The sequence below is a fragment of the Musa acuminata genome, chromosome BXJ3-4, assembly GCF_036884655.1.
Source record: "Musa acuminata AAA Group cultivar baxijiao chromosome BXJ3-4, Cavendish_Baxijiao_AAA, whole genome shotgun sequence".
Taxonomy (NCBI): Eukaryota; Viridiplantae; Streptophyta; class Magnoliopsida; order Zingiberales; family Musaceae; genus Musa; species Musa acuminata.
In genome coordinates this window covers 6,838,263-6,941,224 of record NC_088352.1, presented here as the reverse complement: position 1 = coordinate 6,941,224, position 102,962 = coordinate 6,838,263, and the positions used below count along the sequence as shown (strand labels likewise).

The window sequence follows — 102,962 nt, the reverse complement described above, 5'->3', positions numbered from 1 at the left end:
ATAATGGTCCGTTTAATCAAGTTAGTCCTTAGAGCATAAAAAAGATGTGCCACTATTTTCTTAATTTAAATTATTTTTTATATAAAAAACATATGAAATTTATATTTATTTTTAAATTTAAAATCTTTATATATATATATATATATATTAATTTTTAAATATTTTTGAAATTATTTATAGTGTTTTTGGCATACTTTCAATACGTACTAATGTACTAACATACGATACTTCGATACGTTTCGATACATATCGTATGATTTTTTACACATGATGTATATGTAAAAAATAAAAAAAAAATTTATAGTGTCCAACACTATTTAAAATATTACTCTTACGCATAATACATTTACCAATAATATTTGAAGCACTTCACATGACTTAAAACATCCTATCTAATATACGAGCTTCAAAATATGTGAGTAGTGACTAAGCGATATATATTTTCATGAATGATGCATACAGAAGCATTAAGGCATCAAAAGCATCTTCTTGCACATTATTTATTTGCCAGGGGTAAAAAACATAGAAGCATCTAACACATCTTAATCGACAATGTGACCAAAGCATGCAAAGTGTCTGCTTGGGACATTAGTAACATATAAATTTAAGTTTCTTATTAACACTTGATGCATCCATCTAAACTAAAAATAAAAAAAACGGATTCTCCAAAAAGACATTACACTAATAATAAATATTTTTATGCTCCTCTAATTGTAACTCATATATTACATACTCTAAAAAAAAAATCTTTTTATGGGATAAAAAAAATTAAAAACGAGTCAGGTTGGATCATTTTCGCTATGTTAGATTGACTAACTAATTGTATCATATAGAAATAAGTGACTATCAGATTTTCTGAAGAAGAACAAATATTTTTATATTTTTTAGAATAAAAATAACAACTTCAAACGCCTCGTGAAGTGTTGCCGTCCATCGGCATCAGTTTTTCTGTGTTTTTAATTGTTTCTGGAAACGAAAAACGTTTGTTTGTTGTATAAAACAGAAGCTTCGGCTAACATATCATTTTCTCTCGGTCGCTTTAAAGCCTGAAAGGGGCAGCCGAACCCTAAGACAATTCGCATTCCGCGTCCATGGCGACCAAGAAGCGGAAGGTCGACCAAGAGGACGATCTCCTCCCCGCCGCCCCAAACCATGCCGATAATCCCCTCCCCCAACTCCACCAGCAGCCCGTCGTCTACACCCAGGCGCCGGCCTCTGACGACGAGGACGGCGGCAGAGGCAGCGAAAGCGACCAGGACGACGATGACGACGACGTGGGGAATCTCCTGGAGCCGATCTCCAGGGACCGTCTCGTCGGCCTCCTCCGCTTCGCTGCAGCCTCCGACCCTGCAGCCCTCGCCGAGATCCGCCGCGTCGCCGACCTCGACCCGGTCCACCGCAAGCTCTTTGTTCACGGCCTCGGCTGGGACACCACCGCTGAGGGCCTCCGCGCCGCCTTCGTCCGCTACGGCGACATCGACGATTGCCGCGTGATCGTCGACAAGGCCAGCGGCCGATCCAAGGGCTACGGCTTCGTTCTCTTCCGCCACCGAAGCTCCGCCCGCCGCGCTCTCCGCCGTCCCCAGAAGCTCATCGACAACCGCATGACCTCCTGCCAGCTCGCTTCCGCCGGCCCCTCCGCTTCCCTCCACCACCACAATTCCGCGTCGCAACACCACCAAAACCCTAACCCTAACCCTGGCCCTGGTCCCGCATCGCATCAGGACAACATCTCGAGGAAGATCTACGTGGGGAACGTCCATTCCGACATTGATGGTGGCCGCCTCCTCGCCTTCTTCTCCCAGTACGGTGAGATCGAGGAGGGCCCCATCGGCTTTGATCGACACACCGGGAAGCCAAAAGGGTATGCCCTTTTTGTCTATAAGACGGTGGAGGGCGCCCTGAGAGCCCTCGAGGAGCCGAGCAAGAATTTTGAAGGCCACCTGCTCCACTGTCAGAAGGCCACTGATAATAAGAGTAAGGGTGCACTGGTTCAGAACACAGCAGCTTCTCCCAATGTGGTGCCGAGCACAGTAACTCTCAATGGGCCTGGTTATGCATTGCCACCATCAGATATCGGGTTAGCACAACAAGCTGCGATGTTGGGACAGGGGCTTCTTGGCCTGGGGGGAGGACAAGCCTTTGGACAGGGAATGCAGCCAAATGTTGCGTTGCTAACACTATTAGCGACAGCTGGGCAGAATCCAGCAGCTTTTGGAGTTACGCCGGCCATGCTTGCTTCACTGAATCCTGCTTTTGCTGCTGCATTTGGTGCAACGGGGACCCAGCAAGCTGTACCTCCTTCAGCCGTACCCCAGACAGCACAGATGGCCAGCTATGGAATGGGAAGTGCTGGGTATCAGGTGGCTTCAGGGTTTCAGGGGCATACGGGTTTTCAAGGCTCGCCAGGGTTTCAAGGGCCTCCAGGTCTTCAGGGCACTCATCCAACTGCTCAACAAGGAGGAGCAGGAGGTGTTAGCTCTTACCCTACAGCGCCAGGTTCAATGTCAAGGCCACCAACTGGACCAATGGGTGGATACGGTCCACTTTAGGTATACAATGTATTTATTTCACTTGTATTGCTGATCTTAGTCTAAGGAACTAATTTTTTTTTATTCTCATCTCCTGCTGTTGGATTTTCTTGCTAATTGGTTTTCCCTCTGTTCTAGCTTCGCACCGAGATCGTGGTTATTCATGTTGTTTAAAGATCGCATGACTTTTCAGTATCTATTGGCGCTGGATATCCGAGAAAGGCTTCCAATGCAACAGTTGTTCAAACAGTGGAACTGCTTATCTAGTTTTCTTGTTGTTTATGGATGTACGGATTTTGGATTCATCTTTCATTTTAATATTTCTCCTCTCACTGGAACTCAGGTCCTCTGTTTCTTGTAGTGGTTGATGTTGTTTGAAAAATGTTCCTCTCTTTATGGATTGCCAGTTTGGATCTGTGGGCTTCAGGGATTGGTTTTCTTTGGAGCTTAATGAGTTATTCATAACTTCTCTGAGGTGTGATGATTGTAGACTATGCTGCTGTTGCTAACATTCTGCGTTGCTTTTGCTTTCAGATTTTTATGTCTTGGACGTGTTTATTTTGGATCTTAGAATCCTACTTAAGGAGTGAAGTTTTGATGGAGTTGCCATTACTAGTTTATATTGTTAGATGCACTCTTTACCTTGAACTTGACTCGGGATTGATTTAGATGGTTCTTTTAAACATCTAGACTGTATTTTTGTTTCTTTAAATAGGTCGTCGATTGAGGTTTGGTACAGCATTGCCTTCTAGTTTCTTGCTGGCGTTTACATTTTCAAAAATCAATAGGTTCGAGAATGGGACGTGTCCTCATTTGATCTTTGACCATGTACAATGATGAGGCTGTTGTGGATGCGCAACATGCTTTTCCTACATCCTTAAGCTGTAAGGTAGATCTCTTGTGTTGTTGATTCCATAGTCATGCTTGTGTAGTAATTTTATTTTATTCTGTTAAAATATTTGTTTTACCTTTGGTATGTCCTTTCTATTAATTTTTTTAAGCATTTGAATATTGATTTGCTCTACAGAAATGCAATTAAGTCAATCAGGATAGATGATTTATATTATTGGGATCATTTTAAATTAATAAGCTTATATTATTGGGACATAGATTATTTTAAGTTGACATGCTTTCACCACATAGACATATAGATAATATGCTTACTATTGCAACTTTTTTAGCACTGAAGGAAACTCAAACAATATGTTTGGGTTCTATTTTCTGAAATTTTTTTTTGAAATGTCACAAGAGTCTCAGTAATATTAATAACATTCTATATTTTCTTTGTTAGGTTACTGTAAGCGTTCTTTTTCTATGTGGAGGTCATGTAGCTTCTTCCAACAGAATATGTGCCCATGCTTCCTGAAACTTGAGATTACTAGATTCACAGTCACATGTCTCTTAACTGTTATGTGCCATGAAAGAATCTTTAAGTTGGTTTGTTTTAGTTTGCTAGCTGCAATGACCACCAAATAGTTGTAAGTTCTACTTGATGGTAGAGACCTATCATGTTGCATGCTGAATTAAAGCATCATAATTTGCACAAATCTTCTGGCTGCAGGTTGTGATCATAGCGAAGGGTTGTCTTTTAGTTATTGTTATTGTTTTTATTATTGTTTGAGTTGACTGAAAAGCTAAAAAATTTGTGCCACTTCTCAATATTTTAACTTTTTTTTTTTCAGTCTTTTATCTTGACGCCATTCATAGATCTGAAGGCTGCGCTGATCATTGCTAGGCATTTTAGTTAGAAGAAATAATTATTGTCTTTATGCCAATCATGATGAATGAAGAGGTATAGAAATAGAAATGTAAGAGAACATTAAAGAAATTAAGAATAAGAGGGAAGGAGGCCTATGGATAAAAAAGATACATACTGTCACTATTGAGGCTAACATCTATATGTCAAGAAGATTCCAGCCAGGCGTGTTTGCTCTCCAAATTATTTTTCTAACATAACTTATCTATGAAATTTAGAAATAAAACAAAGCTTCCTTAGAATAAACGATATGAAGTCTCAAAAAATATAGTGACACAAACATTTGTCACATTTCTAAACCTCAATTGCAGTAACTCAAAAGCACCAACAAATTAGAAGTATGTTACAAGCATGCATATACCTGATGCAACTTTAAAGTAAAGTTGCCTGAAAAATGATAACAACAATAATGAAAGCCATATGTAACAACATATTTAGTGATATGAAAATCCTTAGTCAACTGGCATCATTCTTCTACTTTTGGTACAGTCATTTCAATCTCTTGCATCTCCTTTTGGAAATAAAGGAGGATGAGTGAAGTAGGAGAAGAAGAGAGGATGAGGCGAAGATACCAGAGATGAAGAAGTGGCGGTAGCAAGGTAGTGAACGACACAAGGGAACATACTGTAAGGCGAGAGAGAGGAGTGTGGGAGGAAAATAAACTAAAAAGACAATTGGGATAGAGAGGAGTGTGGTAGGAAAATAAACTAAAAAGACAGTTGTCACTATCTGCCAAAAAAAAAAAAAATCCAGTTGCAAACTGACCAAGCAAAATTGTGTGGTTTTTAAATATAGTCGGTACAGATTGGTCTGACCAGTTTTTCGAACCATGTCCTGTCTATCATGTAGCCATGTTTACCTTCTCAAGCAATATGAGATTTTAATGACGACGGGAGGGAAATGTAGCATTAGATGGTGGCACATTATTCAGTTGGTAGGAGTGATAAGTAGTTTTAATTATCATATATAAAGATGCTAGAGTTGTAACGCCCTAATTTTAATAGGGGCAATTTTGTATTATCACTTCATAAGTGGAAGTCAGAGTTAGGATTAACCCCACTTCTCTTTATATGTAGTCATCATCTTCCCACCCTAATCATGATAAAAAGTTATCGAGGGGAGGATGATGTTAGGGCATCACCTACAAAAGATAGAGGTAGACATTCAAATATTTGACTCTCTCTATCTTCTTTGGATGTTATGATGTAGGGATCCAAATTCTTGACTTTTCATTAGCTTTAGATGTTATGATGTAGGGATCCAAATTCTTGACTTTTCCTTATCTTTAGATGTTATGATGGAGGGGCCCTCTTCTTCTCTCATTGCTATCTCCTTGATGTTAATCTTTTATTTTTTTCTTCAATTTATTGATGCTTATGTTGCTTTGACTGATTATAATATCTTCTACGAATGAATCAATATTATTATTTAGAGTCATAGTGGACACAAGTCATCCGATTAACGCATGAACCTATTTATTTGTTAAAACTAAATCTATGTTGGAAAGGATTTTGAACATAAGATATTTGCATCAATTTTGTTTATTAGTCCAAGTGTTTCTGCGGTTGGTGAGGTAACTCTTATTAATCTTAGTTTCTATCGTATGTAGTCATGTGTAGAAGTTATTATAATCCTTATAAGTTTGACATGACAATTTGATTTGCTTGATAGAAAGGTTTATGTTAAGCACTAAACTTATTCACATGAATTAAATATCAATTTAATTATAAAGAATTGTTAAATATTGGAAATTGATCCAAATTATGTTAGTGATGATCTATATTTTCTTGAGATCTAATTTATAATACTGGAGGATTGATCAATAAAGCCTATGGATATGGTTGTAATATTCGAGGGCTGATATGTTTATGTGGAACTGTGAATACTATGATACTAAATAATAATATTAATTCATTTGTGGAAGATATTCATATTGATCAATGCAATATAAATATCCATAAAAAAGAAGAAGATTAACATCAAGTGATAACAAGGAGAGGAAAGAACGGTCCCTATATTATAACATTTAGAGATGATAGGGAAAGCCAAGGATTCGGATTCCTATATCACGATATCTAGAGAAGATAGCAACAACCAAAGATTCATATCTCTATCTTTGTCTTCTATAGGTGATTTCCAAATGTCATCATCTTCTCCTTCTCGATAGTTGCCCTCTCCCTAATGATTAGGGAGGGGGATGATGGCTGCAAATAAAGGGGAGAGAGTTACTCCTAACTCTAGGCTCCACTTATGAAGTGAGATTATAATATATACCCTATTTAAAATTAGGGTATTACAAAATCTTAGTTTGATAATTTGGCTATAAGTTTTCTTTTTAGATGCTAACTTGTGTCTAGAAACTGTTGTGGTACCCTGACAATTTTCCATCTATGATAAAATAGGATAGAAAAAGGCCTCTTGCAGGTGATCCATGTAAGATTTGGATAGGAGATTTCAGCTGACATAAATTGTTTGATAGGATCTTAAAGAATTGAGGTCTTCTGGAAGAACTCATGACTGAATAAATTTTGAATTCCAAATGAAGTGCATACCAGAAATAAAATAATCGAATTATTTCACTTTCAAAGTCTTTGTTGCTGTTAATATAATGGTTTTCATGCGCCTTAATGTTGCAACCATCAGTTTGCCATATGTGATGTATGATATTTCAGTCTTTTTACCATCTTGTGTTTTGTGTGTTTTGTCATTTTTGAATGTTCATTAGAGAATAAAAAACTTTTTGGGCTGGTTTGGAATCTATTGACCTTGATTATTTCATCACAATCTTATTCACTAGTTATGATGCTGTTTTGTTTGATATTGTTAGATGTAGCATGTTTAACTAGGAAAGTAATCTGGAAGATGATCCCCCATAACTTGGTCATTGTAAGCAGTTTTAGGAATATTAAGATAATTTCTGCCATGTCAAAGTAAGGTATGAGGTTTCACTACTTTGGGATAGTGATATATTTATATGGACTTCTCATGTCCCTGATCTGATGGGTTTTGTGATGGAATAGTCAGATCAGCCTCTTTCCCTTGTGCAACTAGAGGAAAGAGATAATAGTGCTAGCTTTCCCAGTGATTGGCAACCTTGGCAGTGAGAAGTCACCAATCACCACTCTTGAGCCTATCTGAGAAATCAGACATCACAAATACTTGTAGGGGGAAGTCCGATGTTACACGATAGCACTCTGGGAAGCTCTACCAGGAATACCACCGAATTAGTTAATTGTAGATGTTAAAAAATTTGTTGTCAATTATGCTATTTGTACAAACAAAACAAAATCAATTGGAAATTCAAGTTTGTTGCATCATAGCTCGAGAGAATATCAAGGTACTTTTTGTAAGTTGTAGACTTGTCCAAGGTTCGTCGTGTCGACCTGTATCAGGTGGTATAGGCGGTATAGACCAGTTTGATAGGGGATTAACACGTAGACTGCCTTGTAACGGGCGGTCCATAATAGGGGGCCTTTTATCGAGCGATTTGTGGTCTCTATCGGGCGGTACGAACGAAATTCAATCGTTATTAACTTGTACTAGTCTATAACGGTCGAATTTTGATCGTTTCACTCAGTATATACTCTATATTGCCCGTAAGTCTGTTGATGTTGGCATCAACATCAACTGAAGCTTGAAAACCATTAAAGTGTGTTTGGAGGTATAGATAAGGTAAAAACTTCAAAGCTTTAAATTCTTTGACGTGAATTCAAAACTCTTATGATGAAAGATTCTAAATCTATTGTTGGTTTTTGTTTTTAAAGTCTCTTCTATTGTGAACCAAATGAGGTCTTATGGTGAGAACCTAAAGATCAAACAGTTATAAAAAAAGTTTTATGGAGTTTATCTCCAAAATTTGATATAATTTCTACTACTATATAAGAAGCTAAAGATATAAGTATATTGTTTTTTGATGAATTAAGGGGCTCGCTTTTAGTTCATGAACAAAAAGTGAACATATCTTCAGATGAAAACATGTTCTTCAAATGAAGATAGATTAGAAGGATCAAAAGAAAAATTCAGAAATCAAATCTCAAGGGAGAGATCAAAATGGTAGAGGCTATGGACGATCTGATGCTCGAGGAAGGGGACGAGGTCAATCAAATGAGAGTCAGAGGAACTCCAATGAAGGTAACAAAGAAACTTTTAATGTTTTTGTAGTGCTTTGGATTCATACAAGAACACTTATTTATATTAGCCAAAAGATAGAGTATAAGTTTTTTTAAATAATGAAGAAATCCACCGTAGCCTAATAGATCTGTTTACTCTCATCTATTTATCTTAATCTAAATTCTTATATTTTGTTTCATCTAATCTCAACTATTTTGAATCAAAAGGGTGTGATAAGATTAATTCAATGACGAAAAAAAGCAAGATGGACGAATTAAAATCTACTACGACAACAAGTCAACTATTGCAATGACGAAAAATCCTATCTTCGACGGGCATACCAAACACATCGAAGTTTGACATCATTTCATTTGTAAACCAGTTGATAAAGAAGAAATTCAAATGAACTACTGTAATATCGAAGATCAATTTGTCGATATTTTTACTAAAGCTTTGGCTAAAGAAAAAATTTATTTTTTTCCGAATAGTTAGGATTAGATGAAACAAAAGTTAAGGATTTAAATTAAGATAAATAAATGAGGGTAAGGAGATCTATTGGGCTATGGTTGATTTCTTCATTATTTTAAAAAAATTATACTTTATCTTTTGGCCAATATAAATAGGTGCTCTTAGATGAATCCAAAGCACTACGGATTGAAAGTACTCATCGTTGATTTCTTTAATATTTAAAAAAAATTGTACTTTATCTTTTGGCCTACGGATTGAAAGTACTCATCGTTCCTTTTATCTTCTTGACGGGTTTGTTATCGATGAAGGGTTAGAATTTGTTGAATTCAAACGGTCCATTTGATCGTTTGAACCATATTTAAGGGTTTTTAAACCCTTTCTACTACCTCAATTCATCCGTTGGAAAGAATTGAGTTGGGCGACGAGACAACTTCTCAATCGCATTCAGCAACCTGCTTAGTCCATAGATGTGGCAGCGACGTGGACAACAGTGCCTCAACCGATGACGATGGCAACGTTAGAGAGTCAATCCCCTACTCGAGGAATCCTATCGTTTTTTTTTGTGGTAGAACCAGGTATATCCATTGATCGATTCATTTATTATTTGATTCATTTGAATCTTAAAGTTTACTCATAATCTAACAATTCAAATCATTTCTTTTTAGATAATTCAATATCAACAGAAGGATGGTCTGAAATCTGCCACAAAGCTACTCCTCAAAGCTCAAAAAAGATATGTACCACTATTTTTTCATAATTTAGAATATTTTTGATGAAATTATACTAAATTTATATTTATTTCCAACTTAAAAACCCTAATCTAATTTTTTTTTTTTCAGATAATTTTAGAGCAATTTTTGGTCTTTTTTTTTGTGTCATCGGCACGCCCTGTCATGGTGACACTTGGCACATCGGCATGGGGTGGCACTTACCTTGTTGTCGAGTGGCTGTCACATCGGTTTGGACCAGTAAGGCAAACCTTTGACCTGTCCATGTCGAGTTTGAGTTTTGTAGCTTGTTGCCTTGCAAAGAATTGTTTTCTTTTGATATGTTGTAAACATAGCAGCTAACACAAACATGTATGGTGACAGCAGGTAACCCCTGGTGCAAGCCTCCTTATCAAGCGATCTGTGAGGCAAGCACTCCATTGATGACAGTTGTTTCCACAATATAAGCCGCCAACTGATCTATGTTACCACCAATCCTTGAGCTGAAACCTCTTGCTTAAAGGTTCAAGATAAATTTCCAATTCACCACAAAAAACTTCGGTAAAGGATATTTTGATTAACAAGTTTTTGTTTGATAGTCTTTTACAGAGAACTTGGCATGTAAAAAAAGTTGTCCACTTGGGGAATCATTGCTTAGCAGCAGCAGCTCATTGTGTTTGATCAACCAGGTAAAAATGTACTGAAAGGCTGCAATTTGTTTACAAAGTGCTATCTTATTTACAGCATCATGTTTTAGTTAATGATCAGGCCTACTAAGATACCATGGGGGTGAATAACGGTTACACAACCGTGCCTCTAAACTGCATCAGCGTAACTAGTGTTTTCCATTCTGCTAATGCTGCATTTGTGCATGCTGAAATTATACTTTATATGTTCGCGGTGAGGATGCAAACTTGTTTAGTAGTCGACCTTCTCATGTTCCCTATTAGCCGTAGGCTTTTTAAGGAAATTGTCAGAAACCAGAAGGAACTTTTGTACATTATTTTTCTTTCCTTTTCTCTCAAGCATAAACCGAAATCTCACCCATGTCACTAGGCTGGACGTCATATGAAATTTCACTTGCCAAAGAACAATATTGTCCAAAAGGGAGTCTCTGTGGTTTTGACAAAAAAGAGCTATATACTCCTCATAATTTCATAAAAAAAATTAAAAAACTAAATTCATTAAGCAAGTGTGATATTGTTGGCATCTTTCATCATCTTCCGAGTAACAACTGCTGCAGGACACAATATATCACCATATGAAGCCCAGCTGTCCAAATGTCTTCCCCAACCTGAGCTGCAGCAAGTTTTAAAGGATATGAAAAATTGAACTGTCATATTTTAGGAGTCGAAGACAGAAGAAGCTACTGCAACTCAACTGACACGAAAAAAACTACATTAGCTGTGCAAACCCAGGGAGCCTGGCTTACAGTTAGATCTTGTGAGCACTGACATTTTGGTAAAGCAGTAATATGGATCATCTGTAGAACAACACTCCAGTTGGATTTTTGTTAGAACTCATTTCTGATGCCAGGACAGCATACATAAAAGGTACTGTATTCTTCAGTGGAGCGAGGTTTTAGTTCACTAAAGGAAGAAAAAGATGCAACACAGGCAGCTTTCAGATTTTGCTTCCTCAAAGAGTCGTTTTCAGCATCAGTCGTTTACATTATTGGTGTCGGGGTCTGTTTCATTGAGAATTCAGCTGAAATCTCATGTGCTTGAGGCTGTTCCCTCAAATCTCTAGAACTTCATGAGAAGCCTTGTGATTACCATGTCCAGATTGGCAAATATTGGTACTAAGCTGGCGAGAGATTTCTAGCCTGGTACCACGAGCAAGATGAAGAAGATGATGTTCTAGGCAAAGCTGAAATGTTTGCTAGCCATCAACTTGTAAGGCAGGTAATGCCTTAATTACATATCCACAAAGACTATATTAGCTTTTCCCAGTCACATGTTAGTAAGAATAATTAATTATTCACAGGCACCAAATCACGAATTCTCATTTGCACAACGCGGGTTCATTCCGATCGTAAAACAATCCCAGAAGCCTATATTTCGGCTGATCATGAAACAAGCAAATGCTTCTGAAGGTAAACTGGAAAATGAATACATGCCAAACACGAAACACTTCGGACAATTGCCGGATTTGTTCACGAAACCTGTGCTTTGCCCATCCTGATATTGACGTACCACGGCAACTACGTCACTGTAACTTTCTTTTCTGAAAGAGAACTGCAAAATGTTTATTTCACATACCGACTATTCTGTAATGAGATATGACACAGGAAAAGATCCCACCTCTACATTAAGCTCATCTAGCAAAATCATTCCACAAGAAACAGTACAATAAATTAGCTGTGGTAATTAGGAAGTGTGTACATCACAAATAGAATTTGGGCTCGGGTTATTGTGTTTGAGCATGGTAAAATGTTATGCCAGGCTGTTGCAAGGGCCTATAACTAGGGGGTGCTGGCTGTTGAAGTGCAAACTTGGGTGGCTGTTGAGTTATCTGCATTGGCTGGTTCATGGTCAGTGGTGGTGGAGGTGGTGGCTGTTGAATCAAAGCCATCGGCTGTTGTTGCTGAGCTGAAGGTGATGGCCTTCCCATATTTATCATCTGAGGTTGAGGTGGTGGTGGTGGAGGTAGGGCACTGTAGGTGTAGGGTAGTCCAATCATGACACCTCCAGGGTGTTGCAGGTACTGTTGTGTTGAAACTGGGTACATACTGTACTGTGTCTGTGGTGCCGAAGCTTGGCTTTGTACAGGATTCTGCTGCAACAAAACCGCTTGAGCCTGATGGGGCGTTGGAACAACAATCGGTTGAACAGGTATGAAGGCAGTGGCAGTGGTATCGGAAATTGGCAAGGGCTTCTCGGCTTTTATCCTCCTATCTGGTGGGGCTGCAGAAAAGGAATTAGATGTAGTAGTAGTTGATGCAGCCAGACCTGCATTCTTGGCCTCCTCTGCAGCAAAGGTGGAAAGAACCGAGGTCATGATTTGCTGGGAATGAGTTGAAGCTGCAAGCTTATCGGCGACCTCCGCAGCAATTGCAGCAGCAGTCTTCTTTGGATCTTTGTCTGGTGGACTATTCAAAACTGGCTTTCGTGGTTCCGTTGTGGATGGTGGTTTGGTCGTCATCACAACTGGCTCATTGTTAAGCCTCCTCTGCATGTTGGCAGCCTCGTCAACCATGGCTTGGGCTAGCTGTCATTGGACAGATATTTTCATCAGTGCAACTAAAGCTAGAAGTGCAACTAAACAAGAGTGGAGCATGTGCAACAACATTTGCAAGAGCAGGTTTCCATGAATCATCACTATTCCTACTAGCCATGGATGAATTGTTGTAAAGGGAAGGTCTAGCTCCATGCTATCCACAATTTCACTACTGCAAAGAAACCATCTGATGTTTTGCAGGCTACAAGAAGATTAATTGAGAATTTTATTGTGTGATGACCCTATTGCAAATGACCACAAGCAAAGACCATATCACCTGTACACTATGTTGGCTCAGAAATGCAACCCAACATTTAAACAAACACACATCATCAACAACATTGACAAGTAAACAATGACCATAAATTACAGCAGAACATGGTATTCCTATCATTTCTTTTTCAAGAAATTCAAGAAAGTAAAACCACATTACACACCTGTAGCTGTGTGCGAACATTCTCCAAGTCAGATTCCTGAACGAAATTCACAAACCAACAAACAAAATTCAAAAGCAGGTCCTTTTCTCAATAGACAAGCATAATTGACAAAGTTCCTATTTGAATACTCACAAACCTGTTCCGATAGTGCTTCTTTTAAGTGAGTCACAAGGGCTGCACGATTTGCTTCAATTAGCTTAAGCTTCTCAACACATTCGTTCAATGTTGCCTCTTCCACCTGTAACTCATTTGCCAATGACTCCCTGCGAGGATCTCCCTCTGAAGCAAAATTTAAACAAATGGTCTCAAGAGAATCAATATAATGTAATTGTGAAGGGACCAAATAAGGGAAACTTTGCATGCATGACCATTAGCAATTATTTACCATGATTACAGGCACTTTCGACATCCTTTTCCAATTTTCCAACATGCCTGACAGCAGCCTTGCATTTGTTCAAGTCCAACTCCTCACTGGAGTGTTCACTGAGTACATTGTGCAGTGCAGTTACAATTTTTTCTGCTGTCCCTCCTACAGATAATTTCTGGTATCATAACAATTGCATATTTAGCCATTTTCTTCTCAATTTGTATCATGTACATAAAAATACTTACAATATAGAATACAAAGGACTTTGATCTTACTATCTTTACAGATCGTGAGTCTCTCCTTATGATTTTGACAGAACTACGTGAGCGTTTTTTGTTCAATTCCAAGGTAGGTGGAGGTTCACTTCCAAGCATCAATTCTTTCAGGCCGCGTGCACGTGACCCGAACACTCTTCTTTGCTCCCATATATCAACCTATAGTAATTAATGATCCAGCCATGCATCAGTAGCAACATTCAATTTGGCAATCTTAACATACTTTAAATTCCACCTTTAGAAATGCAGAAATTCATGACATTCGTCATATGTTTACAACATTAAATTCTTTGTTAGTTCATATATAAGGTCCATCAGTGGCCCAAGCTATAAATTTTCTGACTATGTAATGATGACAATTTCACTACCATAGTGTCTCAATGATAAAAGTTTACAGAAAACAAAGCATATGCCATATACTTTTATCAGTTTCAGATGTTTCAGGTCACTGTTAAAATTACAAGGATGGCTAGTAAATGGCCAAGCTAGGCAAAATTGCTACTTCTAAAGTTTCAGCATTTATGTTTCATGGCAAAGCTCTTGAAAAAGCACTATCTTTGGTAGTATAGGTGAAGAAAGTGTACCTTGCCTTTTAAGGAGAACCTCATGAACTAATAAGTGAACTACATAAGATGCTTGATCAATAACACAATCAACGTAAACAAATGCATGTACCTATCTAGTTAAAATGCATGGGCTTATATAGAAAAAGAGACATCGGCACAAACAATCAACACATTAATTGAACACATCGCGGATAGCAATGAACTAGAAGGTTGACTACAATACAATTATCTTCTTGTCAGGTGTATAGACAAATAGAAGAAGTCAAAGGAAATTAAATAAACTAGGATTTGAGTGTTCAACAAACAATCATCATATGGACAATATGCAATTAACTCCACCAATGGAATAGCAGGTCTTGAGCAGATGAATATGTCTACTACATTAAGCTTTATATACCAGCATTCAAAAAAACTGTTCGAGACACTTGACAGCATATTGGGCAAAAATAGGTGATTATGTGGAGAAATGGAAATGCTTAAACGAATATGGGTAATGCATTCTACCACAATCTGCGACAGCAGATGCAGAACAGCCTGTAAGCAAGTTCCATAATTACTGTGATGTCACTGGGCTACTCTTTTGAGTTCAGTTCGCTGGATATAACTTTCGATACTGTCAGTCTTCATAATCTATTATATATATTTTTATTTCTTTTTACATCTGTGTTCATCAAAGACTAGCAGCCACTTTAAAGAATCAGCATGGGAACAGTAAGCATAAAAAGGCAATTCATCAGGAAGAAAACAGTCATCATTCAAGGCTTCTGCTACTAGTGCTCCCCTAGAAAAATGAGACAGAGAGATATCATATAGATATACAAGAAAGCCCAACATGCCTTGACTAGTCTATAACATGAAGATTGTAAGCATGTTCGTTCAGGTGTTCCTTTCTTCACTAGGTGCAGCAAGAAACACTACATCACAACTTTGCAAACGAAGATAATGGAAGGTGGCATATTATCGAGGAGATATAATTCTTCATTTGAAAGGATGACAAGCTGTGCAAATGAGAAAAAGAAATCTTAAAAGAACAATCATAACAAGTATGTAACCAAATCAGTAAATAGGACGAACCAGTCGGGAGACAACATTCTTCCCATGTTCATCACCATTCTCAAGAACATCCTTAAGTGCTGCTGGAAGAACCTTCCAAAATTCACTGACAAATTCAGTTCCAGTACGCTTGCTGTTCTGTAAGATATCATTGGCAAGATATAGAAAAGGAACCTTCTGTTCCTTTTGTGAACCATGGAATTGCTTATCCCAAGTTTGGATAACCTGTTCTGCATGCTTTCGGTGAAAAATACACCAATGCGACAAAGCTATGAATGAACCAAGTTAAGGTATCACATTCAGTTGTTGTAATCACCAGCCAAACATAAGGGGAAGACCACAAAAGATCAACCAAATATGAGCCATCAGAAAAAGATAAATATTGTCACAGTAACTACTAAAATGCAACTTCTCGCCTGCGGTAAGATGGAAAATCAAGATCCACGAACCAGAAGCTAAAAGATCAGCTCAAATAGAAAATTGTACTCCGCATTAGTGATAGGGCACTGAAGCCACAAAAAATAAATGTTTTGAAACACCACAAGTTCATGACTGACAAGAACAGCAATCCATCCAATTTTCCTGCTTTATGCACAGCGAAGAAAAGCTACACCTACTTTTGAAGATGCCAGGAGACAAGCATATTAAATTGACTAAAATATGCATGAAACCGATTGGAAAGGATACTCTCGATACATTGCTGAGTGCTGTTGAGCTTCGAAAGCTTATCCGCCAGTATCTGCTCATGGAAAACACTATTCATCCCACCCCTTCCGTCTATCCCACCGAGAAACCCCCACCAACACTTCGGATCAGTAGAAACCCTAGAAATATCTGCAAACTCGAGCACCGGAAAGGCCACAAGATTCCACCTTGAGTCTTAAACACAACGAACTCGCCCAATTGAGCTACTAAGAACAACAAATAGGAGAAATTTTCCGGAGCAAGTTCGATTACGGGACCCGAACAAACAAAATCATCACCAGTAGAAAGCAAAATAAACCCTAAGAGGAGGCCGGATCGAATGCGAAACCGCGTCTGGTCTCCGGCACTGTCGAGCCCGCCCGCGTTAGATCGGAAGAAGTGGGGGGAATGGGACGCGGAGACAGATCCTAGCTAGGGTTTGGGGGTTGCTCTAACGTTTGCCTTCTCCCCTTTGGTCGCGTTTTTAACGATAATCTTCCATTTTAGGAACGGACGGGAGGAATATAACGGAGAGCGCTACGCGCACCGGAGTCTATATCGGTATCGGCAAGCATATCAACGGCCGCCCAAAACGGTCTCTTTTTGGTCCCATTCGATCAGTATTTCTCCACCGTCAGATTTTGATCGTAAGGTACGCACTTCAAAGCACGCTTGGAAAAATAGGGAATTTATTATTAGGGAATATGATCAACAACAAAAGGAGGGAATATATATATATATATATATATATATATATATATATATATGTCTTTCATGGAGAATATGTATCTCCAAATATAAGGGCCTTTTACATATGTCTAACCATTTTTCATCATGATTACCAGTAATTATTTGAGTTAAAGACTCATATGAAATATAAAATCCTAAAATAATTTATATATTTTTAGCATCATAATGAATCATAAAAAAAAACACACAAATTAGAGTCTCACTAACAATCAATGATAAATTAAAAGGATACACAAAAATATTTTTGGCTTTACATGGGTATATATTATCGGATGATTTTTCGATCTAATTTTGTGGAGAAAATTAGTCAGCTTATTATCTATTTTATTGAGAAATTTCATGGGAAAAGTTGTTATTATTTTGAAGTATGAAAAAACTTTCATAATTTTCATCCATTTATGATACTCATATTTTAGATCATGATACTACTCACACGAAAGTCGAGAATCAAAATTTGAGTTGAATTTGTTATTTTCCTTAAAAAAATATTATTAATTTCTAAAATGATAATTTCTATTAATTAAATTTTGATATAATCATACAAATCTCACATATGAACTACGTGAGATTTGAGAATGATTTTTTGATTTATAGGATTGATTTTGCATTGCGTAGATTGAAATTTTAATGAGTTATTCTTTAAGATGTTGGTTTCTTTCGATCCTAATCGAATGATATAATTTAGGTCTGTCCATTGTAACAATTTTTATGGTAAATGTGCATAATACTACTCATGTTTTATATGGTAGTAATATCACTATATAATTAAGGATTGTTCCCCAACAATGGACACCATATATTAAATTCACATCTCTACTTGTATATTAAAATCATTAGCGAAATATTTGTTATTCTATAATAATTAATTCTACTTTTTTGCCATAAACATGCTATATATAATTAATAAAAAATAAAAAAATAAAAAAAATATATGATCACCCAGTGTTAACTTAAACCTATACCAAATCTAAATAATATGATAGGTATAACACAGGATTAAACTTCATCTGTCAATCATATAAGGAAGTCTTCCACTTAGAGTCAAGCTTTTTCTTGCACCTTTTGTCAATGTTAGGGTCAATCTAATTGCAAGGGTGGGGGGGGGGGGGGGGAGGATTCTTTGATATCTAATTGAACTCAAAAATATAATCCAACCTTTTCATCCCTCATCATATCTAATATTTCTGAACATTCATCTTTCTGTACCAATGTGGATAGTCCACAGAGAGTTGCTGTATTTAGTTGTCTGCACCTGCACCAGCATAAAGAGATGTTGCAAGTCTTGTCTTGCTTGTGAGGATTATTCTTCTATTTTTCTTCCCCTCAACCCTTCATATTTATAATGATAAAGATAAATGCAGTGTTTCATCTTCATTAGTTTGGTGAGAGGTGTTGGTACAGCAAAGAGGGTCCCAAGATGTTTCTAAATAATGTCAGCCCAACTCAAGCTATTTAGTATCCAGTATATTTGGAAAGGATATTTTTTGACCCTTTAATAGTTGCAATTTTCTTCTCAGTTAAGTAATGAAACTTAATGTTTCTTTCTAAATAAAATATCACATATATCTTAAGGTATTATTATATTCATAGGATTCATCCAAAATAGGATGAGGATGGAATCATAAATGAGGATAGGGATTAATTTTTATTATATCTTGTATTTGTATTCAGACTCATCATGATATTAATATGTAGACTGAGATAATAAGCCTAGATGTTTAATGAGTCAACCATGCACCTAATTCAAATTAGGTTGGGATTGAATTGATTGTGAGTCAGTGCCAATCGTTTGATTCCATTGAATCATATGATATAATATTAATAAATATTATTATTTATGTTAGGAGATCTTTGTATTTGAGTATTATTATAATATATATTTTTTTAATAAAATTATTATTATTTTATTTTATAAAATATTAACATTATTAATTTAAATTTGATTAAAAAAATAAAATTATATCATATGATAATAAAATTATATCGTCTTTGCAATTTAAACAAGGATGAGATACAAATGACATGGAATAACCTTCGATCTAGGAATTGAATCCAAGTTATTTCAATTCCAATTTTAGTTTCAGAATCAAATCGAAGATATAGTTTTGATTTCGATTTGATCACTCATCTCAGTTAAAAAATTTTAAAAACTAAATGATTCTATCAATATTCAAATGTAGGTCAATAAGCTTTAAAATTAAAAATTTAACAACTATACTTAGTTTAGTTAAGCTTAGAATTGAAACCATTGATTTGATTTTTCAAAATCAAGAATCATAATCGAACTACCTAAGGTTGCTTTCGATTTTTATTAGGTTGGTTTGGATCCTATTCGAACTCAATTCTAACTGAATCGAGAACTAATACAGAAGAGGATCATATAAAAAAAATAAAAAAAATAAAAAGTGACACGAAATGACTAATAATATATATACCTTTGTTGTCTATATCTAGAATAAATATAATAATTAATTTTAATAGAGTTGAGATCAGTAGTGAGTTTAGCCATCATTGGCTCAAATCTAACAAATTAAACTTTTTTTTATTTTATTATAAAATTTTATTTTATTTAGTTATTATTTTTAGATTTATGTTTTATGTAGTTAATATTTGTATTTATTTAATTTTCTTCATAAATTCATTTTTTTATTCAGTTAAATTTTTTCATCAAGCAAAATCAAAGGTTTAGTTTGATGAAAAATTCACAAAGGATTAACAAAGTAGCAAAATCAATAATATTTTCGATTCACTCAAAAGATTCATTTTTTATATAGTGAAAAAGGTCGATAAGATTTTGATAATGTTAGGATCAATCTTACATTTCACCGATGCAAACATAGATCTATGAACTCAAAATACTAAGTTAACTCGAGCTCATAAAATAACTTTATTTATTAGATTGGATCAATCTTTCTAAACAAAATATTTTTAATTAATATTTTGATATAATTATAAGAATCTCACTTATCATCCATTTAAGATTTGAGAATCATTTTGTTGATTTATAGGATTTGTTTTAGATCATAATATTTTAATGTATTATCTTTTTACCAAAGACAAAAGTCGTTGGTTTGTTTAGTTCTAAATCTAAGACGCAATCAATGATTTATATCTATCCTTTAAAATAAATATATATCAAACTATTTAGATTCGACATCTCTACTTAATCTACGTCCAAATAAATGAATTGCCTCAATCTATATAAAATCAATACAAGAAGATAAAAAGCGTGATACTACACTTCATTAAAGAGTTTTATTCCGTGTCAAACTTTTCCTTCTAATCCTTAGTACACTCGAATTTCGATTCCTAACACACACATACATACATACATACACACACACATATATATATATATATCCTTGTTTATCCCTTTTCTTTCCTCGTAACTCTCGAATCCTCATTGTTAGCATAAAATTTGTAATACGCTATATTAAATACAGAAACAATCTTTTATACCAGAATTGAAATCAAATAATTAGATCTGGCTCTACGATGCATACCTTTTGATGTCATCTGAACCACTTAAGGCTGATTTTGATTTTTATCAGGTTGATTTGGTTCCGATTCGAACTCAATAACCGAATCGAGGACTAATATAGAAGAAGATCATATAAAAAAAAGAAAAAAAGAAAATGTGAAACAAAATAGCTAATAATATATATACCTTTGTCATCTATATCTAGAATAAATATAACAATTGATTTTAATAGAGTTGAGATCGGTAGTGAGTTTAGCCATCATTGGTTCAAATCTAAAAATTAAACTTTTTTATGTTATTATAAAATTTTATTTTATTTCGTTATTATTTTTAGATTCATTTTTATGTAGTTAATATTTTTATTTATTTAATTTTCTTAGTAAATTCATTTTTTATTTAGTTAAATTTTTTCATCAAGCAAAATCAAAGGCTTAGTTTGATGAAAAATTCACAAAGGATTAACAAAGTAGCAAAATCAATAATATTTTCGATTCACTCAAAAGGTTTATTTTTTATATAGTGAAAAAGTTCGATAAGATTTTGATAATGTTAGGATCAATCTTATTGAAAATAGGAGATTTTGAACTCAAATACCTCTAATCTATATTTCACCAATGCAAACATAGATCTATGAACTCAAAATACTAAGTTAACTTGAGCTCATAAAATAACTTTATTTATTGGATTTAATCAATCTTTCTAAACAAAATATTTTTAATTAATATTTTGATATAATTATTAAAATCTCACTTATCATCGATTTAAAATTTGAGAATCATTTTGTTGATTTATAGGATTTGTTTTAGATCATAATATTTCAATGAGGTATCTTTTTACAAAAGACAAAAGTTATTGGTTTGTTTAGTTCTAAATCTAGGACGCAATCATTGATTTAGATCTGTCCTTTAAAATAAATATGCATCAAACTACTTAGATTTGACATCTCTACTTAATCTACGTCGAAATATATAAATTGCCTCAATCTATATCAAATCAATACAAAAAGATAAAAAGCGTGATACTACACTTCATTACGGAGTTTTATTCCCATGTGGAATTTTTCCTTCTAATCCTTAGTACACTCGAATTTTGATTCCTAACACACACACATATCCTTGTTTATCCCCTTTCTTTCCTTGTAACTCTCAAATCTCAGTATATATCCTTATAATTTTGCTAAAAACTTACTGTAGCATCGTTGCCACTTGCATGTGCGGCGCTACCACTGCCCATGTGCGACCTAGCCGCCATGGCACTGCCTTTGCTTGCGTGCAGTTGTTACGACAGTTCTTGCCCACGCACAGCCGCTATAGGGCTGCTTTTGCCTGCGTGTGGCCGCTGCGACGATTCCTTCAGGTGCGTGGCCGGTGCTTGGGTGTGATTGCCCGAGCATGTGGCTACTGCCTGCGCGGCTGTCGTCGTTTGTGCACGACTAGCCACAGTTGCTGCCAGCACATGACTGTCGCCTAGGGGCGACTACTACCTGTGCGACTATCGTCACCTGTGCATGGTTGGCTGCGGTTGCTGGTAGCGCACAATCACCACATGGACACAGGTGCTGCCTGTGTGCAGTCGCCGCAAGGGCGCTCGATGCCCGCGTACTCTCACGAACGGTTGTCACGCATCCGCAACAACTCCGTTCAACGAACCGTTTGTCACTCTCATCTACATGTATAACTGCTTGGCAACATGTTTTGGCTTGGTTTTAAGTCCTTTTGCTTGTAAAAATGTAAGTTCGAACAAGTTATAGCGTTATAGTGTGACCGTTCATCGAACCAAGCAAAATAGCCCCAAAACAGCCCAAAACAGCTCCGTTTTCACGTGCCATGAGCTGTTTTCTGCAGCCTACTGCTGCACACAAAACATCAGCCATCTTAGCACCTTGGAACCACCCGAGTGGCACTATAGGGGATGGGGCTTCGGTATAGTGTAGGGCATTGAATAATCTTTTGCAAGTTCGCATGTTACCTTGACGAGAACTTGTTGTCACGCCCGACACCCGGTGAGCAATTGTTTGTGAACTTGCAGTTGTTTGTTCAACTCTCTAAAGTCCTTATTTTCCTCCTCTCCCTCTTTTCTCTTGTGCATGCAAGGTACTTGCTGAATTGCTTGTAAAACTTCCCCTTTTCGCGAGACATCGGGACTTGTCTGTCACTCGTTCTTTGAACTAATCAACTTTCTCTTTTACAGGTCCTTTGGGACCTGCAAGAGGTTGCAAGTGGGCTGATATTTGCGGATGCAAATCGCAAGGGCGAAGCACGACTAGACAACGCAAGCTAAGTTCACATCTTTGCTACAAGGTTGCCTCACTACTTAGACAATTCCAGCTAAGTTTGTGACATTACGTGTGCCGCCTGTTGGGCTACGATACGCACGTTACCCAACGCAACCTCTGTCACCAGTAGATTCGTTGGTTGTACGCAGCAAGGTCGGCGACGACCATTGCTGCTTCATGATCATTGGATAATTGGGATCATTCATACATCGTAAATAAAAAATAATAGATCTAATATATTTGATCTCAAGAACTTAGGCTCCAATACTAATTGTTTGTATAAAATCTATAATATGCTATATTAAATACGAAAACAATCTTTTTACGCTGGGATTGAAACCAAATAATTAGATATAGTTTTATGATACATACCTTTTGATGCCATTTGAAAAGGAGTTCTCTATTTTTATCTGCAAGGGCATCGTCTTTAGATCTAAGATCGCTATCAATCTGTAAGAGAACTAGATCCTTCTGCTCTCTTTATATCCTTTCAAGATCACTTAGATTGATGGTTAGGGAAAAAAGTTGAGAGAGAAATTGTAATCCCTCAACCAAGATGAGTAACCTCTCTTGTTCTCTTATTCTTGAGGTCCTCTCTATTTATAGGAAGATAACGGTCTAAAATAAATAATTAAAAGAGTTTCTTGATTATATCATAAGTAATCATACTTTAAGGAATCAGAGAACGATCTATTGATCAATATATATCATCTATCTTATCTAATTATAAATGAATACAAAATCTAAACGCTCAATTACATTCGAATTCCAATTCCGATTCCGACTCCTAACACACCTCTCTCTCTCATATCACTCGAATTCCAATTCCGATTCCTAACACACCTCTCTCTCTCATATCACTCGAATTCCAATTCCAATTCCGAACACGCCTCTCTCTCTCTCTATATATATATATATATCATCGCCATATATCGTCGATTACCCCACTTTCTTTCCTCGTAACTCTCTCTCTCCTCAGTAAACATGGAATCCCCTGAAGCTAGTTCGATCTCCCTCCCGGACCAACAGTCGATGTTTCCTTGGGACTCTTCTACGGAGGAGAGGGAGAAGATAACGAATCTGGCCGATCGTGAGCCCCAACGACGACGATCACCTCTCCGTCGCCCATCCCTTCATAGTCATGGCGCCGCCGCCGAGGCCCGCCGTCGCTTCCATGGCCGCGACGTGTCGTCGTCACCTGCTATCCCCGAGGATAGCCCGTCGACGTACTATGAATGGCTCCCGGAGGAGAGCCACCTCGTCGTGCGGATGGCCGCCATGCATGTCGGGGGCCACGATGGTGGCGCTCCGGCGCGTACGAGTACGTTTCAGAACGGACACGGCGACGCCGGAGTGCCGCGGCGGTTCGGCCGCTCCTATACTCCGCTCTTCTTGGCGCCTGGTGCCGTGCAGAGGACGACTGCTCTGGAAGCCGAGCCAGATTGGTCTGGATCGATGCACAATGATGAAGATGATGCTTTGAGTCGGTTGCGGCTCGCGCTCGCGCCCGCGCCCGAGCCCGCTCCGCGCTACTTGGAGCCTACTCGGTCTTTCCCCACGGGAGGCGTCTACGCTTCGCGATATGTCGGTCAGAACAGGCATGAATTTTGGATGTTGTCAAGTAGGTTGCAACGCACTGCTGTCGACGCGAATCACCTCTGCCTCCGGGAGCTTCATCGCTTGTCTATTCTGTCGTCAAGCTATGGAAGCTTGATGACTTCAGGCAAGTGCATTTACTGCATGGCGAAGGATAAGCGGGAATGCCAGAAATTGCTGCAGTTGGCTGATGCAGACGCGCCTCAGCTTGTGGACTTGTTATACCATGGGGTCATCGACCATGTCGACGAGCTCACGGTTCACCCTTACGGAAATAATCTCATGCTGAAGCTGCTCGAAGTCTGCAGCAAAGAACAAACGCAGCGAATAATCGTCGAGCTCGCAGCCGATCCAAATCGGTTTGTCAGAATCTCTCTGAATCCTCATGGGTATTGCTCTTATCATGATGTGCATTTTGGCTTCAGTCTCTCTTTGATCATGCCTTGCATCTCACTGAAGTTTTGGTTTCAGGACAAAGGCAGTACAAAGTTTAATTAAGATGCTCAGAACACCAAAAGAAATTTCACTGGTAATTTATTCACTTTACAGTGGGATTCTTGATCTTTTTCTGGATCCAAATGGCAACCGTGTGATCAATACTTTCTTAACATCCTTTCCACCTGAGTACAATCAGGTACTTGCCTTCTTTTCTTCCCTCTCTCTCTCTCTCTCTCTCTCTCTCTCTCTCTCTCTCTCTCTCTCACACACACACATGTTCCTTTTGATGAGAGGAGAAGGATCATATCCAGAAACTGAGTAGCTTTTGTTCTTTGGATAACAGTGAATGATAGGTTCTGAATGCACATCTTGTTCTGAATTGGATACTCATACTAATAACTGAAGCAGAGACGCTTACCATAATCTAACAGCACAGAAATATACCTGCATATTTATCATAGTAATAGAAGGATTAGAATTAGCACATTGAGGCCTGCAAACATTGGGTTGATTGTGAATTGGAGAAGAAACTAGTGATCTCAGGAGACGTGAATTGAGTTGCTATGGAAATCTGTACAGAACACTTTGAAATTTATGTTTCATTATGGATTCCAAACTAGAGTTATATAAGTCTCTCTCTGAAAACCTTTACAACTCAAATCCGATCAATACAAAGCACTCTTCTGTGTGTAATGCTTGCATGGAGTTAATCAGTCGACCATTTTCTTTGTGGCAGATCTTTTTTGCTGCTGCTGCCGGGTACTGTTATCAACTGGCTACTCATCAACATGGATGTTGCATTTTGCAAAGCTGCATAAAGTACTCCACAGGAGAGCTTCGAGCAGAATTGCTCAAGCAAACAGCTGCTTATGGTCATCACCTTTCGATGGATGCTTATGGGTAATTTCTCGGCATCGGCCTTCCTTACTGTTCTACAAAATTCAAGTTTCACCGGTAACATACTTAGGTAGAGTAAATTCTGCTCTACCTAAGTAAATTTTGTTTAAGTAAATTCTGCTCTATGAGACTACTGATATCATTGTCAAAGCTCTGTGTTAACTTTTGCATCATTGTGTTCGAGTAAATTTGGATGTTTTTTTCACATGCAGAAATTTGGTTTTGTCTATGAGATTACTGATATCGTTGTCAAAGCTGTGTGTTGACTTTTGCATCATTGTGTTTGAGTAAATTTGGATGCTTTCTTCACATGTAGAAAATTGGTTTAGTCAAAAGTAAATTCTGCTCTATGAGATTACTGATGTCATTGTCAAAGCTCTGTGTTGACTTTTGCATCATTGTGTTCGAGTAAATTTGGATGCTTTTTTCACATGTAGAAATTTGGTTTTGTTAAAGTAGATTCTGCTCTATGAGATTACTGATATCATTGCCAAAGCTCCGTGTTGACTTTGCATTATCGTATTGTCAGACTAACAGTTGTTTCTCTCTGTCTCAGTAACTATGTGGTTCAGTGTCTCATAGATCTCAAAGATCCCTCGATAAATACAACTCTGGCATCACAGTTTCGAGGAAATTATGTAGAACTCTCAAGACACAAGTCTAGCAGTCATGTGGTGGAGAAATGCCTGAAGAAATTCGAAGAAGAACACCAGGCACAGATCATATATGAGTTGGCGTCGTCGCCCGAGTTTAAACAGCTACTGCAAGACCCATATGCAAATTATGTAATCAGATCCGCCCTCGAGCTTACAAAGGTCTCTATCACAAGAAGAATTAATCTGTAAGTAGATGACAATTTTTGTTATGGTGAAGATTCTAACTCATGTTTCACTCCCTCCTCCTCCTCAGGGGCGTCTCCATGATGCACTGGTCGAGGCAATCCGACCGCATGTAACCCTTCAATTCAATCCGTACTGCAAAAGGATCTTCTCGATGGTTCTGAACAAACATCGATGAAGACGTGTACTAAGAACGCTTGGAAGCGGTGTTGTTATCATACCATGTAACTCATCGCTTGTCGCTATACCCGTCTGTGAAAGGAGATGATTGATTTCATGCAGCGTCGCGTTTTATCAGATCTTCTAAGTAGTATATGAGTCTGTAGAGTTGTAGGAGGAATAAGCAGTTTTCTGTAGTGTCTTAGATATTCCTGTGAAGTAGTTGTTTAGTGGTGTAATGTGGTTTTCGCCCCCCTCTCCTCGAGAATAATTGATCCTTATTATTGTGTGGACTACCATTTTCCTCTTGTGATAAATTAATTTTGAGTTTCTTTCGATTATTAATCTTGTATGGCAAACGTGTAAGCTGATTTCGGATTCAATGCCGGCACAGATATCAAATCATTGGGTGGTGTACGGATGAATATATATATATTATTAATCTTGCTAGCGGATGAACATGACAGAAGCAGATGTATTGAAGCGTTAACATGAGACCGTTGGAAAAAGATACGATAAAGAAATGGATAGAAAACATTATGGAAACAAATAACAAACACAAGATCAAGAATACTTTAGGAAAGATATTTAGGCTTGAAACGTGTATAAACACTTTCCTAAAAACGATATTTGCACCCTCTTCTCAATAAGATTGCTCTGGGTTTGATGCAAATAGTTTTAGTGGATATGACAAGCCTTAAGAAGATCTGTATTGAGCAAACAATAAAGAATCTTCAGAGAGGAATTAGAGAATGTCTAACTCAATCATTTGGAGAGTAAAGAAGAAGAGCATGAAAGAGTTGTATTTGTAATTTACCCCAAATAGCTATTTATAGATATTTTCTCAAAAAACATAACATTTGAAAATTAACTATTTTCTCAAAGACACAACCTTTGAAAATTATAACTATTTTTTCAAAAGACATGACATTTGAAAAATAACTACCAAAAAAATGAAAGAAAACACCTTTTCAAATAAATCTTTTGAAAAGATTTTTTTTCTTTTTAATTTGAACGATTTATAACATAGACAACGTGTAGGGAAACGCTGGTAGAGCTTGCATTCACTGCTTGATATGTTCAGATCAGGGAAAGTAGTTCCCCCCACCCGATAAGCTGGATCGCGATGCTTGCTACAGTTGTCTTCGAAGACGGTCAGATTCTTTCCCCCCGAATCACTGCATCCTTCTGTGCACGCAAGTAATTATTTGTGTACGATTTGCTCCCTCTGTATCCTCACATGCGATGGAAGACGAAAATATGCTTCGATCTCCCAGAATGAACCAATCCAAGCTATTTATATGTATTGTCTTGCAGTGACCGAGTGGAGGCACAAGGGCGTCAGGCTGTGAGGCAGGCAACATGTTTCTTCTCCTGCAACCTCTCGCTCTCCTCTTCCTCACCGTCCTGTTTCTGTACCGTTTATTTCGGCACGCCTATGGAGAGCCCAAGGGTTGTAAGCTTCCACCCGGCTCTTTTGGCTGGCTCCCACTGATCGGCAAGACCATGTCTTTCATCAATCCCCATTTGTCATGCACGACGGGTCAATTCCTGGAGGAGAACATCAAGCGGTGTGCATGCATCATCTTCCGTACCATGTGTACTTGTATGCATTAGCTGTTTGTTCATCGTTGCTTTTTGAAGGTACGGGAAGATCTTCCGATCGCATCTATTCGGTCACCCCACCGTGGTCTCATGCGACGTGGACTTCAATCACTTCATCATGCAGAACGAGGGAAGACTATTCGAGGCCAGTTATCCTGCGAGCATCCCAAAAGTTATTGGCGATTTCACGATGCTTGTTATGACCGGCGATGCGCACAAGCGCATTCGCGGCGTGGCTCTCGGCCTCTTCTCCTCCATGAAGACGCACGAGGCTGCCACTATTTCCGACATCGACAACATCGTCGTCCGGCTCATGGATTCTTGGAAGAACAAAAAGACCTTGGTTTTCTGCGATGAGACTCGCAAGGTTTTCAGCTTTCCTTACGAAAACATTTGCAAGAGAAGATAGAAATAAGCTGATGACGTTTCTTTGTGCTTCTGTCTCAGTTCACTTTCAGTGTGATAGTCAAGCATACCCTGAGCTTGAGCCCCGAAGACCCCGAGACCGTGCAGCTCCTCGATAACTACAAGACATTCATGAAAGGGTTTGTGTCAGCCCCAATAAACCTCCCCGGCACGGCCTTTGTCAAAGCTCGACGAGTAAGACATGTTATATATAGTATTCGGTGCTAGGAACATGAAACACGTTCATGGATACGATGTTTGAGATCGATTCTCCGTCGGCAGGCGAAGTTTCAGATTACAAAAATAGTGGGGGAAATCCGGGATCGACGACGGCGACAGAGGATTGCTGCAGGAGCGCCGGAGGTGGAAGGGACGAAAGATTTTCTCGACTTGCTGGAGTCCCATGGTGGCCTGGCGGAGGAAGAGATCTTTGGCCTCGTGATCGATCTTTTGATCGGAGGGTACGAGACCACCGCCATGCTCATCGCTATCATCGTCAAATTTGTAGGGAACGACCCGGAGATTCTGAGCGAGCTCAGGGTAAGTTTTCTTCTGTCGCTCGACCCAGGCTGATTCAGACCTCAAGAGCGTGTGCATGCATCGGTGCTCCGTGATGACAGGCAGAGCATGCTGCAGCGAGGAAGAAGAAAGCAGGAGATGAGCCACTGAAATGGCAGGATTACAAGGACATGCGGCTCACTCAGTGCCTCATAAACGAAGCTTTGCGTCTGGGGAACGTGGTGAAGTTTGTTCACCGCAAAGCAATAAAGCCCGTCCGATACAAAGGTATAAATGTCTTCGTGATTTGTTCTACTTGTCGAATCACAACAACAATCACTGAACTTTGATTCTTCCTGCATGCGTTATGTCGTGATCAAGAGTTCGAGATTCCTGCTGGGTGGAAAGTTCTGCCGATACTTTCCGGTGTTCATTTGGACGGTTCTCTCCACAATGATCCTTTCCGGTTCGACCCACGGAGATGGCAGGTACGAAGCCATTCTCCTCTTTCCCACTCACCATGAATCATCAGACCATGATCTTTACTGCACCGTCGCATGGTCACGTAGAACGAGGAGGTGGAGATCGCAAGGAACTTTATGCCATTTGGTGGAGGGAAAAGGTTGTGCCCTGGATCTGATCTGGCATGGTTGGACACCTGCATTTTTCTGCATCATCTGCTCCTCAAGTACTCATGGAAGACGCAGGAGGAGGATGACTGGCCCATGTCCTTCCCGTTCCTCGACTTCAAGAAAGGACTTAAGATTGCCATACAACCTCTGAGCGATCCATGTCCTTCTCAGGAGCAGGCCACAAGTTGATGTATCCACTAGTTCTTCAGTAATATTAGTGGACTGACTGCTAATGTGAGATTTGGGTAATTTCAATATCATTAGATAATAAGGAGAACAATATGTTGTATTTCTCTCGCTTCTCTCCCAGTGGGTCTTTGTATGGATGGTCGATATAAAATCTATAAGAAAGTTCTTGGAAATTAGGCCAAGATCTAACGACTTTGACTAGCAGGCAACGCGGTCGGGTTTTGAGTCTAATCAGATTTATATCTTCTTTGAAATTTTGTATTATTTTAACCGATTTATCGAGCAATGATATTCTTAATATTATTTCACCTCTTAGGCCATGTTACGATCTTAAGAATCGGGCATTGGCTTATATGGGTCAAAGGTCACCCCGAGAACTCGGGAATGCAAAGTTGACCTTATAAAAATTGGTCTTCCATAAGTACCCCCAAGAAACTGAAACATAGCACACAATAACAAGTGCTGTACACCGTGCCATTGCCATGCAAGTCATCGTGATCTGCGCGAAGAGGAATATAAGCATGCAAAACAACGAACATGTGATATTGCAGAGAAAGAAAACATGAAGCTGCAGAGAGAGACTAAGACATCATCATCATCATCGTAAACACACATAAACATAACATAGAGGACATATAAAATTTGGTTAAAATGATGGGGGCGTTTATTTATCCGAGGATAGTGTTTCTAACTCTCCAGTTTTCTACAGTAGTCCATCCCTCCTTCCGGTTTACCGTCAAACCCTAGCGTCATACACGCCTCGTCGCACTCCTTGGAGCATTCCTGCTCGCTCACGATCCCCAGAGGAATGCACTTCTTCATGCACTCGCAGTAGCAGTTCTGGCTACCCTCGATCCTTGCGACGAAGGAAAGAAACAGCAACGCGCACATGAAGAGCACCGTGGTCGCCTTTTGATAAGCCATTACTTCCCCTCCTCGATCCTCTCTTGTGTTCGTCCCCTCTTGAGGGTTAGGATAGGAGGAGGAGGAGGAGCGTGGGTGGGCGGAGGCTGAAACCTGTTGCTGACGGAGGAGGGAGGCAAGGATCCGGAGGACGAGCTCTAATGGAAATCGATATGGTTAAAATAGGAGCTTCTGCTCTGCTATATTAGCGTGTCGTTGCTGTCCCAAGGCAGTTGACAAGGTCAAATCCCCTTCCTTGCCAACCATCTGTCTGTCTCATCACCGGCTTTTCATGTGCGTATCTGTCACCTCTACATTTGCGTCTCACTCACCTTCTTTAGGAGTTATCCGCTAACGCCGGCAACCGTGTACGCTGAAGGCAGGGAGGGCAGTGTCACCCCTGACGGTATCTTTCTCAAGTGAACGCTCTTTGATGGTCCACACATCTGCAGAAAAGCATGGATCAGATGCTGATCGACGCCGTCGTCGTTCCAAAACATGTTTCAAGAATCACCGACCGTGTCGCGGGACGGTGGGATCACCGGGCGAATGGAAACGAAGAGGGGTTGCCAATATGAACGTCACGCTTTCACGCTCGTGAGTCACGTCTGCATCCTACGCGGCGCATGTCGGTCAACGGTCAAACGCCCAGAGCGGAGGGCACGTCCTCCATTTCACATGCCGCTTTGTGGTTTTGTTTACGCTTTGATTTTGTCCGTACGAGAAAGAATGTGCGACTTGTATCGCATATCTGATGATTCTCACATGTATAAACACTTAAATATTGAGAGGCGACTTGATTCATGGATTGTACGCGTGGGAGGTTGACCGTCCGTATGACGAAGGGCATGACGAAGGGAAACATGAAACTATCACTACCACACACACGTTGTTGCAAACCACGCATACGCTTCTTCACCGTCCAACCTATCGTCATCTGATTACCGCAGCAAAGTTTGAATATTAGTTTCTATTTATATAACACAGTTTTTTGCGAAAAAGAGAACACGATTAGACTTGTTTGTGGTGTAATCAATAGATAGGATGAGCTATCAGAAAAGTAATCCATGGTCAACGGAAATTTTCGCCGCATGTTGACTTATCAAAGGCCGAGCTTCTGAGAACGTGTAGTGGCATCCAGAGGCGATACATCTGAACCCTCCGACTGGAAACGGGTGGCGATTCACCGGTCGAACCAAAGAAATCCATGGTTGTCAACCCTTCGCGGATGTCTACGATACCGCGGTCAGGTTGATCGAAGCCTGTTCGTAGGGCTGCTACTCCGTACTGTGGGCATGTAGGAACCAGCACGGCTTGATCAAGACATGCGACACTATAAATTAAGCGTAGGAAGTCGTCGGAAATTGTGCAAAGCTAGCCATTCGCTTACCCTTTGTCCTCCTCTCCCACAAGCAAGCGTTGGTTTTCGTCTTCCTCGGATCCGTCAGGTATCCCTCTCTTGCGTCTGCTCTTGATGTATGTTGCGTCTCCTGCAGGAGCTCTCCTTTCTGGAGTACTTTTGTGCCTTGTGTTTTGCAGTTTGGAAATGGTTTCTGTAATCTACTAGCAAAAAGAGATGCGATGAGTATGTTTGGGAGAAACCCTTTCAGTTGTTACATGCATACTTTGATCCCTCGGGTGAGGTGATCATGTTCCAGCTGCTTACGCTCAGCATTCTTATGTATTGACCAGAGATAGAGAAATGTGTTCTAGATGAAAATATCTACTCAGGTTAATCAAGCAGTTCTTTAATGAGGTTTAATTAACACCAGTTAACCGGCGGCGTAGTCCTCAGCCGTCACAAGTGCACCCAATGCGGTGAAAAACCGATGATTAGGCAAATACAATACTCTCAGTTCTTCTTTCTCTTTCTTTTGGATTATATGTAGCAAAGCTTCCTCCCAAGAGTCTGTTTATGTGGCATTACATTACAATGACTTCAATTCGTCACGGAATTCCGGAACTCACCGTCATAGTTTGTGTACGTTCTTCTTGACAGGGCCATACTAGTGGAATCGTAACAATGGGTCTGTCCCTGTCCTTGCTTACGTGGGCTCGGATCGAATGCATGGGGAGCAAAATAATTGGTCTGGCAGAGACAAAAGATGCTTTACTCGGATCGATTAGCTTTGGCGAGAAAGACATCAACGTGAACTTGAGATCACTTGGTTTCAGACGAAGCGATTCATGGAAAAGGATGGCGTCCGATGTACCCAACGGCACAGCCATGGAGAAGTCTTCAAGCTTCAAGAGCTCGGAACCGGAAGTGATCCAACACGACGCTGGCTTTTCGAGGTGCCTTCCTGAGTTTTCCTCACCCAGGGGTTCGAGTGAGCTTGATGCAGCAGCTACCAAGCTGCAGAAGATGTACAGGAGTTACCGAACCAGAAGAAATCTAGCAGATTGCGCGGTTGTGGTCGAGGAGCTATGGTTAGTCTCCAATGGCACCATAATTCTTGGTTAATCTGTGTTCTACCTTTCTGCAACCTCACTCTCTGATACTGTTACTCCCTCTACAGGTGGAAGGCATTAGACTTTGCATCGCTGGAGCATAGCTCGGTGTCATTCTTCAAAGTCGAAAAGCCAGAGACAGCAGCTTCCCGATGGGCAAGGGCGCGAACCAGAGCAGCCAAGGTAATGAAGTGAGAGCATCCAATCCATCCGTGCATTGAACTTGAACCTCTACTGCTCGTTTTGCTCATCCAATCATGTTTTCAGGTCGGGAAGGGTTTGTCCAAAGATGAAAAGGCTCAGAAGCTGGCACTACAACACTGGCTGGAAGCTGTAAGAAATGAATCAACCTGTTCCAACAATATTCTTCTGCGTTAAATCTTACAGCCTAAGCATGTCCTCTGATGGGTAATTCTGCTGCGCAGATCGATCCACGACATCGGTATGGCCACAATTTGCACTTCTACTACGATATCTGGTTCAAGAGCGAGAGCAACCAGCCATTCTTTTACTGGTGAGCATGGAATGCATACATGCTTCTACTAGGAGATTATTGCCTTCTGTTGATTGAACTCTCAGTGCTAACATCCTTCGCTTTCTTTCTTTTACTCATATTGAAGGCTGGATGTTGGTGATGGAAGGGAAATAAATCTTGACAAGTGCCCAAGAAACAAACTTCAAAACCAGTGCATCGAATACCTCGGACCTGTATGCACCACCTTCAACTCGTTCTTCTCCTCAAGTTGCTATATGCAATGCATGAGTTCACGATGATGACTAACAACAACAAGTGTTCTGTATGCAGAAAGAGAGGGAAACATATGAAGTCATCGTGGAGGATGGAAGGCTTGTCTACAAACAAAGTAAAATGCCTGTGGCCACCACCGAAGGTTCCAAGTGGATATTTGTTCTCAGCACATCAAGAGTGTTATACGTGGGTCAGGTAAATGTCAGGCACCATAAACCAGCATTTGGAACATCTACATGTATGTATTCTCGATGTGTCTGATATCATCTTATGTCCTACTATGGGCAGAAGAAGAAGGGGAAGTTCCAGCACTCGAGTTTCTTATCTGGGGGAGCAACGACATCCGCAGGAAGATTGGTGGCAGTAGAAGGGGTGCTAAAGGTAGGCAAGTTCTCTAATGGGGAAGAGAAGCTATCGGCACCAGAATCTACATAGTAGATGACGTTAATTGGTGGAGGAACACATTCTAATTAAATCTTGTTTCCCCCTGTTCTGGTGTTCTTCAGGCCATATGGCCATACAGTGGTCATTACCTCCCAACAGAAGAAAACTTCAAGGAATTTATCGTCTTCCTTCGGCGCAACAACGTAGACCTCAGTAATGTCAAGGTAAATATATGATAAATTCTCACTCTTGGTTGAATTGTTTCTGTTCTCTGAAAACTCTCTTACAGCCGTTGCAACACTATAAAGAATGTTTTACGGACTTAATGACCGAAAATAACAGAACATATGGTATCTTCCTCCTCCATGCATGCAAAGACTGTTGCCGTCTGTAACACGTACGATGTGTTTGATTCGCAGAGATGTTCCATTGACGACGACGATGAGCATCCGTCATTCAAGAGACGTGCCGATGAGATGGCAGTGGATTCCACTGCGGCTCGGGATGCAGCGGCGGTTGCGGAAGCTTTGCAGGAATCCAGCGAGCAAGAAAGCAGCGGTACGGAGGAAACGATGGGCGGGGAGAAGGCGTCGGAGCTCGGGGAACGCTTGCCATGCAAGTGGACGAGTGCTGCGGGGGCTCGAATTGGGTGCGTCCGGGATTACCCGACTGACCTCCAATCGAAGGCACTGGAGCAGGTGAACCTCTCGCCGAGGGTTGCTGCGTCGCCCAGCGGCCACAGAGCCCCTGTGCCATCTCCTCGACCCAGCCCCAAGGTGAGGCTTTCGCCTCGGCTTCAGTACATGGGCATTCCGAGGCCCACCGTCTCCCTCACTCTACCCAACCACAGGAGGAGATGCTGACACTGCGGCACACGCAGCTTTGGTGTACAAAGCTTCGAGTGAGCTACCAATTGCTTTTTCCTTTTCTACTATTTTATGGAGATTACTGTAAACAAATCTTAGTTTTTTTTCTTCACTCTCTCTCTCTCTGTCTCTATATTTTTTTCGTTCCGCTTGGGATTCTGAAATCCCAAAAGGAATGTAAAGAAGGATATTCTTCCTGTACTTTTAGAGAGAGATGTAGATTATGGTCCTTTTTTTCGTCTCTTGCTGGTTTATGTAATATATATACTGCCTGTAATTTGATGTTTACATCAATCTGATTAATTTACATTATGGAAGTTCAGAAGTGTAAGCACAGAGACCTTTTTAGTTGTATAAGCACAGCTCTCTTCAAGTTTGAGTTTGAGTTTAAGCTACTGGAAGAAGAGGCTAAAATGTATCAATCTTCAAATGACTTCAAACTTAATAATGATCGGACTAACCAACAAGGAAAACTTGATTAGAAATAGAAGCCAACAGCCCATTTAGCATAGTTCATCAAAGAGAGGACAACCATACAAAGCAACAGACAGTTTTCGGTGCCATGTCAATCTTCATATGAATTGATGGATCATCTTAATTTGATTGGCCAGGCACAGAAAACCCAGAGATCATTTCAATCCCCTTGTTAGAAAGAAAAGAGAAAGAAGAAATTGAACTTTGACTGTAATTCTGGACAGATCATAAAAGGATAAAAAAAGAATCTAATCAATCTCATAAAATGATAAATCAAGAGATATCAAATCCCTATTATTTGATAGAAATCAGAAAAAAAAAAATATGCTGATCATATCATATCATATATGGTAACTTCTAACACTCCACCGGGTAAAATACATGAATAGAAGACCTCACGCAGACGATCTGATTTAGATCTCAAAGGGTGATATTTTTAGTGTGCAAGCAAACATAAGAAATTCAAGAATAATAATGAAATAACAAGGACAGCCATGTGGTAACAGAGCATCCATGGCATGTACAACAGGAACAAGCCATGTTCCAACCAAATGCATGTATCCTAGACAAATCCACAAGAAGCTTCTTGGACGCTTGGACCCACCTTCTTGTCAGTGCCTTTCAGCTTTTGGGGCACCTCAAATCAGCAGTTCACATCCATAGAGGCACATACTAGCTTTTCATTTGCGACTCGAAACAAAGGGAAAGAAAAATACCAAGTTGTACTTTCATTTTAGTTAATGGATGTCTACAGAGGAACAAGGATGGAAGTCGCAGCAGGACTTGCAATTTCTATAACTGGTTCCTTTCCTTGCTATCAAAATTAAGGCCCTCGATGCCTTTGAGCGTGGACTCGTAATTCTTGATTGCAGATGGTTTCCTTCCAGATGAAGTATGCTTGTGCTCTGCAGGCGAATTTCTTTGAGCACTCGAAACCTTGTGGAAAGTCACTGGGCTGGCCTCAGCAGTACGAGTGCGAGATTGATCTGTGTCAGGGCCCACCATGTCTCGGCTACTAGAAACAGCAGCTCGCCTTGATGAACCGCTTGATCGTCCCATAAAGGTTGAACTGGAAAACTAATATGCACACATTCCAGATCAGGAATTACACAAAACATAATCAACCATATCTCGCAAAGCTATATCCATGCATCTGTGATTCCATGCACCAAAAAGTTGATTCAATATTTTCAAGCTAAAATCATAAAGCTATACGCAACCCCAAATCAATTATATATCTGGAGTGATAATCTCCACTGTTGATCAAATAGTTTAAATAAAAATTACAAGATCAAATAGCCTAAATGAGAATCATAGACACGTTCGTCCATTATGATGAAAAATAGAAGACCAGCTAGTGGCAACATAACCACTAATTTTAAAGCTAGCAGACCACTAAAAAACCTTATGAACATTTAACAGTAATAAGTTCATTTATTTTCCATGTACTACAATTTTAGATGAGAAACCCACCATTCCTAATTTTTAAAATATTTTATGCTATTGTCCTTTTAATTGATTATTTAGAGATCACAAACCCATCATGACTACTAAAATTTCATTCTATACATGTCTGGAAGAATAAAGGTATAATGAAGCCTTATGAATATTTTTTTAACTAAAATAGAAACTTGTATGCTTACTACGACAGGTACAAAATTAGCCCATAATATCTGGGTGTATTAACAACAAAATATCAGAGGGTCACTTCCCTCTTCAAAAACCCCAATACTTGGTGACCCTAGCATGACTAGTTAACCACTTTATCATAAAAAACATGTCTGACAGAGTGTTCAACAAAGTTTTTTAAGAAGCAGCAAACATTTTGAACTACTTTTAAAACATTCCATGGGATGTTGATTCTGTTATGCAACATATAAATAAGGATCTCTGAATCAGATTCAATATGAAGCCTTATGAATATTGATTCCATCAATATTGATGCTGAAAGTTAAACATACAAGCCGGATTTGTAAACTCACCATAGCATCTTTACTGGCAGATGTATCATTCCCCACAGGGGCCTTCTGCTTTGACGAGCTGCTTGCATTTACAGGTGGAGGTGTAACTCGTCCCCGACGAGAAGGGTCCATAGCCAACCAACCACTTGCCCTTCCTTCCTCACCTGTGCAGTCTTATAAGTTTATCACTCCAAATTATGAAGATGGAATCAGTAAATTCTTTTGAACATGCTAGTATGTGTGATAGATTAAGAACATATGTGCTTTGCAGGTCATGCAATGCAAATATAACAACCAATAAAGAGTAGTAATGAGAATAAGATCCACAAAGGAAAAGGGGAGAGAGAGAGAGAATCACCTGACTGCCTATCATTGGCCACAGCAGGAGCCAAGCCAGAGCTTGGTCCTGCACTTGCACCCTAGGAGATAGTAGATTAGGTTATCCATTTATTAGGAAATAAAAATAAAACATATATAATATCTTCATTTGACTAACAATAGCACGTGCAGGAGCACCAGCTATCTGCGATTGCTGATACTTTAAAATGGTCCAATCAAATACATAATCAAACTGAAAACCTGAAGAAAACAGATAAATCAATGAGCAAAACATGCACTTTCATTAATTGTCATTCTTTCATTAATTAACAGAAAACTAATCATGAATTTTACATAAAGAGAAGAAAAATATAATAAGAAAAATAAACCTTCACGGATGAAAAGGTCACGGAACAATCTCTTCAGATATCCATAATCAGGCTTATCCTCAAATCGAAGTGAACGGCAATAATGGAAGTACGAAGCAAACTCTGAAGGATATCCCCTGCATAATGCCTAAGGGTACAACAAAAATTTCTATCATAGAAACTGTAGGGAAAAGACATGAAAAGCTAAATTTAATAACATAAACAAGAGTTTACCTCAATTGATGTGGCAACTTTCTTTTCACTAATTTTTTCATACTTCTGCTTCTTGGTTCCTGCTTTTAGACCTTGCCAAGGAAGGCTGAAAAAGAATAAAGAACCTACAGTTAACAATTTGAGATACCAAATTAAAAACAAAAAGGGAGAAAGGTGGTTCTACTAAATTAACAAACCTTCCTCTTAGAAAGTACATAAGAACATATCCAAGAGATTCAAGATCGTCCCTCCTGCTTTGTTCTAAGCAGAAGTAAAACAAAAGTCAGAATCAAGAAAGAACAACAAAAGAATGGCATAAAAAGATACAGGAAATACAGGTTAGAATATTTAAGAAAAAAAAACTAATCAACTTATACAATCAGATCTGTAACAGCGTGAAAAAAAGATGATATGGGAAAAAACTCTGCATACCTATGCCGAGATGTGTGTTCACACTCGCATATCTTGCTGTCCCAGTCAAATTTTTGTTCTCTCTGCAATAGATTACAAGAACATTAAAAATGATGGTAACTTCTTGCAACCTGCAAATGTTGCACAACGTTCCATATGATTTAAAAAGCCTCTAGCATTGTCATGCCAATTCAAACATACTGTTCAATGAAGGACTAGGATGGAAGTACTCATGAGTATATATGAGATGCAAACTTCAGAAAAATAGACACTTGTTTTACTTAACAGCAAACCACAAGATTTGGAAAAAGAATCAGCCGCAAGTGCCTAAATATGGAAGCATAATAAAAAGAATAGGAATATGAAAACACACCATGTAGGAGTGTATTCTCGAGAGCAAGACACTCATACTACTTCAAGAAACCATGAAGAGAATATCAACTATAAAAGGGGCTAATTGCAAGCGAAGACACAGTATCTGGCCCTTAATAATTTCCATCTGAAATCAGTAACAGAGAATTTGGATGTGAAAAAAAAAACCAACACTCGTTAGCATGTTGTATATGATGTGCCTAGAAACTACAAATTCAGTTTTAACTATGAATGTTAATTAATATAAAAAGGATATTGTAAATAATACTGATTCACAAAAGTAAACTTATGCCAAGTAATATGAAAATTGATTTAAACAGACTGAAACAGGAAACAAAAAGCTAAACATCTTCAATCTTTATATATTTTGGCCACATATTTATTTAAAAAGTGAAAAAGAAAAGTCATAAACCACAAAACTGCCTCCATATGCCTTCACCTTGAAAAACAACAGCACAGCTTATAGCAATTTTTGAAGGAGAAATTTCACAACAATTAGCTAACAAAAGATCCGTCAGTTTCAAACATCAGATACAACAGCAACAAGAGAAATACTTCTTCACATTGCTTAGTCGATTATATCTCACCTATATGGAATATGCTGATGTGTTGAAGTATCCCTATACTTCTTTGCCAGACCAAAATCAATTATGTAAACCTATATGGAAATGCAAAAGCAACTCGATGAAGCAAATTATGATCATAGTCATTAGCAGATAAGAAATTTACAAAAACCTAAATAAATTTAAGAGGCACACCTGATTAGCTCGTCTACCAAGACCCATAATAAAATTATCTGGTTTGATGTCCCGGTGCAGAAAGGACTTAGAATGCACAAATTCCACTCGATTAATCTGAAGTGAGAAATCTTGAAAGATCAGGTACAGCCATATAACTTGGCAATTCAGAACAACCTTATTATCAATTTTGTAAAAATACGAAACCCATGATTAGTGTAGTAAAGTAGAAAGTATGAATGCATTTGGTAAAAAAGGTTAAGCTAAGAGGCGTTTCAAGAAAGCATGAAATTACTTGGTTGATGAAATGAAGGAAAATGAAAATCAATTGAACAAAAGAATATGGTGGCCATCCATAAAGAAAAGAAGCCTTCATACAAAGAGAAAGGAAGTTAGAAGAAAGAACTAAGTATGGAAAGTAGATGCATGCTAAAAAGATATTAAATTGACAGATGCAAGGATAAATCCAACATGTTCTCAAAGTTGAAAAGTATCATGTCATTTCAGAGAGGAGACTGCAGCAATAGCATACCATCTGATCCGCAAGCATCAAAACAGTCTTCAGAGAGAGTTTACGGCTGCAAAAGTTGAATAAATCTTCAAGACTTGGTCCTAGTAAATCCATTACAAGGACATTATAATCACCCTCAACACCAAACCACCTCACATTAGGGATTCCAGCTGTCCCAAAACAAAAAGGAAACAATAGTAAGAAATTTAAAAGTTTAACCTAACTGCCTGACAACAAAAGGGTTTAAAATTTTCATTACTTCCTCCTTGCAGGATCTTGTAGAGCTTTGATTCATATAGCAACTGCGGGTGCTTTGTCTTGACGTTTTCCTAACAAACAAGGACAGCACATAAAGACATGAAAAATTATCAAAGCCATTACAAGTACTTGATGCATCCAGAGGATAAAATGTTCAAAGCCTAACCTATAAATGACCACCTCATACACACTCATCAAAACAACTTCAAATTTCAACTCTCTCTTGAGAGACGCAAGACAACATAAAAGCACACACATTACACAAGTGATATCCAGAAAACTGTGACATACTTAGGAGAACAAAAAAAATACAAGAGAAAGTGATTGAAAAGTTCCAAGTGATAGTAAAAACATTATCAAAAGGAGTTTGTTCTTACCCCGGACCTAAGCAAGGACATCTACATGGAAAACTAAGGTTGCCAAAGCAAACTGTGTGATCTTCAGACAGAATCAGTTCTTATGGATGCAGTGCATGTGAACGATTTATTAAAAAAAGAAGGTTTTGTTTAACATATCTAATTTGTCAGCTGACAGAGGATACCATTATATTGAATTTTAAAGAAAAATCCGTACAAGTATTTTCAGCTAACATGATTCAAATTCAAGGGAGAAAAAGGAGACTCCAGGAATGTTCATAAAACTATAATATATATGTATATAAAGCTCAAAATAAGAATGCATTAAGCACAATATATAAGTGAAACGATAGTATCTGATCATCCAATCTAGCATGACAATCTAATCGAACATTATAATAAACGCAAATCCAAAACAACGAAAGCTATACTTACGAGCTTAATTGCAACTTCCTCGTTCGTTTGGATATTAGTACCTGCAAGCACGAGAAGAATCAGAAATCCCCAAAGAGGCAAACTTTAGGAGTTCCCGCAAAAAAAATCCACAGAAAGCAGCTCCAAAACAGACGCAATCCAAAGATAAAGCAACCACAGACCCAAATAGATCTCTCCAAAGGACCCGCTCCCGATCTTGCGACCGAGGCGGAACTTGTTCCCGACGCGAGGCTCCATCCGACCACCGCAATCACAAGCAGGAGACGCACCCAATTCAAGCTGTAGTCCTGGCAACAAAAATCACCCCCTCCACCGATCTCGCGAAGCCGCAAGGTCTCACCAAAGACAAGAAAATCCCACCAAATCGACGACCCGGGGAATGGAGATGAGACCGACGCCCATCAATCGGTGGCGGTAGGAATGAAACCCGACATCGATCGGCGCCTTGGGGTCTCCAAATTAGAGGAAGTGGCTCGATAAATTAGGGTTCCGGAGGAGGAAGAGGTGGGGAGGAGGGGAGGAGAAGGGGTCATGATCCTACGATGTCGTGTTCGCGCACGCTTTGATCCAAACGAAGCAGCGGTTGCGATAGCGGGCAACACAATCCGCCCCTCTCGCTCGCTCCCTCCCCCACGAAATAATAGCTTTGCTTAGCTGTGTCGGTTTTCCAACGTCGAGTTAAAAGGAGGGGTCCGCGGTTGTCGCCTTGGAATAGCTTCTTCCGCTGGGAGTCGATCGTGGTCGACGTGGAACTCAATTTTATCCTGATGCGGGGGACCCGCATGTATCAAATATATATATATATATATATATATATCACCATTATGTATTTGTCTCAATATGCTTCATGACTATTAATGTGTATGTACAAGAATTACTCCTCCCGAATTGCTTATATAACATATAAAGAATCCGCTTCGACATTCTCTCAGACAGGTGATCGGCGACGCTGGAAATGGCGAATGGAAGCGGCGGTGGCGACGGCGACGCTAGGGATTTGGGACGAAGAAGGATGCAGTAAGAGCATTCTCCAGGAGTGGCAGCTCCGATCTCGAACTGTCTTTCGGACCGCCTTCGTCCCCTCCCAAAACCCTAACCCTGAAACCCTCGTCGTCGCCGCCTCCAGCGACGGTTCCATCGCCACCCTCTCAGGTAATCACCGCGCCCTTAGACTTTCTTCTTGGAATTGAAGGGTTTGTGGTCATGTCTTTGCTGAACTCTACCTTAATTTGCAGTGAGCTTATGCTCACTCGATGAGAGAAGACAAAAAGTAAGGGCAGAAGGGAATGGAAAAGATCAATATCGATTTCCTTCTTTGTTAATGCAAAATTTCCTAGAACCTCTATTTGAACATGCAATATGGGTCTTGCCGGATGCCAATTGAGGGTATTAACATTGGATTTACATTTGGACATCTTTGTCTGTATCCGGCACATCTTCAAGTATCTAATCACCAGTGATATTGTGATGATGCTCATGATTTTCTATTTGACCGTTTTTGTGTTTTGTGGTTGGATAGTGTTTGGTAAAAACAAACATGAAATCATCTCAACATGCGAGGACAGGAAGTATCCAGCGACATTTCTTGCATTGATGGCATTGCCCTTTTCTAAAGCAGGTGGATAGGGTCTTCAACCCAAAGTATCTTCTTTTTTTTTCTGCTGATAACATTGCTTTTTTCTGAATCACAACAGTGTTGGCTCTTGATGAAATCGTTCTTTACTATCTCAGTGTCAGGATTATATGTGGCCCTTTACTGGCGGAGCCATGTTGTATCATTTGGGACACAAGGGCTCTGCATCTGGTTAACACGGATCCCATATTGGTATAAACCTGAATGCAAAAATGAGGTTGGTACACATGTTAGTTGTTTCATTTTTCTGATTGGTTTGCTTTGTTTGTTAAAAAGAGCATCACTTGGTTGGTTGTGTACGTTAATTTATCTTAAACCGTGAGATGCAATTTTACTTAGATGGTATACACCAACTGGTACTTACTGATTCGAGAATGAACCGACATGCAGATTGTCCGATATCAAACGGTCCACAAGTGGTCTTGTACCACATAGGAACCACCAAAATGGGGCAGTCCACATGTGGGTAGGTTGTCCATAGTGACCCTCCCCCAAGCCCCATCTTGGTAGGAGCCTATTGTATCTAACATCCATCCTTTACAAATATGATAAGTACTTGAAAGATTTATGTTTCATAGGTCATACATGTGTCTTAGAGTATGTTATGAAGTATCCAACAAGTGTCATACTTTGATGGGTATGCAATGAAAATTTTGGTGTGTCCGTGTTCATACGTGTACCTTTGACCACACACACTCTACATTGGATGGAGCCTCAAGTTCTGGGTTGCATTTTCAGTTTCTTTGAAAAGTGGTGCCAAAACAATTTTCTGGGTTGAAATTCAGAGAAACAATATATCAGGTTAAACTTAGCGCTATCTCAGAATGATTTTAAAGTATTTCAGGATGTTATAATTATCTTGTAAATAATTAATGCTGCTAGTGGATGTCAATGAGTTCCTTCTTTCTGGAATATTCTGCTTCAATATGTATCTCCCTTATGAATATACTAGTTTTGTTTGGATTCATTAATTCACACTAAAGTAGTATATGGCACGCATCTTGTTTTACTTCTGAACTGTGCTGCAATCTTTCCTTTTTAAATAACAAAAATCGTAGTCTTCTGTATTAGATTTCCCCTTTGAGGCTTGTGATACTGGTTCCAGGTTATCAGTTTGGAATCTGCTATCTGGTGAATGTGTTTGTAGTATAAACAGTCATGCACGGTGCAAGATTTACTGATTGATGATGACCAAGTAAGTTCATGCAACTATAGATATATGCTCAAACTGACACATCGTTCGCCTTTTACCCCATATCTATCATGAGACACCTGCCAAGAGGATGAATTCCCTATTGCTGTGTGCTTGCTTGACCACTGGTCTACCATCGAAGATTCTTGCTACCGCTTGGATTGCTGCTGACGCTGGTCTTCTCCTATCTGTGTGTCTGATCCGTTGATCATTCCTGCCTGAATATGCCACCACAATTGGGTGGTCTCATTGAGGTGGCACACAAAAGCCTCATCCGGATAAAATCCTGCATGCCATTCACAACATGAACCACGGTCTGCACACCACCAGGTTTTAGTAAAGTTCATTTGTTCATTTTTAACTGCTTCACAATTTGTTTACGGAAAGTTTCTTTTAAGTTTGTGGCATCAACACAATGCTTGCCATTGTGTTCTTCCGGCACCGTAAAAGATTTTACACCATCAGTTCAATGTCTGTCTATATGATTACATTTTTTGTAATTTTAACTGTTTATTATGGTAGTCTGTTGTGAAGCTTTGTCCAACTCTCATATATTATGTATCTTGACTATGTACTTTTAATTGGTTCCGTTTTGCTTTTTTGGCCCTATAACTATTTGGATCTGAGCCTGCGCTCACACATTTCAGTTTCAATGGAGTTACTCAACAAATGGAATTGGCTCCTCATTCGGCATTTTCTGTTTCCCTTTGCCCTCCTGGAGTATGTTTCTTTCTTTTCCATCTTTTAGCTGAAAAGAATTATTTAATAACATAACCCGTGATATAAGAAATTTTCTATTATTCACATTTTAAAATTATGCCTATATGGGTATTCAGGTTACAGACATGGTGGCCATGGAGCGAGCAATGTCTATAAGGTATTCATTCAGGTTACAGACATCGGTGTGGCCATGGAGCTCCTCTGGGGGATGCCCTTATGCTTATCACAATATAGCTTGGATAAGTAAACATGACAAATGACACTTTCGGAATCCTATCCTCTGGTTGGTCATTTTACCAAAAGTCTAAACTTTTGGATTCCTTTGTGTGGAACCCAAACACAATGGCAACTTCTAATAAGATTGCCACCATTTGGACAGAGTTGGAGACTTGGGAACAAAGAGTATATCAACATAAGGGTATAAAAAAGTCCTTAGGAACACCCGACAAACATTTCCTGACACGCCATATGTAATAACACACGGAATCAATGTGACGTGACCAACCCTACGCAATTGGCGAAGGTCAAACACCGACATAAGTAATGGTCAATCGAAGCAAACCGCAATTGGCTGACCAACCCTACGCAATTGGCAAAGGTCAAACACCGACAGAAGTAATGGTCAATCGAAGCATACCGCAATTGGCATTTCCTGCTTTTTCCAAATCAGGAAATCCTACAATTTTTGTTGCCAGGTATTAATAGTCAATTGAAACCGCGGGAAACTAAAACAAGCTTGGAGCCTGGCAATGCGCATTCCATTTGATTCTGATGGAACATTTAAACCATCAAACAGCATCTCAAACATTGATTTACTGAAGAAAAATCACATTTCCAGTAAACCGATTAAACCAACGAATGCTCAAAACTTGTGTTCTTCTTTCTTTACTATCAATCTGCTACTCCTTAATACAGACAGAGCATATATACATGTATTATCCGGCATTCATGTCAGATTGTTCATGTTACAGCATGAGCCACAATTTCCAGGCTTGCAACAAGGTTTGACAAGCCAACGAGAAGCATGTCTTGAAGATACAGCCAAGTCTCTAACATGCAGCTCAAGCAACGGTGACAGCTTCACCCTGTGCGCCTGTAACATTAGATAATCAATTAGGCATTAAATCGGTAAATGAGGACCTTCAGAGTATATATATATATATATATATATATATATATATATATATATATATAACATAGGAATCAATCACACTGAATTACATCTCTCAAAAATCTCCTTTGCCAGTAGCAACAGTGACTCTGTCTCTTCAGCCATCTTTGTGATCTTCTCTGCCTCCTTGACCGCTTCAGAAGCTAAGAATGATTTGGCCTCTGAATCTGCTATTTTGTAAGCAGCAGTTATTGCTGCTTCCTCTATTGAATCTATGGAGTAAGCCGACCCAGAATGTACCCTAGCACGATTTGCAGGATCTTTTTGTTTTGGGGTAGGAGTTTTTATTGAAAAAGAGGATTCTTTGAGCCTGTACCCCTTCTGGACCTACATTTCATGTTTAAACAACATGACATACCAGCTTGATAGCAGCTAAAGTGCAAAAATTATATGTATATGCAGCAACAAAATTTCTTCACCTTAAACCAACTTAAGTTCTGACCTCAATAAAAACAAAAGATATGTTGCAATAAAATAAATTGATGCACTCCTGCGGACTACCAAATAACCAATCCACTCACCAAGGAGGAAAAAAAGAGAAAATATTATTTGTTGGATCCCGATTCTAATAAAAACTGCACCCATATCTAATGTATGTGGGCTGAGCATGCAATCTAACCAAGGACTGGCACCAAATATAGAATGTGCATAGTCATTTGTCCACCACATATGAATGTGCAACTGCATGTGGAGCTGTCCTCTTTTCAACACCTCGAATCAGCCGTGAAAAATTAGTCTTGAACACAAACTGGACTCTACTCAATATGCACAACAAAGCATAGGATCTGAAATAATAATAAGAAATAAGACCAATATATATCCTTTCTCACTTCAACTGCCTAAAAACAACCACTTGCACCTTCCTCGATCAGAATCAAACAATGTCGGGCACAGGATCCATATTATTCTTTCATAGAACAATTTTATAATTTTATTTGATGTTTGATAACAAGGTCCAAGGTTTGAATCTCGTCCTCATCACTTATCATTTGCAAAAAAAATTTATTTGACATTTCACAGCATAAAAAATCATCATTTTGGGCCTCACAAGAACTATTATACAACCACTTCATGCAAACATAAATTGTGATCAATGTAATAATCTGCATATAAAATGTATGCCATCATATGTGATATCAAACAATCAAAAAGTGAGTGTGGCATTTGGAACAACTGTTTACCCTTTCTATTTTATTCTGTGCAACAAGCCGCCTTAATTTTGAGCTGAGCAACCTCCTAAAATTTTGTGGCACCTCATGCCTTTGCTGCATAAAATAGCAAAGAAGTCAACAGACTTTAAGGAACATAGCACCAGGAAGGAATCAATCCTGGCAAGATATGATTGCAAATAAAATAAAATATCCAAAATTTCCAATATTAAGGAATTGCACAAGTGCAAATCAATTTCCAACATAAAGGAATTGCACAAGGGGAATTTATATTGCTCCACCCAACATTAATCAGAAGTAGGTGCAAATCAATCATGTGAGTGCAAGGGATGAGAACATAGACAATGTAGACAATGTCCCAGGATTATTCAATCAAAAATCCAAGTCAAAGACATATTTACAAGTGCAGAGATTTGAACTATTTCAGCAGCCAAAAAAGAACCAGTCACCATATGAAACCTACCACAAATGTAGATGACATAATACTAGAGAAAGGCAAACTAGACATAGGAAATGCTAGTGGTTCCACACAAGCCCAAAAGAAAGTAAGTATACAACAGATATACCTTCCCTTCTTTAAGGTTCTTCTGAGATATTCATTGGTTTATTAATTCTACAACTTATTTGTAAGTTAATGGTTCTAATAATATCTTAATATATACGACCAAGAAAATCAGAATAAAATGAAAATCTATTCCAGTAAGTTTGTCTTCCACATTGCAAAAGCTAACATTATAAGTAATTTTGGTAACAATAAAAAATATTAAGCTGTTTTATTGCAGGTTCTGTTTGTAATTAAATACTTAACAAAAATGATTATTGTGCAAATACAACATCATCTATAACAAGAATTTGAAAACTATCCATTACAGGATTTACTACCCTACATCTACATAGCTCAGCTATTAATTTTGAGTCCAAATCAGTATATTGGTCCACACACAAATCAAGATAATTTAAATCAGAGTTAACATATGAGAACCTTTTCTCCCCTTAGTAATCAACTTCAGAAATTTTCCTTCAACAAATTTAAAGAAAGAAAGAAAAGGTAGATGATACAGAATTGAGCAAGCATGCTACCAATAAAATTCAGATCTCAATTCTACCATTAAAATGTAATGTGGGGGCACTGTTGGAGATCAACACTGTTAAACACAATCTCAATTTAGACACAAAATGAAAATCCAAACAATTTAAGGACCTTTTCTATGTGCAAAAGACATGCGTGCACTAAATTTGATTTAAGACCACTTCAATTAAAGATGTGGCAAAGCTGATGCCAAAGCATGGTCCAAGGAGGGTCAAAAAACTTTTAGATCTATCAATTAGAAAAATAGAAATATTTAATGATTCTAGATTCTTTATCAAATGAAAATAAGCTCAATTTCTGTACCAACTTTTCATCTAATTGATAGTAGATCATAAGGTTTCTAGTTGTATGTTTTTCTTATTTCCTCACCTTGTAAATATTGCAAATCATGTTTAACATAGTTACAGCTTCATTTTGGAGTCTTCATATTTAACTTGAAATTGGTAGGACAAACCTAATGTCATAGATAAGATTAAAGCTCAACAGAAGCATATAAGCAAACTATGTGAAATTGACAAGTAGAGCAGCAAAAACTAGTCTAGTTGTGAAGCAAAAAAGATAAACAAGCAGAATATAAATGTATCCCAAGATTCAGTTTATATACGCACCAACAAATAATAGAATCTAGGGATTGTTTTCATCAAATGTCAAATAAATGGGAAACAAAGACAAATTGTTTGGTTTGTCACACTCAGAACTTTCAAGCAGACTATGAACAATGCATTTTCCTTATTCTTGGAATTAAAGCGATCCAATAGGACTACCTATCTAAAGAAGTAACACATGACACAAAAACTCATGAAAGAAATAACAATGCAACCATGGAGAGGAGGATGTGGGACCAGAATTGATGTAGGCGGTAGAAGTTTGGACGCTTAGAGGTCTAGCATTGACATGCATCATAGAACATTTGATCCCAACAAAATCAAACATAGTTAGTCGGCTATTTTCAAGAATGCATGAGTTAGCACCTCCATTGTGACCGAAAAGGCACAAATTTACTGTAGGAAAAAAGGAGGGGGAAAAAAATTAAAGGCACATGATTGCATGATTAGTAATGCTAGCCCTGACCATGGTTTGGTTTGAACCGGAATTGAACCAGGTTGGAACCAAAACCAAACTGATCAGTGGTTTGCCAGTTCCAAATTGAAGCAAAACTGGACCTGGACGATTCAAGTACAGTTCTTGGGTTTGGGAAACCAGAACTGGTGGTTCCAATTCCGATTCAAACTGCCGGTTCCATGATTTAAAAAAAATTAAAATATGATTTTTTTTTAAAATTATTTTTAATTAAAAATACAAAAAAAAATTGAAAGTTCGAACCAGAACTGAAACTGGCGGTTCCGGTTCCAGTTTGGAAACCAATGTAATGCACATAAGTGAAGCCTCCAATCTCTGGTGTTATTTAGACCACAGAAAATCATGACAACTCAGACATACTATGAGGGATCATCATATAAAATCTGAGATTCCAACTATGACAAACATGAACTGCTTGGATAAAAAATTCTTCCACACAAGTGAATTTTTCTTTCATTTCTTCCAAACAAAATGAGAAAATATCATGGATGCTTCTTTCACCAATTAACATGAAAAAAAAAAACCCACAAACCTCTATGAAACTACAAATTGCACCAATTTCGGATCCATTAGGTTCTTTCATTGCTGCAAGTGCTTCGATTATCATGACAGTGTACCTGATAAACAAAAATTGGATCATAATGTAAGAATAAGTACTCGTATGCCCTGAATGAAGTGCTGAATATCAATCAATAATAAGCACAATCTAGAAGAATAAAACTTAATGTCTATGTAAAATCTTGAATAAGCCATTGAGATTCTGGTAAGCAAAATAAGCCATTGAGATTCTGGTAAAAAAAAAGATTATAATCAAAGCAATCAGAATATAAAGAAGCTAGCACATAGAGTTAATGCATTGTCAGATATTATAGCCACAGATCAATTCATGGCTACAGAACACATTACATCTAAAGAAAGGAAAAGGAAAAGAACAAACAACGAGAAATGTTCATTGGTTCTGTAGATGGGAATTTAATACAGTAGCATTCAGGCAAATTTAAAGTGTCTATATCTCAAAATCGATAACTAAATACTATTTGCAGCACCATGACAACATTATTGGTTACATTGCATCAGAGGTCTTGTCACAACTGCAAATATACATAACAACTTGATACAAGCAGTCGAGCACACCAAACAAAGCATCTGCCCAATTGATATGTTTTCATATATTATCTCGTCTTCTAACTTGCAGCAATGTGGAAATCCATACTCATAAGAAAGTAATGCATTATTATTCAGAAATAACATGGATAGCATCCTTATTTAAATCCGGGAGGAAAACACTAGATCACAATGAAAAAGTTGTCAAATAGAAGATACCCACCTAGGAGGGAGTTTTGCCTCTTGTGAGCTTTTTGTAGGATCTGCAGTTGCAGATACTCCATCTTTATGTGGTGCAGAGACAATAAGGCTCTGAGAACCAGATGGTGGGATGACTGGAAGAACCTTTGCTTTCGGTGTCCTTATCTTTTCCCTAGAACCTTGGCCACTGGCGCTAATGCTCATATTCCTCCATTTGTCCTAAATGTGGTGAGTGTGTTGATAGGAGTGATGATAAAAATATTTAACATTAGCAGGAAAAAAAGAATTTGTATCGTAGAGAGTAAATAGAAAAGTTCTGCTACAAAGTCATGAACTAGAAATATACTCAAATCATGATTACCTAAACAAAACTAAGTAGGTATAAATTAAACCTTTATGAAAAAGAGGATCACTTAACAGTGTAACGTGACAAATGCATGCACTCTGACAAGGCAAACAGAACAGGTTGATAAAGGTGAACAAAAACCCCACCTAAATGTCTCCAGATATTTGCTAGATCCATTTGTCAAGATTCCGTTGGCATTACTATATATAATAAACAGAAACACATTTACAACCAATACGCAGGGACCTAAAGCATTAATAATCCTCTCAATTATCATGTCCATAGACCCTACACAGGACATTTTTAGGACGTTAACATGGCAGTTTAAAGCAACAGAGAATGGATGCCCCAGATGCCACTGAAGCAAAATGCAACGAGCAAGTTGGGGTGTTATGAAATAAATATATGAGTTGGATTAGCAGAACTATGGTAACAACCAGGAGTGTTCTAATACAGAGGAATAGCTCAATGGTAGATATGGGAAGGGAAGTCAACCTATGGACTTTACAGGGACTATTGTGTAGTCAGCATTGTCTAGGTTAAGCAGAAAAGAGTGAGATTGTAATGATGACAGTCAATCATGTAAAGTGACAAAAGGGGGTAGAAACAGGCATGACAAGGAATGGATTGCAACTAGCAGCAGTTGTTTCCACGTTATCAGAACCTAGATTTAGAGTTCAATTGATGCAGTACATGGTTAAATTAGTTTAGGTTTGGGTTCTCCCCCAGGGAATATCATCTATTATTTTTGCTATTTTCAGGCAGATTCATAGTCATTGATGTAGCTGTCATGCCAAGGAAAATACTAACCAACTAAACCCTCTCATCCCAACTCCTGACCTACACCTGAACTTTCGCACCCCCGCTATCAACTTGCACCTCCAAGACCGAAGAATGTGACGAGAGGAGTCTTAAACAACACTATTGGTACCTCGAAGAATCTTCACCAAGACAAAAGACAGGCAATAAAGGAAAAAGATAACCGAAGTGCAAAACCCTAAACGAAGGAAAAGGTGCCGAAAGAGAAAGGACGTGGTGGAGGACCTTGAGGTCGATGTTGGAGCGGGTGGCGAGGCAGCGGCTAAACTCGGGGTCCTTCTGGATGGTCCGCCATTTTCCGGCGCCGTGCTTGTCTACGCCAGCACGCAGCGCTTCCTCCTCTTCCGCCGTCCACTTCTGCTTCGGAGCTCCCATCGCAAGCCCTCCTCCTTATTCACCTCAGATCGCTCTTATTCGACTTCTCGCTTGTTCCTCTTCTTCTGTCCACATCGAACCCCCGAGTCTTCTCCTCCCTTCGCTCCCCTTTTAGGGTTAGGGCTTTCTTTTCTTTTAGGCCGAGACGATGACACTGGATCGAAAACGGGGGGGAAAACTCAATTTTATTAATATAATTGTTTTATTAATTTCTTAAAACTCGTAGAAGACCACGTGTGATTGGACCCACCAGTCGTGTCCACTTTCCTCCCCGTGGGCCCAGCACCGTCTCCTAGCTGATGGGACCCATATCCCCTCGAATCAAAGAGGCCACATTTCTTCGGTGTTGAAAAGGCTGTGGTTGGGAGTTCTCAAAGACCACGGCAGTGAGACGCAAGTTAAGTGGGTGTCTCATCATGTATATGGACGACCAGGATTCGAGGAAAAGATCAATAGACGGCCGAAGATTTGAGCTTTGGTGGTTCCCGGATGCCCGAAGGAACGAGTGTAGAGGGATGGACATGGGAGGGTTCAGATACGGCGATTGGACCGGGGCCGTCGAAGGTGTTCTGGAGACTGGAGAGGAGCCGCAGCTGCCAGGAGGAGCCAAGGTTCATCTCGTGATCCCCCTCCCTCCTGCTTGCGACCGATCCTCCTGAAACACCAGCAACATTCGCATTTGGAGTTCGATTCTTTACTGACGTTTTCTTTTCTTTTTCTATTTTCGGCTGCGAATATTTGGTCTGTCTTTTTCCTTGGAAAAAATCGTTAGTTTTCTTGTTATTTGAACTGCATTCATCTTACATAAAAATCTCATCCTGCATGGGAAAGATGAAATGACTTTCTACAATCTTGGAGCTCCCCCATGATGCATCGTCATTTGTTTTGGTTTTGTTTGACCAACAACACGACATGGAACTTGTATTTTGCATAAATCTTCTCATAGTGATTATTGTTGGCTTTACACTATTTCACCTCACTCTTAAATTATACTTTACTTGCAACTGTTCTTTAGTATTCTCTTATAATTTGTCATTGTTCTCTTCTAAACAATTATTGTAAAAAATTGGTCATTTATGCAAATCAAAATCTGAAGGGTTATTATTAGTAGTCTTCATTGCTTCTGCTCATCTTGCTTGTTCTATTATGTTCGGCTCAGAAACCTTGATGGTTAACTTAACTTTGCTATTGAGGATGGGAAAACACTGTATAAGTCTATATTGATCAAGTCAAATAAAAAATAGTAAAAAGGAATGACAAATATCTGTGTGATTCTTTTTTTTTTTTTGCCAAAAGTCTACATAATTTAATTTCCAATGCTCTTCATAGTTCTCTGATTACTAATATTGTATTCGCACTCCAAACTTGTCACATGTAGGCTTTGCATTTTTCATTACTAATATTGTATCCAGACATCAGCAGTATTTATTCTATTTTTCGTTTATAAACACAAGATGTATATGAAGAATACACTCTCTCAACTGGTAAATCAACAAGCTGACTTAGCAGTTCTCTCTTGGCCTTGACAAAAGGAGACTTATATAATTAATTTGTTCTCTCACTTACAGTTGCTTTTCATTCATGTAGCTATGTTTTGCAACTGCTGCAACAGCTACCTGTTAAAATGTGCATGTGTTTGTCTGATAAGATTTTTGCAGTCATAAAGCATAAACCAGAGCTTGACAGTATGAATATGAATTATAATACTTTTGAAGTTCTAGGCACAAGACTAATTTTCAATCTTTATTTCACTAGTTGCCTATAAATTCAATTAGTGTTCCATGGACATTTATCACTTGTAATTTCTTTGTACATATAATTTTTTATCAACTAGTTGCATATGAAATGCACTGATCCTTTACAGAGACATGTAACTTACTGATTTTCTCATAATTATTTCTTCATCATGGGTAGTTACTGAATAACATATAATTTTATAAACTTTGGCGACCTACTATTCCTTTACATAGGCATCTAGAATTATGTGTACTTTGTAATATCAACCAATAGATGATTGTAGAATTACTAAATGTATGAACTTAATTTTGAATAAGTTTCGATATCAAAGCATCATAAATCTAGATGCAATGCTAGTTTATGTGGCTTACACTTAAAAGGATATTTTTATCTACAAGGGACATCATCTATGCTTATTAGAAATAACTATTCTAATAACAGGAGATTTCTTAAAAAACTATTATGCATAGTTCATTAGCAGATCCATAGGAAAGGTTTTTAATTTTGAATAATACTGCCTGTACCGGGTTGTCATGGACAAAATTGTAAACATGATGTTTAATATAATGTTCATGTATGTCCATATCCTTCGGTTTATTCAAGCTTTGCACAACATGTAGAGGGACGGTTGAAGGCTTAACAGCCCTAATTTAGTTGGGTTTGGTGGTCATTTTAGACTTATAAATAAAGGTTGTGTCATGTGAACATTTGTGGGAGATCTCAGTCTGTAGTGGACCATTTTGGATCCTTTGTTGTGCGATCGTTCAGAGCTTGTGGAGTCTGTTTGTAATTTGCATTGGTTATGAAGTGTTTCTTGAAATGATTACTTGTGGATCCCAAGCGAGGCGCTTTCTCTAACTCGTTTTATCTTTTATAGGTCCTAAGGGACCCTAGGAGGTTTCGAGGAGGCTGACCTTTGCGGACGGACACACAAGGGTGCCTTACGACTTAGGCAAAACCAGCTAAGTCCATGACAGATGGTATCAGAGCGGGACAAGCACTCATAGAGACACTTGACATGCAAACGTGGAGGACCTAGCGGGGTTACGTTGAGGGTAGCCAGCACGCGCGACCGTTTTGGAGACCCTTCGAAGATAATGGAAGACAATAGTTGTTAAATCCTCACCAACGGTGATCAGTGCTATTGAGAGTAGATTATCTGCTTCATTTCCCAACAGAATGTCAATCGAAAGGGGAATTGATGCAAACCTACTTAGAAGTGACAACTAAGTGAAAGAAGAGTCGATGGGCAAATTTTGTGGAGGAAAGACCCAAAAACTTTAAAAGTTTGTGAGGCGATGCTCGTTAAAGCTCCAACAAACATCCACCTAGTTCAAGTAGCATAAGGTATTTGAGAGACTGACACATAGTAAAGATGGTCTTTTCCTTCATCTGAAGGATTCGCAGGAACCAACAAAGATCAACACAACTCAACCAACCCCACACTAGAGTCAGAGTCATTGGCAAGTTGAAACAGCATGACGGATCAAAAGTTTGACTACTCAATAATAATGGTGGAGAGTAGTTAGGAGCCAACAGATGCATTGCAACTGGAGTAGAAGATTGAAGACTCAGCAAAGGCGAGGAGTTGTAGTGTCGGCAAAGACTTCGACGAGGACATCGAAGGAATAAGTAGGGGAGAATGTCACAGACAAAACTATCAACATGGTGTTTAATGTAATGCTCATGTATGTCCGTATCCTTCGGTTTGTTTATGCTTTGCACAGCATGTAAAGGGACGGTCAAAGGCTTAACAGTCCCAATTTAGTTGGGTTTGGTGGTCATTTTAGGCTTGTAAATAAATGTTGTGTCATGTGGACACTTATGGAAGATCTCGGTCTGTAGTGGACCATTTTGAATCCTTTGTTGTGCGACCGTTCAGAGCTTATAGAGTCTGTTTGTAATTTGTATTGGTTATGAAGTGTTTCCTGAAATGATTGTTTGTGGATCCCGAGTGAGGCGCTTTCTTTAACTTGTTTTCTCTTTTGTAGGTCCTAAGGGACCTTGAGAGGTTTCGAGGAGGCCGACCTTTGCGGACGGACACGCAAGGGTGCCGCACGACTTAGGCAAAACCAGCTAAGTCCATGACAGGACGGTACCATCGATTGGGGTTGTTTCTGCCCCGTTACCACGTGGAATCAGTCGATGATGATCGATTTCGATCGTCGCCGCCTGCTACAGGGCGGTATTAGCCGAGGGAGAAGGAAGAAGAGAGAGAAGAAAAGGGAGAACCTACAGATCCGGTGCCGCTCTCCCTCGATGATCCCGATCCATTGTCTCCCTCCCTCGTCGGACGCCATAGATGAGATGTCACCTCCTCCTCGTCTGAAGCGATGAGGCCTTTGCGTCATCGGTGACTTCTCCTCATCCGCGTGGGAAGAAGAAGCCTCGGCGACACCGAGGCTTCGGGGGAGAAGAAATGAAACAACGTTGCCCTTTTTTTTACTTTATTATTATTATTATTATTATTATTATTATTATTATTATTATAATATATATATATATATATATATATATATATATATATATATATATATATATATATATATATATATATATATATATATAATATCTCGAGTGGTACGTTAGAACGTATCGCTCGGTATACTCATATCGTACCATAGTGAGCTGAGCTCGATAATCCGGTATAGTATGAAATTGTGAACCTTACATAGGACAATCAAGTTAGAGGTTACAACTGAGTTATTTAATCAATCATAACAGGGATTTATTTGTTATGGTCAAATATGATCCTGTCCAAGGATAGTTTTATGGCCATTTTTGTTCTGCTCACAAGTATTAAATCATAAGTTCCTGAAAACAATGCCCAGTATGTACATCCACAAATGACAAAAATGTTGGTTGAATTCAGTGATGAACATGAATGTGCTAAATGATCTAAGATTGCTTGTAAATTAATGTAAAAGTATAAATTTTTTTATCTTAAATAGTTTATAAACTAAAATTTTTGAAAAAATTATTATCGAATACAATCAGAAAATTTTACATTCTCTAAACAACCTATAGTATATCTTATTCTTGAATAACATATTCTAAATAGGTGTAAAATTGGAAGCAAGATTGCATCTTTTGTTGGACTATGTTAAGCTTGCAATATACGATGATGATAAAACATTGATTTATTGCTGAAAACTGGTTTCTATTGGTTATGTAGATAACCTCAGCATGTAAGTTTCACGCCTTGAATGAAATTATGTCGAACAAATATTGGGTTCTGTTATTTCGTTTGTATTCAATCTAAAATGTGTAAAGAAACTCAAGCTTTCTGGGGCCTGGTACGTCAAACGATTCTTCTTTTTTTCCAAAAAGAGAAAAAACTATATTAACTCAAAGAGCGATTACAAGGAAAAGCATGCTCATCGGACCACAAAATAGAGAAGAAGTCAGGATGCTAATCCTGCATCCAACTGAATCCTCTTTGGACCTTTTAGCAAAAGAAGCAAGCCAGCGGGCACACTGGTTACCATCCCTAAAGGTGTGTAACACCCTCCACTCGATGAACAAATCAAGTAGAACAAAAATCTCGTGAAGAAAGTTAAGGAACCAGGGAGGAGGTTCCTCCTTCAAAACTTTTACAATCCATTCCGCATTGGTTTCGATAATGAGTTTATTTCCACCCAGCTGGGTTGCAGCCAAGAGTCCATCCTTGACTGCCAATAGTTCATTCGCCCAAGAGTTGCCATCCTGTATAAATCTGCATCCTGCAAAGAGTCATCTGGCAGTGCTGTCTTTAGCACAAAACCCACACCGCCCATCTTTGAATGTGCTTCGAAAGCTCCATCAGAGTTGAGCTTGATCCACTCTGCTGCCGGCCATGACCAACACACTTGAATAGAGCTTATGACCTATTGCAGGGACTGCATCCTCAGGCTGGTTAATACAAGTACTGTCATACAAGTATGAGATAGCCCGATAAGCGACTGTTGAATGGGGAATCCGAGAATTATAGAACGCAGCCTCATTCGAGCCATCCAAATCATCCAGAGGTTATATGCGATTAAGATAACCAGATGGTTGGATGAAGGAGAGAAAAAACCTTCCTTTAACCAGGATCCATCCACCCAAGAAGAAAAGGACTGGAATTGAATATTAAATTTCAGTTTAAGGGATTCCCATACTTTCAAGGAAAACGGGCATTCAAAAAATAGGTGTTGTTGGCTATCAGCACCAGTAGAGCAAAGGAAGTAGACATGAAGGTCACAAATTTGAAAACTAGCCAATCTTCAAACATTAATTACCATTATGTAGTTGTAAGGAGTTCTGTTGAAGCATTGCTAAGTCTTTTAAGAGTCATTACATGGAGTTTCAGTTTCCCAGATTATTGCTACTCGTGCATTTGCTGGAATACTTTCTTCCAAAATCTGATCTAGCATCATGAAACAAGTCTCATTGCTCATGGTTATTCCACAAAAGATAGTATCCTGATTTTAATTTGAGTATTGCCTCATTTTTCACTTGTTCTTTTCTGAAACTAATGTTGACTATTTACATTTCTGAGACAAGTGGTGATCCACCTTAAGTTGTTAATTCACATGCATACATCAATCTGTAAAATCATCATTGCAATGAGTTTGAGAAATCTTGGATCATCTCAATATTTTTGTGGCAAGAACCAAGCTGCTTAAGATTTGGAGCACAGCTACATATGTTATATAGTTAATGCAGAACAATAAGAAATACGCAGAATCGGAGCATTTTGTTATTCCATAATATTTCCTGTTTTCTCTAATTTAGGATGGATTTGGAATGCATGCAACAGTAAAAATGTATAGAAGACGAGTAATTGTCTTCAGTCTATGTGAAATCAATTGGAGCATCAGAGGCTAATATATCATGCAAGAAATCTTGTTTATTTGGTCTTTGATTTGAATGATAGTTATGAAGATACAATTTATTAAGTGGACAAATGACTCTCAGCAACTCTTTCCCATAGCATAACTATTCATAATTGGGCCTGTCAAACAGGTGAGGAAACTCAAAACAATTACTTAAGACCACTTGCTAGATTCCCAAGATAATTGCATGTTGTCATCCATCTAAATTGAATTGCAGTATGCAAGTCTTCAATGTTCTGTTTGAAATGTGGTCCAACATTCGGACATTAAATTTCATTTTTATATTAATATATACTGCACAAGATCATTTAATTTATTACATGCTAATGAGATATGTGGTCCACTATAACAATTATTTGTGGCAAGGCAGTTCCAGCAAGTCTGTATAAAAACCAAGAAGAAAGTCTGTATAAGATATTGTCTTGTTATATAACTGCTTTGTTGATTCAAACAAAAAAGGCTGATTCACAATGATGATAGACAGTATATCTTCTGATGAACTTAATCATTAGATGTGATTCTGTGGTCACTCCTCCGTAATTTACCTTACACATTTATGGTACACTCAATGTTCAGATTCTTGTTGTTATCTACAGAATCATATGCTCTTAAGTGAAAAGAATCTAACATGGTGTCTTTCTATGTTCTAATTGTAGCTTACCAGATCAAACCATGAATCCCAAATTGGAAGCAGCAACACAGATGCAAAAGACTAATGTTGAATGAAGCATGAGTGGAATTTAGACTGTGAAGCTCATGTATCCATGCCTTCTGATATTTCCTTAAGAAAATAAGGTATGTATGCACATGTGATTTTGACCACAATTTCTTATACCGTAACAGTAAAGATGTCATTGCAAGTGGAAATGCAGAAAAATACAAGAGGAGAATTACTGGCTCTGCTTAGTAAGTGAAGATCGCAAGAGCTGGGCTTTGATTGCATTCAGCGTCATGGCCATGGAAGTGACTGTTTCTGAATCTGCTGTGACAGAGCATTCAAGCGTAGGGGACCTCTCAAATCTTTTAATTTCTTCGGGAGGGATATAGTAGGCCTGAGGCCTCCATCGCGGTATGCATTGTCACAGGACCATCTCAATCACCATCTTACAGAATATATTTCCTGGATCCTCTCAGTATTCAAACAAAATAAACCCCAAAATCATGGTAAAAGTGTCGTTGGATATCATCCTGTCAGTGTATTATCTACTGAGAAGTAGCATGGATCATCTGATAGTCTCTGTCTTTATCTTCTACATCTCTTTCAAACCAAAATGTGAATTGAAATGGTGGACATATATTTCTGGCAATGGTGATGATTGAGGCCATCTGTTTATTTGCAGGAGGCAGGTGGAGCCATGGTGGTTGGTGGATAAAGGCCGGCTGGACACAACCATGCTGGCCAGGATAACGAGACAGAAGATATGGGATTGATGTGTACAAAGGCAAGGAACAAGATAAAGATCTTCAAATGAGCAATCCATGAAGGATGACCGATTGCGCTGAATAGAGAGGAAAGCAATGCACATGGGTGGCTCGACCCAAGAAGTGGTCCTCAAGAAGCATCTCGAGACAATCTCGATATTGCACTCATGCAAGAAGACCCAATGGAAGCATAAAAGAAGAGTGTTCTTCCTCGAAGCAAGTACAATCGGGTGATTGGCAATCCATCCTAGGAAATGATCACCATAGCAGGCTGCTGGAACAAAGATGAGAGAGAGAGACACCATCACCACCAGATGTGAACATGGAGATGTCACAGGACTTAGCAACTCTACTGATATGTCACCTGTCTTGTGGAAATAGAGAGCTGTTCTCTGCAGTCATATTGCATAGTTTCTGTCAGTGATGGCTGATATCATGACAACACTCTCCGGGGATCTGTAATCAAATTTAGATTTGGATTCCATTGCCCACGAGACTTATCATTTCTCTTTTCTAGTATGACTCTTCGAATCTTAATATAATAAATTTGTTGAATTGGAAAATAACAGTTCAGATGTTTGCTAATCGGCTCTATTTTCCTTTTAAAGACGATCTTCGTGAATGATTCTTATCGTAACAACATAGTTTCTGCTCCGAGAAACAGATGCGTTAATTATGAACCAAACAAAGGGACAAATGAAAAATCCACGAAAAATCAAGAAAATGGACAATTAGTAGTGGTGATGTAGGCGAGAAGATCCTATCAACCCCATGGACCAATCGCCCGGTGGCCCTCACAATAAATGCAGCCGGGGGCCGATGGCTGACTCAAGTGCAGGCCATCTTCTCCGACATTGTTCTTTTCCTCCTCTTTTTTGGGAGATTAAACTTCCATCTCTTGCATGCAAAGTGCACGTAAACTTCCATCGATCGGAAGCCTTTCATTCTTAATTGTTTTGATGCATGAAGTGCGTCGTTAGGAAAGAGTTGAGATGGTCCCAACTCGAGATAAAACCATCTAAATAATGACCCCAAAATTCCTCTCTATATGGATCTCCTTTTGAGATGGTCCCAATTGTTTTGGATCCCACGGGGTAAGAATCTTAAAACGACTAATAGGAGACCGACACGCCATCCCGAGGGGATTTCAAGTCACGTGCCGCTCGGCAGGACACAATGGGTGAGCCGGTGGCAGGCCGGACCCACACCATCCGCTGGGCCGGCCCGCCATGTCGGCATTCACTCGCCGCCCCGAACGTCCCCGTTTGTTCACCCGACGCCGACGACAGAGGCATGGCCCACTAGGGTGAAATTGTTGGTGTTCCGAACGAAAATAAGTCTCGAGATGAGTTAAAGAAAAGTCACATGTGATGAACAAAAGAAAAGTCAAATTTCTCTTGAGCCGACATGTATCCTTTCGGACACATGAATCGCTGAATGCACCCTAGTAGATCTTCCTTAGATCCCACACCGTTGACGAGGGATTCATATCATATCCATGGGAGGAAGAACAGTGCCGACAAGGGGGCTCACACAGACTCGGTGAATCGATCCATGAATGAGACTGCTAAGGTGCTATCAGAAGAAGGAAGATGGGAGGAAGGTAAAAGAGCCACCCATCTCACTTCTGTTAGACCACAAGTCCTTAGAGCTGCAGCCATGGCGTGCGTGCATGTGAAAGCCGCCTCAGCTGTTCATAGACAAATATATATATGTGTGCATGCGGAACCCATACTGCAGTACCACTTGTTGCTGACTCTGTCTTCTAATAGAGAATTCATTACTGTTTTCTTTATTTATCCTAAAAGAAGCTAATATTCCTTGGTATATCATTGTGTCTATGTGTGTGTATATTCTCATTTCTTCTTCCTTAGGATTTCAAAGGGTTGATAGAACCAAATGTTTGATCAAATACGTACAAATGTACATAGATCGGTACGTATATAGTGTTGTATTGTATATTCTGTCTCCTGTTCAGAAGTTCCATACGCTTTCCAAATTCTCCCTCCCTCAGCAAATTCCCATAAGATCCCAAAAAACCAAACAGGAAGAAGAAGAAGAAGAAGAAGAAGAAGGCTTAAATTTAAACAAAAGAACCTCTATGAAACTCCTACCGAGGACCATCTCTACCCTACTCTATTTAAGGTTACTTTACAGGAGCTGGGCATATATCACAGCAGCATATACATTCTTCATGCCTACCCAGACATAGAGAAAACACATCTATATACATCGTCGTCTTTACCTCTCTGCCCTTCCACTTATTCTGTACTCCTTGTAGATGCGATCCTGCATTACTCGGAGATTCCGGGATGTAATGCCTTGCCTCCTGGTGTACAGTCGGCAGAGGATGTCGTAGTTGATCTCCTCCATGCACTAAATGTCTTCACGAGTGATGACTGACGACCGAAGATAGGCAGGATTCCTACGTTTAGTTTTTGGCTACACTCTTTGGGTACGAAATCAAGGGTCCTGCATCAGTCAGATTCTGGGCTTCTAAATAGCTGGATCAGCGGAAGGTATAGATTATATGTCGTAGATAAATCTGGATATATATCGATGTTCTACATCATGTTTGTTTATTTTCCTGAGAAATACATTTGTGAGATTGAAATCTCTCTCTTTTGCTCTACAACTCAAGTATATAAGCTTTGTTCTTTGGAATTGTGATACGTAGATCGGGAAGAAACAAGCTTACCATGGATAGCTTTGGTTGGGAGAATCCAGCGGCCATCGGAAGCGAGGTTTTCCTGTCGCCAAGTAGATGCAGCAACCACTATGGTGATTTCAGAGGCTCCAGCGAAGGCTACACCGCCTTCAACGATAAGTTTGCACTCGACGAAGCTCTCCTCAGCTCAGGCTTAGAGCTCCAGGGGATTCTGGACGCATGCCAAGCAAGTTCGCATCTTGGTGGACACAGTGAGACAGTGGGAATCTCAACTCCCGCTTTGGGTTCGATGAACAACAGTTTGGATCTGGATTTGTTGCAGTATCAGGAAGCGATATTAATGTCGGCTGCTGATTCTGGTCTCATGAGATCAGTACTGGACACCACTTCCGGGGATGCTTCTTGTTGTCAAGCATATGCTTCTTCTTCACTCACCGATAGAACCGATGTTTCCCATCCAGTCACCGAGAACTTTGGAGCATCTGAAGAACAACGAGTCATCAGCAACGTCGTCGATGCTCAGGATGGCATCTCGACCATCTTTTCTAGCTGCTGGAACGTGCATGGTTTGAGTTGCAGTGGTAACATTTCTTCTGGGGATTCTGAGCGCCATGGATATCTCTATCACCATCGATCGCGCCATGAAGATGTGGCCTCACAGGGTTCTTCAAAGTCAGACGCTCGGCAAGTCGAATCGCTTCAGGGAAGAAGGAGCACAAAGAGAAAATTCGTGGAGTCCACGAGAGCAGAAAGCAACAATATCTGCAGCCTCCTCCTCGAACCAAATTCTTCGACTAAGGAGGGAGGTCTTCAGATCAGTTTCACAAGGGCGCAGAAGTCGAAGAAGCTGAGATCAGAAAGGCACTCAGAGAGTTCGACCATCGAATTCGTTCGGGAAGGCAACTACGAGCCGGACGACGAGGCCATCGCGCAAGTGAAGGAGATGATCTACAGGGCCGCGGCTTTAAGGCCGGTGAGTTTGGTGGCGGAGGGGGCAGTAGAGAAGGCGAAGAGGAAGAATGTGAGGATATCGTGTGACCCACAGACGGTTGCTGCAAGGCATAGGAGGGAAAGGATCAGTGAGAGGCTAAGGGTGCTGCAAAGGCTGGTCCCAGGGGGCAGCAAAATGGACACTGCAACCATGCTCGATGAGGCTGCCAACTACCTCAAGTTCCTCAAGTCGCAGGTCAAGGCTTTGGAAACCCTAGGTAACAGGTTCCATCCGGTAAACAGCAGTAGCACCACAGCATCCTTTCCACTGCCTCTCAACCGGGCTTTTCCCATGCGGAACTCTCTCCTCCACCCAAAACCCTAACATGCGTCAAAAAGGTGAGGCACCCCACACATCATATTATTGTCTTCATCATTAGCTTGGGGTTTAGGGCTCGTGAACTCAATCCTGTTACTGGTTTAAACATGCTTTCTCCCAACCAAAAGACTGAAAATAAAGTTAAACCTTTTGATCGATCAAGTGATAAGTGTGTTCCTGCCTTTTTTTTTTATCTTGGTCACCTTTCCCAGCTTGCCAAGGTCTCTTTTCATGCTTGTAAAGCAGCAGTCTTGTTCCAACAGCCAGTAATATCATCATCATCCCTTCATCATTGGCTTTAAGTCGTAGCCTAAAGTCTCTCTTCTTTCAGTGGCCTTTCCCCATGCAAACCCTAAAGCAAATTATCATACAGTCATGAGTGCTCCTTTTGTGTTTCTGGGGAACATGGCGGTGAGGTTTAATCCAGCGCTTTTGATGCAGAAAGGGTTCAGGAATCATGACACCTATGATTAAGAGCCCAAGAATACCTTGATGTGATCACCACTTCAAATTGCATTATGCTGTAACTCTGTCTGATCTGTCTTTTTTTCTTGGGTTGCTCAACCCTATGCTTAGCTTTCTCCATGATCTCAACCCTTTTCTTTTAGTCGAATTTTTGGAGCCCAGTGGCAGAGACATTCCCTTTGGGCCTCTGACCAAGTGGCAGAGGGGACTGTCCCCCTAAATTCGAGCCAGGCGTGCCCTTGAGAAGGCCACCACATTTTGGCAGGCACATGGTGCAGAGAAAAAGGACATGCCTTTCTACAGTAGTCACCCTCCTCCCATCTCAACTGGCTGTCTTTCTCTTCCATCCTCCTTGACAGAGGCACTTTGATGTACGTATGTCTATTTGGATATGTAGTACTGTGTGTTATGTGCCCCTTTCTTCTCTAGAGAACATGTGTAGGTTTGGACACTGTTATTTTGCTTGTCTCCATCTCAAGGCGTCAATTATTTTGTCCTGTCTTCATCAACGATGATAACGATGATGTCAGTTCATCCTCAACCGCTGCTGCTTGCGAGTACAGTAGAATAACTTGAAATGAATCACCTTATTGGAGCAGAGAAGACAACAACGAGAACACCGAAGAACGCAGCCATCGGGTGAGGCCAACTGTTGCTTACTGACGACGAAGTGAAACTGGCAACCTCACGGCTCTCTCGGGACTTGGGAGTTCTGTCGGAAGAAGCCATGTTAGTAGCAAATAACAGGGACGGAACTACAGGTTATTTGCTTTGAATTTTTATTTATTTATTTATGGACGATAGTGCGATCTGCAGTATTTTACATTATAACTTCAACTTGGTATAAGATATGGCTTCATCTTTTTCTGCGATGAAACCACTGTTCAAACTTCAGAAAACGTTAAGAATGTTGGGTTGTTTCCTTGCAAGCCCATTAACAAATATATATATTTTTTAATTCTTTAACAGAAATAAGATGCTCACAGGACAAGTTATTTAAAGAATAAAATATTCAAGTTTGCAATGAGTTATGCTGGGACAAAAAAACCTGAAGAATTAAAATTCTCAAACTTGAAGATGATCCATGTAAAGCATTTCCCAAAAAAATTCATTGGTCTACAAAGGTTAAACTTTATGCTAAAATTTTACATGGTAAGAGGCAAGTGCTCAAACTTACCCACAAGGTGAGAGTTTCTTATTGCCTGCACCACGACGGTCGTCATCTTTCCAATCATCCTTTCTCTACCTCTACAACCTCGTCCTCGGCCGTCGGCCTGGTGCCCTCGTGCCAGGAAAGAGTTTGCTTCCTCCATGAACTTGGAATTTCTCTCCTGTCATTTTTGCATCATCCCCATTTCATGTAATCCAGCTTCTTCGATACTCATGGTCGGAAATCTGTCTATATGGAAACATGAAATGGAGTTAGATGACCACCAATGTTCTTCATGGCGATTGAGAAGCATTCCTAGATGATATGTGCAAACTGACCACACCAAAACCAACTGATACCAGGATTATCACATATTGTACATGATATACAAACAGAAGAACTCTGACAACTTGCCACATATGGCATACATCAAAGACGAACCGGCAAAAAGAACCAAAGATTTAAACCATATCAAGTTCTGCAACGCATGTGTCTAAAATGAAAAAGAAAGCAAATAGGATTTAAGCTAAAGTTGCACATAAAGCATTCACCAGCTTTCAAACGAAAAGTAGAAGAAATACTAATATTTGAACAGAGCCTTGCTTTAAAATAGGACCTATATGTTCTTCAAGATATTGTCCCTCAGCTTCACACTAAAAAGGTGCAAAACCTATTGGCTGTTCTTTATATAGTAAATGTCCTCCCTCGTTTAACTATCAAGCCAATAAACATTTTGTTAGATGGATCCCATCAAGAACAACCACATGCTTCCTTTTAGTGATATTAACCTGATACCTTTCATGGTCATCATTAAATGACACTGGCTATTTTTACCAGTAAACATTATATGAATAGTGAATAGACAAGAAATAAATAATTATCTGTCGAGGTTACAAGGCATAACTATGACCTGGTTGGAAGACTTGGGCTGTCATTCTTTCTCTCACTAGTTAATCTTCCACCAATAAGGCTCCAAATACCAGCGGTTGGTGCTTGTGCTCGTGCTTGTGAAAGCTTCACTCTACCTTCAATAACATCCTGAGCAAAGGTCGCGCATGTGACAGGTTCTGCTAGTTTTGAAAATGCTGCTTGACTTGCCGCATCCCTATGCCAAGTCTCAGCCTGTTTAGTCCGCTCATCAAGGATCTCACGAGCAAAATCTTCTCCTCCCTGTATTACAGTTCAGTTGGAGTACAGAATTTTGGTTTTCAAAATTTTGTTGCCAATTAAACTAATAAAAATAGTGCATTAAAAAAAAGAGATGCCAATAATTTGCTCTATCAAATTAATGAAAAGTTAATTAAAGAGATCCAGAACTGTTTTGTACAAGCAGATAACATATTAAGAAGTGCATCATGAGAAGCATTAAAATACAACATGACTCAGCAAGTCAGCGATGCAGGCATTAAACATGACTTGGGAAAAACAGAAATTATTGATCCAGGCGGTAAGCATGATTCCATGGCTCAGGATTAATATTAGACTAAAGGAAGAAATGATCAAAGGCTAAGTTAAACAGACATCGCCTGCTATCAGGATGGATTGAATTCTCAAAGACAACTGAAAAGATACAATAACAGACACAGGACAGAAATTCAATGCTCTCACTCACTCATATCAATTATAACCAGCTAGGAGGTGTGCCTGTTGCATGACATTACCTTTGATTGCTTCTCTTTTGCAGCAATAAGCATCTCTTCCTCTTTCTTCAGCATGTACAAGAGATCAAAAGCCTGAAAGTAAGGCAATTCCAAAAATATCCATAAATACAAGAACAACTATTCATATTAACAGGAACAGGGCATTGCAAAATAGACAAAATAAAGAAATTTTCTGATCTGACCAAACTCGTGAGTCATGCCTGAAAATATAAACATAACTGATACTCAGAACTTAATAGTTAATACAAAGAATCAACATCTGGGTGCTATATAAACGGTATTTGCTTATATCATTTATTAACAGCTTTTCAACAAATTCATTGAGGTAAAATGCATAAAAACCAGTAGACTGCTGAAAAATGCACTGGAGACTCCAGATACAGGTGATATATGAAAAATGAAAATGGTTGAAACTTGAAAACCACCTACAATGATTTACATATAATGACCATTAAATATAGATATTACAGAACCTACTAATTTCTTATTTTAACAACCATTTAGAACTCGTGGAAGCATTAATGGTGTTGCTGCAGGAGCAAAATAATATGAATGTTTAAATTCAGATATAACAAGCATAACTGTAGTTTTACTAAGAAATAATCTGAGATGCTGCTTTAAAAATTAAAGCAACCACTGAGAAGTCTGTAAGAATGAAGCTGCCTCATTGTTGAAGTAGTCCAAAATGATCCTCTAGACAAAATTTTGGAAAGCCATCCAATGTAATTCCCTAAGCAAAGCTGAAAAATTGCGCAGACCAGTGAAGTCAGTCCTTTCACGAGATGAGAAAAATCCCAGCTATAATAATTAAAGGAATATAAATTCAACCGTTTCTAAGTGACACTTGAAAACTATGTTGCCATTCTTATTTTATCAGATTTACTGGTATTCTTACTTCATCAGATCTATTTTATCAATTGTACTGATTAAATGCAACAGTTCAAAATGATATAGTGATTGTTTAAAAGGCTCCAAAACAGCAACCTAAATATTAAATCAGTTCGTTGGCTAAAGAAAAGTGCCGGCTGAAGCAAACAATGAGTGACTACTAAAAAGGGATGTGATCTCCCGGAAGCACGTATGCACGTAAACAACTTTGCATCTAGAAAAAAAAAACATGGTTTCTACTTTCTAGTAAAAATTGAAAGAAGTTTTCTCCAATGACATAAATTTTAAATATTTAAAAGATACTAACAAGACTAAACATGCAAATGCAAACATCAGACATTTATGAGAAATATGTTACACCGATGCTGTTCTAGTTAGTGTCTGTTTAATGAAAAAATGTAATTAATTAATCCAGAATTAGATTCATGCTTCATCAAATACAGCCCAAACTATGTATAAACCACAAATTATAAGGCATCAATTAAATACTTATTTTGAACATGTAATTAAACCACAAGGATACAGCTAGTATGACAATAATTTGTAATAACACCTAAACTTTGAACATGTCATTTAATAAATTTCATGTGGATTTTAAAGCTCAAAATAGATTGTCCAAAACCAATCTCGAGAAATTAAGATTTTCATGGTTATGAAGAGTCTGTAAGAGTGAGAAAGCAAACAAACCAAGATAAAAAGCTTATAATAGACATCAACCTGATTTTGTTGATTGTCGAAGAAACATTAAAGAAAATTTGAATAGTTCACTTTCCAAACAAGGAATCAAACCTCTCTTTCCTCCTCGCCATCATCATCAAGTACATCTTCCTCCCTAGCTTCAACGGGTGAAGACAATCAACTCTCTGGAGTTTTGCTTCCCTCAGTGACTGCTGACGCCTCTCCTTTCTTTCTTTAATTTCTTGCAGCTTTGCTTCTGCACCTCTCTGGAGTTTGAAATGAGCATTCTAGTATTGATTTGATCAAAAGAAAAAAGAAACAGCATCATCGGAAGATAGACCTGGAGAGGCAGGGACTTTTTCATTTGTGTATAATATCATTTGTTTATGTAACATATTAACTAAGCTACATACAAATGATTGCAATATTATTTGCAAGGTGAATGGTGAACAACTGGATTATAAACTCAACCCGTTGCAGTATCAGATATAATGATATATAATGTTTCCCACAACTGTAAGAGCTCTTAGACTGAACGAGTGATTGAAGAAACAAACAATCAGCTGTGAAGTTTAATGTAGATCATTAAAGAAATGGAATAAAGGTTTGTACAAGGAGGAACAAGTAGTTTAATGTGCCTGCCCTAATTCACAATTGCCCTTTGTCAAACATATGCACAAATGAGTAACAAAAAAACAAAGTCAATAACATATGATAAATTTACATTTTTTGGAAAGATGGAAACAGGAAATTATTGGCATAAACAAACATTTTTGGGCAAAAGTCATCAATATAATTAAAAAGTGGTGAAATCACAAATGTTATATAAATATTCATCATGGCCTTCATTCCACAATTTTCAAAATTTAATTAATTTTGGATAATGTAAAGGAAAAGAAAATCATAAAGCTTCAAAAGTTTCATAACTCATAGCTCAGTACATGAAAATAACTTGGTAAAAGAAGCAAATGTTAGAGAAAAAGGAAATCATAAGCCAGCAGATCATATTGTTTCTAACTTGCAACGGGTGAAGACATGTTTATCTTCCACTTTTAGAAATGGCAATGATTCACCTTTTTTGCCCTTTGAGTTGCTCGAGTGTCAGCACCTCCTTGACTAGAAGATTCTAACTCCTCTTCAGGCACAAGCTCCAAAGCTTCACAAATTGAAATGAACTCCTTCGATTGCATAAACAAAATAACAATCAAAGTAGCATCAGAATATGAAAAAAGGTATTACCTTAACAACAAGCAGATGGTAACCAAGCAAAAGAAATTGATGCTGTATCTGAATGTTCATTAACAAGTTCTCCAATACCAGCACTTAAGAAAGTTGGGTCCTACCTTCAAATGATTCTTAGAAATTTTGAGAACCATTGTTCTGTCATCTTCAGCAACTTTTTCTGTCAGTTTTCCAATAAAAAATGGGACCTAGAGAATACCATAAAATCCTTGAAATAAAAGATTCATAAATTTCACTAGTCTATCTTTAGAGAAAACGTATATGTGACTGTTAACATGCAGATGATAATCATAGGTAGTGACTAATATCTTGGTCATCAAGACACATGATGCATCATAGGACAAGTTATAGTGTCACGGTAACGTTGCTGCTTCGCAGCCTGGGTGATGAAGGTTGAAATCATGGATACAACATCTCTGCTTAAAGAGTAAAGCTGTATACGTTGACTCCCCATGGACCCAACATTGACGAGGATCTCGTGCATTGGGCTGCTTTTTTCGGATACGTCATGCAGCAATGAGCATCAATGGGCTGAATGGCCTAGATTTTTTATCCACTACCAACACATCCAAAAGCTTAAGTCATATACCTGAACGGAACACTTAGCAATAAGTACTTCAGGTTAAGCGGTGCTAACATCATCCTTCGCCTCATTCGACCAGAACAATCCCAATTTGCTTATCATCTCGTCACAGAGCCGCAACGCCTGGATTCCCTTCCTCAGAACCTCCTGCAATTCGAATGATTCCAATTCTCAATCAAAAGGTATTAAAACATTGCACCAACCGTAACACTAAAAAATGAACCAAGATTCCAAGTTCGAAAGAGGAGAAATAACCGACGCCGTGGAAGAGAAATCGATGTATTTTTAGGAAGGACAACGAAAGAAAAGAACCTGATCGACAGAGGATTCGGAAGCCATGGAGTGGAATCTTCGAGGCCTCCTCGAACAGCATCGGAAGATGCATGCCTTGCCTCCATCTGCCACTCCCACGTCGACCCAATCGATGCCGAACGAGGTGGACTACAAACCCTCGATACAAGATTGGAAGCAAGAAATCAAAGGAACAAGGCCGCGAGGGAGCGTAGAAACAGGTGAATACAAAGCGTGGGCCGAGCCGGGCTTTCCAAAGATACCCAAATCCAGTTTAAGAGTATCCGAGTGTCCAAAAAATTTCTGGCCCTCCGCCAATGTTATTTAATGTTATGGATGATTACCGGTGTAATATTCATTAGTACTATTGTATCCGACTATTCTGCGCTTCTCAACCGCTGCAGACTGTCAACTTGATGTATAAAAGAAAGCACGGCCAACCTGATAAGATCCCCCATGCATGATTAGATTAATAGCATGCAGGAATGAAGATATTTTCTTTCTTTTCCTGTTCATACTTTCCATAGAGTTTCAGCAGCCTTCGAGTGCATAAGAATTGCACGTGAACCTTGGTCTCAGCACCTTTACATGTACAGCAGAAAACTTGTCTTGCATAAGGAATGACCCCGGTGAACATGATCTGTGCCACTCCATGAACCCACAAAATATGGGCCTAATACGTGATCTTACCTGCCATAATCCAAATCTGGGTTACATGCAACTATAGAGTGCAATTAAGTGGGAACAACCAGCCAATGGTCCAGCCGAAGAGCAACCCTGCACCAACCAGACCCAACCCGACAGCAAAGAGAACTGCATATTTGCACAAACTGCAGTTGTGCTTTTTCCTCACTTTCCTGCTGGTTATCTTATCTTTGCTGAATAATTTCTCCTTCGATGGCATCCATGGCAGCACAGGAACAAGTGTCGACAGCTGATGGTCCTTGATCTTGAGCTGCAGACAGAGGTTCTCGAGCTGCAACATCAGTAGCCACTGCTTGTATGCAAATAGGTGTGATGCCTCTCTAAACAACAGCTTGACTATGTGCTCCTTCTCATCGTATGCTTTCTGAGCTGCCATTTCAGCTTTCCTAGCTCGGGTCTGGGAACGGCGAAGTGCGTCCAGCAGCTGAGCTCTCGTACGGTCACTCTCGGATGGCTGGTTGATTTCATGGTGTTCCATATTTGCACGGCCTTGTGCATGGCTGCATAAGATTGCTTTATCAGAAGATACTTCAGTAAGCATTGTTACCAACAAAAACATTTATTCAAAACAGAAAAGCACAACAAAAGTTGCTGTAGTTAGTAACAAAAACTTATTTTTTGTTCCAAATTAATAAAACAAATAAGGACAAGTTGTTTCCAAGTTTTTGAATGTTAGCTATACTGATGATTCTGACAACTGAGCTTGATAAAAAATAATGGAATTAGGAAATTTAAAAACCATGAGACTGTTTCCAATCAAATAATCCAGAGTCTCCAAGACGAGCTAACTCAATATGCTATATTAGTGAACTTGTACTTATCTGGGAATGATCATATCGTCTTAATTGATTTTCTCTCAAATTAATCTGCATATGACTAATACATCAGGTGGGTTGTGTATAGGTTCAAAGTATTGACATGATCATAAAAAGATTGAGTTTTGAAAAGAATTATCTTTGTATAAGGACTGAGTTTGGAAAAGAATTTTCTTTGTATAAGCATCTCAATCTTGCAGAAACAAGCCTAACCCATAGTGTTTCCACCCTTAACTATCATAAAGAGATTTTCCTTCACGATTACTCTTCTAATTTATAGTTTAAATATAAGGTCACTTCAATGTCACACTTTAAATGCCCCTCTCCATTTGACTATTCCATTTTAGTTTTATGAACATGTCTTCATCAACCTCCCATTCCTATTCCATTTTAGTGACAAATTAAAGAAATAAATAGCGTTTTTTTAACTCTTTAGACTGAAGTCAAATTATGCCTTCCATACTGCCACTGATGTTTTTTTAACTCTTTAGACTGAAGTCAAATTATGCCTTCCATACTGCCACTGATGTTGCTACAGTTGCAATTTATATGGTTGATCATTCTCCACAATTTGCAAAACTTAGTTTCAAACGACGGTCATGGTTATCCAGACTTCAAGCACATAATCAAGACAATGTTCTTTGCAAACAACAGATACTCTATATAACTTTTCCATTTTGATCAGAAATAGATAACATCTTAAGGCTAACTGTTAATTCAACACCATAGCAAATAGTGACTAAATTTTGGGTTAATGCAAACAGAAAAATGACATGGTGCAGTCACAAAACAATCACAAAGTTCAGCTGAATGATAAAAACAGAGAACAAGCTGCACAGTGTCTTGCCTGGACATTTTGTCTGAATCAATCCACATATGGTCTCCTTCGTCAGAAGAAAGGTTCTTGTTGCCAGAGATCCCATAAAAAGAGGTATTATCAGAATATTCATTGGCATTGCATATGCCAGCATTTATGTTTCCACTAAATGATGATTGAAGTCTTCCACGAGTATTTAAATTATCAGGAGAAGAAAATGGGTCCCTAGCAACATGAACGGTCTGGGTGGGTTTCGGTAGATCACAGTTTTCAATATGCTGTAGTGATTTTTGGGCAACCAATGAAGCCAATTCATCTTTGTCAGCAATATGCCACCACGGCTCAGACTTATTAACTCCAGCCCGAGGTGTTTCAAGATCCAAAGAATCCTTCTCTAACCTCTTCGGAATTAATCGATCAACTAACTTCAAATCAAGAAGCTGTTCCTCGTTATAGAGATAATCATACATATCTGTCTTCCGCTTCAGTGGATGCTGTGAAGAACTGGCCATAATATTCATCTCTTTGACACTTGTTTCAGGTCCACGCTTCATGAAAGCTGTTGATACAATCCAAGGAGATTCCATAGAACTCTCTTCATTTTTTAGAACAAGGTTGATAGAGTCAACTGGTGAAGAGTCCCCATCCATTTTTGATGTTGGTATTGTAGTTTTCATGTCCTTCTCATCAACTTCATCTCGTGAGAAGCAAAGTTGCTCACAGATAAAATCCTTGTGGTATACATAGTTGGGTTGGATCTGAAGCCACCATTTCGTTTCAGGTGATAAATTAGGATTCATTTGATTCCTGTTTAAAGGAATGAAATTGGCGACAGGACAATCATGTGTGCTTGCTGCATTCCCATTGCTTGAATCAGTTTGTGGTGTTGATGATGGACAGCAAGCTAATTTTGGAGCTCGCTTTGCATCTTCCTGGACTAGGCAACGGTTTAAAGTGCGCTGCCAAGCATGCCTCGCTTCTGCAGCTGCCATTAGTGGCTAATTACCTCAAATAACTTGTTATATAATTTATCTGCCATAGGCAAACAAGTCAGTGTTATGTCTCCATTTATGAGAAAAATTGAATAATTTCTCAAAAATAAGTCTATCAGCAGAACTCAAATTCTCCATGTTATACAACACAGGCGAAAGCAACAGAATGGTGTAAGACAAAGACTCAAGAAATTTTCTTAGAGGGATCCATAAATAATATCCTTGGTATAATTTTAGGCGGCTTGAAGAATGAACCAAAATATAACATGTCCAAACCAAAATGAAAAGACAAATCCCAATTAAAGATCGGCTGGATCAACAAATTCAGATTGACCTATCTGGACTAATATGGCAAATCCTATCTATCGCAGTTCAGTCTGGGTCAAGTTAATTACACAAAGGTCAGGTGAAATAAAAATTGGCTAGTCAAATTTTTAATTGGTTCAATCATACTTAAACATAATATACTAAATCCACACATGAATTTATTAACTTGTGCAGTTCAGAAGTCATTATATAGATTTAGGAATTACAACAGGTTTAGGCTAAACTAATACCAGTATAGCTCAAATTTGGGCCACTTTCGTAATACTTGATCATAGACCCAATAGATTCACCATGAATCATCTATTTTTCACCAAGCCACCAATATATGAGCTAGATTTTGTCAGTTTCAAGAGCAGAGCTATTTGATTGGAACAAGTTTGTACTGTAATAAATCATATAATTTTTTACATGGTTTTAGATTATAACTAATGTTCTCATTGAAATCTTGGTTTAGATGCCTCAATTCGTTCATGGACACTCATTAATTTTTTCTCTTGTATTTCTCTTTCTCTATTGATACATGTAGGTACATAGATATTCCTTCTTTCAAGTTTAGAAAAGATCCCTACCATTATAAGTGATCCAAAGTACACACTCAAGAGACTAATCTACAGAACGATATAGTCCAAAACCTCCCTTGTCAAGAAAGGGTTTAGGTTTTCCTCAGCTTGATGACATCCAAATATTATGCCAAGATACTACAACAAACAATAAGGAGAAGACTACTATGTAACATCATTACCCTAGAAATCTAATAGACTAGCAGCTTCAGTGATCAACAGAACAGAAACAAAAAACGTTCAGCAATCATTTAAATCAGGCAATTGAACACGCAATAATGAACTAAATTTGGAGGACACAAGCTAAGAAGACAAACAAAATATTCTCAACAAAACAGAATCATTTACCAGATTAAGTTAGTTACCTTTCAATCATCGACATCTTGCCCAATTGAAACAACACAAAATCCAAAGAATTCCAACAAGAAAAAGAACACAGCGGCTACGATCACAGCCGACACCTCTAAATCTCAAGAAAACCACCAGACAAACAAGAAATCGAGACCAGAAATCTTCACCGGAAAAATAAGGAAGAGAAGAAGGAAGCTTACGAGGCAAGCAATTCCGGAAACTAATGACCAGGGATCGTCGGGACCAAGAGGCGTACTACAGAATTGCACGAGCGCGGAGGCTCAGAGAGCAGGAGGAGATAAAAATCCTTCCTCGATGAATCCGAATTCATCGCTGCCTCGATAAGACGGTGGTGACTAAAAAGGAAACACGAGGAATGATCGGCCTCCTCACTTCCAAACGCCCTCCGCTTTCTCCCTGCCTTATTCTTTTATTTCTTGTTCTTTTTCTTCTAATTAATGCCCCTTTTTTAACCGGCCAAAACCATCCATTTCCCTCTAAGCTACTCGACATCGCGCCAAGAGGACACCCGTCGCTCGAATGGCCTCTCACGCGGGCCCCGCCAGACGTATATTTCATACTCGGTGGTGGGCCCGCCATTGATATCTTCTGTAGATAACGTTGAGATTAAATTTCCACAAATGCCACGCAGCATACAATAAGATAATAGGAGTTAATAAAAAATAATTTATCAAAAAAATATCTAGTATTGAACTTTTACCTGGTACCTTAATTTTTAAGAAAAAAAAATATTTTTTTAATTTTAATAATACTCTTGAATCGAGTTAAATCATATATCCACAGCCAATCTGATCTAAGCATCACAATTCAGATTCAATCGATTCGGATTGGATCGAGTCCAATTATAATATATTAGATCAAATTTTATTGAATCTGTCAACAAGTATAATCCGAGTGTAATGCGACAATAACTCGAGTATAACTAATATATTTTTATCGTATCAATCCAAGTTTCTTTAAAATTACTAACACATGATTTTAAATTATTTAATTTTTTATGATTTTAGAGTGAATAATTTTTAAATAAATTATTTTTATGTTGAATCGGTGATGAGTATAAGTCATTAAATTTTCATCAAATTTATCCAAACTTATTTAAAACTATTAAGGTGAGATGATAATATATTTAGTATTAATTTTTAAAATATAATATTTTTTAGTTGAATATGTAATTGAGTGTAATTCTTTGAATTTTCACCAAATTTATCGTGAAACTCTTAGGGTGACATTCTAATATATTTAGTAATATTTTTATTTTTTTATAAATTTAGGGTGATTAATTTTTGAAATAAGATATTTTAGTGTTGAATATGTGATCGAGTATAACCTGAATATAATTCAAGTTATTTTTTATCAAACTAATTCAAACTTCTCCGAAATTACTAATAATGATTGTGAGATATATAACATCATTCCTCCTAATTTCTGATGATCGAGTATAACTGGAGTTAATCTTTACTAAACCAATCCAAACTTCTACAAAATTACTAACACATTATTATAAGATATTTAGCATCATTTTTTTTAAAATATAGGATGATTAAAATTTTTAAATAGAATATTAGCCCCTTAGAAATGTGATACAATTTCTTCTATGCAATACACTATTGGATGCCTGGCTGAATCACCATCCATTTGTGAAAATTTTTTTGTTGAATATATGATCGAGTGTAAATCGAATGTAACTCGAGTTAATTTTCATCAAATAAATCCAAACTTCTCACCAACTATTAAGATATATTTCTAATTTATTATATATTAAGAATAAATTTATATAAAAATAATATTTTTTAATATATTCTATGAAATATTATAACTCGATTTTAACTTAGTGTGATGACTTTTTTAGGTAATTTATGATAATTTTATATAGAAATTAATATATTTTTTAGGATAACTCGAGTTTTCTTAGTTTTATTATAAATTTAAGATACTTTTTATATAAAAATTAATATATTTTTTAATATATTCTATAAAAAATGTAACTCAAGCATAACTCAAATGCAAATGTAACTTAAGTGTAATAGCTAATCTAGATAAACTATGAGAAGGCGAAGGAGGAAGAGGAGAGGGAGGGAAGGAGCAACCGATAAGAAGAAAAAAAGATGATGAGAAGATGATGAGGAGGAGGGGGTGGGGGGGGGGGGGGGGGGGGTGAAGGGGGTTGACTAAGGAGAGGAAGAGAAGGTGGAGGCTAAGGAGGAGGAAGCCAAGAGAGAAGTGGAGTAGGGAGAAAAGGAAACTAAAGGAGAGAGTGAGGAGGTGAAAACCAATGAGGTGGAGGAGATATGAGATAATTTAGAAAATTCAATGGGCAATCTATGGTTCAATTAAATTGAATAGCTAGTGTTTAATTGAATCGATATGGTATGATTCATCTTTAAAAACTTAGTTTATTTCTAAAAAATTGAGTCAAACGATAGATACATAATCATCATCTTTTTATGATTTTATTGATAGTATTTTGATCAAAGTTAAAAAATAGTACCCTTTAGTAAAAATCAAATAATGTGTTATCTTATCACGGACTTAGCTATATTTGTCTAAGTCATGCGATACACTCCTATGTCTATCCACAAATGATCAGTCTTCTTGAAACCTCTTATGATCCCTTAAGGATCTGCAAAAGAGAAGACGAGTTAGAGGAAGTATTTAACTCAGGATCCTATAAGTAAATATTTTAGCAAACACTTGATATACAATTCAAACTTAGATATTATCTCAAAGGCCTATCAAGTCATGTGGCACCTGTGTAGATTTAGGGTGTTATATTGGTTGATACTTCATACTACTTTGTGAAGTTAGAAAACCCCTCAAATAACTACTTGGATAGTTTATTTTTTAGTAGTTTTACCACTATACGATAACTGCACATAACCTATAATTACAAGACTAAAATGACCATAAAAGCCAACCAAAATAAGAACGTTAAGCTTACTATAAGCCTTCTACATGTTGTGTAAAATATAAACAAAATTGAAAGACACTAATACTCAGAAATATTACATCAAACACTTTGTGTATAAACTTGTCCATAATATTTGTCCTCACTTATTCATTCAATATCTTCATTGGAGCCTTTAAGGATGTTACCTCATTTTACCTTTGTTGTATCTATAATCTTTTACTCTAGTTATAACGTGCCTTTAGACTCGCAATTGCTATTCATCGTTGTTATTGAGTAATTCAAACTTTGATTCACCAACATTACTTCAACTCACAAGTGACTCTAATTTTGGTGTAATATTGATTGAGTTATACTAATTTTTGTTAGTTCTTTATGAATCTCTTAAATAAAGAAAAATACTTTTCTTATCATGTACTAATTTCTCAAATATCTTTGTTGACTAAACAGGATGGGTGCCTGTTCAAGTTTTAACGAGTTTCGTTTTGCAGACTTTGAAGTTTTGAAGTTTTTCCTTTATAAAATTTATCCATTGATTTCTCTTATGCTTAATTTTCACCTATAAGTAAGTCTGCATCATATTCGTTTTGATTTATATTATGTTTGAAAATAAAGTGAACAATATATTTTCGATAGAACTAATCATTATTGGTAAAGATTTGATAATTGCTATCTGTCATTATGTCTCTTCGAAGAGTGTTTAAATAATTACATAGCTCCTCTGCCAAATAATTAAGAGTATTTGATAAGTGAATGCCTCCCTCATTCTATTAAGAGTTAAAAAGATAAATGTGACTTGACTTCACCCGTCTCTTCGAGAATTATACTTCATGTATCAAGCTAATTATTAGTATTCACTTACTCTTCGCTCATACTTTTAAATTACTTAAAATCTTTACACTCCTTGTGTAAATTAGCTAATAGTATTTACTTTCGCATTACAATCAAACTTCTAGAATGCAAGAATTTTACTCCAAAAGAGTAAGATTTTACCTTAATTAGAGCAAGTCTCTGTTGGTTTTGGTTACATGTGGGATCATATCACATTCTCTATTATTTTTATTATCTACTCCTCTAAGCAAAAAGGGTACAACACCACATACTAGATACTTTGTTCCTTGGTCGAGCACTCCTGTATCAACCCAAAGTCCCTCATTTTCGATTATTTTGATGAGAAGTTTACCAACACTAATCTTATGAAGTTTCTTAACTTCTACCCTTTTATTTTGTCTTAGTGCTTAGAGTTTGCTTTATATTCTCCACCTCCTCAATACTTTTCATAACCATATATTCTCCCTTAATGAGAACAAGAGATCGATGACTCCACGGAAGTCTTGTCTCTATGATACCATAGTGCTTCTATACTTATGGCTCTACTATTCGTTACTTCGCATCTGTATTCCTTTTCGTTGCACTCAATAAATTTACCTCTATGGTGTCATGTCCCTTCTTTGAATCCATGCTCATTCTAACTGATACTTAATTTTGGACAACTAAGTTCCTCTAAACTCATCATTACCTTCTTGCCTCTTTCAACCACTTGCTTCAACACTTTTGTATTCTCCAAGTAATTCCCTTTGATTGATGAAAAAATGTATTTAACTCTCATGCATTACCTATGCCATCATGTTGTAGGGCTAGCACCAATTCTATTCTCCTTTACATCATTGGTAGCAATATTCACTTGCTTAGCCTTGTCCTTCACCTTATCGTACTTTTTTAAATGAATATGAGTTATAAAGTAGTCCAATGCCCTAACCACTATGATCATACCTATGTATGATCAAGTCCCCCATAAAACTCATTGGTATTTGCACTTAAAATTCTCTCTCAATGGTACACACAAAAAATATATCTTTGTGATATCATGATATTCACTCCTTAAATCCATAAGCCTTATTGTTTTTTTGTTGCTCACCAAAGTGGAGCTCCCAATAACTCCTAATCATATCTCCATATGAACAAGTCCCTTATGAGACTTCTCCAGTGTTGTTAAATTACCTCAAACTATTCCATCATGATCTGTTATAACCTTGTCACCTCTTGATAACATCTCCATTAAATTTTTAATTTTTGTGTGATGAACTCGAACTATAATTGCTTCATTTATAGCATCCGCTAACACATCGTAGGGCCTTTATTATATTCAATTATGTATACTCTTTTAGCAATCAACCTTTGTCTACCCACTCTTGGATCACACACAAATGAAGCACAGCTTTTGGATAGTTTATCACCCAACAACTCTTGAAATCCATCGATTTTATTAAAATTAGTGCATCATTGTCTGCATCTTAGGTCTTTACCTCTAGCACAATCTTTGTTATGCATAACTTCTCTTTGTGACAATTTAAATGGTAGTACTATGACATATTCTTAAAGAATATCTGCCTCTCGCATCCTCTTATCCTGAGCTATGGCCTTTTAACTTGAATTTCAACTCTGCAAGTTGAGTTACCTTAGTTTATCTATCAATTGATTCACCAAGATAAAGTGCATGTGCCTCGAAGCTCATTTCGACTTTGGCACTATACAAAATGAGCCCACTCTATCAGAATAAAGAACTCATAGAATGTCATGATTCCATCATTCTCTATAAAAGTTTATGTTTTTGACCGTTGTCTAAGGAAAGTTTTGCATATTTGCTTAATGTTTTGTCTTTTATGTCAGCACCTTTTATGTGGTTTGATACTTAACCAAGTTTCACCTAAGTTGCTACTCTCCTCAATTCGCATTTAGATGATAGTAGCCCTTGCATCCACCACTCCATGGGCCGGCCAATCTTCCATTGAGATTGATCTCCACATTGACTCTAAGTATACCTTCATTTGATTTCACAATGCATCTACCAATGCATTACCTAATGCTAGATTATGTGATAACTTCTTATCACTTACTTAGTTTGTTAAGCTTTGTAGAACTTCCATCTTGAGGTACCTCCCTCAACATTTTAGTCAATTGAATATGATTCTCTTTCTAAAGAACTAAGATTTATCCTTCTAGAGCAACTTTCTTTTCTATATTTTTTCCTTTAGAAGTTATAGAGACCACCATCTCTTTGAACTATTCTGCCTTACTAAATAAACCATGCATTGTTTCATCATTACAAATGCATTTGCTATACTATAACTTTTCACAAACACAACTCCCTATGTTCCTCTCAAGGCTTAAAAATATGTTGAACCTGATGTACACTTTAGCTTCCTACAAACATATCATTTCTATACCGAAGAGAAAGTTTTCATACTTTATAGTGTCGAGTTTTGATCATCTTGGGATGGTCATTGATAGTGTCACTCGCATACAAACCCTTGCATAAATACCAATTTTTTTATGTTTTTTCTTACATTTATAAGCCTTGCGTAACTTTTTTGATCACTGAGAAACTCATCCCTATGTATATGGTCTCATCTTTTGCTACGCGCTCCCGCTTGCCTTTAGCACCATTAGGATTTAATTACTAACATTGAGCTATAGCTCGAACTCAGTCATCTTAATCTTTGTGTGCTATATGTTCCTTTCAGTTCACTTATCCTCATGGTGCCTATCGTATGAATGTCTAGACAGTTCTCTAAATACCAATTTCAGATGCTCGCTCCTTTGAGCAACTATTCCCTGCGTCTCTATGCTTATTTCCATCAAATAGCGTAGCTCCATTAAGTCCCTCCACGTTTGCATATCAAATATTTTCAAAGACACTTGTTCTACTATGATACCATATATGATGGGCTTGATTGTTTTTGTTTAAGTCGTGCGATACCATTGTGTATTCATTCGTAAAGTATCAACTTCTCCAAAACCTTTTATGATCCCCTGAAGACCTATAAAAATAAAGGGTTTAAAGAAGCCTTTAACTCGAGATCCCACAACCAAATATTTTAGCAAAGACTTAATAGACCATGTAAATTATAATCGTAAACTTCGTAAACTTTGAATGATCACTCAACAAAAAGCCCAAGGATATCCACTATGATCGAAAGTCCCTACAAATGCTTATTTGATACTATTAGGAAATAAGACAATAAACCAGCCTTATATACTATACCAAAGACCCATCCAGCCATTTGCCACCCGAGTAGTTCTATAGTGTTCTATTGATTGATATTTTGTACTACTCTGTGGAGTTAGAAAACTCCCAAAATGGTTGCTTGGATAGCCTATTTTTGGACAATTTTATCTCTATATGATTATTGCATATAACCTATATTTACATGACTAAAATGACTACAAAAGTCAACTAAAATAGGGCTATTAAGCATACTATAAGCCCTTTATATGCTTTGTAAAGCATGAATAAAACCAATATATACGAATACATAGAAACATTATATTGAATACCCTATGTATAGATTTATTCATGACAATATAGTAAAAACTCATTACAAAGGTATTTTTAATAAAATATCCATTAATAAATGATTTGGATGTGCAATTAAAATCCAAAGTAATATTTCATGGATGATATATAACTAGCGAATACATGTTATGCCACTAATGATATAATATGATTTCTATATAGGTTTAATGTGTTGTAAATTAAATGAAGGGTGATTTTTTGAAAGAAAAAATTCTTAACTTTGGATTTTTCTCGCAGAGTGTCCCAAGTTTGAAAGAAAAAAATTAATATCTGAAATGATCATTTTATCCCCATAATTTTAAAAAAATTTCGTTGCAACCCTAATCATAGTTGCGCCTCTATTTGCTCATGGTTGGCTCGCCAGTCGGCACTCATGCGAAGGTGCAAGCGGGGAGATATCGATGTTACCTACCTAACTCGTGTATGAAGGTAAGCAAGTTAGGGGGGAAGAAGAGGAGTGATCGATGAAACTAGTTCATGCATGAAGACACAAGTGATGAGAGAAAAGGTGGGGGACGATCAACATTACCAACTCAGCATAGGCGCTTAAGGGAGTGGGGTGATGACTGACATGGTAAAATTATTATTTTTAAAAATAAATATTTTATCTGAATTTTTTAAACTTTGGATGTTTTCTCAAAAAAAAAAAAGTTAGAGATTTTTATTAGAATTCACCCTTAAATGAAATTACGTCAGTAAAAGCTATAAATATCCTTAATTGATTGGTTTAAGGATGTGCAAAATTGTAACCTAGATGGTTGATTAATCCAGGGGCCATTTGCCTCTTGTCGATTCGAGTTGACCCGAATCCATAACTCGGAGGATCCAATGGGGTCGGTGGCACCGTGCAACCAAATCATGGCCCATGGAGTTAGCGTCAAAGGATGCTTAATTGATCACAAACCAAGTGTTCGTTCAAACGGGTGTTCCTTGCAGCAGAATTCTCTACCGTGGGGCGTCAAAGCATGTCAAGTCTTGGTAGAAAATAAAATTGGTGTGGGAAATGAGAATGAACCAATGGAATGCATGGGGGGGTGATGGGGATAAAAAGAGGAATAACCTTTGTATAGGAACAAATACTAGAAGACCAAAATACGCAGCGGAATAAAATGGAAACACAATCAAACAGAACACCAAGATATACGTGGAAAACCCCTTCAATGTGAAGGGTAAAAACCACGGGGCAAACTAGAGATAATCCACTATGAGAATAATGAATATACAAATCTCAATCTCTTGCCCAAAACCCTAGCAACAACCACAAGAGAATAACTGGGATACAAGGATCACGTCACTGCCCACAATATCTAAAACCTCCCCAAGTAATCACAGCAAGAGTCTACTGTAGATTTGATCTAACCTGAGATGAGAACACTGCTAGATGATTGTGAACAGTCTCTCTGCGTTGTCCTTGTCTTCTTCCCTTTCTTTCTCTTCCTTTTCTGCCTTGATCTCCTTCTTCTCTTTGGAATCCCGTGGCCTCCAAGATCTGCCTCGTTGCTGCCTTTTTATCGCCTTAATCTGCCTCTAAAACGCAGCCACCACACCCCCCTAATCTTAATTAGGGTTAGGTTAAGAGAGGGTGTGGGCTGTGGGCTGATAAAGCCCACATGGGCTGAATATGGGCCATCAGCCCAACAACCTCCCCCTTCAGCCCATAAGGGAGGCTGTCCCATGACTCCTCAATGTGAAGCCATGCCGACCAACTGTCGGCATATCTCCAGTCTTTCTTTTGGTAAGGTCTTCGTTAACATGTCTGCTCCGTTGTCATCTGTATGAATTTTCTGAAGCTGCAACTGCTTCTCTTCAAATACATTTCGAATCCAGTGGTATCTGACATCTATATGCTTTGACTTGGAATGAAACATTGGGTTCTTACACAAATGGATGGCACTCTGGCTGTCACAATGCACCACATAATTTTCCTGTTTCAGCCCCAATTCTTGTAAGAATTCTTTCATCCATAACATTTCTTTGCATACCTCTGTAGCAGCAATATATTCTGCTTCTGTGGTGGAGAGAGCAATACACCTTTGTAACCTGGATTGTCATGACACAGCTCCCCCTGCAAAAGTAAGTACATAACCTGAAGTAGACTTCCTCGTATCTATATCTCTGGCCATATCTGCATCTGTGTAACCTGTCAACACAGGTGGTCCACCTCCAAAGCTTAAACAAACCTTAGAGCTCCCTCTGAGATATCTAAAAATCCACTTCACCGCTGCCCAGTGCTCTTTGCCTGGATTTGCAAGAAATCTGCTAGTAACACCCACTGCATATGCGATGTCTGACCTCGTACATACCATTGCATACATTAAACTTCCAACTGCTGAAGCATAAGGAACCTTTTGCATTTTCTCCTTCTCCTCATCATTTGACGGACTCTGTTCTGAGCACAACTTGAAGTGACCTGCAAGAGGAGAACCAACTGGCTTAGCATTGCTCATACTGAATCTTTCCAATACCTTCTCGATGTATTTCTCCTGTGACAACCAAATCTTCTTGTTTTTCCTGTCACGAGAAATCTGCATGCCCAGTATTTGCTTTGCTGGCCCCATGTCCTTCATTGCAAAAGACTCACTCATTTCCTTCTTCAACCTGTCAATTTTAGACATATCTTTCCCAAGAATAAGCATGTCATCAACATAAAGTAAGAGAATAATAAAATCCTCACCAAACCATTTGATGTACACACAATGATCTGAAGCCGTTCTTTTGTATCCATTTTCTGTCATAAATGAATCAAACTTTCTGTACCACTGTCTTGGAGCTTGCTTTAGCCCATACAAGCTCTTCTTCAATTTGCAGACAAAATTATCTTTACCTTTGACTTTGAAGCCTTCTGGTTGCTCCATATAAATTTCCTCCTCCAAATCACCATGAAGGAAAGCTGTCTTCACATCTAACTGCTCAACCTCCAAGTCCTGGCTAGCAGCAATACCAAGAGCAACACGAATAGAAGACATTTTAACAACAGGAGAAAATATCTCTTCAAAGTCAATACCTTTCTTTTGACCAAAGCCTTTCACAACCAATCTAGCTTTGTACTTTGGTTGAGAACAATATTCTTGAGTCTTCAACCTAAAAACCCACTTGTTCTTCAAGGCCTTCATTCCATTTGGTAGCAGCACCAAATCATAAGTGTGGTTCTTCTGAAGAGCATCCATCTCTTCCTGCATAGCAGCTAACCACTTCTCTTTCTGCTCACTCTCAACTGCTTCCTGGTAACTCTCTGGTTCACCTGCATCAGTAAGCATCACATACTCATCTGTAGAGTATCTTCTGGAAGGTTGACGTTGTCTAGAAGATCTTCTCAACTGAGGTTCTGCGGGAACTTGCTCTCCTACTTCTTCTTGCTCAACATGTCCTACAGGTAGATCAATATCAGGTTCTACACCATCTTCCTGCATATCTCCCCCATCACCCTGATATACTAGAGGAGTAACTGGGTCACAATCTGCTAATCCTTCTGCAGAAGTCTTGGCTGGTGCCTTCTTCTTCAAATCCTCAAAGGTTTGATCCTCAAAGAAGATCACATCTCTGCTCCTGAACACCTTCTGCTTTTCTGGATTCCAAAGCCTGTAACCAAACTGATCATGTGAGTAACCAAGAAAAATACATTCTTTAGACTTACCATCCAGCTTGGACCTCTCATTATCTGGAACATGTGCAAATGCACGACAACCAAACACTTTCAAATGCTTGTAGGAAACATCTTTCCCTGACCATACATGCTCTGCAACATCACCATCTAGGGCTGTACATGGTGATAAGTTGATCACATCAACTGCAGTCCTCAAAGCCTCATCCCAAAACCTTTTGGGTAGCTTGGCCTGTGAAAGCATACATCTGATCTTTTCCATGATGGTGCGGTTCATCCTCTCTGCAATTGCATTATGCTGAGGTGTACCAGGAATTGTCATCTCATGTTGGATTCCATGTGACCTGCAATAGTCATTAAACAATCCTGTATACTCACCACCATTATCTGATCTTATGCATTTCAATTTTCTTTCTGTCTCCCTTTCAACCCTGGCATGAAACTCTTTAAAGACATTAATAACCTGATCTTTGGTCTTCAAAGCATAGGCCCAAACTTTCCTAGAAAAATCATCTATAAAAGTGACAAAATAAAGTGCACCACTTATACCAAGAACATCAACAGATCCACCAGGAGTTTTTGTCCTCAAAGGACCACATACATCTGTATAAACACGGTCTAAGACATGCATTTTTCTAGACAAAGCAGCACTAGCAAATGAAACTCTATGTTGTTTACCAGCTAAACAATCAATACAAGGGTTCAGATGTATACCTCTGAGATCTGGTAATACCTCTCTCTTGGAAAGAGTTTGCAGCCCCTTCTCGCTCATGTGTCCCAATCGCCTATGCCACAACTCCATACTGAAGTCTTTCTCTGTAGCATTTAACTGCTCACCATAAGCTTTAGCCTGCAACCTGTACAAAGCATGACATTTCTTTCCATTAGCTATAACAAGAGAACCCTTACTGAGTTTCCATTGCCCTCTGTGAAATCTGCTTTCATAGTCTTCATCATCTAGTCTTCCAACTGAAATTAAATTCAGCCTCAAGTCAACCACATGTCTCACATCCTTAAGTACCAACTTGCAGCCAAGGTTGGTCTTTAAATGGATATCACCCATGCCAATGATGTCTGCTGTGCCATAGTTGCCCATCTTGACAACACCAAAGTTTCCAGACCTGTATGTAGCAAAAAACTCCCTCCGAGGTGTAGCATGATAAGAAGCACCTGTGTCAATCACCCACTCAAGATCCTGACACACACAAGAAAAAATATCATCAGAAGGAGACAAAATCAAATAATCATCACCCTGCACTGTAGCTGTAGTATTATCCTTTGACTCTGTAGACTCCACTTCTTTTCCCTTTTTCTTGTTCTTCTTAGGTTGCTTACATTGGTTCTTGTAATGTCCTTTCTCACCACAGTTATAGCAAACAATATCTTTTCTTGATCTTGACTTGCTCCTACCCATACGTGAACTGCTTCTGGACTTTGACCTTCCTCTGTTCTCTGAGATAAGTGACTGTGAATCATTCTGAGATGTTGCTGAACTCTTTCTTCTCAACTCCTCATTCAACAAACTGCTTGTTACTTGACTCATAGTGACAATACCATCTGGCGCAGAATTACTGAGGGAAACCACCAGTGTCTCCCAACTTTCTGGTAATGAACTGAGAAGTAACAATGCCTGCAACTCATCATCAAGAGACATTTTCATAGAGGATAACTGGTTAATAATACTCTGCATTTCATTCAAATGCTCAGCAATAGAAGCACCCTCTCTATATTTTAGGTTCACAAGTTTTCTGATCAAAAAAGCTTTGTTGCCAGCTGTTTTTCTTTCATAGAGACTTTCCAATTTTTTCCAAAGAGAATATGCAGAAATTTCAGTAGAAACATGGTGAAAGACACTATCATCAAGCCACTGTCTAATAAACCCAATTGTTTTTCGATCTAACCTCTTCCACTCATCATCTGTCATAGTTGTAGGTTTTGCATTATCCCCCTGCAAAGGTCCATACAAATCTTTGCAATACAAGAGATCTTCCATTCTTGGTTTCCATATCATCCAATTATTTCCATTCAAACTAATCATGCGAGAAATATTACTGGCCTCCATGTTCAAATACAAAAATTAAATCACCAAAACCCCGCTCTGATACCAGTTGATGGGGATAAAAAGAGGAATAACCTTTGTATAGGAACAAATACTAGAAGACCAAAATACGCAGCGGAATAAAATGGAAACACAATCAAACAGAACACCAAGATATACGTGGAAAACCCCTTCAATGTGAAGGGTAAAAACCACGGGGCAAACTAGAGATAATCCACTATGAGAATAATGAATATACAAATCTCAATCTCTTGCCCAAAACCCTAGCAACAACCACAAGAGAATAACTGGGATACAAGGATCACGTCACTGCCCACAATATCTAAAACCTCCCCAAGTAATCACAGCAAAAGTCTACTGTAGATTTGATCTAACCTGAGATGAGAACACTGCTAGATGATTGTGAACAGTCTCTCTGCGTTGTCCTTGTCTTCTTCCCTTTCTTTCTCTTCCTTTTCTGCCTTGATCTCCTTCTTCTCTTTGGAATCCCGTGGCCTCTAAGATCTGCCTTTTTATCGTCTTAATCTGCCTCTAAAACGCAGCCACCACACCCCCCTAATCTTAATTAGGGTTAGGTTAAGAGAGGGTATGGGCTGTGGGCTGATAAAGCCCACATGGGCTAAATATGGGCCATCAGCCCAACAGGGGGGCCTGCCACTACAATAAGTTCCACTGATTGTAAAGGGTTGCAGCATCGGAGATTTCCCAATATTCAAAGCTCTTAATGGTCATGGGTTTCATTTTTTTATTTTTTTTTAAAATAAATAATATCAATCAAATTTTAAGTTTATTTTTTTTAAATAAGAAATATGCAAAAGGCTTTGATCGAAAAGTTGAGATATTAAAGCACTTTCAAACTTTTCTGAACATCAAGTAACCTTTCGCTCGTATATTAAGAGGTGAAGAAGGATTAAGTGGAGCTAACAAAACACACAGCTTGATGTGCCCATTTTTAGGGTTTAGCGTTATTATTGTTGGTATCGGGAGACATCGCCGGACTCGTCAATTTCCGATCTTGGTCCCGTTTTCCAGGTCGTCTTTTAAGCTTCCATTCGTATTCACGAGTCCCATCTCCATCTTCTGCTTCCGTTCTTTCATCTGTTGCACCGTCGATCCACGGTACATCATGTACAGTATCAGCTGACCGACTGCAAATGCCACGCCCAAGCCATTTGGAATCTGAAGATAGCAAGCATTTTTTAGGCACTCATTATGCAATACATTACGATCCAAGGTTTAATTAATTAGTATATGGTCACAATTTATCGTTATTTTGTGAAAATTAATCACCTGATGATGTTCTCTTAATCTGGAATGAAATATATGTTCTGAGCTACTCTTTCGACCCGACTACTTACCTTGCCATGGCCCCACAGGTGGGTCCCGCTGTTTATCCAAATGGATAGTGGTCAACCGATAGTTGACCACGAGGGGTCTTTTATTTTTTATTTTCCTTGAAAATATATATTTATATTCAGCAAAACAAAAGGGGAAATTTAGTGTCGGTGGGAGGAGAGAGAGTTACAGTGATGAAGAGGTCAAAGCGAATGAGAGCGTAGATCGTCCAGCATATGCCATTGAAGAAAGAAGCAAGCGAAAGGAAGAGAGGCATGAACTCCACGCTCTTCGTCTCGATCACCTGTTTCTGTACCCATGCAAACACTTGTAGTTCAGCACAAATCCTACTCCTCTCATTAGCCTAACTACTCGAGAGTGCAACAATGGCATCTATTAGTTAGGAAGAAGGAGAATGCATTATGAGGCAAGCCATTTATGCTGTCTTCTATTTGTGTGTGTGTGTGTGTGTCTATATATATATATATATATATAGAAAGAGAGAGTGTGAGAGAGAGAGAGAGAGAGAGAGAGGAGATGCATGCAACTGCGTATATTACAGTTCCGAAGACATACCATCACGGATAAGGGAGACGCGTACATGAGGGTTCCGAAGATTACACAGAGCACACCGACGACCAACGAGCGCCGCACGTAGCCGTGGACGATGGTGAGGACGATGGCGGCGACTGCACCGACGAAAAGGATCTCGATAATCAGCACCAGTAGCACGCGGAGCCTCTGGTTCCTCTCGGAGTAGAGGAGGAAGATGATCACGTAAGTGAGCTCGATGACGAGGCCGGAGCCGTTGATGGTGAGGACTAAGGTGCTGTGGGGGTGCACCATGGGCAGGCCGTACAGTATCCAGAACATGCAGTTGAGAAGGGTGGCGAGGTAGGGGGTGGCGTGGAATTGCTCCACACTTCCGCTCTTCCATATCCTGCGGAATGTTGGGCTGATAACAAGAGATCGAGTCAAGTTACTGGACACAAAACTATATAAGGGTAGTGCTTGTGCTTACGCTGGCGAGAAGAACAGCACGAGGGCGGTTCCGTTCCCTGCAGAAGCCAAAGAGGCAGCAATTACATGACTGCAGAATAGCATAGCACATAAACGATTTTAAATAGGCTACAAATTATGCTATTTCCATGCTAAGGGAGAGAAAACTGTGACTGGGGGTGTTTTTTGCTTCTCAGGAAAGTACAAAACGAATGTAATGGTGGCCAGACAGTGGAGAACAGCCTTCTCCCCTTCTCTCTATCTCGCCAATGGAATCACTGGGGTGTTCACTCGACACAAAGATGGCAAAACAGTGATGATATCTGAATGCGCACTATAAGGTTGCACGCATGAAAACATCATCAGATGACCACCATTGCCACAATAGGAAGGATGAAGAACTCCACGAACCTAGGATCCCAAACACTGTGCGAATTGTGTCGGCTGAAATCCTCATCATGCAAAGAAGAACCAAACCTAGGAACTTCTGTGCTTCTCTAATATAGCGATGATATCTGAAAGACCGAACGGAGAACAGTATATATAGACGCGAATTAATTATTGTCAATTAAGAAAGATAGCGAGAGAGAGAGAGAGACAGACAGAGAGACAGAGAGAGGGTGTTAGGCTGTGCTTCTTTCACCGGTCTCTCTCTTTTAGTTGTGGTCCTGGACGGCTTGAACTCCTCTGGTGTAAGATAGACGCCTTCAAAGAATTAATTTATTGTTTGACTTCTCGTTTTACCTCCTCGGTGTGTATAGCTTTAATCTCCACAACAATGGTCTTTGGAATTCCTTCGCGTCTCCATGACTTATGTGACACAATACCATGAGCATATCGGTCATTCAGCGTAATAAATGCCAATAAAGTTCATGAGATCCGTGAAGGTTCAGATTTCCCTTATTGTAGTTCTTAGTATGGTAAATACTAATCACCATATACTCGAACACACAGAGAATGATGCCTTATCAGACCTTAAAGGAACCGACGACTCACTCGAGCACAAAGCGAGGAGATGTTGATGGTATAGATGAAAAGTTTTTTGTTTGTTTCCGTGGTAATTATATTTGCAACACCAGTGTTTGTTTTCCATCAGAAGGCTATATAATATGGTGTTTAATGCCCACCAGAGGCTACATCTCATGGGATCCCAACCCATGTGCATGTACATGAATGCACAGTGCATACCTTCTGTCTCTTGTGCCTCGTGGAGATTCCAAATTCTTAATCTCTTTTTATTTTAAAGGGCCCCATTTGGTGCATGTCAATTTCTGGGCACCTTCTGATAACTCAGTAATGTATGCTTGTCTGCATTCTCCTCCTGCTTGAATTGCATTATAGTATACAACCTCCTCTCCATTACGTCTCTAGGAATTTTCTTCACTGTTGAAGGATCCTCGAACACAATTCTTACACTGAACAGATGACGCACGTCAGTGAAAGAAGGTGGCGTAAGAATATATGCCGAGTTCCCTTCTTAGATTGCTGAGCATATATATGTATAGTCCGAATCCCCAATAGGTACAATGAAGTGCCGAATATTTACTGTGCGTTCCCGCAGTAACCTAAACTCCGAACTGTACACGATTCTCCATCGCAGAGAGTACAGACGCAGGCAGGCTTTGGGTCGCATGCACTCATCTAGATGTGCTGCAACATGTGAAGAAAGAGGAGGACACAGTGATGCGTGCTCGTTACGTGGTGATTTGGGTGAATAACTTCGTCTTCCTCCACAAGGTGGAGTTCATCTACTTTTCCTCAGAGGAGAGCACTATAATGTCGTGCAACTCCTGCAGGCACCGCGCGTGATGTCAGCTCACATGTTGGAAGGTTGGAGAAGAGCCACAAGTCCTCCAGCTTTCCGTAGTGACTTACATGGTCCCTCGTGGCTACTGTTCGGCTTTGTGGTGCATCGTTGCATGTGGTTGCGATGTCCCACTCCATGGCCACTAAGCTAACATATCATGAGGGTGGAGGATGCAGGACGTCGCAGGGATTTGCGACAGCAAGATTTACGTATGTGATGATGATGATGCATGGTGCCAAAAGAGATGGCAGAAATTGCTATATACTGCTCCAAACTCTCACGTTATATGGTCTGGTGAAGGAGGAGGGCATATGAAACACTTGCGCCTGCATGGCCTGAAACGGAGAAACACTGTTCTCGGGCACTCCATTAGATTCTCATCCGGTGGCACATTGCTGAGTGGAGCCGATCGACTCCTCTTTGTTGGCATCTGCGTAAAGTAAATATCGAATGAATGATGAGACATGAGTGGGAGGATGGCTTCCTTGTGTAATGCTTTTTCTATTCTCTCTTATCGCTTCGGATCCTCTTTATCTTTCGTGGCCAGCCATTCTACCTAAAATGTTGTTCCAAATTCTGGACACGTGTTGCATTTACGTATAGGTTTATGTGATTAGGCAAGCTAAGAGATGGAAAATTAGATTTCGAATATTCTCCTAAATCATGCGAGCCGACAGCAGCAGTAGGCGAGAAAAGAGCGTCGCAATCGGAGAGAAGGGATGCCAATGCTGTCGATCATCTAATCATATACGTGATTAAATTCCATATGCATCAGCTTCTCTAGTGCTTTTCTTCTACATTCGAGGGTGAATATCGAGTCGCATCAAAGCAAAAGGATGACATGTGCAGCTAAAGAAAGGAAGGTGCATTTCTATCTCTCATATATCAAAATAAAAATTACATATCATATTCTAAAAAAAATTATCTAATAATAATATAATAGTATCGATCAACTAGACTCGTATTCTTCTCTTAAATAACTACGAGTGATAAAAATAAAAACTTAAAAAATTAGAATAAATTTATAATCTTAATATTTGATCATTCATCTTTAGGAGGTTGTACCTATGTGACATAACTAAGAGAGTTTCTCTATTAAGTTAAGATAATCTCTTAAAAAAAATTATTTATTAAGTCATAATCAAATCTAATTAAATTAATAATATATTTATCTAATTAAATATCACGTGATGTAACCGTAAGTGCTTGGTGCACTTATATATATATATATATTAAGGTAAAATGTATGGATCGCTACCTGCGCATGTTTAAGTTGATTTGCTGACTCAACCATCAAAGAAAAGGATGTTACGCGTAAGTCAGGAAGGAGCACTACAACATTCTTTTTTGTGTGGTGGAAAAGTATTCTCGTCCATTTGCTGATTGTGCGATGAGAGAAACTTGAGGTAAAGTTGATTTGCTGACTGGAGTCTTAGTCAAGTCGTACGCATCAATGTAAGATGTAAAGCTCAATGAACAGTGCCGAGCTAGGAAAATATTCATTCGCACCTGCATGCGTATAAGAATGATATGCATTAGGGATGCCGTAGTGCAAATAGGCACGTAAAACTCTATACTTACGTGCGAGACTGTGGCAAGAGTACTCACAGGAATACTCTCTCCACTGGCAACGCTTTCCTCCTCCTCTAGACCTGAAGCTCACGAAGGAGATGGATTGTCGGTTGACTCCGATGCCTCACCTTGTTCTGTAGTTTTGCTCGATGGACCGACCCCCACGATTCCAGGCGTGGCCTCGTCCATTGCCATACGTACAGATGGAACTCGACGAGGCTTTCCTACAGGGAAGAGCCTCGTCGAGTTCCTATTCATGAACTCATCGATTGGGATCGACATGTTCTGCAAAGTGCAAAGAAGGGGTAATCGGTCACTGTCACACGCTGTCCAGTATGAATCAAGAAAACTTGAGGTTAGCAAGATGATAATGAAGTCTTACCGGCGAGGTTGTAGCTACTGTTTCAAGAAGAAATGAAGGCCTCCTCTATGGTTGGAAGTGACACTGGAAATGTCTTGGCAAAACCTTGGCATATATGATCCAGCTTTCACGATTGCTCGGCACAATCATGATCAAATCCATTAACTATAAAGTCAATTGCACCAACTTCAATTAGTCAAAAATTCCCGTTTACTTGCTCCCCACTAAAAACATATTGCAATTTAGGTGTGGTGGATGCAAGGGACTTGTCCCATCCGAAGCATTGTTTCGTCTCCACTACATAGTAGCCGGCATTAACAGAGGTAGACTCACAGGAAGACCAACGAACAGGCACTTCTGGCAGCAAGGCATGAAGCATTTTTTAGATAATATGCAGAAGACGAACCTTAAAATCTATAATAAATAATTAAAAGAGTCACTCTCATTAAATTCATATCTTAAGGAATTATATCATAATTTATTTTTTTACTAAATAATAATTATAATTAAAATCTAATCATATTGATAATATATATTACCTAATTAGATATATCATGTAATAAAAAATTCTCTCATTTGGCCTATTAATTCGTAAGATATATAAAAATATTTAAATTAAAATAAATAAAATAAAAAATATTAATTTTTTTAATTAATTATATTTTAAAACTTCAAAAACATATTTTACACGTGTGCATGAATTTTATTAAAAAAATAATAATAATAAGTCCAACAAACATAATAAATCATATTAAGTTTGACTACTAATATGAGTCATTGTATATCATCAATATCATATTTCGTCCTATGTAGTATAACACTGCTAGCCCTTTATAATAACATCTAAAATTATATTTATAATTTATTTTATCAAGATGTTATCATATTCAATAATAATATGTATATATATAAATATTAGCAGGATTATAAAAATAAATAACTTTAATTACATAAACATTAATATCAATTATAAAATCTACTTAAATATGTTTTACTAGAACTTTTACTTATTGCTCACAAACTCAATCATAAATATATATTCTTTCAAACACTTTAAGTTGTAAGGTTCAAAAATATAGAACTCAAATTCTTAATTGATATTAATTATTTTTATTTAATCATTAAGTACTTTATACCAAAGAACTACAACTTAACAACTGAGGTTGATCATAGTATTTTATAATTAAGTACTTTAATCAACTATGGTTGATCATACAAAGTCTTCATATATGATTTCATAATTATAAAGGTTAATTATTAGCATCAAGACATGTCACAAAATTAACTTTTATTGTTAATAATATAGTAATATATTATTTTATATTTTTTCCTACAAATTGCTCCTTTAACTAACATAAATATAAATTGTAAAGTACACTTTCTACTATTGAGATAATTTACAAAATAAATATTTAAAAATATTATTTTTTTTATTTCATATATGTGAGCATATAATCCTTTATTTTTTTTCCATGTAAATTGTATATACTCAAGTTATTTACAATAATTTAATCTAAAAATATAAAGATATTTATAAGAATGTAATAAAGGAAGTACCACTATAAAAACTAAAATAACTTAATATTTTTAGTTTTTAAAATATATTAAACTATTATTATAATCTATATTTCATATTAGGTAAAATAGTAGCATATATAATGTTCACTCAAAATTATTTATGGAGGACTAATACTATCCTTATGGAATAGTATTATTATTTTTTGGTATATAACTATATGCTATAAGGATATTCAAAATAATATCATCCTACAATATCACATAATTATTTAAAATAAATTCTCTATTAGAATTATCTAAATATCTTAATTATGTGTAATTATGAATATTATTTTTATCATTTATGATGAATTCTTTAATGTAATTTTATAAGTTATTAGTCTAGGCCACTATGGCAACTAGAAGACCAATATAATAATATAAAATATAATTTAACATATTTTATAAATAACAATATATTTATTATGATTTATATTTCATAATCCTATCATTTTATGTCACATTGACAATTACCAGTTAAATAAAACTTAAAAATATAAATTACAAATAGTATTCACCAAATATTTTTTAATTTAATTTATACTAAAATAATTTAATAATAATAGTTATAATAATTATTTTATATTAATTAACATAAAATAAAACTCATATAATAATTGTAATCATGATAAAATCATAAATCATATCTTTATAGAAAAATAAATATTATTTTATAATTTCAAATATATGCATCAAAACCAATATCCATGAATATTAATTATATTTTAATTATTATATATACAAATTTTATCAATATATCATATGAGAAAACTATAAAAGAAAATTATAATTTATATATTTTTTAACTTCGTATAGAACCTTAAATTAGACTAGTCAATTCTATTTAATTAAAATAAACATAAGCCAATTAAATCAATCAAAATTACAATTGACAAAAGTCAAAAATTAATAAAAAAAATTAATATTTTTTCAATTCAGTTTGATCGAATCTAAATCCAACCAAGCAATTAAAATATAGTTAGAATCAAGTTAGATCAAAATAGTTTATTAAATTAGTCAATTTTATAATTGATGACACAAGTCAAAAAATTTAATTTCAAAAGGATAAAATTATAATTTTATTTTGGGATATATTCTGAAAATATTTGATTCTTGAAGGGCAAAATCGTTAAAAGATATAAATTGGAATTAAAAGATCAATAAGTGCAAAGCCATAATTTTAATAAATGAAACCTTATTTATTTTCTTTTCTTCTCGATCGCCACTTCTTGACAAATGCGGTTGCTACGATGTATGACCATCTACCACTTGCATGCTGTCGCAACTATTCTTATGTGTGCTAGTTTCTCATCGGCGAAACACCTCCACAGCTATCATCGATAATTGAGCATCGTCATCCCATCACGCGACTATGCACATGCGTAGACCGACAACCCCACACGATCACTACGGTACGTAATTGTGCTCAAGTGTCCGCTCGATGACTTTATTGATCATTGTGACTATTTTTGTATGTCGCTTAGCCATTGGGAATTGTAACCTTCGGCATCTAATCGATGCTAGTTGTGGACAGCAAACACCATCACAATGATATTACTATGATTGTCAATCAAAGGCAACCTTGTAACCATTGTAACTAGCGGCATTATTGTAATTGCCTACAACTAAGACAGGTCAACCGTTACAAAGTTGATTCACACAAGCAATCGTAATCGTGCATGTGACCGTTGCTAGCTATTGCAGCCCATCGCACTTTCACTAAGTACAATAGCACCTATAGCCACTACCCGCGATAGGGCTAAAGACTATTAGAGGTCGTCGCCGTCGATAATACTGTCAATGGTAATTCATCGATTAATCACGAGAAATATTGAATCGTTTGCAAGTAGCCAACAAGATGAATAAGACAGAAAAGCATATTGACAATACAAATCTAATAATACAAAAAGAGATCTGATATACTTTTATGATCTAAGGTATTTGATCTTAAAATATGGCTTTGATATTAATTGTTAGCATAAAAATTATAATTATATTATTATATAAAAATTTAAATGTTAGAACCTAAAATTAAATAACCATAAATTAAATATTATGATTGCGTATCTTTTGATGCTATTCATAAAATCTTTATCTGATCTGTAAGAAGTAACGATGTTGATAATCAAACTCATATTGTCGTATATTCTTATCATTTATATAATAACTTTAAGAGATAAAATTGGAATAAGTACGTGGTAGAAGATCTATAATCTCTAACATCGTATATCATATTAAGAGGTTCTATCTATTTATTGGTAAAAACAAAAAGTTTAAGATAAATAATTAAAATATCCTATCATAAATATAATCACATAATCTCAAGGTGCCCCTACGGCGGTGTGCTGGGCCTCTCTTCGCCTGATATAAACAGGGGGAAGCCTACATGCGCAAGACAGCTGAGATAACAGAGATACTCCCTAATCCGATTATTGGATTCGAATCCGATTGAATTTCCAGCCCCGATCCAATAAGCACGACTCAACCGAGGCCGAACGCCCTGATCCAGTTCCTCGGAAACCCGTTTAGGTGCTCCTCCCTCTCGATGTATTAACTCTCCCGCCACTTCTTCGTTGGCGTCGTACTCGTCTCCTCATTTCTTTTCCTTTTCCACCCACCATAATCGCCCCCCCGCCCCCTCTTCTCCTCCGACTCTGCCTCCGATCGCAAGGTTGCGATCCTCGCGCCGCTGGCGGGATCTGCCAGCCCCTCGCCTTCCTCGTGAAGTTCAATCCACATCAACACCCGCTTCCAGGTAATCTCCTCCTCTTCCCCCTCTTTCGGGAGTGTGTAGATCTCTACCCTTTCCCGATCCTGTTTATCGTTAGTGGATCTGATCGATTCCGGGGTTTGCATCTAAATGACTCCACGGGGTGCCGCTTTGTGGGCGAGGAGCAGGGCTTTGATGTGGTAATCATCCCGGCTGGCGTGCCCCGAAAACGCCGACATCGTCGAGTCGCTCGGCACTGCCATTACCAAGTTCTGCCCTAGCATATGAGTTTCTGTAGCCGCAATCAGCGAACTTTCGGCCTCTTTTCCTTTTTCCAACCAAGCCTTCACTCTCATCTATATATGGAGTTGAATTATGTTATTGTTTTGTCTAATCCGAGGTGTTCAGGAAGGGCGAAACATATGACGAGAGCTAAAAACTTCCTACGCTGGCAAGCTGAAGGTTCCTGTATATGGTAATGCCTGCTTCTTGCTTTTGTTCATGATTAATGTATTCGATAGATCAATGGGATAACATTATGCAGGTATTAATATTCCTGTTCTTGGTGGGCATTGTTAGTATCAACATCTTTACGTCGTCGCCTCGGGGCCAACACGGCCGGGTTCGGGTCCGAATGATTGGAGATCTTCCTGAACGATCATTGAGACTGCTGAGGTAGTCCGATTGCGATGGGGTAACTATTTTTTCCGGGAGGGGACCCCTCGCCCGGGCGTTCGGTGGGAGGCACTCCGTCTTCGTTCCTGCACACATGTCGGGTCGGGAGAGCTCGGTCGGAACCCTCCGACGATCAAGTCAGTCGATAGTTTCAGGGGGTTTTTCTTATTTGATCTCCCTCCCTCTTCGTTCCGAACGTAAGGGTTTTTATAGGGAAGGTCATCGTTTCCTGATGTGCCCGCTTGCAGGGAGCAGGGTCGTACCTTGGATAACGTCTGACATCAGCATTGGAGTTACGTGAAGGACCGGGCTCCTGTAGGATGGCGACATGCCTCGGTCGGCGTTTTGGTCTGCTTCGGCTAAGCGCTATCAGGTTAGACCGAGGTAGGCGACCCCTGCAACTCCTCGGTCTGCGTGAACTAGGAGATGCCACCCGGGAGCAGGTGATGTTAGTTCATGTCCCATCATTATTATTACCCTCATCATTCCTCCCCTCGGAGGGAGCCATGCATCGATTGTTGCTAAGGGGGTCCGAGGCGTGGCTTCTGCTTTAAGTGGTTATTCCTGTCGGTTTGCCCTCTGGTCAGTGTCGGGGAGGTTTCCCAGAGGGTCGCGGTGGTCGGTTGCTGGCTCGTCGTCCTGTGCGACGTGTGACCGTGGGGTATAACTTGAGCAAGGCAGAAGACTCGGGCGAGCAGGAGGCGCCGAGGTATAGGAATCATGCAGTTTGCGACTGAGGTATGCGACTCAGGCGGGTAGGCCACACAGAGGTGGGCTCGGAAGGCTACGGCCGAGGGGCACGGCTCAGGCGGGCAGGTCGCGCAGGACTTGGGTAGACTGCGGTCGAGGGGCACGTTTCAGGCGGGCAAGCCGCGCAGAGGTGAACTTGGGCAGACTGCTGCCGAGGGGCACGTCTCGGGCGGGCAGGTCGCACAGAGGTGGACTCGGGCAGATTGCGGTCGAGGGGCACGGCTTAGGCATGCGGGCAAGTCGCGTAGAGGTGGACTCGGGCAGACTGTGGCCGAGGAACACGACTTAGGTGGGTAGGCCGCACAGAGGTGGACTCGGGTAGATTGCGGCCGAGGGACACGGCTAAGGCAGGCAGGCCGCGCAGATGTGGACTCGGGCAGACAGTGGCTGAGGGACACGACTCAGGTGGGCAGGCCGCGCAGAGGTGGACTTGGACAAACTACGACCGAGGGGCATGGCTTAGGCGGGTAGGCTGCGTAGAGGTGGACTAAGGGCAGACTACGATCGAGGGGCAAGGCTTAGGTGGGCAAGCCGCGTAGAGCAGGACTCGGGCAGACTGCGACCGAGGGGCACGACTCAGGCGGGCAGGCCACGCAGAGGTGGACTCGGGTGCGACCGAGGGACACGACTCAGGCGGGCAGGCCGCGCAGAGGTGGACTCGGGCAGATTACGGTCGAGGGATACGGCTCAGGCGAGCAGGTCACCCAAAGGTGGACTTGGGTAGACTACGGCCAAGGGACACAGCTCAAGCGGGTAGGCCGCGTAGAGGTGGACTCGGGCAGACTACGGTCGAGGGACACGGCTCAGTGGCCAAGGAGCTACTCGGAGTAGCAGTCTGTTATGCAGCGATATGTGAACGCGGGTGGCCAAGTACATCTTCGTTTGTGCGAGGGCCCAAGGGACGATCCCTCGCGTGGAGTCGTCGGCTCTTGGGAGTCGAAATCAAGAAGACCGTGCCTTGACATTCGCTCCGCGCGCCCTTTGGCTGCCATGTCAAGCCTCATTTATGGCGGGGTGACGTTTGGCTCGCTTGATGTGATGTGCTTTGCGGGAAGGACACCGATGGGCTGTCGAGGCATCCGAGCATGCCTTTGGCGCGAGCCGCATCATTGTACGTAAGCTTTCACGTCTCGGAACATGGTGGGCCAATAGTACCCTTGGCGAAGGATCTTGTACGCCAAGGTTCGCCCACCGATGTGTTCTCCACAAATCCCTCTGTGGACCTCAGCCAGAATCGACCGAGCTTCTTCGGGTTCTAGGCACTGTATGAGAGGATATGAGAAAGACCTCTTATAGAGCCGTCCATTCATCTCGGAGTACCACACCTGCGTACGACGTATGCGTCGAGCCGCGGCCTCGTCGACGGGAAGAATCCCGTCTCGCTTGAAGCGTAACATCTCCTGTACCCATGTAGTTTTCACATCGGTCGAGGACACAACCGCGATCGTGATCGCGCGGAAAGGAAGCTCCTCGACCTTGGGCGGGGCTTCGCGTCTGGGGGCTTCGGCCGCGGTGGTGCGGGCGTATGCCTTTCGTCCGGACATATTGTTCCCTTCGGATGCTGGGCCGCCTGTTATCATGTCGATATGCCGCTTAACGGGGCCCTCCGGGCGAGGCGAAAGCTCCATACCTTGTCAAAGGTACCGATCGAGGTGTCCTCCGCGAATGAGCTCCTCGATCTGCTACTTCAATTTGCAGCACTCCTCAGTGTCATGTCCGTTTTGTCGATGGAAACGACAATACCTCGATTGGTCCACGAGCTCCCGTGGACTTCTCATCGGGTTGGGGATTCTGAGCGACCCCTTCTCTCTTATCTGGAGAAATATCATCGTTCGGGACATGCCCGAGGCGGGAAGCGGGGACCTCGACGCTGGTAGGTTATGTCAGTCCAACTTGCTCCTCGGTGCAGTAGACTGTTGCCCCCGGGGTGGCTCCGGCCTTACCCTTTTGTGCTCCTCCCGCCTCCCGGCCATCCAGGCCTTCGTCACGATGTACTAGTTAGCCTGCTGGAGCATTTCCGGTACTGCGGTGGGGGGTCGCTCCATGAGGGACCAGAAGAATCTGGAAGGTCGCAGGCCTATCATGAACACCTGCATTAACAGAGAGGGATGAGCATCCGGCAACCCTCAGATT

The 102,962-nt window shown here is 38.9% G+C and overlaps 12 protein-coding genes and 1 long non-coding RNA gene across 42 annotated transcripts; 7 read left to right on the top strand and 6 right to left on the bottom strand.

The window, feature by feature from the left end:
• The first annotated feature begins 1,028 nt into the window (after window positions 1-1,028).
• Window positions 1,029-11,398, top strand: LOC103980990 (UBP1-associated protein 2B). 18 transcript variants are annotated; one of them, XR_010496039.1, is made up of 8 exons: window positions 1,029-2,552; window positions 3,320-3,420; window positions 8,255-8,418; window positions 9,174-9,440; window positions 9,531-9,833; window positions 9,957-10,095; window positions 10,172-10,261; window positions 10,816-11,398. XR_010496039.1 is itself a non-coding variant. In XM_009397550.3 (2 exons), exon 1 carries the CDS (start codon window positions 1,092-1,094, stop codon window positions 2,550-2,552), a length of 1,461 nt encoding a protein of 486 aa, XP_009395825.2. In that variant the 5' UTR covers window positions 1,030-1,091; the 3' UTR covers window positions 2,670-3,005. The 18 variants fall into 18 exon arrangements, 1 of the variants encoding a protein (XP_009395825.2); XR_010496038.1 differs by having other exon boundaries at window positions 8,211-8,418; XR_010496037.1 differs by having other exon boundaries at window positions 3,823-8,418.
• A 456-nt stretch (window positions 11,399-11,854) lies between these two features.
• Window positions 11,855-16,662, bottom strand: LOC103980988 (UPF0400 protein C337.03). The gene is made up of 7 exons (XM_009397548.3): window positions 16,177-16,662; window positions 15,511-15,758; window positions 13,871-14,029; window positions 13,614-13,770; window positions 13,365-13,507; window positions 13,229-13,264; window positions 11,855-12,782 (listed from the first exon to the last, which is right to left on the bottom strand). Exons 1-7 carry the CDS (start codon window positions 16,250-16,252, stop codon window positions 11,982-11,984), a joined length of 1,620 nt encoding a protein of 539 aa, XP_009395823.2. The 5' UTR covers window positions 16,253-16,662; the 3' UTR covers window positions 11,855-11,981.
• A 7,001-nt stretch (window positions 16,663-23,663) lies between these two features.
• Window positions 23,664-26,667, top strand: LOC135635237 (putative pumilio homolog 8, chloroplastic). Its single transcript, XM_065146192.1, has 5 exons — window positions 23,664-24,664; window positions 24,747-24,909; window positions 25,450-25,613; window positions 26,167-26,425; window positions 26,520-26,667. The coding sequence occupies exons 1-5, from the start codon at window positions 23,664-23,666 to the stop codon at window positions 26,625-26,627; spliced, it is 1,695 nt and encodes a 564-aa protein (XP_065002264.1). The 3' UTR covers window positions 26,628-26,667.
• Window positions 26,668-27,970: 1,303 nt separating this feature from the next.
• On the top strand, window positions 27,971-29,937 carry LOC103981633 (cytochrome P450 724B1-like). The gene is made up of 7 exons (XM_009398379.2): window positions 27,971-28,179; window positions 28,253-28,580; window positions 28,661-28,813; window positions 28,901-29,158; window positions 29,239-29,404; window positions 29,498-29,604; window positions 29,686-29,937. Exons 1-7 carry the CDS (start codon window positions 27,971-27,973, stop codon window positions 29,935-29,937), a joined length of 1,473 nt encoding a protein of 490 aa, XP_009396654.2.
• A 2,926-nt stretch (window positions 29,938-32,863) lies between these two features.
• LOC135635227 (IQ domain-containing protein IQM1-like) lies at window positions 32,864-35,286 on the top strand. Its single transcript, XM_065146174.1, has 9 exons — window positions 32,864-33,270; window positions 33,360-33,474; window positions 33,559-33,624; window positions 33,717-33,805; window positions 33,912-33,999; window positions 34,097-34,234; window positions 34,328-34,420; window positions 34,546-34,647; window positions 34,843-35,286. The coding sequence occupies exons 1-9, from the start codon at window positions 32,864-32,866 to the stop codon at window positions 35,284-35,286; spliced, it is 1,542 nt and encodes a 513-aa protein (XP_065002246.1).
• A 1,179-nt stretch (window positions 35,287-36,465) lies between these two features.
• Window positions 36,466-42,366, bottom strand: LOC103980987 (casein kinase 1-like protein 2). The gene is made up of 14 exons (XM_009397546.3): window positions 41,865-42,366; window positions 41,704-41,744; window positions 40,914-40,983; window positions 40,676-40,824; window positions 40,165-40,260; window positions 39,994-40,064; window positions 39,056-39,117; window positions 38,821-38,884; window positions 38,645-38,729; window positions 38,432-38,558; window positions 38,221-38,303; window positions 38,083-38,143; window positions 37,746-37,888; window positions 36,466-36,840 (listed from the first exon to the last, which is right to left on the bottom strand). Exons 1-14 carry the CDS (start codon window positions 41,938-41,940, stop codon window positions 36,556-36,558), a joined length of 1,413 nt encoding a protein of 470 aa, XP_009395821.2. The 5' UTR covers window positions 41,941-42,366; the 3' UTR covers window positions 36,466-36,555.
• A 123-nt stretch (window positions 42,367-42,489) lies between these two features.
• LOC135585896 (uncharacterized) lies at window positions 42,490-45,626 on the top strand. Of its 7 annotated transcripts, XR_010495493.1 has the most exons (6): window positions 42,524-42,855; window positions 43,223-43,321; window positions 43,435-43,553; window positions 44,605-44,858; window positions 45,176-45,248; window positions 45,365-45,626. XR_010495493.1 is itself a non-coding variant. In XM_065145671.1 (5 exons), exons 1-5 carry the CDS (start codon window positions 42,561-42,563, stop codon window positions 45,493-45,495), a joined length of 717 nt encoding a protein of 238 aa, XP_065001743.1. In that variant the 5' UTR covers window positions 42,505-42,560; the 3' UTR covers window positions 45,496-45,626. The 7 variants fall into 7 exon arrangements, 3 of the variants coding, with proteins under 3 accessions (XP_065001743.1, XP_065001744.1, XP_065001745.1); XM_065145671.1 differs by lacking the exon at window positions 44,605-44,858 and having other exon boundaries at window positions 42,505-42,855; XR_010495494.1 differs by lacking the exons at window positions 45,176-45,248; window positions 45,365-45,626 and adding an exon at window positions 44,442-44,531 and having other exon boundaries at window positions 42,538-42,855; window positions 44,671-45,078.
• A 481-nt stretch (window positions 45,627-46,107) lies between these two features.
• LOC103980985 (single myb histone 4) lies at window positions 46,108-52,760 on the bottom strand. 2 transcript variants are annotated; one of them, XM_009397541.3, is made up of 6 exons: window positions 52,454-52,760; window positions 51,086-51,282; window positions 50,291-50,375; window positions 47,601-47,684; window positions 46,470-46,746; window positions 46,108-46,341 (listed from the first exon to the last, which is right to left on the bottom strand). In XM_009397541.3, exons 1-6 carry the CDS (start codon window positions 52,601-52,603, stop codon window positions 46,310-46,312), a joined length of 825 nt encoding a protein of 274 aa, XP_009395816.2. In that variant the 5' UTR covers window positions 52,604-52,760; the 3' UTR covers window positions 46,108-46,309. The 2 variants fall into 2 exon arrangements, with proteins under 2 accessions (XP_009395816.2, XP_065001742.1); XM_065145670.1 differs by lacking the exon at window positions 46,470-46,746.
• Window positions 52,761-53,057: 297 nt separating this feature from the next.
• On the top strand, window positions 53,058-61,184 carry LOC103980984 (uncharacterized). 2 transcript variants are annotated; one of them, XR_671369.3, is made up of 4 exons: window positions 53,058-53,214; window positions 59,853-59,991; window positions 60,069-60,265; window positions 60,537-61,184. It is a non-coding gene; the product is annotated as an uncharacterized LOC103980984 (long non-coding RNA). The 2 variants fall into 2 exon arrangements; XR_001977598.2 differs by having other exon boundaries at window positions 53,088-53,287.
• Window positions 61,185-63,299: 2,115 nt separating this feature from the next.
• On the top strand, window positions 63,300-65,054 carry LOC135636294 (transcription factor bHLH87-like). The gene has a single exon (XM_065147945.1). It carries the CDS (start codon window positions 63,318-63,320, stop codon window positions 64,599-64,601), a length of 1,284 nt encoding a protein of 427 aa, XP_065004017.1. The 5' UTR covers window positions 63,300-63,317; the 3' UTR covers window positions 64,602-65,054.
• Window positions 65,055-65,192: 138 nt separating this feature from the next.
• On the bottom strand, window positions 65,193-71,852 carry LOC135636295 (PP2A regulatory subunit TAP46-like). 3 transcript variants are annotated; one of them, XM_065147949.1, is made up of 10 exons: window positions 71,575-71,852; window positions 71,269-71,409; window positions 70,781-70,867; window positions 70,511-70,615; window positions 69,549-69,724; window positions 68,506-68,611; window positions 67,872-67,943; window positions 67,121-67,380; window positions 66,238-66,455; window positions 65,193-65,772 (listed from the first exon to the last, which is right to left on the bottom strand). In XM_065147949.1, the coding sequence occupies exons 3-6, from the start codon at window positions 70,811-70,813 to the stop codon at window positions 68,602-68,604; spliced, it is 324 nt and encodes a 107-aa protein (XP_065004021.1). In that variant the 5' UTR covers window positions 70,814-70,867; window positions 71,269-71,409; window positions 71,575-71,852; the 3' UTR covers window positions 65,193-65,772; window positions 66,238-66,455; window positions 67,121-67,380; window positions 67,872-67,943; window positions 68,506-68,601. The 3 variants fall into 3 exon arrangements, with proteins under 3 accessions (XP_065004021.1, XP_065004020.1, XP_065004019.1); XM_065147948.1 differs by having other exon boundaries at window positions 67,872-68,611; XM_065147947.1 differs by lacking the exon at window positions 68,506-68,611.
• Window positions 71,853-71,995: 143 nt separating this feature from the next.
• On the bottom strand, window positions 71,996-76,568 carry LOC103980983 (uncharacterized). Of its 2 annotated transcripts, none has more exons than XM_018825401.2 (3): window positions 76,321-76,568; window positions 73,921-74,869; window positions 71,996-72,758 (listed from the first exon to the last, which is right to left on the bottom strand). In XM_018825401.2, the coding sequence occupies exons 2-3, from the start codon at window positions 74,688-74,690 to the stop codon at window positions 72,275-72,277; spliced, it is 1,254 nt and encodes a 417-aa protein (XP_018680946.2). In that variant the 5' UTR covers window positions 74,691-74,869; window positions 76,321-76,568; the 3' UTR covers window positions 71,996-72,274. The 2 variants fall into 2 exon arrangements, with proteins under 2 accessions (XP_018680946.2, XP_009395815.2); XM_009397540.3 differs by having other exon boundaries at window positions 73,921-74,922; window positions 76,321-76,566.
• A 13,315-nt stretch (window positions 76,569-89,883) lies between these two features.
• On the bottom strand, window positions 89,884-91,944 carry LOC103980982 (bidirectional sugar transporter SWEET4). Of its 2 annotated transcripts, none has more exons than XM_065147585.1 (5): window positions 91,809-91,944; window positions 91,420-91,456; window positions 90,975-91,338; window positions 90,589-90,708; window positions 89,884-90,242 (listed from the first exon to the last, which is right to left on the bottom strand). In XM_065147585.1, the coding sequence occupies exons 1-5, from the start codon at window positions 91,855-91,857 to the stop codon at window positions 90,066-90,068; spliced, it is 747 nt and encodes a 248-aa protein (XP_065003657.1). In that variant the 5' UTR covers window positions 91,858-91,944; the 3' UTR covers window positions 89,884-90,065. The 2 variants fall into 2 exon arrangements, with proteins under 2 accessions (XP_065003657.1, XP_009395814.2); XM_009397539.3 differs by having other exon boundaries at window positions 90,975-91,353; window positions 91,809-91,941.
• Window positions 91,945-102,962: the final 11,018 nt, after the last annotated feature.

Coding starts and splice junctions, on each gene's coding strand:
- LOC103980990 (XM_009397550.3), top strand. CDS start 1,092: ATGGCGACCAAGAAGCGGAAGGTCGACCAAGAGGACGATCTCCTCCCC.
- LOC103980988 (XM_009397548.3), bottom strand. CDS start 16,252: ATGAATAGTGTTTTCCATGAGCAGATACTGGCGGATAAGCTTTCGAAG. Junction 15,759..16,176: donor CACTCAGCAATGTATCGAGA/GTATCCTTTCCA, acceptor GTTCATTCATAG/CTTTGTCGCATTGGTGTATT. Junction 14,030..15,510: donor AGAATGTTGTCTCCCGACTG/GTTCGTCCTATT, acceptor TAATTACTATAG/GTTGATATATGGGAGCAAAG.
- LOC135635237 (XM_065146192.1), top strand. CDS start 23,664: ATGGAATCCCCTGAAGCTAGTTCGATCTCCCTCCCGGACCAACAGTCG. Junction 24,665..24,746: donor ATCTCTCTGAATCCTCATGG/GTATTGCTCTTA, acceptor TTTTGGTTTCAG/GACAAAGGCAGTACAAAGTT. Junction 26,426..26,519: donor CCGCCCTCGAGCTTACAAAG/GTCTCTATCACA, acceptor CCTCCTCCTCAG/GGGCGTCTCCATGATGCACT.
- LOC103981633 (XM_009398379.2), top strand. CDS start 27,971: ATGTTTCTTCTCCTGCAACCTCTCGCTCTCCTCTTCCTCACCGTCCTG. Junction 28,180..28,252: donor CTGGAGGAGAACATCAAGCG/GTGTGCATGCAT, acceptor TGCTTTTTGAAG/GTACGGGAAGATCTTCCGAT. Junction 29,405..29,497: donor AAAGCCCGTCCGATACAAAG/GTATAAATGTCT, acceptor GTCGTGATCAAG/AGTTCGAGATTCCTGCTGGG.
- LOC135635227 (XM_065146174.1), top strand. CDS start 32,864: ATGGGTCTGTCCCTGTCCTTGCTTACGTGGGCTCGGATCGAATGCATG. Junction 33,271..33,359: donor GTTGTGGTCGAGGAGCTATG/GTTAGTCTCCAA, acceptor CTCCCTCTACAG/GTGGAAGGCATTAGACTTTG. Junction 33,806..33,911: donor AACCAGCCATTCTTTTACTG/GTGAGCATGGAA, acceptor CTCATATTGAAG/GCTGGATGTTGGTGATGGAA.
- LOC103980987 (XM_009397546.3), bottom strand. CDS start 41,940: ATGGAGCCTCGCGTCGGGAACAAGTTCCGCCTCGGTCGCAAGATCGGG. Junction 40,984..41,703: donor AGGAAGTTGCAATTAAGCTC/GTAAGTATAGCT, acceptor CTTGTTTGTTAG/GAAAACGTCAAGACAAAGCA. Junction 38,144..38,220: donor GTGCTCCTGCACGTGCTATT/GTTAGTCAAATG, acceptor ACTATCTCCTAG/GGTGCAAGTGCAGGACCAAG.
- LOC135585896 (XM_065145671.1), top strand. CDS start 42,561: ATGTGTATGTACAAGAATTACTCCTCCCGAATTGCTTATATAACATAT. Junction 42,856..43,222: donor TTCCATCGCCACCCTCTCAG/GTAATCACCGCG, acceptor GTGGTTGGATAG/TGTTTGGTAAAAACAAACAT. Junction 43,322..43,434: donor ATTGCCCTTTTCTAAAGCAG/GTGGATAGGGTC, acceptor TTACTATCTCAG/TGTCAGGATTATATGTGGCC.
- LOC103980985 (XM_009397541.3), bottom strand. CDS start 52,603: ATGGGAGCTCCGAAGCAGAAGTGGACGGCGGAAGAGGAGGAAGCGCTG. Junction 51,283..52,453: donor GCTCCAACATCGACCTCAAG/GTCCTCCACCAC, acceptor CACCACATTTAG/GACAAATGGAGGAATATGAG. Junction 47,685..50,290: donor CAATTTGTAGTTTCATAGAG/GTTTGTGGGTTT, acceptor TATTTTATGCAG/CAAAGGCATGAGGTGCCACA.
- LOC135636294 (XM_065147945.1), top strand. CDS start 63,318: ATGGATAGCTTTGGTTGGGAGAATCCAGCGGCCATCGGAAGCGAGGTT.
- LOC135636295 (XM_065147947.1), bottom strand. CDS start 70,813: ATGGTTCTCAAAATTTCTAAGAATCATTTGAAG. Junction 69,725..70,510: donor CAACTCAAAGGGCAAAAAAG/GTGAATCATTGC, acceptor AATCAATACTAG/AATGCTCATTTCAAACTCCA. Junction 67,944..69,548: donor ATGGCGAGGAGGAAAGAGAG/GTTTGATTCCTT, acceptor CCTTACTTTCAG/GCTTTTGATCTCTTGTACAT.
- LOC103980983 (XM_009397540.3), bottom strand. CDS start 74,882: ATGGCAGCTGCAGAAGCGAGGCATGCTTGGCAGCGCACTTTAAACCGT. Junction 72,759..73,920: donor GATTCAGACAAAATGTCCAG/GCAAGACACTGT, acceptor AATCTTATGCAG/CCATGCACAAGGCCGTGCAA.
- LOC103980982 (XM_009397539.3), bottom strand. CDS start 91,857: ATGATGAGGATTTCAGCCGACACAATTCGCACAGTGTTTGGGATCCTA. Junction 91,457..91,808: donor CACAGTGTTTGGGATCCTAG/GTTCGTGGAGTT, acceptor TGGCTTCTGCAG/GGAACGGAACCGCCCTCGTG. Junction 90,243..90,588: donor GCTTTGACCTCTTCATCACT/GTAACTCTCTCT, acceptor TGCTATCTTCAG/ATTCCAAATGGCTTGGGCGT.